This window comes from Cinclus cinclus, chromosome 3 (assembly GCF_963662255.1).
Source record: "Cinclus cinclus chromosome 3, bCinCin1.1, whole genome shotgun sequence".
In the NCBI taxonomy this organism is placed as follows: Eukaryota; Metazoa; Chordata; class Aves; order Passeriformes; family Cinclidae; genus Cinclus; species Cinclus cinclus.
Genome location: NC_085048.1, coordinates 24,882,388 through 25,026,566, shown reverse-complemented (window position 1 = coordinate 25,026,566; position 144,179 = coordinate 24,882,388). Strand labels below are relative to the sequence as shown.

Sequence of the window (144,179 nt, the reverse complement as noted above, 5' to 3'; positions counted from 1 at the left end):
ATGGGGAGGTACCAAGGAAACATCACCCTCTTTTCCACTCACTGCAGTTCAAACTTGGGTACATCAATCTGAACCAGTGGCATTTACAACATAACTTACTCACACTTGCAGTTCGTATCTATTTGTTGCTTAATCTTTAATACTTCTCTTAGGCAGTTTCTAGATATCAAGATTGGTGCCCTACACATGAGGAATCTGGTACCTGGAAGGTGGCACAATGTGTTTTAGAAGCAGAAGACAAGCATTCCATCTCCTCCTCGCAGCAGAGTCAATACAGCAGCGCAGTATTAGCAGGCATCTTCAGTGACGTTAAATTTAATTGATGCAAAAATGTAACCAAATACTGTAACTGAATAGTTTGTACGTGTCTGCCAAAATCAAACTGCCTCTCACTCCTGTGTGCTCAGAGGCATCACAGGCTACTAACAAGAGGAGTACATCAGCACCACCTCCTGGCAGCTGAAAACGCCAGAGATAAAAGAAATAAAACAGGTGAGCAAAAAAAAAAATCATCTCTTTTTGGGAAAGATGGCAAAACCATGCTGCCCAAACACTAATGATAATATTTCCAATTCCAATAATGGTCTTTTGGTACCAGGATATATCCCTGCTGTCTGGGAGCTATGGTCTCATCAATGCCATGAATGAATATGGGGCATCATGATAGGAAGATAAGACACATAAAAACATACCAAGACACACATCTTTGACACATCAGCACAAGGTTGAAGTAACCCCAAAATTTTCCTCACATCAAATGTTGTCTCTGAAAACCAAAGCACTCTGAAATTTTAGTGGAATGGTCTGAAAGATTTGAAATGTATAAATATTCTTTGCAGTGTCTGACTATATTCATGCTGTATTTGCTCCTCACAATACTTGCAGCTGAGACTGTGGTCTCCTTGCAGAAGTCCGAAAGGCAATGTCAGCATTTGTCTTGAGCAGACAAAAAGCAATTCAAAGACAAGTGCTGGCAGCTTTCTTCAGAAGGTGTTGGGTCCTGTGCTTGAACGTGACAGCCTCACAAAGGGCAGCATGTTGATTATCAGCACTACAAAAGGACCAAACAGCTCTCTAGCTCTTTCTTTGCACACTTGACAGTGCAAAATGATGATGTAGGAGGAAAATCAGTGAGCATAAAGTGCTCCCTGACTCTGAAAACCCATGTGGAAGAAAAAAGGAAGAAACATTTGCAATGCTAAATGAAATTATATTATTCTTATGCCAGCTCTTCAAGCTGTGAGATTACTCAAGCAGAACTGCTGGTAATCAGGAGGGCCAACTGGCAAATTGAAACCTCTTTATGTCTATGGGGAAGATAAAGGTCCTAAAACAGATGGGAAATAAACATGATCATTTTTAACTAAAACTGAAAAATATGGTTTTGGGAGAAATCCTGACTTTAATGTCTCAGAAAGAAGCTGTAAAGCTCAGCATTTTATGAAAGGTAAACAGCAAACTCCAAGGATCTATACAGAGGGCTTCTAATTTGGAGCTTACACAATTAATTTTCTTACTCATGAACTTCAGTAAAAGGTTCTCAGGAGCCCTCTTCTTTTCCTGGTTTATATAGCTCCCTTCATTTTCTTGTGGCCAAATACAACTTCTACTTTACATCAATAGAAAAGATATTTGCAGGCATTAGCAAGGTCTAGCACCCTTTTTTCTTTCCTGACACAGAAATAAGACCTTTGTTTCAGTAGAGGATTAATCTACTTGTAATTTTTAAAGGTTTTTGAAGGATAAATTCTGCTTATTCAAGAAAAAAAAAGTGTTACAGGTGAATTTGGTTTATTGGGGAGTACAGAATTTCACTCCAAGGATGGACTTGGTCCCCTCTGCTCTTCAGCTTTTGAAGAAGAATCACTTGAGTAAATCTCACTGCAAAGCTGCTGTAGGCTATCATGTTATGTTCTATTAAACCTGGCAAGAGAAATGTTCAAAGCTAAATCTCACAGATCCACCTCCAAAAGTTAGGCTGTTCAGAGAACAATTCAATATCTAAATTCTCTTGGTATCAGGAGGAGAGGATATTAGTAAGTGAGATGAGTTAAAATTCTGTGTCTCACCTACTACTTCCCAAGCATAATAAATACAAGTTATACCATCCTTATCCAAAAATCAACTGAATTAGTCTGTTTTACTAGCTAGAAGGAGCCAGAGGAAATGGATACACAGCACACGTGCCCAAAAAAAGAGCCAGGTCAGCTTTTGCTGAAGTACAATACTTTTTGTACCTTCTGTAAAGGCTTACTATCTCAAAGCAATATCAATTTTATTTCTTGATTGGACACCCAGTCCATATTCCAAGTTTCAGAATTCCTCTATTGTTGATACTGAACCTTAAAATTAAGGAGGAGGAGGGGATGGATCATTCCCAGAGCTGTCCATGGCTTCATCACAGGTGGGGACTCGGTCACAGTGAGAACCATAAGATAGAAATCACTTCTATTTACCTTCTGTACCCAACTTCTTCTCAAATTGTTCAATGTCTTCAAAAGCTGGGAATGCAGTTTTTCTTGGTTCTGTGTAACAAGCTCTTATGAAAACCAGAGGTTTTGCAGGACACAGATGAGACAGTCTTCTTCACTAATATGCTCAAAGCAAACAACCATCCAGAGAAGACTCCTAATTGCAACAGATGCTTCTTTGCTCTATGTGTCTTTAAAATATGATAATGTATAGCATATGTTTGAAGAAGGACAACAAGCATTCATGCTCCCAAGCTAAGGGAAAGTTATTCAAGACTTATAAAAAACAGTATGCTTTTTATTAATTATTAAGTATTATTAATCAGTCCTATAAAGAATAACTATCATTGTTAAAAGATCTAGACAGATGGAAATTAATTCAGAGGAAAATCTTATGGACAAAATCACAGATCCCAACTGTTTTGCTTACACCACTTTGGTAAGTTACAAATAAAAGATTTCTTAATGACAAAGAGACAGCTATAAACATAATGGTTATTTTCTCTTAAACTGAGCATAAAGATCAACTGAGAAGTTTGGCTTAATAAAACATGCTCAACTTTTGCAGTCAAATGATATAATTCAAGTTAAAAACTTTTAATTAAAAGTGCTTTATAAATTGCATTCATTATGTATGTTTGCAGTGATATATTTCTTTGCCCTCTGGAGCAATCTGTTTTCCTTAGGTTTTTTGGTTTTTTTTTTTTCACTTAATAAATTATCCTCATTTACACAAAATGTTAACACCAAACACTTTATTAATAGGATAAATATGGACTTCAGTAACAACAAATTATGTGGTGTCACTATTAAATGATCTTCCCCTTCCCAGCCTAAGTTCACTGTTCGACACCAAGCCTGCAAATGGTTTGGCAGCTGCTTTTTTCAGCACAGACAAGGAATGTTTAAAGCAAAGACTTCAGGAGTTATTCTTCTGGGGTGTTCTAGCACAATTTGAGATTTTCCTGCGCCTTATTTTGAAGCAGGACAATGAATGTTTCCTTTCACTGCACTGGCTTTCTTCCCACAGCGCTGCAGTATATTAGGATGCACAGGAAAGCAAGTGGCAGGGCAGACTGGCTCTGTCTCTTAGCTCACATGAACAGCTTGACATTTAAACAAATTAAGGACATGAGATCCCAAATATATTGTGTTTCTCACAGATTTTGGCTGCTATGTCAGATGTCCCATCCTTACAGAGACCACACAGACAGAGGCAGCTCAGTGGGAATTGAGAAATACTGCTTCCATGCTAGAATTGCAAGTTGCAGGAGATATCCAGAGATAGCAGAGTGCCATGCTTTTCTTATAAAACCTTACTGAATTTTTTTCACAAGAACAAAATTTCAGGATGTGGTCTTGAACAGTCCCAACTCTGGCACCCAGGCAGCAAGGAGAAGACTACCACCTAATGCAAAACTAGAGACCATAAGGATACAATTGAAGGACCAGGTTAGGACAAGTTATGGCTAAAGATCCAGGAGAAGCTTGTAAGCCTGAGAAAGAGGACTGACTTCAGAGGACTGATGAAAAGACCATAATAGATGTAGCAAAGAAGGATCTCTAACCACCAAAGGATATCTCTCTTCAAGATGCAGAGTATGGCTCTAATTTCCCAAATCTGGTATGAGCCATGGGCTATAAAACACCTTGGAAAGGGCACTTTTCCTTCTCCTTTATTGCTGGTAAACAGGTGATGACAATCTGATACTGCTATCAGTTATTCTGCTGCTGAAGTAACAAAGATCTCTGTGATAGAAGGCTCTGATTCAGTCAACAGATAATTTTTCACAAGAAAATTTCTCATGAGAAAATTTCTCATATTTTAGTCTGCCTTCTAAAAACCCAAGACTACACAGACATTTCATCTGAAGAATCAGGTTTCAAAGTCAAGGATGTAAAAGTTAATAAATACTAGAATTAAGGAGATATAAACAGCATCATTTTGTACGAACTTGCTGTGACACAATTAATAACTGCAGGGTCAGAAGAAGCCAAGGTGCAAACATCAACACTTGGATAAATCCCTTATTTACAGACTTTTATATTTTCCAAGGTCTGGATGCTTATCCAAGCATGTTTTTTTAATACTTTCAGATGCAGTTGTTGTGTTTTCACCAGATTTGAGTATTTAACTTAAATGTATTCAGTCAAGTACTAAAACATGAGACAGACAATGGCCATGTGAGAAAAGTCAATGGACAAGCAATGACCAGAAGTTTTGTGGCAGAGACCAGGAGACTGTCTCTTCAGGCCAGTGGCATTCCTTCACCTAAAGATTTGTCTTTTACCTTATTTACAGTTCTCTCTACCTCCTTTTCGTCATTTCCGTCTTGGTGATTCTGCACCTCAGTGACCCTTAGGATATTGGCTGTGCTTGTGGATAACAAAGGCATGAGAGGGAAGAGGAAGCTGCTCCACTGCTGTTACATGTGAAGGTGCTCCTGGTGCGAAGGGCTTGAAGCTCTCTGCAGCCAAACTTCAGGGCTTTGTCATCACACTGGCATGCCTTATTTGCTCTACAGAGACAATGGAGGGTTTATAGCCATTTCACAGCTGTTTACTATCTTCACCCTTCTAGAGAAGAAGCAGGCTGGAGAGTGATCAAATTGTAGGCTGAGAAGAGAGATAGACAAGGTTGTAAAGACCTGCACAAAATCACATGCTTAGTTTCTTTAAGCAGCAGGGTGCTCCATTTCTTGGCAGGACTGTTTCTGTCTGTCCCTGACCTGAGCTCAAAGAAAATAATCCCACAACTTTTCCCTCTTTACAGAAATTGATTTTAATAAAATATTGTTTTGGGTTGACCCTGGCTGGATGCTGGGTACCCATCAAAGCCATTCTGTCACAACCCTCCCCAGCTGAATGAAGCACTCATGGGTAGAGATAAGGACTGGAAGAAATCACCCATCCGTTACCAATTATTAAATATGGAAAATTGACTTCCTTGAGAGAAAAACTGCATGTAACCACAAAGCTAATGGGTACTATCACTATGTTTTTGTTCATACTTCCTAATGACATTTTTGACATGATGCTTAGCCTGGAAGATATATAAATATGTATTACATTTGGCAGCCTGACCTAGATAAACATATATCACTTTCATGGATACAGGACTTACAAATGTCTCTGGAGACCAGAAACTTGCTGGTCTTTTGTGTTCATATCACTTCAGTCCCTCATAAGTTAAATAATTCAACCATCTATTTTCTGATAGCAAAGAGCTAGGCTTGACTCATATTTTCTTCAGCAACATGGGCCTGCAGAGCAAAGAAATGGTAACAGCAGGCTCCTGTATGGTAAATCACTTTTGTGACAGCATTTTGTTCTTGCTGTGAGCATGTGCTACACTAGTGCTTATTTATATTTTATTGAATAGTCAAAGTGTGAATTCCAAAAAACACCAAAAATGTTTCTTTTATGGGTAAAAATAGTGATTTTCAAATACATATACTTATTTTTCAGGATATGAGTGAGCCAACAGTATGTCCAAACTTAACTAAGGAATGGTATCTGTGTTATTCAAGTATTTTTTCATCTCCTCTAATAAATTAGACAATGGAAGGGCAGGTATCTCTTCTTTGCACAAGAGCTTGATGCAACACAAAAAGTATTGAACCACTAAACATGGATTTGTTAACTGCTTTCCCAGGAGAAGCAATATGCAGTATCTTTGCACTATGTTTTACATTTCATGTGCATTAACTCCCACCAAAGTATTTCCCATAGGAGGGTAATTTAATTCCACCTTAATTAGAAATTTGACTTGAAAATATTTGGAAGAAAACTGGTGACTCCCTGTCAGTACTAACCACATTTTCAAGATTTATTCGGTTAGTCTTCCAAATCCATATGAGCTGCTCTAGAGCAGATCTGCAGAAAACACAGCTGGAAGAAACCCTGAGATATCCCACAGCTTGTGCTAATTTGTACATTGTCTGACCCTTCCAGAGCAGGCATTGCTGTACAGAATTGCATCTCCCAGGCAGACTTTCCCTGAGCACAACCCTCTCCTCACCAAGGAGAGCAATGGAGCCACCATGCTGGACATGATGGTAGCAGCCATGGTGCCTGTGTCCCCTTCCTGCTGCTTTTGCTCCATCCTGAGCACTGTGCCATCACTGCCTGCCAGCTGCCCATTTTTCTCAGGGGCCCACTCACTTCTCCACACCCTAAAGGAATTTCATACTACAAACCAGCATCAGGGACTATGTACACTGGAGTTAAGACCAAAGAAACAATGAACATGTGTGGCCTAATAAATCTTCACAGCATTGCAAACTAACAAATATTCTTAATGCTGCCTCCATATTTCTAGGTAGCCTTAAATGCTGACATAAGTGAGTTACATTTCCCGTTTTCAAATCATGGCTATTCTAAATATACAGCATATAAAATCACAATAGAACGTGCTATTTTTAACATTTTCATAGGGTGGTGGAATTTTTTTGCTAGGATGTGTATGTTTAAGGTTAAACTATAGTATATGTTACCATGTTCAAAGGGCACATTCAGCTTGTGGTTTTGCAAAAGCCCTGCTTGGAGCTAACTCAAGTTTATCTGTCTTTGACAGATTTATGCTCAGGTTATCAGCATGTTCATCTTCTCTTGGGGTTTTGGCATTCTGAATGTTTATGGTGCAGTGTCTTCAAATCAAAATAATGGGACACAAGCAGGTACCATCTTATATATGTCAGTGTCAGTAATTGACAGGGACTGCTTACATGCAGACCCTCATGGCTGTAACCCCAGCAAAGAGCTTAAACTCTATATTGAACTATAACTCTAAATTTAGAACCATTATAGTCCTTCATTAATAACAGCAATACTCAGCATTTGAGCATAGCAGTGTGTTTTATAGGAGAACCCTGAATGTGCAATGAAAGCACTAAACAAGTCACAGAACACCCTTAGGTAGTTCAGAATTATATTACACCATCATTTAGAAAAGGAGTTTCAAGAGGTCTTTTTGTAATTTTTTTTTTCAATATCTTAATCTAAATGTTTGAAAGGAAAACTAGGTCTAAATAGTTTAGTTGTTAGTAGGTTCTGTGGACCATGCTGCTTCTACTCATAAGGCCACGTGGAATAACTGTGATCTGGCTTCTTGGGTAATACAAGATTGCTTTCTGGCCAAAAGATGGACATTTTCCAGTTCTGTAGAGCAATATTATATCCGTATCCTTAATACACACATTATTCACTCTATACATATATGCCATGTTCAGTCTAAGTAAATCAGTCCTGTTAGAATGAAATCAGAGTTTCTGGGACTGGCCTGTCTCTTACAAATTGTCTTCACAGTTGATCTTCCTCAGCTGAGTACATGTTACTGCCAGCACCCACACCAGCGCACGGTGCTTTGTGGACTGGATTCTATTCATACACCTCCACAGCTAGACACTGCAGAGGTTTGTTGCAATTAGTGTGGCATTCAGCTTGATGTCTTATTGCCCAGAGTGAATTACATCCTTACTGTGAGCAGAATATTGAGTGCTCAACAATAAAAGATGATGGATGTCTGCAAGGAATATTTTTTAACAATTACCCTGTGCCACACGCTCCCCATTAGCATAGCAATGAACTACTCTCTTCTGAAATAATGTGAAGGGAAAACCTGCCATGAAGGTTTTAGCTTTCCTTTTATATTTAACTTGTTTCAAACATGCATGATGTGAGAACAAAGCAGGAAAAGCCATTATGACAACACATGAGTGAGTACATGCATAAATTCACTGGTAAAAAACAGAATGAGAGAAAGAAAGTCAAAAATAAACAGCAAAGATACAGGTACACTAAAAGGATGCATACACAGCACAGAAAACTGAAACTGCTCTTTTTACTGCTTTGCTTAATGCTATAGAGAAATTCTACTCATATTCCCTTCAAGGGAGATAAGTCACATGTAAATCACTGGGCACTATAGTATTCAAAAGTTTTTTTCTATCAGGATAGGATTTTTCCTATTAAAAAACCTTTTCCTGGGAGCCTTTCTGTTTATTGTTGAAACAGTGGCTGATGACATATAAATGAAAAGACCCTCTTTGGACAGAAGACTGTGCTTCTAAATATATCTCTTTTTCATAAGAACCTGGTGAGATTTAAAAGTAGCAGTGTAACAATAAATATTCCAGGTATGGGGAAAATGTTCTTGTCAAATTGTTTGCAAACAAAATCCAGGAAAAGAAAAGACAAGATATAAAGGAATGAGGGGGGGGAATGCTTCCTACTCAAAACATCTTACCAACATATATAAATGCTTGAGGAAGGTTATTGTACTCATAGATATAAGTGGAATATATCTTGGCAACATTCTTTTGTTCTGTAGGAAAAAAACAGAGTAGCTGTTGTTTATGTGTCCTATCAGGGTCTCATATATGAACAACAGAAAAAATGCATGTATCAGCTACCAGTCTACCTTCCAATAAATCCTGAATAAGAAAAGAAACACAACAAGGCACATGTTAAATCAATACTTTCAATGTCCAGCAGAAAGGAAAGATGTTAAATATTTTGTTCTTGAACCAGCTGTAATTATGATAACAAAGAAAAGAATGGGATAGGAAAAAGATGGCACCAAATTAAAGGGACATAGAAACTAGTGACTTAAAAAGATTTTAAAAAAAACAAAGAAAGAAACTGTCAGGCTCATGATGCATCTGCCTTACACCTTATACAAGGTATACAGGTCCAGGCAAGAAGACTTTCACAAATACAGCTGCTCCCGCAGAAAAATCTCCTGCGGTTACTGAATCCTTCCTGCCCACTCTGTGAAAAGGTGTGTTTTGCTGGGAATACTCTAGTAGCCTTTCTCACCAATGTTGCTAGCTGCAGACCTCCTCTGCCCCTCAAAGAGAGGGGACAGAAGTTACTGCAAGACCACAAGCATTTATGGAATCTCTGAAAGTAGCTAGTGCTCAGCATGGTTTTAAGCACACCATCTGCCACCTGAGGAATCACAGGTTAAAAATAAGCATTTAACAACTGTGGACAGAAGGGCTCAGGTAATAGGTCTTGCCTATGAAATGAAAGGCTAAAACCACAAATTATTCCACTCTGTGAAATCAATGAAATGAAAGGCTAAAACCACAAATTATTCCACTCTGTGAAATCAAAGTCTTGACGGTTATGTGTCAAGGTTGCTGAGTCTGACAGGTCTCTTTAGGAGAGACTGGTCTTGAAAGTAATGGAGGGTGCACTAACTTTTGAGGAAGGCAGGAGTACAATAATATAAGTGGCTTCTACACAGACTGCTATGCCATGAAATTTAAATAAGTGAACAAAAGCACGGGGGAATATCAATTATATGAAAAAACCACGGATTTCAGTGCTTCAGTCTCTGTGCTTTTCCACATAGCATGGGGGGAGGGTAGAGGGGGTTGGATGCCTTTGCATTTAAAATGTCACAGCTTCATTTTTCAGGTAGAGAAAACATTGCTTTTCATACTCTTCAGAATATATTTACCCAAAAAAGAAAATTATCTGCAATACAAGACCCATCTTATTACCTCTAACACACGTGCACATGGTTCTTACTCTTATACATTGAAAACCCTGTCATTGACTTTTTTTTTACTGAGAGCTCCCATGAGATCAATGAAAGCTGGGAAAATGTGACCATATGTTTCAGTCTTGCCCTTGGTTGGGTAGTTACTGACACCTTCTTTATCCAACATTAAAGCTTCTTCATCACATTTTATGTTTGAAAGATAGAAGTTATTTTAAAGTAATTGACTGAGATCGTGAGTGAGGGAATTAAGATAGGTGTAATTTGCATACACATCTGCTTTGCTATAAATTGCTGGCAAGGAAATGAAGTATCTAAACTTAAGCTGTTTTGATCATCCCCATGTTATGTTGGCAGTGAGGAAAGGAAAGGAAAGGAAAGGAAAGGAAAGGAAAGGAAAGGAAAGGAAAGGAAAGGAAAGGAAAGGAAAGGAAAGGAAAGGAAAGGAAAGGAAAGGAAAGGAAAGGAAAGGAAAGGAAAGGAAAGGAAAGGAAAGGAAAGGAAAGGAAAGGAAAGGAAAGGAAAGGAAAGGAAAGGAAAGGAAAGGAAAGGAAAGGAAAGGAAAGGAAAGGAAAGGAAAGGAAAGGAAAGGAAAGGCCCTTATTCAATTATTATCTTTTTTATCTTTTGGGTGATAAAAATAGTGTAATTACAGCTGAGTTTCCAGATGTATAAGGATATTTTTAAAACATAATTTTTTGGTTTTAGTTAGGTGTTGCTGAGATAAAAGATAAACCAAGGGAGATAAAGAAGCCCTCACATTTAGAATCACAGTATCTCAAAATTACTTCGGTGGGAAAAGACCTTTAAGACTGAGTTCAGCCATTAACTCAGCAGTGTCAAGCCCACCACTAAACCCTGTCCCCAAGTGCCACATGTACACATCTTTTAAATACCTCCAGGGATGGTGACTACTTTCTCACACTTTTGGCTTAGCCAAAATATATTGCCTGAACTACATGGTGTGAATCCTTTAAGTGTTGCTTGTGTAAGACTCATTCAAAGTGAATTAAATCCAACACTGAAAAAATTGAAAAGGTAGGCTGGTGCTACCTTTATCAATGCAATTCAAACTGGAATTTCCCTGCAACCTGGCTATTTTTAGGACTTTTATGTTGTAAATGAAGCTAAACATAAACCAGTAATTCATAATGCTGGGTAAAACTCTCTAAATTGCTATCCAGCATTAAGCAAAATTAGAATAGTACCTTTACTTCCCCACTCCCCTAAAAAACCCCTATTCTTTTGCAGTAAGTTTTCAGATAGCTTGACTTTTTGATATTCAAAACCAAAAAGCCTTCTAATTATTCTATTTTTAATATCATTAGAGAAAGGTCTGTAACAGGCATCTAGGTGCCAACATATTTAAATCCTTATTAGCGAGTGCTGTGAAAAATTGGAGTCTCTGCTTGAAGAATCATAAACTTGGAGAAATAACAGGCAGCCACACAAAACAAGCAGGTTGCAAACCAAAAAAGAGAGGGGACACAATTAGAGGCTAGGACTCACAAAATAGATATTTTGAATAATGGCATAATAAGAAAGCTGGTATCTAACCTGAAAGGCTCCTTGAGAGACAATATAATCCATTTCTTCCCTATAAACAGGGTCAAATGTGCCTACACTGCTCCTGGCAGATGCTTGTCTAACCTAATCTTAACAATGCACCACAACTGTGCCCTCAAAACTCCCTAAACAACCTGTTTCCATGAAAATGTACCCCTTTAACATTAGAAAGATTTAGGGTTTTTTTCCAATGTTTTACTGTCTCATCAAAACTTGCTTTGCTACACTGAAAGCCCATTTCTTTTTGTCCTATCCAGAGAGAACAAAAAATAATATTTGGAGGGACTACTTTTTCTCTTTTCCAGAATAAAGAATAAAAACCTTCTAATCCTAACAAGATAAAAATAGGTACCAAGCTCTTAATCCTTCAGAATTTCATTTACTCTCTACAAACACTCAAAGATTAATAATGACTTGTGATTGATTCAGCCAGTTTTTACAATATCCTGGCACAGGTGCTATGATCCAGATAACTTGTTAAACTGCTTTAAGTGTTCTCCCATCTGTCTTTCAACTGGTCTAACCCGAGCTTTCATCCAGTTATTGCCTGTCTAAATAGCAGTTTGTCAAGTGATATTCTGAGAAATGGAGCTAAGAAAGGTTTAAATATTTCCATATTTTATTTTTCATCTGCCCACAACTTTTCCTTTTCACTGAGTGGAATAGGGTTTTTTCCCTGTTGTTGTACTTATATAATGTGTATTTTATACTGCATGGTCTTGCTTTGTTTATCTTCACATGTCTTATTTTTTCTCAATTTTTTCTTTCATTCCTATTTAATTCCTTACAATTCTTCCTCAGTAACTTGACCAAATTTCCACATCCTCTCTTATTACACTTGGAATTTGTTTTTAGCTAACCTTTTTCTTATAGCACTTCATATTCTTCCTCTTCATTGAAATTATTAATATCTGAAGATTTAATATAGCTTCTCAGAGAACTGCCAACAATTCTTAACTCCTTTTTCCATCTCAGGCTTGTCTCCTGTGATTAGCAATACCACTGCAGCCATAAATCTGAAACCACATGCAGAAACCTAACACAACCTTTGCACATAGCAGGGAATGAATTTCAGAAGTGAGAAATGACTCACAGAACAAATACGAACTCCTTCTATATATATATGAACTGTGGAAAGTCTCCTTTCAGATGGTACATGAATTTGACAGGTTTTGAAATGCATAATGATGGGTTAATGTTACTGCATTTAATCGCAGCAGGCAATGGTGAAAAAAGCATACTTTCAAAAAATATATTCCTAAGGTGCAGGAAGCTGCATATGGAATTAGAACCCATTTAAAAGCTTAAGAGAGCTTTTCTGAAGGGTAGGAGTCAGCCAGTCTGAACAGCAAGAGCTAACTTAATAAAAGGTTCAGTTGGTTGGACATCATATTGCCCAGATGTCAGAGTGACACACGTTAAATAATAAATTTTAATATTAAGTTACTTAACAGATAAGAGACAAAGGTATGTCCAACTTACACATTTTGTATAAAAGTTTGGGTGTTCCCTTGGAGACAGAAACTAGGCTCACTGAAGTCAGTGCAAAGCCTCAGATTTACCTCAGTGCAGCCTTTAATGTGTATGAAAAGATAATGTGAAGTGAAAAGTTTGACAACAAACATAATCAAAGCATGACTGAATAGTTCTGTAGTCACACAGACTTGTTAACCAAGTAGAGGTACATGGCATTGCTGCTCAGATATAGGGAAATAAATAAAGCCTATCCCATAAGTCAGGTCTGAGAAAAGAATAAATAGGTAGTGATGTAGAAAGATCTATGGATCTGTTTATCCTGTTAGTGTCGAGCCAAGCTACGACTATTGGAGAACGTATCATTCAAGTGACTTTTATACTGCTGTATAACAGACTGATTAAAAAGGCTTATAAAACATTTAAGAACATAGAAAAAATACTACAGATTAACAAATAAAGTTTGACAAAGCTTTGGGAAAGGGAAAAAAAGATCTGAAAAGATACAGAGGACTCTACAGCAGGTGTCAGGAAGTTACACTTCTCAAGTCACTGGGACCCTCAGTACAGTAGACTTAAAGGTCTGTATATACTGGTGGCTTGCAAAGAAATTAAAATCCAGAAAGGCAAGCTGAAATTTGTTAATATTCATAAAGGCATGGAGATTTGCAGCCTGAATGTTAGGATGTGAATATGTTTTATTCAAAAGTTAAGTCATAATATATTTTCTACTTGAACATTAAAAAGGTGGTATTAAGAGCACACCTTGACTTCTGGACATCATCACAGTTCCAGACAGCAAGAGATTTCAAATTTCATATAATCTCAGAATTATTAGCTTGGAAAAGATATCAAAGATCACCAAGACTAACCTTTGACCAAAACCACCTTGTCCAATAAACCATAGCATTGAATGCTATGTCCAGTCATTTCTTGAGCACTTCCAGGGATGGTGACTCCACCACTCCCCTGGGCAGCCCATTCCAATGCTTTATAACTTTTTCCTTTCTGAACTTAGCATCTAACATATTAACAGCAGTTTCTAAACATATATAAAATACCTACATTTCCACCCAGCCTTTGCTTTAAGCTCTGCTAGTGGTATTTCTGAAACATAAAGATTATCTTTCAGGTTACTTGCTACTCTTACAAGAGTCAGAGAGGGGAAAATGTGGCCTAACAGTGCTTGTGTAAGAAAAATGGAAGGACTGAAATGGTTTTTTTCTTTTCAAGAGCATTATCTATTATCCAGCCTGTCCACACAAGAGTCGTGGTCGACTTTTTACTCTTCTTTTAGACCAATTTCTTCCAAAATAAACACATTTGAATTTAGCTGTTCAAATGCTTATGTTCAGTCCTCTGTCTGTAAGTTCCAATGCCAATATTACCAGGTTCACGACCCCAGAGCTTGGTCATATATTACTGGAAGTATTTACAGTACAAAGGGTTATGGTGCAAGACTTGGAGGCAGATGAGATGTTCTAACAGTATGGTGGGACTTACACAGCCAGTTGCTTATGAACAAATTAGAAAAAGGCCATACCTCCTGTGGGGACAACTCAAGAGGAGCTCAAGGTACTCCCAGAGCACAAAAAGCTGCAGGTTACCTCTTCTCAGCTGACATTTGGCAGCAGAACACATGCACTTCCAGGCATTTGCATTGCAAAATGAACAACAGGCATATAAATCACCCAAAATCTCAGCCATGCACCTGACAAGGCAACAAAGAGTAGATGATTAACAGCACTTAGCAATGACTAAGCTAGTAGTGACATGAGATTTATTCCATGTTTTACAGTCAGTAGTTCATTTTGGTTTTCATCTCTGCTTTGCTTTGCATTATACTTTGTTAATTGCTTCAGGAAATGGTTAGAGTCTACAGGCTGCCTGGAAACTGGGATGTTTTAAGAGAATGTACTGAAGTGCATTGATCTGAATGATATGGAATCTATTCTTTCCCAACGGTGCATAATAACTGACCTTACCTGACTGCACTAGTCAACCACTCTTGCATTAATACTTTACAGCTGGGGGTTACAGTTTTCATCTGTTCTATACAGATCATAAATCTTTTAATTGAGAAGCAGCTAACCAATATGCAGGACTCTGTAACATGTTGAAACGTCTCTATTATTTGAAACTGTGGTTAGCTCCTAGGGATGGGTTTCATTCTAGGCAGAAAAATGCTTTCTGCTGGAATACGGTGTTAGAAAAAGCAGTGACATGTAGACTTCTTAATTCTGGAAAAAATACACCAAATAACACCTTTAAGGAAGTCATTATGAATATACAAACGTGCATCTACCAGTAATCTCTATTGAACTCAAATTATCACCCTAAATACAGTGCTGGTACAGGACACTACTAGCACCTATGTCTGTCTTTCAGCATTTGCTAAGTTACAATAGAGTACATAAAAGATTTTAACTAAAAATTATAAAATCATAGAATGGTTTGGGTTGGAAGGAAACTTGAAAATCATGTAGTTCCAACCCAAGCCAAAGGCAGGTGCCAACCACTACACCAGGTTACTCAGAGCCCAATCCAACCTGGCCTTCAACACTTCCAGACATGGGGTATCCACATCTTCCCTGGGCAACCTGTTCCAGTGTTTACCACCCTCACAGTAAAGAAGTTTTTCCTAATAGCAAATCCAACTCTGCCCTGTTTCAGTTTGAAGCCATCCCTCTTTGCCCTATCACTACAGGCCCTTTCAAAAAGCCCCCTTTAGGTGCTGGAAAGCTGCTCTAAGGTCTCCCCAGAGCCTTCTCTTCTCCAGACAGAGCAGCCCCAACTCACTCATCCTGTCTCCATAGGAGAGGTTCTCTTACCCTTTTATCACTTTTGTGGCTCTCCTCTGGACTCACTCCAGCAGGTCCACACCCTTCTTAAGTTTGGAACCCCAGAGCTGGAAGCAGCACTGCAGGTGGTGTCTCACTAGAGCGGGGCAGAGGAGCAGGATCACCCCTTCACCCTGCTGGCCATGCTGCTTTTGGTGCAGCCCAGGACACAGTAGGCTTTCTGGGCTGCAAGTGCAATGTTGAGACATGTCCAGCTTCTTGCCAACCTACATCTCCAAGCCTTTCTTCTCAGAGCTGCTCTTAGTCCATTCACCACCCAGCCTGTGCTTGTGCTTGGGGCTGCCCCAGCCCAGGGACCAGACCTTGCCCTTGGCCTTATTGCACTTCATGAGGCTTGCACAGACCCACATCTCAAACCTGAGAAAGTTCCTCTGGAGTTCCTCCCTTCCCTCCAGCCTGTCAGCCACACCACACAGGCTGGTGCAGTTGGCACACTTGCTGAGGGTTCACTTAATTCCATTTTTCACATTGCCAGTGCAGTTACATTATGTTTTTCCTTTGCTCCTTGGCCATTGGTCTCAGATCCCCCCACAACTCAGTGCTTGACGAAACACCCCTGAGCATTTTTTGCAATCAGACATGAAACAGAGCACAAACTCAGCGCTGTCTTTTAGCATTGGAGTTTTGTCTGAGACAGAGATATTTAATGATTTGGTGGGGTTGCATCTGTCATATCCGTGATTTCTGTGCCACTATATCTAAAAAGCATTTTCACATGATCCAATAAACTAAGTAGCAAAAATTCTGTTAATTATTTGATCCAACCACTGTCCCGAGAACAAGGCAATTTTTGTCCTTGCCATTTCAATCGCTTGAAATTGATACGTAAATTTGAGATTTTAGCTTATCATTTTGTTTCTGAAGCAGCCAAGTATCAGCCACCATTAATTATGTGCAAATAATTAATTATAACCTGAATACAAATGAGAAAGGAAATTTTAAGTGAATCTTATCTACACCAGTGCTACCAAAGAATGCAGTACTTCAATACCCATATGGACAAGAACAGCCAGAACAGAGGCAACCACTGCTTTTCAACAAGGTAAAGTCGACGTCGTTTAATCTTTAAAAAAAAATTTCTACTCAAATTGTAGTGGCAACTTGTAACCAATTTGTAGTTAATAGAGATCAATATAAGTTTGCCTATTTCAGTTCTCCATAGATGAAAATTTATGTGTGAGCAGTCATTATTGAAGCAGACATTATGCTGAAGAAAAATGGATTAGGATTGTAATTTTCAAAGGGCTTTCTGTTTAATTCAGAAAACTTGTGCCTGCAAATGTCCATGAGGCTGTGATGTTTTGCATACAGGTTTGAGAAGTTTAAATTGGGATGGGCAGGGCAGGAAAAACTGAGCCATGAACTGGTTTTCTCTTCATAAGAAACAGTTTTGAGAATTTCAGCTTGTCCTGCTAGAAATACAGCTATCAATACACAGAGAAAACTGTGCCGTGCCCCCTGGCAGGAGGATAAGTGTTGCCTGCAGTCTTGCTGGGGGAGGCAGGGCAGCCCCAAATCCCAGCCTGATGGACAAGAGATACACAGAATCTTTTCCCACCTTCCCTCCTCTCTCCTTTCCATTTTTAGTTATTAAAGCTTCAATTTGCTAGGACATCAGCCTGCAGTTTCTCCATAAGTTGCTCTCCCCTCTCTGCAGCTGTTCCAGGATGGATTAGAGCAGAATCAGGAAGGAACAGCTTTCCTGAGCTGCAGCTGGCAGCTGAGTAAAACCACAACTGCTCAGCTGGATTCACAATCCCAGCATCCCTGGGTGGAAAAACGTTCATTTCCAGAATATCCCAAGAGTCTGAGAATCCAGAGTTTTCCCCAGGCACAAGAGTCTACTACAAGTAAATCAGTTTTCCAATAGCAACCTTTTTCATAAGTTTAAAAATTAAATTTCTCAGTCAAAAACACAAGAGTTTTGCTCTTCTCACAGATATTTTGCAGGTAAGCCTGGAAAAGTTTACAATTTCCCATTTTTCAGTTCCAATGCCTGTAACTTGATATGATTTTGCATGTGAGTTTAAACAATGTTTTATATATTTTAAGGGAGCCTTAAAGATGCCTGAATATGCACTCTCCTGGCTAACATAACCCATGTTTGTTGCTGTTTTGCATACCTGATTTCTGATGCTGCAGCACAAACCAATTGCTTGCTTTGGGAATTAGACAAAAACAAAATATTCTAGTAAGTCTGTGCTGTTTAAGAACCCAAAATAAACCAAAACTCCAGAAACTTACACAGCTTTATTTTCACTTCTTATTAAACTTGACAAAGAATTGCTTTTTCTGTAGTGAACCCTGCACACCATCAAATTTTGAAGAGCAAAGATCTACTTTATGGTGATTGTGCTGCTTGACTCTTTCATTCCCTGTAAGACTGACTCTAGAGTAATGGAGGTGCTTCTTTATGCACTGAAATAATGGCATTATCTTCACATGGATGATATTAAAGCTTACCTATGAAAAAGTATTCATGTATAGAGAGAAATAGTCACTGTCCTTGCCTTCACGCCTTACCCTGAAACTATGGACCTATGACCATGAGAAAGGGGAAGTGTGTTGTTCCATATTCATCTTTCTTATGGATGTAATTCACAACATAGTTAAAAGACATTTAAAACTGGCCATAACTTCTACAACAAAATATTGCATGCTGTAGAAGAAATGGTCTTACATTAAAAAGTGTTCTTCATCTGCCTGAAAGTTTTATTCACTTCGGGATGGGGTCCCAGTATGTTTCTAACAAAATCTTATTTCATAAACAACTCAGCTTCGCAGACCAATTCTGCCTGAGCAGCATCAAAGTGTTTGTCATGTCTTTGTGATTTACATGAGATTGTCATTTCACAAAAATGGAAGATGGATGCTTCTGACTCCAGATAACCCAGAGCTCCTTCTGAGTTAATCCAGAGCCATACACACCCTCCATCACTGAAGTTTCCACAGGCTACAACCTTTCTCTGTGCCTTTAGTGTTCTTCCACAGATGTGAGTGGGGGCTCAACTTGGCACCACAATCCAGAGCTTATTTAGTGATTCTTTCATGTTGCAGAAGTAAAAAAAAATCCACTTCAGTCCTCTCCAGGTGCATATCCAGGGCAAGAGAAATAAGAAAATATGCAGGGGGGAAAATTAGGAAATTCATCTGCAATAGGCAAAACTAAATCCAAATCTGTATACACACAGGAAATGAAACTGCTCTGTAAGAACCTACCACTTTTTTATATATTACCTCTCCAGAGATAAACTTCCCTTTAAGACATGAATTCTGGGTATCACAGTTAACAATGAGAGAATGAAATTCCAACTACTCGCCTTGGGCACTATGAGAAAAACTCAGAAAATAAACACACAATTTGTACTGTTCCTAGCAGCCCTACTTATACATAAGGGGCAGAGAGAATCTATGATAGGGGGGAATCTCCTTCAAGGTCATGTCACCATAATGTTTTGCATTTTTGTTTTCCTTTATCTTGAGGCTATTCCACTTCCAGTCACCACAGAACAGGGCATGTTGCCACTTAAAACAAGTAACCTAATACAGCTTTATTACCATGCTCTGGGAACATGGGAAACAGATAAAGAATGATTCAAGAAAAAAAAAATATTTTATCTACTTAATGTAGAAAGTGAGCATACAAACAGAGGTCAACAGGAGTCTCTGATGGAAAGCAACCAACTCTGAACTTTGGTCCAATGCAATGCTCACAAGAGACTTTCACGGGGACTGCAGCATGTTGAAAAACAAATCAAAAAGAGGACATTACATGGAAGAGAAGCATACAGGAAATATATTTGCCTGTTTGATAGAAATGCAATAATGGAGAAAAAAAAGGAGTTCAATTCCCCAAAATGTAAAGAGAGAACATCACAAAGACTTCCAGAGAAAATGCTTAACTGTAACAAAAACTTACCAGGAAAGAATGTTTATACTTACTTAGGTCAGATGCTACTTTATGGTTTTAGCCAACTTTCATCTTGTGTCACACATTAACACTCACCTGAGAAGAGTACGTGCTTGTCTACTTACAGTTATTCCATGGATCAGCAGGACAATTCCTACTGTCAAAAGTGTCCCCAGGGGCCCCCTCTGGCTGGAGAGCCACTGATGCCTGGGTCACTGAACTCAGCATCACTGGTGACACTGGGAGGAAAAGGCCATCCCCTCTTTCCATTACTCCTCCTCCATCCAGGCAGCACAGGCAGTCACAGAAATGTGCTAGGAAATGGATTAAAGGAATAATCTGGGCTGAATTAACCCTCTCAGATAAGGTAGGAGAAGCAATGGTGTCATGAACTTTACTTTCAATTGTCTGTTGAAAACCTTTGTTTCCATTTTTCCCTATAGTAGAGCTGTAACAAATGCATAAGCAGACTACAGTTTGAAAACTAACTTAGCAGATATTATACTTTTTATGTAGATTTGCAATACCTGCTAGGAATTCTGCTGTGGCTCTTCTGAACTCAGTCCATACCAGAAAGGACTATAAAGGAGTGTCTGAACAAACAAGCTATGAAGAACAATCTAGAGAAATATGTGAAGAGGAGAAACCTTCTCTTCTTTAAATACAAAAAGTACAACTGCATTGCATTATCTTCCCGTTGGCAACACTTGCTGAGTAATTATATTTTACTATAATTACCAAATAATTATATTTTAAAAGAATGTACCTCATTCTTTTAATATAACTTTTCTAGAGGAATGAGGAGAATGTGTGATTGTAGAAAACTGACCTCATCTGCTCCAGTATATTCCATAAAGCATCATTATTTATAATCACCATTTATTATTAACCAGATTTGTTTCTGGACAGTAAGGGCAGAACTCATCTGTTTTTATCCTCCATGGCAGAAGATGAAGCAAAGAGGAGTGGCAAGTGTTAGAGCAGCACCTCTGAATGACTCACCCCCATGTGCATCACATGAGGGAAGCTCCAGTGCTGCCTTGCAGAGTCTGCGGTCCAACACTAGAGCCCTTCCAAAGCATTTTTGTCATTTTACCTGTAAATGCACAGTGTTTTTGAACAGTAGAGAGCAGGAAAAGGGGCGAGGAGGAGATATCTGCTTGACATGAGAAGTTTCCCCAGGAGCCACCATGCCAGGCCCAGTCAGAAGAGGACAACTCCAGAACAGACAGAAATAATTGACAGCTCTCCTTGGCTTCTTTCCTTCTCTCATAAGTAGGATAACAGGCACATCAGTGCTGGGACATTCCCAGCCTACTTGAAAACTGCTGGCATTTCACAGCTAAAGACAGGAATCACATGATGAAATGGGTCATTAAATGAAGCAGATGCTTTTATTGTAGCACATTAACTTCTGTGTTATTCTGGAAAAAATGCTTATGCTTGGGCTGAGTACATGCTCCATTCCTCCAAAGCCAGCCACTGAGCTTAAACCATTTGTCAAGCATTAAGGGAGTCAGATACACCATATCGGAGGTCACTGACTGCTCATACCTTCATTTGCTATAATTTTCTTTTTTTTAAGCAACCAAGTCACTTTTTTACAGTAACCTGCACCTGCTACCTGGCTTCTTTCTCTGTAATGTCATACAGCACTTAGGGCATCTGTAGCTGCTCCCAGAGTAATCTGGAAGGTGATTCTCAAGGAATAGTGGTCCTGGTCAAGGACCAACATCTTGGGTTTGGGTTTTAGGTTTAAAGTAAACATACTGCTCTTGTATCTGTCATCCCAGCTGATTTTTCCAACACACAGAGAAACACCTGTGGGATTCACAGAGCAGGTGGTGCAGAGGGGGGTCTGGGTGATGGGATCGGTGCTTTTATTTTCCGGAAATGACACAGAAGACATCTTAAGAAGGAAAACAGATTGCAACACAGAAAATGTAAAGGGAGATAAAGGCATGCTCACATAATTACACAGCATGCTCAGTGGCAAAATCAGATACTTTTAGCTTCTAATCAGATGGATGCTTGGAGCTTACCTCTTTGTTCTGCTTGAGGAGACTCTGCTAATGCTCAGGTGAATGTTCTTCCACTTAATAGGTGCTTTCAGTTTCTCAAAATACAACCTTTAGCGTTTCAACTCCTCATATCAAAAATCGTTTTGATGACAGATCATCATTGTTCAGCATTGTTTCACTGGAAGGGTTGTTTTCCACCAGCACCAAAATATTTTTTTTCATACCAAAGGAAAAAAAATAATACAACAAAGGTAGAAAGAAAGTAACCCCACAGAATGGCTGTACAGTGGGATTCTTCAGACTAATCTTACTAAGAGAATTTTGTATTGGAATGTCCACCCTCTTATTTTTCAGGTTTTTTAGAATGTGCCTCTAGATTTTGGCATTGCAATAGGTCAGACATCTGTTGCACCACAGGAGCAAGTCACAGATGTGTCACAGTCCAAGGAAGAGACTTAAAAATGAGGGTGCAGCAGCTTCATACACTACAGCAATGCCCTATAGCCTAGGGGACCCTCACCAGGTGTTGTCAGGGCCACATGCACATCTCCTTCTCCCTTGCCATGGATACTACAAAGACAAGTTGGAAAAGCCACTGCCAGGTGAGAGTGTAACTCCCCCCATCACCCTCTTTGCACCAGGGAGGTGTAGGCAGTGAGGGAAAAATTTCCTTGTGAAAGGGAAGATCAACACAGAAAAATAACTACAGAAGTCCAAAGTCTGGCTTCTTTTAAGCATCAGTAACCCAGGAACAGATTTCCCTCCCCATCACAGTAATTTGGTCTTCACTCTGCCTGCCAGAGCCATGTCCTCACTGCAGCATTGCCCCTTGCAGCTGCCCAGACAGAGGACAGAGCAGAATGCCTCGTGCCACCCGTGTTCTGAACACATACCAGAATTTTTCACCAGCTGCTGTGTCTTCTCTTGCAACAACCTCAGAACAGAACACACTGTTTAAGGCTGTCCAAATGTGGAGCTGCAAAGCTGCCTGTCAGTGACACGGGCAATCCAGTCCCATAGATAGAGGAGTAACTGGGGATAGGGCAGGATGGAAAGCAGCTGGCCAGTCCAGGAACAGCCTTGGAGAGCTTCACAAAGTCTTAGTATAGGGACAGAGCATAAGGGAGTTGTAGGAAAAGAAAGAGTTGCCAGGGCTGCCCCTCTCACCCACAGCCCTGGGGTCAATGCAGCAGATCTCCAGGCTCTGCCAGGGACAGAATTTGGAAACAAGGTCATTCTCATATCCCTGATTTTTTAGGCACATGCCTCCTTTACCTATGCATCAAACTACACTTCCTGACCTTTTCTAGCCCCTTTTATTTTGTCTCTGGTAAGTTAATAAATGACACACAGTGTGGTAAAGGAGGGGCTGCATGCTCCTCTTCACCCAGGCTGAGCAGCATTTGGTTAGACAAGTCTGCTTCTTCTGTGTCACTCTTCAGCTGAGGTGGAAGTAACTAAGAACTGTGGGTTGGTACTTTTTAAACCCTTCTAACAGAGGGACAGAGTTCCTGCACTCATAACCTGTCACAGCAAAAAAGTATTATATCTTATATATTATAATCCTCACAGTTAAATGTTTATTTCTTCCCAGTATCAAAAACTTTAGTGACTAACCAGAACCTTAAGCTTACTCCAACTAGGACATTTAGTAACTGCTACTTTGGACTGTTGAAATGTAAATTAAAACCTCTTAGGGAAGTGCTCTAGCAATTTAATTTCAGGCTGTGCACAGATGTGGAGGAATTCCAGGAAAGAATCTCCCTCTTCTTGCAGAAAAAAAAAAAAAAAAAATAAGGAAGGTGGTTCACAGTCTATTGTGTTGTCATTCACCACATGCTACCTGTGCCAAATAAAGGGCTGGCAATCAGGCAGTCAACAGTGAGTTTCAGAAACACCAATGAACTTCACATGCATTCTTCACACTTTGTACTGGGTACCAAAAACACTTGACTGCATGAGTCCTCAGAGATGGAGCTGAAGAGAACCAGTGCTTTACCCCTTTGGGACACCAACCTAGAGTAAAATGGGTAAGGCTTACTACAGTAAGGCTATGTGGGTGGGAAGAGAAATTATTATTTCTAGAGTTGTTGAAATTTTCTGATCAGGGGCTTGGATCCACTTTATTTTAAGTCTCCATTGCTTTTTGGGCCCCAAAGGCACCCAGGGAAAAAGCTGCAAAATCAGAAGTGCAACCTATTATTTTACCTAGTCCAAAGGATGCACCCATGTAAGACAGGACTCTGTCCTCAGCTGTAATCATAAGGACCTGGCAGTCCTGCAGCAGAGAGTATGGGGTCTTGAAGACAGCAGGGTTCAGCCTGTGCCCTGCAGCATTCTGGCTAGGTGACTTCTCCTGCAACAGCTGGGAGAATCTTGAAAGCAAGATCATTAGATGTGCATTTCACCATTGCCACCTTCAACAACAAAAGTAAGTCTGTCATCACAATAAGTTTGTCTTACTGTGGTGCAAATTGAATATGCTGGAAGTACAGGGCAAAACAAGTAATTTGATTTATCACAACAGACACCAGTCCCCATTTATAAAAACTTGAATTTGTGCTGTACAGTTGTTGCACAAAAAGCCTCAGTAAGTCACTCGCTATCCAGAAGTTACATTGAGTTATCACACGAGCAGCCATTACTCACAGTGACAGTCTCAGCACAACAAGCCCCTGTTGAGAGCACGGGTTTCTGCCTACATTAAACAGATGAACCTAATGGATATCTGCCTGGATGAGCCCAGGGCCCACACAGCCATGAGCCTGATCGTGCACAGGGACACAGATCCACCACAAGTGCATCTTGCCAACAGCAGTTACCTTCTGCATAAGACAATTGACATTTTGCTGCTTTTCTTTAGACAAGCCTGGGTTTTGTTGATTTTTGGGGGGTATTGTTTCTTTGGTTTTTTCGGTTTTTTTGAGTGAGTGAGAAGTAAAAATAACTCCTATTTAACAATCAGCAGGCATATCAGGCAACATATGGGGGACAGGAGGTAGGGAGCAACCTTTCAAAAGTGATGGGAGCAAGTTTGGCTTTGATGTTCTCTGTCAGACTTGATCTGCCTGGATCACTGGGGCACAAAGACGACCAAAGGCCTGGCTGTGAAACCTTCTTTTGGGAAGAAAGGGGCTGTGCCCAGTTCTGGTGCAGGTTAGAACAATCTTGGGGGCTATTCTAATCCAAATCTATAATCTTACCTAATTTATTCCACAGACCCTCCTATATTATCAAACATCTTGAAAGGTAAGTTTTGTAAACCTGAGGGACATCAGAATTTCTTCCATGGCTATGTCTCTTGATTAGGAGATATTTCCTGACTGCAAGCAGACATCACTGCATTATAGCTGATCCTAAATTATTTTTGTTAAAACCTATGACCAATCCTTACAGTGAAAAGAGAAGACTCATTCTCTAAAAAAGAATAGTAAAGAACAAATAAAGTGGACACCAGTTATTTTCCTACTGTTAAAGTTGCTTCATTGCAATTTTGTAACTATTTCCTCCTTCTACTCAGAAAAGTAAGAGAATCTAGTGTCTGAAAACAGAATATTCATCTTCTGACTTTGTTTACTCCAGATTTAGGCTTTTATATCTTCACTGCATATTAGGGGGAAGAAAATGCCAGTGAGTAGCCAGTGAGGTTGATTTCTGGAAATGTTATTTAATCTCTGGGGGTTTTGCAGCTCTTAATACAACACAGCCAGTAGGGAACAGTCACATTTTGTGTTCGTTCATCTGATTAAGGAGAAAAAGTCAGTTCCTAGTGCCAAGCATTTAGCGGGGGATTAGATGAATTACTATGGTCTGAGTCGTCAGGGCCATACCTGTGCTCCCTCAGTCTCTGCACACCCTTCAAGCAGGGAGCTGCATGGCATAGTCCTGCACCCCTGCACCCCAGTTTCTGCAGTGCCACCACCCCAGAGCAGGGTCCAGCCGTGGCCAGCCACCACCACTGGTAGCTGCTCTAATCCCATGGTGAGTTCTGCTCCCAAAGAGACAGGAATATAGAAAGGGCTGAGAAGGTCCTCCTCACCACAGGCACCAAGGAAACATTGCCACTGGCAATAGGGAGAAAAAGCTATGTCTACCTGGACTCATTTGTTTGAAGCTTTGTTTAAAAGGAGCGTGAGGCAGATGGGAACAGAATAAATCTGCACTAAGAAATGAAGTGGGATAACAAATGACATGACAACAATAAACTCTGTTCTTCAGGCAGCACAAATACATTCTCATCTAACAGTATGTCCCTTTAATGATAATACACTGGAAACAGTCCAGAATCACATTAATATAAAAAAGAAAATCTTACCTCCAGTTTAAAGGACAGAGATCTCTATTAATGTGAAACCCTTAGTATCGCCTTCCTTAGATCTGTATATCTGATTTGCAATTACATTATTTTGGGGATTTAAGATATAAACGACCCCACCTGGTGCTGCAGTACTTTTACCCCCAGAGGGGTGGGAGGGTGAGAAGCAGGTTCTCTTCTGAACCATTGCCAAACACCACAGCACAGCAACTTCAGTACCTGATCAGGCAAAACCTCTTTTAAAAGGCAGTAGTTATTTACACAGACAGTGAAGAGCCAGGAGATCAGAGCTCTGTTGTGTGGCACAGCCACAAGAAATTACACTATGTCGCTTTGCCCAGAGATGAAAAACAGCACTTACAGAAACCACAGCAAAACTGGACAAGCCATCCTCCATCCATCACAACGTCTGCAGCTACCTTTGCAAGGCAGGTGAGATGATGATAAATATGGTGTGAGGACATTAAAGTGTGTCTTTTTCCTGAACCACAAATAAAGCTGCCTGCAGGATCTGCCTTTCCAGAAATAAATGTCAAGGAGAAATCCAGGGAAAACAAAGGGAGCCAATTAATTGAGTGATGCCCACATCACACAACAGACATGATCCTACAGAATGGAGCATGCAGTTCCAATCTGGCACTGTTTACAAACACGATGCAACTGGCATCATTTCAATATTGTTGTAACAGGTGAGAACACATGCAGCCTGGGGAGGAAATAGCATTTTTATTGACTGACAGATTGTGGTACTACATTACATTGAACATCCCAATAAAAACAGAGTGAGCTTTGCCTAAAATATGGCACCGCACTGTGCAAAGGTTAGCAGTGCAGTGGTCATTTTATCAGTGTTCAGGTTGTCCTGCAAAGCTTTGCTGGAACAACTGTGTCGTTTGTGAATGTTAAATAAATAAGTAAATACAAACTGTATCTCAAAGCTTAGGTCTGCTAACCCCTAAAGCAGGTACAGATATGCTTTTATCAGGTTAGTTGGGCTGTTTGAGGGAGCAGTGTGACAGAAGCAGAATCTCTGTGTGTATCTCTGCTGCAGGGCTCAGCAGACACATGGTGCCAGCAGAGATGCTGCTTCCATTGTTAACCAGCCCCAGCACGAGCTGCATGTGAGGGTACGTACACAGAGATAATTCTGTCTGCAGGTACATATCCTGACTCCCTAGTCTGGTTCCAGCTGTGGCCTTCAACTGTTTCTGGAGCACACACAGTCCTCAGCAGCTGCTGCCAGTGCTCACAGCCACCCCACTGCCACTTCCCTTCAGGCAGCACTTCTGGCCTGCCTAAAACCACATCGAGGATGTACAAAGCAGATAAAAACGTTCTTAGGCACAAATTTGACACTTAATATTTTTCAGAGATCTGGATTATGTCTCTGCTAATTATACATCTAGTTTTTCTCACTCTGACAACTTCATGACTGACAATTCTTTGCCTCACGTTTCTGCACTGATCTTCCTTACACCCCTTCACCCCTACAGCAGCCAGTGCTCAAGTATTCACTGAGTACCATTACTCATCAAATACCATCAAGAGTAAATGTACAAATCGTGTAGACTGACCAAATAATTCTGGGTGGAATGACTTTCTTGTCTTGCAAGATTTCCAAGGTCTCAGGTTTGGCTTTTTGTCATGAACCTGGATGAAAAGTGATTTGGAAAAAACATTAGAGATCATATATTTCTCAGAAATTACAATTGTACCACTCAGAAAATGTATCCCAGATTAGAAAGATGTAAATAAAATCCTCCTTTTGCTTCTTTCAGAGCAGGAATTTCCTTCAAAAACCATTCCCTCTGAGAAAGACATTTCACAAGTAAGTTTAAAAAAAATAAATTTGGAAGTTTCTGACAAAAAAATTTGCTCTGGCCTATCAGACAAGGATGAAAATAACACCAACTCACATTTGGCTTAAAAACATCTACATTTAAACTATTCTTTCACTGAAAGAAGACTCGGCCCTGAGTGCAGACAGCTGACCACTTCATCACCTACCTTCTCTCATGTATATGTGAAGGTGGATGGCCTAAAGCCTGTCCATTCCTTTCCCTCAAACAGCTGCACAAAAATGAAGCTCTTAAAAGCCTCAACCTCCCCTCCCATGCCACTTGTGCCTTCCCTGAATCCAAAATCTCACTGTTCCTCCCCTGAATGACAATGCTGATGTCAGCTTCTCCTGCTGAGCCAGCTCTGACTCCTAACCAGCCAGGCAGACCTTGAGTCTGCCAGGAATTTTGTTGAAACACTGATGAATGAAAATATTGAGATTTCTCCTGCTTGTTATGTCAGCAGCAGGTATGTGGGCCTTGCATATGCTAAGGAGCAATAAGGAAATATCATCAGAGTATTCACACATCTGTCACTCCATCTCTTTAGACACTGCAAGCTACTGGTACAGCAAAAGATCTACAGTGTCTCCTGGGTACATAGATAACTCTCAGTATCCCTTAAACTCTATCTCACATTCAGACACCCAGCACAGCACTTCTTTCATGAAATGCATGTTACACAGAGCCATAAGTTAGATTGCTTGAATGAAACACAGTTGGAATGTATTCTGGGGAAGTAAATATTTCACCATTAATTGTGACACTGCTTAGGAGCAAGGACAGAGAACATTAATGTTTAGATGACTTAAAAAACCATATTTGCTATACTACACATGGACACCCTTGTTCAGTTATAGCCAGAAATATCTCCTGAGCTTGGGGCTTTCATAAAAAATGGATGAGTGGAGAGTGGGATCAGGAAATAATTACTGCCTGTTAAGCTGCCCTCTTAAGAAGAATACACTGATATTTCTTACAGAAATGCTTTCTTGGCTTCACCTTTGACATAGGTAAGCCCAGTGAGAGCAAAGATCTGAAGGAAAACCCTGCCTCAGGTGTCACACTGTGCCATGCAACTCACACTCTATCCACAGTCATAATTGTTCTTAGTTTACAGAAGCCTGAACATTCTTGAAGAAACAGTCTGTAGTCTGTTTCCATTAATAAAACCCTTACAGTCTGCTGAACAGATGGAAAGCATGAAATTGTGCACGGAAAAGTAGGAGGGAAGATTACCAAAAGTGTTTTTCAGTTTTTAATTTCTTCCATAGTCTGAAGGAAAGCTAACCCATATTATCTCTGCAGTTGCTTCAGCCAGTTCTTGTTCTTAAAATTCATGGAAATAATAAATTTCAAAAGAGCATTTAAAGGCCACACAGGATTCCAAGCCTTTTTTTATCATGAGACAGAAAAATCAGCAGATCCCAAGCGATAAAGCTAGAAGGAGCCAAAACTCTCTGAAGTTTTAAGATATCTCCAGTAGATTCAGAGGATTTGGTCCAGAGTTTGCCTTGTAGTCTAATCACCCTAAAGGCTGCTGGCAATGACAGAGTACAATTTCTCTTATTTCATAGTGAGAGTCACATGAACTGATAAATGCTGCCTCATTTGAAAGCTGGGTGCTTAGTCCCTGGTTGTAATAACACTCTGCAGATTTATGACTGATTAATTGACACGCATTTGGGATACCTAGGGATGAATATCAACAACAAAGTGAAATGTCAGCAAGTGAATGAAATATATTGCAAGGCTTGTGTGGATTATGAGAAGCTGCACTATCAAACAAGAGAATGAAGTCAAGGGATAAGCAAGTGTAGAATCAGAGCATGCAGCAGGATGGTGATAGTTAAGTCCAGGGAGATAGTTTTATAAACGTAGATTTAACAGCTTTACTTGGATGCTCATCTTGTCTTGTATAACCAGTAGGTTTATTCAAAGATCACACTGGTAATCAACTCGAGTAGAAGTGGCAATGTGAGGAGAATAGGGGTTGCACAGTGGAATGGTTAGGTTGAAGAAAAGCAGAATTACACTCTCCCTGCTGCCTGCTAAGGATTTAACTACCTCAAATGTGATCCATAGAGGGCTGCAAAAGAAAAAAAGAAGCTGTCTTTTCAAACTCAAGAAGTGGTTTCACATCAGTTATGCTCATTTCCAGATACAATTGTGATCAAATTCATATGCATATTAAAAAAATTGTTTGTTACTTTGGGCTCAAGTTGCAATTCTTTTCAGTAAATATATATATATATATATACATATATATATATATACATATATATATATATATATATGTGTCTGCAAGTAAACTATAATGCTCCTTGGGTTAGAATTGCGACCTCAGTGTCACCCAGAAAACAAGCTGTGTTAATCACCCAACTGCAGTGCCACAAAAATAAACACATCTATTTATGAGAATTGCCTGTCCTTACGTACCTGTTACTGGGTGCCCCATAAGCACCATCTTACTTTTATAATGAATCTGGCTAGAAAAGGAAACAAAACAAAATGAAATGTTTTCTATTTCACCACAGAATTTTGCCTACCATGAGCACAAGCTGGAACAACTGCGCTTGGCTTTGGGAGAGGACAGGAGAAAAGCCCAGTGATAACTGCTGTGAATGTCCAGCATTAAAACACTATTCCTTGAAGTGCCTGATTTCCCAGCAGTTCCCCTGGTGCAATACTGTGTGATCAATGCTCCACACTGCCTATTTAAATGAAATTATGGGCTACCAATTTGCAGCCTCCAAATCTATAAGGAGTCCATGAAGTGATCTTAAGATGTCCAAGGCAGGGGATTACAAAAGCAAGTTCCTATACTCTCTGTAGAGGTTGGAAAGGGATTTTTTTGGCCCACAGTTGCTAGAAATTGAAATCCTCTGAGTAGTCTTTAAACAGACTAATGGGAGTGCTAACCACAATTACAAGGCATGACCTGTGGTCTCATAAGACCAGCACAAATGACTGTGCCATCAGAGGATCCCTCAGCCTTTCTGCTGCAAACACCAAGCCAGAGCCTGAGAAGCCTTTGTAACAGACATCTCGTTAAAAGGTGTGCTCAAAACTTGCAATTTTAACAGATAAGAATTTTCCTACATCCATAAGTTTTCAATACTAATAATAAAAATAAAAATCAGAAGCATACACAGTTTGCACGAAGCATTTCAGTCTTTGGGTTTCATAAGCTTAGAATCAAGTGGAAAATTGGAACAAAACTTCAGTGTAGTGAGAGATTACAACTAGAATAATCATAAATTACAATGAAAATAAATATGCTTTCATTTTAAAAGTTGTAAAAGATTTCACATTTGTGCTATTGTTTCATTATAACAGCTTTTAAATACCTATAATTACACGTTGGTTACTATTGTTCAGACCATTTTATATGAACACATAAGGCAAATGCTCAGAAACAAATCCCAGGCACTGATTATTTTTAATAGTGCAATGCTTCTTCTATGGTAATTACGGGGGTACAATGCCTATTAACCTCTTCAGTGTTCCTAGAGGAATTTAAGTCAAAAGCAATCTGATTAACTTTAAGGTAAGGGCTTCCCATCTCTGTTTTCTCTCCCCCTTCTCTGCTCAAATACATATAAATGTGTGTTAGCTACGTAGAGAATCAATGAAATCATATTAAATTTGCAATTCAGCCAAGTGTCTGCAAACTCAACTAATTATTTATATTTTGAGTCTTGTTGATGTTGCAGTTATTGTAAAGCTCAACAGTCCATCTCTTTATTGCAACCAGTATCTGAGGCTTTTACATGTCCACTTCATTAAATCTGAAACATTTTGTGGCCTAGTTAAGAGGCATAGGTAGTTTTTAAATTATTTATCAGAAAAAAATGGGGGTTTTTCTCTTTTTTTAAAAAAATGAGAAAAATGCCATGATCTCCTGGAATGTATTTTAATGAAGTAGCATATTTACAACAGGTGCCAATAGCTTAGTAATCATGCTTTAAAAACATTTGGATGTTTGGAAAACCATTACTGACAATTTACTTTCCACAGGACTTCTGTGAAAAGCTTTGGTGGTGGCTGGAGAGCAACAGGTCCTTTTAGACTCCACACAGCAGGGTCTGCTCCAGGAAACTGTGAAAATACCCCCCGAAAAACACCATTCTTCCTATTTCAATGGTAAGAAAGCAATTCACCTGATGTCAGCAAATCCTGACAGGCACAAGGAAAACCTGCCCAAAGACATTGGGCAATGATTTTCAATCTGTAACATGACAAACATTGGTGCAAATACTTCAAAATTGATTTGAATCCACAAGGAAGAGTTCACTGCAAAGACCTGTCATCCACAGCTGCAAAACACCCTGTGATATTAATCACAGGAGTGCAGGTAATAATCTCACTTTTCCTTGGTAGACATCCTGCCTCTGTGAACTCAGCTTCAAAAATGTCAAGTGGATTGTACATTACTCATTTCTGGTTTAAAAGTGTTGGGTCTCAGCAAAAATGACATTTTGGTAGAGAGAGAAACTATTTCAATTTAATCTACAAAAATATTTGCAGGGATTTCAACAAAGCAATTAGGGGAATTTCTGGACTACAAACACTGTAGTGTGCGATGCAAGATTTCATCTTGACTAATGGACCTGTTAGGATTTCCATACAAAAATACAGCTGTGTTTCCCTCCTTGCCATACCGCCCTTTAATGAATTTTGTGTGGAATTTTCTTCTTTCCTGTATTTTTTATTAGCACCTTACCCAATTTTAATCCATTTTATCATCCTGTTGTCCAACTGAGCAGAACAGATGTCCAGCAGGACTGCAAAAAAAGGGACAAACTGATGCCATATCTACAGGGTTCAGGAGCCACCAATGAGAAAATAAAATTTTGCATTTGCAAGCCAAATTAAACCTCTAAAACATACCAAGGGCTCATTGGGCAGGGGGAAGCAAGGTGAACCAATTTTAAGTTCATAAGCAATCTTAGAATGGCCTGGGTTGGAAGGGTCCTTAAAGATCTTCTGGTTCCAGCACCTTTGCTGCACTGGGACACCTTTCACTGGACCAGGTGGCTCAGAGTTTAATCCAACCTTTCAACTGGACCAGGTGGCTCAGAGTTTAATCCAACCTTTCACTGAACCAGGTTGCTCAGAGTTTAATCCATCCTGGCCTTGAACATTCCTGTGAGCATCCACAAGTCCTCTGGGCAACCAGTTCCAGTGCCTCACCACCCTCAGAGTAAAGAATTTCTCTCTAGTATCTAATATAAACTACCCTCTTTCAATTTAAAAGAGTTCCCCATTGTCCTGTTACTATGTATCCTTTAAAAAGTCTCTGTCCATCTTTTCTGTAGGCTCTCTTCAGACAGAGAAGGCCACAAGTAGGTGACCCCAAAGCCTTCTCTTTTCCAGTCTGAACAAACCAAATCACCCTTTCCTCATAGCAGAGGTGCTCCAGCCCTCTGATCACTGTGGTGGCATCCTCTGGCCTCACTCCAGCAGGTCCATGTCCCCGTTCTGGGGACCCCAGAGCAGGATGCAGTGCTCCAGCTCCTTCTGACTGCATGGATGATGCTGCTCCTGACGTGAGATCAGTCTGCTGTTGTGCTGTTTGCTGTAATAGCCAGTTCAGACAGAGCCATGCCAGCTGCACTGGGAGGGAACACAAGCACGGATAAACAGAACATTCAGAATAATTAGATACCCACAACACTGCAAATTATTTAAATAGGGGTTTTCACACTCTGAAGAGTGGGATGGAGCTGCTCATGGCAGATTTTTCGTGGCTGCATCTGAACTGACTATTATAGCAAACAGCAGAACAGAAGAGTGAACTCAAAGCAGGAGCAGCCTGCACCATCCATGCAGTCAGAAGGAAGATTTCATTTCCTACCTCATGTATGCTGTGCTGCAGCCCTTACACACAGACCATACCCACCCCTGACAGCTGAACAAGAGGTTATGTTGTGATAGAGGAGTGGGAGCAATTCCAGGTGCACTGCTGGAAGCACAAAGATTTAAAGGTGGTATCAAATGGCAGATGGAAATCTAGCATGGCTGGATCAACATGAAATCCAGAACATGACAGAATAATCAGCTAGGAGTGACCCAAACATCAGGATGCTAGAGGAGGCTACCTGAAACTGTATTTGTTCCCATTAAAATCCAAAATTACTGTTCAGGTAAAATACACCTTTACACATCATATGCCTGAAAAGAGAATTTTCATCATTGCTCATTGTCATTGAAGGCAGATGAGACAGTCTTCTCCATGTGCTGCACAGGAGACACAATACCTGTGGTACAGACTGATGCAGGTGGGCCAGAACTGGGGTAAGGAGGGATGGTTCCCTCCACCTTGCAGGTGAGGCAGGTAGACAGTTTGCCAAAAATCACCAGGGAAACTCAGAGCCACACCTCAAATTGAAAACAAACTGTCCCAGGCTCTGCACCATGGTTTCTGAGTGGCAAGAAAGGAGATGTTCAGTGACACAGTCCTAACAGCAGCGGTGGAGCTGTGCCTGCTAAGCCAACATGAATCTGATAGATTTATTAGGAAGGGAAAATAAATTAGTGAATAAATTCACTGTTGTCCCAACATACAGGGGTGTCCCCATAACAAAGTGTCTCTGCCCACTGCTGGCATATCACAGAGAGATTAAGAGATTAATGGAGCAGAAAAAGACAGTGCCAACAGCAAAATCTGTTACTGCAGCTGTACCCCTCCAGACCATTAAACTGCAAATTGGGTATTTGCCCCCTTCCTCACAATTTCCCAGAGAGACTGCACCAAGAATACAATGAGAGAAGTCCAGACACAGACTCAGCCCTGCCAAAACTTCACAGTAAATGGAGAGAGGGCTTTGCAATAAGCTTGTAAATCTGGATATGTTCGGCCTTAGGCTCATATCTGGCATTAAAATGTGGCAGTTTCTGGTGAGCAGACAAGACTATGTTTTTCTCATCATAATTTACTGGTCTTCCCATCATCTTCCAGCCCACAATGCATTGTGACAAAGCATTTATTTCTGGCTGTATTCAGCCACCACCAGTGGCTCACAGTACATCCTGACAGCTGCCACTGGTGTGTGACCTCCTGAGCAGTTCTTGTTAGTACAGTTTCTTAGCCTATCATTTCACAAAAAAGAAATTACTATGGAACAGCTCCCAAATGAGCACCTCTCCCTGCAACTCAAATTCAAGGGATGAGGCAAGAGACAGAACATCTGCCAGAGAACAAGATATTTTGTATGTTGATCAGCAATGAAGAGCAAATAAGCCATGTTCTGAAAATAGAAAATTGACTTCCTCCAAATCAGAAGAGCATCTATGCTTACTCTGAAAAGGATAAGCAAGTGACTGACTCTGCACACAAGAGCACCCCCAGTCAAAGACAAGGTAGCTCCCCAGCCTTGATACTGTTCAGCAGGCAGGGGAAATGTTCCCTTTTCCACAGAGGCTGAGGTTTCTGGATGATGGAAACACTATCCCTTCAGTGTAAGCATTACTTTAAGGAGAAAAGTAAAAAAGAAAAAAAAAAATTCCTTTCTGAGTTTTTTGTTTGGCATATTTTAGGCTCTTGGATGCTCTGTCCTTGGAACTAAAAGCAACTGCAGAAACAGAATTTTTTTCTTCTTCTTCTTCAGCCTTTTATCAGGAACAAAAGCATTTGCTTACTGATCTACATGTAGAGAAACACAAAGCAATACTTCAAATACCCGTTCCAAATCAGGAACAAAAGATAAAAGCCAAACAAGTGGGTGCCTGCTCAGGATCCATAAATTTCTTTATGCAACTCCATTCCTCCAACAAGCTTCTTTTCCTGCAAGTCCTATTTAAACCTGAATTTATTTTTTTTCTATTTTAAAGCAATTCTAGAATGGCAGAACACAATTAAGTGACCAAAATACTGTTTTGAACATGTTTCCAGTGCTAATCATGAAGCTTCTTGAATCTATTTGCCTGGTAGCTCTGGAAATAAAAACCAGGGCTAGAAAGAGCAGAGCAGGAAAGAGAATATGCTGGTTGTTTAACTCCAGACACATCTCTTAAACCTAACACATTAGGGGGACATATTTAGAGTATGGAAGATAGCTCTGTCATCGTGTCAAAGGTGAATAAAATATCAAGGTATACATTTTGGATATTCAAGTATTGAAAAATTGTTGTCAAATATTAGGCTTCACGTAAAAAGATAAATTAACAGAGAAAGGAGTTCTCTTATTTCCTAGTCAACCAAATCTGTCAAGCAAAAGATATTTTCATTGATTTTTTTGGCTGGGTAGTATTTTTGTATACTACATATTGTTAACCGTTAGTCATGATTATAAAATAATCACTAAAATATGAGATCTGTTTTATGGCATCAATCCAAAATCATTCACTGCAGCACATAAGCTACTATATGAAATTTGCTAAACCCAGGGTTTCACTCCAGCTATAAAATCACAAGACTAGAATACAAAACAGACTATTCAGATACAAAGACATTTATGAACATTAATGACCTGTGTTTACAGAATATGAGACCAGAGATGCTCAGAACAAGAGGAAGGGTTTATAAAGGATGCACAATTCTATTCTTTGGTCAATCTGCAGTAACAAAAATAGTTTAAATTTCGGGTATTTCATCCAATCTTCACAACCTCTCATAGAGGAGTATGATGATAAAACATGGGGCTGGTTTTGGTTTTCACAACACTGAAATCAATCAAGTACCTGCATGCAGTCCAGAGGGATGATAAATTGTGTTTGTCACACCTGCAACCAATTTTGTCAGAAGAAAAAAAAAAATCTAACAATTTAGAGGAGCCTATATGGCCTATATTTATTCTTTCCCTGAAAGCCAGAAGTGAAGACAGAAAAAATCTCTCCTTTATATATATTTTTTTTAAATTAACATATTTTTAAATAGAACCTTTGTTTTTAGAGCTAGACTTCTTATTACAGCTGAAGCTTGTGCTTGAGGCAGAAGCTATTTAAAATATTTGAAACGGCACTCTGGGCTCCAAGTAGTGGCTTAGGCTATACTTCATAAAATGAAGTTATATTAATCTCAGCATTTATCAGGAAGCATGAAAAAGTTTAAAATACCTTCAATTTTTTATGAAAAACAATATCATGAAAAATCCTTCTTATTATATCTGTTTAATTTACTACCTCCTTCTACTTATATATTCTAGTTACAAGACATGTTTTTTTTCTTTATTTGTAAATACCAGGACAGTATGATATTGCATAGTAGGAAAAAAAAATGTGCTGTTGTAAACTCTTAGTTAAAGAAATTACTTGTTTCCACTAGATCTCCTAGATAGATCACTGGTCTATATAATCCTAATAAATATTCAAGCAGGCCAGTCTCAAACACAGTGGCTTACCAGGCAGATGATGTTTCTGGAGCTAAGAAAATGCGGGAGAGCAATTTTCTCTGCATCATTTCCTGCCACCTTTGGTTACCTCCAGCCAAAATTACCAGGTACACAGAAGCGTTCATGCAGGTTCAATATGAGAGGTGAACTTGTGCCTCTGAGCACAAGGTGTGCAGTGAGACTCATTAGTTGCACTGCAACAGTGACCAGACAAGTCTCTGGAGCACTGGGACCGAAAACACAACCTGAAGTCCAGGGTAGAAATAAACCACATACAAAAAAGACACAAGAAGAAGAAATATGAGAGACGCAGAAGACTGTCTGTGTGCAGAAATATCAAACACAGTAAGACTCTTCTGTTTACAAAAACCAGGACAGCTTGAACCTTCCATTTTGAGAAGGAGAAAAAACCAGTTAGTTTTTGTTTCTCATCATACAACATAATGATATGATCAGGCACCCAATTTAAAAAAAAATAGAAAAGAAACATATTTTATATAATACAAAATCCCATCATGGAAACACAAGAATGTCAAGATAAAACATGTAAGTTACTTTTAAAAAATTGCTTTAAAATTCATGGACTACCCAGAGAAGGATCACTGCCCACTTGCTTGCTACCTTTCCTAAGCATTCAATGAGTTGCAGCTGCCAGGGATGATGTATGGACAAGAAAGTTATAGGACTCACTCAGCTTCATTAGGTAGCAAAAATTCATTTCAATTCAAATGCTCAGAGAGTACAAAACAGCAGCAATAGCAATGAGAATTTAAGATCTGCCCATCAGAATAAACAATATACAGAATAGGCAAGAAGAATATATCCATCTTGTTACTGCCATGCTATGCTATGAGAATTATAGCTGGGATTGAGAGATTGCAAGTAGCTCCAGTACTCAACACCTGAGTTACAGAGCTATTTTATAACCAAAAATCTTTGAAAACAGAAGGTATCATGACTAGTTTGTGTGCATAATATTTACTTATGTTTATTTTGACTGAAACAAGCAAAGAAATCCAGCCTTTAGATGCCCTTGTGATCACTCATAAATGCAATTGAGTGCACTAAACCCCTATATATTAAAATAATTTTTATAAATAATTATGAGCTGACACCTAAGAGTTAACATGGCTGAAATGACAAATTGTCATCTCAAGATGTGCATTAGCCCAGTGCCACTCAAAGCCAAGGTGTTTTAACTCATATCAAATTAGAACTGTCAGCTGCTGTGAACTGTGGTGTGAACAAGGTACAGCTGAAAGTCCTGCCAAGTGAAACCCACATTTCTCTTGGAGTAATCTACAAACCTTCTGCATGTGCTGTTAATGTTGGACATGGGAGCATGGCTGCTGCATGTCAAAATGCTTCCATGGTGGAAGTGTTGTTTTGGAAAACAAACCAAGTCAATAAAAATGTCTTTTATAAGCTAACAAAAATATTACAAAGCTGAATGAAAGAGACTTGGACAATATCAGAAACAAGACCTGGAATGTTCTGAATCCAAAAGCCCCAGGCAAAGTCACTCCAAGACACAAAGAAACAAGCAAAGCTTCCTGAACACTGCCAGAACAGAACTGTCAGAACTTTCTGACAACAGCAACAGCATGACTAAAGGCCTTGTCAGACACAGAAGCATCCTTCTCATAGACATACATGAGAAAGAGGCACATTCCTGTGCCTTTTGCTGTCATTGCAATGCCACATCAACAATCCAGAATTAAAAGTCAGAAAGTGAAAGCTCGTGTTTGTACAACAGCTTCTGCACTGTCAAAGATCCTGAAAAAGTTTGTGGACAGCAAGAGAACACAGTAAGGGGGGCACAGACTTCATCTCAGGGTTATTTTGCATATAATTTGATTTCATGCATTGTTTCACTTTGTATCCATTGATTTCAAATCCTTCCTCAGTACCCAATTGTTCATACTGCATAGGCAAGTGGCCAGCAAAGACTATGGACATAATTAATATCTGCCTTCAATTTATACAACACATAAATGTAAAATATCACTGGCCACAGTCCTTTCCATTCTACATTTTAATCATATGCCCCTTGTATTTGCTACATACACTTATTACATCATCCCATAATTTAAACTGTAAATTGTTGGGGACAAAAAATACCCTGTCTTTCATACTCTTATGCAATGATACCATGAACAACAAGACCCTACCACAACAGCTCCTTTGGAAATTAATGCATGTAACAATATTATTATACCCTTCCAACCTTTTTTTTTGTAATTTTGAAGTATTTTTTGCAATATATTTTTTAGAAGTAGCAATGGAAACTGCTGTCTGATTTGCACGTTGTGCCCTTACAGCACACATCTTCCATGGGAAAGGTGTGTTGTAGCAGCAGCAAAGTAAATGAATTTGGACATGGTTTGCCCTTCAGGGGAAGATGCCTTGTTTTTGTCATTCTCCATGTTTTTGTGGTGCTCTGAAGTCACAGGACAGCAATCAGTACACAGCACCTCACTATTGTGGTGGAGATGAGGAATGGAAATTTTGTTCTTTTGGAAAAAGCAATTTTTCACACTACATCTCTTGACCAAAGTGCTGCAACTCAGGTGGTTCATTAGCATTTTAGCAACTTCCAGGTTCCCACAGCCTGATGGAGGAAGCAGGTGGATCTTCAGAAGTTTCTGGTACATATTTTCCCTCTTTCCAATTCATTGAACACAGAACACACAAAAAGAGACAATGGCAAAATGAAGTTTGCCTGAATGTTTCCATTAAGCCAAAGCTATTTCTAAGAGCAAACCTGACAATAAAATCCCATCTGGGGAGTGTTTTCAACTGAAAATCTGCTCAGAGAGCGCACGCACTAAAAGGTCTCCTGCCTACCAGAGGGAAATGCTTGTGGCATTGAATCACCCCCTTGTTAGTAACAGTGAAAAGGAACAGCAGCATTTTCCTGTAATAATGGAACGCTATGCCCTGTAATGATCACTCTGAATATTTGGTTTATAGACAGGTTTACTATTCAATTGTCTTGATAGTGTGGTTCTGTGCATTCATGGAAGTGGAAATCTATACAGTTTGGGGGATTTTTTTGAGGTATTTGTATTCTAACAACCATGAATATTAAATAAAGTCCCTCAGATGTCACTCACAAGATCTGCAGTTTATCTAGCACCTGATGGCTGTTGGCACACAGAGCCCACAGCCCATGTCCCATTTACTGTGCAACCAGTTCATGCATGCAGAAAACAAACACTGATGTTTTTATCCCTCCCTTCTCTATTCCAAAGTCACCCTGCGACCCCCAGGGACTATGCTGGACTTCTTTCAGTGCTAACAACTGCTCTGACTCACGAGCAAAGCAGGACTGATAGCCAACAGAAGCCTTCTTTATACTAAGAAGTTAAGATTTTATCAGACACTTACAAATATCCCACTAAGACCAATTCAGAAGTATATCTTTAATTGTTAGGGTTCAGTCTTTCACCTGGCAGAACAAACATGCAAAGTAACCCATGGCTTTAATAATTTACCCTCTGCAACAACAATTTGGTCATACAGCTAATTCATGCTGTAGATTCTGCTCAATGAAGCACCACGAATTATCCACACAAGCCAAAACAAACAAACAAACAAAACAAAACACTTTCAGGGAGTAGATTTGCTCGTAAGACTTTCACCACAGTGAACCATGAAGACATTAACACCATCATACATTAGATACACCAAATGCATTTATTTACTTACAGCACAGAAAAAAGCCAACTTTTCATACCGAAACTGTCATTCAGCTACTGTTAAAAATTAAGACTCTTCTAAAGTACCTAGGAATAGCATGAGTTGGTGTTGTTTCTTTAATTGAAATATTTAGACATTTGGATTCTAAAGGAATGCCAGCAACCTTCAGCTTACTGGTAGACAGAAGAAATAACATATTTCTATCATATTTCTACCATTTCATTTTAGTTCACAGTATTAAAAACATGAGTCAAAAACAACTTGCTTATCTCCTTACACAGCTATAAACTGAGCATTCATCTTGCAAATGAATTCTCACATGAATTCAACATGTAAGATCTGAGTTTTCTAAGCAGCTGGTCAATGCCCACAGTACAGCCCACCTGCCTGTCACACCCAAATTCCTGCCTTCAGATGAAAAAAGTTATGAAGAACAGTTCAGTCTGATACTAGGCACCTCAGCCCTATTGAGACATAAGTTAATATCAATTGCACAATAAACCTTGCTCAGTAAGAGGTGTCCATTCACTCCTTTATAATGTCAATTTAACAGCTGTTAAAAATGGTCCTTACTAAAGCTTGAGATACCCTTATTTAGACAATTCTTCCAGATTTATGGACAACATCAGCTCTTAGTAATTAAATGCTCTCTATAGTTATGATGATTAAGAAGGGGACAGTTGGAAGAACAACACTGTGTACAGGAGCAGTACCTTCTGTTCTAAGATTTTGATGTTTCAAGGTATGGAAAGCTTCTCAGGTGATTTTTGTTAGAGAAAATTATTATTGCAGTCACTCACTGAGGAAGACTCAGACAAGTTTACTACTAACATGAAGGGGGGAAAAGTAACTTATTAGGAACAAACTTCTTTGTTTAATAAGCTCCACTGAATTAAAAAAAACTTCAGTAACAGACTGTAATTAAAGCTCTTTTTTAACAATTCTTTCTTATTAAGATTACCACAAAATACTGAATCACTACAGCTGAAGAGTGCAAGTGAAATTTTTGAAACAGCATTAAATTCTATTTAGGAAAAAAGCATTTCCAGAGTTTGTTACTTGGTGAAAAATAAGATTAACTACAAACTACTCTAGAGAAACTGAATCTAAACTGTGAACTGAGAGTGCTGGTGGCTGGTGTTACTACAGAGAACTAACTGGGTTTAGGGCCCTAAATCTGCACAGTAAACAATTTAATAAATACTGGACTTATCAGGAAATAATCACATGCTAAGAACACTTCTTGCAAAAATATGACAAGTCTGTTATGGTACAGATGTTGTAATTCAGACATAAAACCCATTTATAGAAAGCACTTTAGCAGAACCAGTTAAACAGCTGGATGGCATACACAGAGATATGATTTTTCCCTCCCAGAAAAGCATTTAAGCACCTTAAGTAAATGTCACACAGGTGAACTGGCTTAGGTTCCAGCTACCTACAGGAAGCAAGTGGCCCTCATCTGCCATCTAATTTGATACATGCTGGGAGCACACAATGCAGTTAAAAAGAGTGACTATCCCATCACACTTGCTTGACAGCCAATTTAGATATTCCAGCCTGATGGTTGTGCTTCAGATAATTTTGGCCTTCTGGTTGGAAGCAGTTCAGCAGGCTGAATATTCTCCTATTCTTACTTCTGATAGGGATAGTGAGGTTGGTTTGGTTTTCCCTCACAACTGAAGTCCCATTTACATATGCTCCAATACAACTCAAAAATCAAAAGAAAAGTTTGCCTATAGAACAGGCATAAACATAGTCATAAAGCTTCCTCAGTGTAATTACACACCCCTGTTCAGAAGAAAAATTATTCCATTTTTTACTTATCATTTAATTTGATGGAAACTTTAGAAGGTCAAAGGGAGGCATTTATTTCATATGGCTTATGAGGCTCTTAAGAATTTTCATTGTGTGGGGACTTTTTTCCAAGGTGATCCATGAAAGAAGAATTGAATGAAGTTGGGTTCTTTAATGCAAAACTACAAAATCCTGAGGTTTCAAGGTAAGGTCTTACATAGCTCATAAGAGGGAGCTTAAGCCAAAACATAGAGGCAGGAGATAGAAAATCCATGAATATCGGTGATGAATTTTAAAAGGACATTCCAATGTATTTTTCCACTGCATAATAAAATGGAAATTTTTACAAAACAAAATTATAACTATCTTTGAATGAATGGTTAAAAAGGGGGAAATATACTTCTTAAGGCGCATTTCTAAACACACCAAGTAGAAATAACCTGGGAAAGGAGTACTGCACTTCTTTCACATATGCATGCACCCATTAGATTACTATGGCTGCACCACCAACATATTCGACTATTGTAACTCTGACTACACACCCTACGACTGATACGACACATGTATTTAAAGAATTATTTTTATTTTTCCTATTTGTATGTTGATTCAGATATTTGTACTTGTTATTCTTGATGTACTAAAGTAGTGATGGAACGATAGGTAAATATTTAAATCCAAGCGAAAAGTTTCCCCAGCTGTAGAAGATTGTATTTCTATTAACACTAGGTCCTGGAAAATAAAATTTTACAACCACTCCTTAGAATATCATAATAGAGAGAAAAATTGGATCACTGTAGATAAAACCACTCTTCAACAGTGCCTCCAGATATAACCAAGAGACAATGTAAGAAAACCTTCACCTTCCTAAGCCACAGTTGACAAGGATTCTCCTTTTCTTGCATTCAAAGTCATATAGTAACTGTAATTATTACTGGTTTTTACCTACGGCATGTTAAGAACTGTACATATTTTTATTTATGAATCAATACCGAAGATCAGAATCAAAGTTGTTCAGTAGGTCTCCTGGTATTTTGCTACAGCCAACCATTTCTCTGAACACTATTGCTGGCCAAACCACCAACAATTCAAAAGACCTGAACATCAAGTGGGTGAATAACACATTTCTGACTCTTCCATCTCTCTTAGATTGCCTCTATAACCCACCCAAAAGCACAACAGTACCTGCTTGAACCAAGGACACTTTCAGCTTAGAAGATTAAATTCATATTAAGCATAAAAATAAATCCGTATCATGGACTTTAAAGGCCAAAAGGGCCAGCCAGGCCATCTACTTTGAACAGCACAACAGAAACCATTACATTTCATCCAGTGCATGCATCCATTTGACTGGTTCAGTTTGAGCAAAGACACTTCTGATCTAAACTGATTTTTATTAAGTTCACTTTATGAGTCTGGGCACTGAGCATGGCAGAGACTTTCTGTTTGCATAACACCATCCATGATACAACTCTGATCCTGAGTAGAATGCAATATTCTTCTAAAAAATAAACGTTGTGCCATATCTTCATCCACTATACTGATGTCTTTTTTATTATCCCATGTTCACGAACCATCTTAATTAAAGTTTATGATTATATGACAAAACATCCTCAACTTGGCTGAAAACTTTCAGCTAGAAAGACAACTTCTCATAATGCTTTCATTGTGGTTGTAATTTGTATACTAAGAGAAATTAAGAGTTCTTACATCTTCCCTTTTTTGCAGCCTAATCACCAAATCCTGCTCTTCCCCAACTGATACACACAGTTATGACCTTCAAGTATCCAACTATTGATCTACTTTTTACCCACCCTAACCCACTTCTAAAGTCTTTCAGTGCTTCCTCTGTTAATAAGTTAGTATTTAGGTATCAAATCCTAATATTTCACATCTATAATTCACTCTTGACATTATCCAAACCATTTTTATACCTGTTTTTCAATCAATTTACCTATGTAAACACTTCAGGTTCCTTGTGGGATTGATCATAACCTTTGCCCAGTCCAAACACCATAAATCCTTCAGTATTTGAGGGATTTAAGTAAATCTCAGCAAACAAGTATGATAAGTGGTGAAAGTCTTTATTTTTGTCAACTAGATACCACAGGTAGAAGTTTTGATGTTGAGATAATACCATTACCAAGAGTACTTTATGAGAACAAGCAGAAAAAGAGTGATTTGTCTGTGGTTTTTAAAGGTTTTTAGAAGGTTTTTAAAAGGACTTCGAGTGGATATGGATTTTAGAATATATTACATATGTTTTAGAAAAAAGTTAATAACTGAATTATCATGATGTGAAATACACCCAAAAGGACCTCTCAGACAAGGAGACATTGAATACATCTTTCCATCTGCAATTCATTGGATTTTCCTGATATGTACTAGGGGCAAACAAGGAAAACATCTCTAATTGCTTGCTATCAGTAAGCTTACCTGAAAGCTCACACACACCACAAACTCCTGGGGAGGGATGAGGGGAAGGGATGAGAACCAAAGCAAAAAAAAAAAAAGAACAAAACCAAAAAACCTCATGGGTTGACGTAAGAACGGTTTCATAACTGAAAAAAAAAAAAAATAATAGTAGTAACGAAAAGAACAGAGAGGAATAAAACTAAAACCCAAGAGATAAGTGATGCACAATACAAGTGCTCACCACACACTGACTGGTGCTCAGCCTGTCCAAGCAGCAATTGGTGACTCTCGAGTAACTCCCCTTAGTTTACACACTGACCATGACATTCTGCAGTATGGAATATCCCTTTGGCCAGCTTGAATCAGCTGTCCCGTACTTCCTCACAGCTTCTTGTGCAGCTGCTCACTGGCAGAGCAGGGAACACTGAAAAGTCCTTGATTTAGAGTACCCCTGCTCAGCAACAATTAAAACCTCAATGTGTTATCAAAATTATTCTCATACTGAGGCCAAAACACAGCACAGTAACACCTACAGCTATTACAGGAAGAAAACTGACTCTATCCCAGCCAAAACCAGAATTATTGCATGGACTTAAGACTGTCTGAAATGTTCACCATTTTCAAGGGGATCACTCGAGTCACCTCCATTTGCTCTGCTTTGGCTCATGCTGCCAACCAGTCTGTGTGCCTGCAAACTGGGTCCCTTCTGGAAGAAATCCACACAAAGGGCAGACTGCACATTCCCCTACCTGCCACTGACCATTCCAGCCACAGTGTAAGACAAAAACAAGTCTAAGTAAACCTCCCAAATCATGCAGAGAAGGAACACAGCGCACTCAGCATCAGGTGTGTGGATCAGCTGCTGCCATTCCCCTTGCCAGGCCAGCACTCCTCACCTCAGCACAGCCTTTAAAGCCACACTCAGCTACAGAGCTCCTCACCCTTCCTTCTGCTGAGCACCCAACTGGGATGTCCTCTTCATCATTAGATCTTGAAAGGCTCTTTGAAGTTTTATTTGACTGGTTTATGGTCTTTGACGCCAGCACGGCACAAGCTTTGGGCCAGCAATGGTTTTGAAACATCCAGCTCCAAACGAACTGTGGTACATCTGAGATCAGATGTTGGATGGAGAGAAAACTGCTTCCTACACCTGCACGACTGCTGCACGGGGCTTTGGTCTGGCATAGTGCAACCCCTCAGAAATGCAACCAAATATTATTTTAGTGTCTCCTTTACTGACGCAGAATACGGAAGCATCTTCTCCAGCACAGTTTCAAATTTTAGATGTGTGTCTCCTGTTTTTATTCAAGCAGCAAAATATAATAATTTACTTTCAAGATCCACTTAGAAGAGTTGATACTTGCAAAGAGATCCATCTGCAATACTTTACTGCAGAAATGCATTTTCTATTCAACTTGTGAAACAGGGATTGGAATTTTGAGGGCTTCTAGTTATTGGTTTATTTGGTAATTTGATTAGTTGCTATTTTTGACTACTGCATAATTCTATCGGGGTGTCTTTTATTTTCAGAATCCTTATTTTCTTACCAAGTATAACTTTAATTGCACTACTACAACACAGGAAGTGTTTTCAAATAATGATTTACATGTTCTTAGTGATTCTGCCTTTCTAATCTCAAACAGCTCCATAATCATAGGACAAGCATATTACTGAATTCACAAAGCAGCAAGTGTTTTAAGCTCCTCAGTGTCCAACAGCTCACAAGGAGGATTCTCTTTTTGATTTTCCCATATCATCATTTCCAAAATATTCAGTTTTCAAAGGAAACACAAAATGGGCAAAATGTGTGAAATATGAAAATACGAAAATAAATTGCCTACTTCTTCAAATACCACAAAAGCATTCACTTCAATCTTTTTTTAGTTACTTGCAACTGTATGCCATAATCTGTACATTTTCCTGCTACTTAAGTATAGTCCTCCTGACTAATAAAAGGAAAGAAAATATAGTTTAAGGCAATTTGTAGTACTATTAATCAAGTGATGTAAACCCACAGTAATGAAGTACACCAATAAAGCACAAAGGCTTTGCCCCATGTCATTGTTTCTTGCACTTCAGTTTAAGATCTTTTATTCAGAGGATTTGTGTTGTTAGAGTCTCTTCATTGTAACAGACTTATTTTCCAAAAAATGTTACACTTGAACTTCTAAAAATAAGTTTATTCTAGCACAGCAATCAGAATACATGTACAGAATACATATACAAACAACCCATTCCCAGCACAGATTTCAAAGTTCAAGTGAAGCTCAGAAAGGAAGAGCTGGAAGTTCAATGTCTACATGAGCAAGTTAAAATTACATTTTCCCTTGGATCACCTGCATCCACTGCCTTGACCTCCTGCTTCTCCCAGCTGTTTTACTTAAGACCATAAATCTCCTAGCATGTCTGAAAGAGCTTCACTTCTATTGAAAGAATTCATGACATCCACTTGGGCACCTTCAACTCAGGTATTCAGTAATGCTAAATCAGAGGACAGTTACCACTTCCAAAGAAACTTCAAAACCCAAAGTTTTTTAACCATCTACTGCAACCCATGGACTTCCACACATCAACTGGGGTGATGCCAGGAGCTTAGCCAACAGGAGAAATCATCCTTGCATAAGGATCCATGCTTATTACTTGGATAATTAGTTTATATCCATGAGCCTCTGGCACTCAAAATCATAGATTGATTCATTGCATACAAAATATATATTACTTCCTAACCATTAGCCACAGAATTCTATCAGAATCATTATAAACATAGGTAGCACAGCATACAACTGTACAGTAGCTAGGCTGTTGTTTGAGAGACAAAGTTACAGCTAAAACAAAGCTTCAGGTGGGGCAAGGCAAGCTCAGAAAAATGGAGGTCAGTGAGTCTTCATGCCAAGGCCTCACAGGGCTGGTACCAGTCCCTGGCAATGACAGCACTGTGTTTATGTGGTTAAAGGCTGCACTGGTAGTAAGGTAGTCTCCAGACAGGGCATAATGTTGTCTTGAAACTCCTTAAGCATCAGGTAACTTCAAACTGAGGTATTTTACTCTCCCTGGGAGAGTACCCAAACAGCATGCCAGAAAATACCAGCTCTGCTGGGAGCTCCCATCCACCACGCGATGGTTGCTGCTGGACTGAAAGCAGTTTGTGTGTAGGACAACCTACACACTTTGGGCTTTGGGAGAATGGGTGGAATTCAGGTGACCCAGAGCTTCATTCAGATGGCAGTTTAGCTTAGCAGGACACAGGAGGCTCCTACCACATTCAGACATCGAGGAAACTTTAAAATAAATATATGCCAATAAGCTTTTAGCTTCTTCATGATGAGTCAGTTGGTAGAATATCTTTTTATTTTATTACTTTCTTACATACAGTTGTCTACACTTGGATTATGTTCTCTTCCAAGTATCAAAACCATCTTTCTAAATTTAGTGTCAAGGTACAAATTAGGAAGCTGATTTCTCTCAGCTTCTCACATGAAAGAGACAGACAGACTCCTCCAGAGAGTAATTTTGATCATACAAACTCCTATTTAATTACCATCCGAATATAGCTAAAAAAGAAAATATAAAAATATTTTGCTTTGCAATTTCTTATTAAGATGATACATAGAAAAAATGATCACAAAAGGGGATAAAAATATTTGAACTTTTTGAAGAAAACCAAAAAAGGTAAGTCAGACAAAAATTACCTAATAATTGCAAAGAAAGTTTCCTTTGCCATCCTTAAACACACCCTATAAGACAGCTTCCTCAAGCAGTAGGAATAAGTACTGGATGCAATCGCAGTTTCAGTATTTATATTTCATTTCTTCAGCCTACTCAAAGCACTAAATGCTTTTGTCTTCCAGGTGGTGAAGTGTATATTCCTCAGTATAGGGACAAATCCAGCCAGAGAAGGGAAAGAATGAAAGAAAGAAAAAATAAACACAAATAATACAGCTGCCTAGTCTTCAGTGAAGTATGCTTCCAGTCCTTCCAGTTCTGTTTCAGCTTTTGCATTTGAAGAGGTGGGAGCAGAACTTGAATTTATGCTTTCCTGACTATTATGTTTTTGTTGAAAGTTTCCTGAGTTACTGAATTCCTTCTTCAGCTCTCTTCCACCATTTAAAAGCTTCTGACTTTCTGTAAAGTACTGATTAGGATGATTCAAAGCAAACCCAATGTCATCAACCTGCATATAAAAGGAAAGGAACACCAGGTTATTACATTTATTTCTAAAAAAATCGTCTTTCTCATATCCAATAAAAAGATTAATTAACAATTTAATAAGTTCCAGTGTTGAAGAAAAAGGCATCAGTTTGTAAATAATGTCTCAGTAAATGTTAGCATGACACAAATCTAGCTTCATCAGAAATTTTCTTCCTTCATTGTAGAAATAAAATAACTTTGGCACATCCAAAAATTATTACACACTGTCTTTACTACAGTAAAGAAAAATAACACCCCAAAACACCTAAAAACACGTAAGTAAAATGACATCTCTTTAGAGATGTAGGACTGTTGAACCTGCACCTTAAAACAGACTTTCCCCATCCAAAAGAGGGAGTGAGAGAAGTCTAGAGTGCAAATGAAAGTGGAAAGTACTGCTAGAAATTGTAGCAACTGCACAGTATATATCTAGATCCTATGTATCAGTGTGAACCTGCAAATGGAAAAGGGTAGCTTCATGTCTTTCCCTGGTTTCCCAGAAGGCACAAATGCAATATTTACAAGGCAGTGGGCCAAGACAGAATCCCCACAGATCAAGCTTATCTTTGCTCCATCAGTGCCACCATCAGCATTCTGACTCGGGATGCACAACCAGTACCACAGAACATTGAGTTTTTAGTGCAAAAGAATACAGGAAGGTAGCATAAGGTGCAGCAGTTCTGTATTACTACTTTATACTCAGCAAGTGCATTCTTTCAGCTCTGGAAATATTTTATAAATGAACATACAATTAATACTCATCAAGCATTTCAAATCAACAAAGCTTTCAGCTTTAAAAGGAAGCTATTCTGACACGTTCACCACAAACCAGAGTTATAACTTTTGTATTTCTTTTGGGAGGCTCAGAAGCTGGAAATGCTTACTTCAAAAGGTACTTCACGTCCTATTCAAGGCAACCTGCATCCTTTGCCTGTCAGTTCACGTGAATTCCAGGAACAATCTTTTAAAAAATCTGCTCTTAAAATACATTGGAAGACTTACCAAACATGGTAAGACTCATGGAAGACTAAGAGTCATATACCTGTAAATTTCTGCTCCCACTATATTCCTTTTTTCCCAAGAAGGGAGGGGCCAATTCAGGCATAATAAGCAATTCTGCACACACGCAGAGTTTCCTGAGGACACACTGTGGCTAATTTAATATGCCAAACCCCATCAATTTAAATTTCAGCTGTTTGTGAATAATCATAAGGCAGAGGATCAGTGTGTGCTCTAAATGGAACCCTGATTAAATGCATTACCACTGCCTAGCTTAGCTCCATCAGAAAAGGGTGACATGGATAAAAAAAATCTAATACAGATATGAATTACCAACTGCCGTCAGTGACCTTGCTTGAAAAATCTTAAAAGGAAGTAACAGTCCTAGCACTCTAATTTGGTACTCAAAGACATAATAAAAAAATAAAAAACACCCAAAAAATCTTAACCCAAAGTCATCACTGAATTTGATTTTAGTGTTATCTGGATGAGTTTCATCCAGCCAGCTTTCATCCATGCTCCAATTTTCATAACATGGAAACCAAATTATACAAAAAGTCTTAAAAAGAAGTGATATAGTAAAAAAACTGGCTTTCCTTTTAGGAGCTCTTAATGAGTTCTGGTTCTTTTAACCTTAAAATCTCAGTTCTCTTCAGACCAATTTAAGAGTCATTTTGTAGCTCTTAATTTTATTCTACCCTCTTCTCTCCCCAACAATCTGGAATAAGCTGTAGAAGGAGCTCATTTTAAGATTGGAGCCTACAACCATGTTTTCAGAGTTGATTGATGGCATTTGTGGGTTTTAATTTGTGGGTTTTTAAAAACTATTTACCGGTTGTTAGTTAAAATTGTTGCATGATTCCAGGTACCATTTTTTCCTTTTCAAACTTGAATGCTGCTTAAATAAAACTCTATCAGATGAAGCTTAGACAACTCTTAATTAAAAGAATTCCACCCATTCAAACCATCAACTTTTTGTGATGAGAAAGCCTTAAAAAAGAAACAGGAAGATTTTTTCATTATTTTCATTTGTGATGGAGAAAGAATTCTGTTCTCTGTAATTTTCAACAGGGTTCAGTAAGCATTTATGTGAATAAAAATATTCTGCTCTGGCTGGAAATTCACAAGAAATTTGAACACAGAAATGGAAGTATTTTTTTTACATTAGATTGCTCATACAACTTTATGCAAGTTTTACAATGTTTTTAAGTAATATAGATCAAAGCACATAAATTTTAAAAGCCTCATCATTAACTTAGTTGTAAAGTTAGCTGAGACTTACTACAAGAAATAGAGAAAGTAGATTTCTCTAACAGCTTTGTGAATTCACAGTGGTAAATCTATTTGGAATTCACCACACCCAAAGAAAAAAAGTACTTTCTGTGTAGTCAATACTTTAAGCTTTTAACATGCAAAAGCTTTAAAACTTTAAGCTTTTCACCAATCAAAAAGACCTACCACTTCAGACACAACTGTATAATCCATCTAAGTAGGTGATACTAACAAAAGACTTTTTTTGGATTCAGCACATTTTGTACACACTGGCTTTCATAAAAACTCCAGTTTAGTATTCTTGCTATAGCAAATATTGTTTTGAAAATCCTGAAATAACAATTTTGAAGCTGTAACAACTTTTGGTTTTAACCAAGAACTTTTAAAATGACAGCTGATAATGCTACAGCTGCTACTAGAGAAAAACCAGGTGGAGCAATCCTGGTGCTACAGCTTTCCTTTCACACACTTATGGAAGAGTTAACAAAGTGCTGACATCTTAGTTCCTGCCAGGTCCATGCACTGGACCACACAAATGATATCTGCTTTTGCTCTGTGGTTGTGAAAAAGTGAAATCAAAGTTCAGGAGAGGTGTAGCACTGAAGTTAATAAGCCCAGGTTACACAGAATACACAGAGCAGCTTTTTGTTAGCCCATGCTATTTGAGCCAGTAGCACTGAAAGTGCAAGGACCCAACCCCCATCACCCACCCCCCACAAAAACGTATCTAAACATTCTCACTTTAGTCCAGACACAAGTATTAATTAGCACAGCCTTGATGCCAAGCACTAGACTACCGAAGCTGACCCTGTGAACTTAGAGAAACAAAATCTTTAACAAGTCTCTGTTACAAAGTCAATCTTAAGCACATACACACTGTAACTTTTAAGAATTGCAGACAACATTGACAGCTCTTCCCAACACATATCAAATACTTCCATGGTAAAATTTTTACATAATTTAAAATTCTCCATTGAGAATGAGCAAGTCCATTACTTTCATTAAAATTTTACTTAAGACTGTTTCTTTGAGCAGGGGAACAATCAAAGTTATGCTAATTGATTCTTCTGAAATTTCCTTCACTGAAAACCTCTGCTGGTGATATACAGGAAAGCAAAGGTTTGATTGCAAGTAAAGGTCACCAGCTTCAGAGACATGTACTTTACCTCTCCATAGAAAAAAATTTAAATTGATAAACCAAATAGTTGTAGAATAGAAAAATCAATCCAAGCAGGCTGGTAACAAGTTGACAAGCTAAATTCTGTAAAAAATTTGCCATCATAAGCATGAGCCTTTCAAACTACAGTGTTTGTGTATTCGGCTCTCTCTCACTGAAATAATACCAAGAGCAAAGCAGAAAGATGATTGTGAGTGCAAGCAGCAAAGACTGATATTTATGTTACCACAAAATTGATAAAAAATAATGCTTTTCTGGAATTTCCTATAGAAGGATGGAAAGATAGCTTTCCTAAAATTCACAGTACTGATTTATCTTTTGATGAATGTTGACCTTGGGGTCCATAGTCATTTTGAGAAAATATTATTTCTACTGACATGAGCTTACACAGAGCAACTGTTACCTAAATTTAGAATTGTACATTATTTTGAATTTCCTTCCAGATTATTAGACTTGTTCTCACATTTTTTTAGACCTTAAGACAAAGTGTTCCTCTCAAAATACAGCTGCCAAAACAACACTGGACACAGGGCTCAGGGTACACCTTTGCTATGCATTCCTACATATCACTGCTGGAAATTTGTGAAGACAAAGAGTTCCACTTAAATCAACTCTGAAAACAGGTAAGAACAAGAAAGTCGGCCATAAATGCCTCTGGGAGGGTCATTTAAGCCTCACTCATATCCTTAGTAAGGCTGTTCCACAGTCTGCTGTTTGAAAGGGATGTTTCCATTTTTTGGTTTGTGAAGAGTAGAAGGCTGTAAGAACAGCTGAGCTTCACCGGCAGGGTTTTTTTGATGACAAGGAATGTTGAACCAGTGCAAAAACTAGTTCTTTGAACCAGGAAATCACACAGGAGATGGCGTGCAGCTATTTGTTACCTTGAAAATTTTTGGAGAAAATTTTATGATGACTTCGCTTGCAATTAAGCAAATGAGAGAGCTCTGAGAATGCTCATCTTGATTTAAAAAAATAATCACACATGACTAAAAATGTGAAAAAATACCAAATAAAAATTAACGAACGCAACCATGCAAATGCTGGGAGATTAAATTAATAGGTTTTATCTAAACACATCAAAATTGCTCAGTGTATTAAAGCCTACAATTTTGATTAAAAGCAGGATATTGAAAAAGCTAAATTACTTGAAATAGGTAAGATTCAACAGTACTGACCTTTTTGGTAAGACAGCATAATATTTTACTACATCTCGTAATATTGAGGATATTAATAACACCAATATATAAATTCAGAAAATTATGAAAGAATATTTGAAAATACTGCAAAGAAAACTAACAAGGCAAAACAGCTAATGAAGGAGAGCAAACTGAAAATAGTCTCTGGGCTTCATTCATCATTTCCAAGGCCTTCCTCAAGACAAAATGGGTGATAACAGCTGAACAAAGAACAGCAGCTACTCACATCATGCGTTAACTCGAAGTATTTCTGACAGGCCAGTTGGTAATGCATGCCCTTCACCAGCTCCAGCACCTACAAGGAGGGAGAGGAACACCACAGATTCACAAGTAGCACACACACAACTTACTGATACTTTCAACAAGGAATTCCCTCGTAAAACAGCTCATGGACACTTGCAGTACACGACACCTGCGAATCCTGCTAATAACTGACAACATTTTAAAATGCTCTGGCTGCGTTAAAAACAAGATGAAACCACAGGAAGGTACGCCCAACCCTTAAAATGTAATTTCAATACTCTTAACTTCAAGAAGTTAAATCTATATTTTGGTAATATAATTGTGACAGTTATTGTCAAACTATCATATTACAACATCTCTTCCATAATTGCAGACATAAATCTAGCAATTCAAGTGGTTGAAGCATGAAGCAATCAAGGACATGATTTGTATTTTTATTTTCCACATTACCAGTTCATGCAGATGCATAGTAAAATACTACTGTGCTCCCATCAAGAAAATTTAATGCAAATCCTTTAGACAAGTATCTGTGAGAAGGGAATGCTTTTACCTTCAATCAGATTTGTCCTTTTTGAAATGAAGCTATTTCTAGTCAAGCTCAGCAGAATATGTGAGTGAATAGACTGTTTTGAACACGTATTAGGAAAATCATGCCATCTTTTGTAAATACAATTTGCTTTCCAATTCTACTTCAGGTAATCTCTTCTGTGCTGCATGAAGTCCCATTCTTATCACCAGAATGCAATGCTGGTTGAAATATTTTTAAAGTTTCATTACCTCCTTCCTCCTTTATATAATCAACATGTATGCTTGCTCTGCTTATCAAACAGAGAAAATTGCTGGAATTAAGAGATAGCCTCAGTGGAAGGAAAAATAGTTTCCAATAAATGTTAATTTCAAACCATTTCCCGAGGTTGACCTTTGTGTCAAACACAGCAATATACAGCTTAAATCTCTGCTGTACTCATTATCGGATACTGCCTTGTATTTATTGACAGATATATAAATAAATTACATTTGCTGAATGGATAAAAACAGCAACACACTGCCAGGAAAGTACTTAGCCCCATTATTTCTCTGTAATAGCCCAACTGCTTACATTTCTATCCCTCTTGCCACCTCCTGTTAAACCTTCTGTAAAACAGAAAGGCCAAGGCCAGCTACGCAATGAAGTCTGAAATCTGCCACTATCTGAGTACATATACATATTTCCACTTTATTCTCCTCTCTCCTTGAAATTGACTGAAAAAATTAGCAGCTAAAGATTGAAAAAATTCATCTATTCTAAACACTTCAATTTCATATTGCCTTACATTTGCTTCTTTGCTCCTTAAAATATAATCTACGCCACACAAAAGAACCATCTCTATTTTAATGAAAATGCTAACCATGTAAAATGCATATACTTTCTTTAAAAGTATTTTTCACCCAATATGGAACAATTATCAGAAGACACATTTGTCTGTTGGTTAGTTAAAAGAAACATTCACGACATTCTGTAACTCTCAGACCTATCTAACCTGAATTTTCCAGTTGAAATAAGCCAGCTAATTCAATCTAGTTCATAAATACTTTGGTTTTCTCAAAATTCTTCTTTATTTAATCAAGACTACATGTAATAATACAAATAAAAAGTTTTCTAAATTTATGTGTAAATACATTTTAAATCTCAGAATCTTAAGTGAGCAAACAAACTCGGGTATGGACAAATTCTTAGTATAAACTCTAAGAGATAAAAAAAGTTTGTATATATGTAAGTTTCAACTAGGCACATCGTGGGGGACCAGGTTCATCTTCTCCACATATGAAAGGGAGGGAGAATAAAGGGCACATTTAACATATTTAAAGAAGAACAGCTTTAGTAGATTAACTTGCTTTATCAGGGAGGATGTTGCTAAGAGGAAACAAAAAAGGTTAAACACTGCAACAGAATGGAGCCCAGCTAGAAAGGAGTCCTCTGTGTGAGAGAAACTAACAGTGCTCTATTAAAACAAAACAGATATAACATCCCTAATAAATATTATCTTTTCTACTACATTTGTGTCCACAATGAAAGCAAGCTTGCAGCTGTTTTTCCCTAGTATTTCCCAGAAACAGACCTCCACTCAAAGCTTAATTCACAGCAGCAATCTTTTGCCTCTACATACATTAAGCCATTTACACTGCATTGCTTTATCTTTTAAGTAAAGGTACATACTCAAGGACTTTTCCTGTTAGTCCTTATGTGCATTTTTTCTTCACTGCCATCTGCAACTTGCTTTTCTGATGTTGCTCTACTGACTGCTAATGAGGCTGAGATGATGTTTGGCAGATGTATGCAGCCACCTGCTTTTACAGATCCTCAGAACTCACAGTAAAGTTGTTGCATAGCAGGGTAGTTTGGGCTCTATAATTATCCACTGTTATTTTCAACTTACTCAAAGTGAGTTTGGGTTTGGGTTTTTTTACATTGTGGAATTAACTTACCATGAAAATCTTTCTACTGTAGACTCAGCGATGTATGATTAATTTCTAACTTTCCCTGGAAAGTTTCTTTTGCTGTAAGGGAACATATTTTTATGGACAGCAATAATCTAAAGCTTTTTAAATATTAGATTAACAGGGAGAGTGTTGGGGTTTTTTCCACTGTGGTCATGCGGTGGGTTTTTTTGCAGGTTTGGCAGTTTTTTGTTCGGTGCTTTGATGGGGTTTTTTTTATTCATAGAAACGTACAGCCATATCAAAGGCCTAGGCACAGACCAGCTTATTTATTTCCATCTCTGTGAAGAACCACCAACCCACCAAAACACTAAATCTGTTGAAGAATATTATATGAAGTTCTGTGAGTGTCGTAATCAAAACCTATAATTTAAACCAGTCATAGGGGAAAAAAAAGATTTTTAAATTAAGAGGAAAATTTTACTAGAAAGAACAAGCCTTCTATTGAAGTTGTCTGCTGTTCATTGACATAAGCATCTTTCCCTAAATAAATGCTTTTAATTCTAACAGAAAAGCAGAAAGAACTAGTCTAGACTCTGTTTATCCTGTTTGTAGAACCAGAAATTTTTACTACTTTTTGCTTTTGCTATTGTGATTGACATGATTTAGGAAAAGGTATTTTCTCCAAAAAGGCTTTCTGAAACAAATAACAGATATTTTGAAATAACTAATTTGAAGCCTGTAACTTTTATCTTCCTATATGTAAGATGTGCAGGCAACACATTACAGCACATTTAGGACAGCATCACAACAGATGTATTTATCACAGAATCATAAAATAGTTTGAGTTGAAAGGGACCTAAAGATAATCGAGTTCAGACCCACCTGCCATGGATGGAGACCTTTCACTAGACCAGACTGCCCAACATCCCATCCAGCTTGGCCTTGAACACTTCCAGGGATAGGACATCTACAACTTCTCTGGACAACCTGCTCCAGCGACTCACCACCCTCACAGTAAAGAATTTCTTCCTTATATCTAATCTAAACCTCCCTCTCTTTTTGTTTGAAGTCACTCCCCCTTGTCCTGTCACTACATGCACTTGTTCAATGTCTCATATGTAAAAACATATCTTAACATATACTTTAATCTTTATAGTCTTCAAATTGCTTAGCTATTATCGAACTGATTTCATTAAGATTTTAACTAATTAGCATTTCTCAGAGAGAGAAATGAAAACTTATATACTATACATTCAAATGCTATGCACTTACAGATTCACATGTTAGATGCTCAGCTAATGCTTCTTTCTCCAAGAAGAGTTAAAAGAAAAAAAAGAAGCTACTATCACAAATACAGACTAACCTAAGAAAAATGTGAAATTTGAAATTAATGCAAGTGAAATAATTCAGTTCTTGGAATAAACATCAGGATTAGCTCTCTGCACCATGCTAACTAGTCAAGACCTGTAAGTCATCTGCTGCATTACTTTGAGACAGTAACTTCAGCAGATACAATCCTACACAAGATACAGCCTCAGAAAATCTAAACTGGAACAACAGGTTGGATCCAAATACTTCATAGCAAGGAGATTCACATAATCAAATGCTTTCATCACTTTTTTTCATTACTGACAGTGCTATAAAATGACTGCAATGAAAACAGTCTAATGCTCAGGCTGACTACTGAAGTCACATGAGGTCTGGCAGTATTTGCTCTGTACCATCATCACAAGGTCCAGCTTTCCCTTTTCTGCAACAAAGAAACACCCAGTCCTGCAACAGTCCTGCAACAAAGCCCTTTAATATGGAGTTTGCTCTTACCAAGCAGGAGTCAAACGCTTTATCTTTATCAGAAACTCTTATGAACCTTAAAGGAAAGGGTGCATGTCAAGAGTATGGAAAACAGAAACAGAAGGCTGAGAACAACACTAGAAAACTGAGCATATTGTGTAAAAGCACAGCCATTAGGGATAGACACTAGCCCCCCATTGTGGTACACATAATAGCCATGTGGAACAAGCTTCAAAAACAAGGAAGGGCCCTGTTTGTGTGTTTGGAGGGAAGATGTGAGTACTCTAAACCAAAAGATGAAAATCCCACTGGGGGACCTATTCATCAGTAAATAGCTAAATTCAAAACAGATGTTTGAAAAATCATGCATCATTCCCATTATTTTGGAACAGAGCAAGGAATGAGCATAAGAGGTCCTGTGCCCCAGAAAAAACATACCATGTATTGAAATACATAGCTGGAAGGTCAAGCTCTGAACCATTCATTAAAAATAGGTATCTACCAGTCCATGAGGGAGCTGTCATTGGACCTGGAGTTAACAGGAAGTCTAAGAGTCAAAGGGTATGGTTTGAGTGAATGCCTTGGCTTGAGACCAAGCTACTGGAAATGTAATTACATGTCACCATTGAAAGACTGCTAAACCATCCACCCCTGATATCTATTCACAGAGCTAAAGGGGAAAAAAAATAAAAAATAAATAAAATAAAAAAACATTTCTGATACTCAGCAACTGTTACCAACATCCCAGAAGACTGCTAAAAGCCACTGTCTGGACTGAAGGATCCTGAACTGTTATTAGTCACATAAACATTACTGGATCATGAAAACAGCACAAAAAGGAGGGGTAGCAATAATGACAACTTTAATGACAAGAAAGATGGCAACTATTTTTCTTCCTCTTCTCCTACTGCATATCTCAAAGACTGCTTAATGCAAAAGCTTAATTTCTGAGAACCCAGGTACAGCCAACATTTTATTTTATGTAATTTTATTTTACTTTGATTACGTTTTGAGTGGAGGGGGCATCATTTGCTAGCCTTTTTTGGTTTAACACTAGGAGGGGACACTGAAGAGCCCTTTACCCTAATTGCACTTAAACACTACAAAAGTCATGGAGAGGACAATACCCATTTCTGGGCAAAGATGATGTTGATGGAGACAGTTTTTCTTAGTCACTTTTGATAAGAAAATGTAAGACTGCTAGTGAATCCAAACTCTACTTTGCAAAGAAAAAAACAACAAACAAAAAACCCTAAACACATACAGACCCACAAAAATAAAATCACAATGGACATTTAATAAGGAACTACATTAAATGTAAAGATACTGTCTTACTGTGCAAATTCACTGAAGAAATAACCTCTACTAAATCCTACCCACACATACAGCAAGGCATCTAAGCCAGTAAATCCTCACCAATCTATCCAATGATTAGCAGGAGAAAAATCCCAGTCCAGCATCGATTCTTAATGTATATATAAGGAAAAAAAGCCAAAAGAAAGATCTCTAGGGCCTCTCAGATATATAAATGCTTATTGATATGAACCAGAAAAAAAATAGGGAAAAACAAAGGAAAAAACACTCCTAGGAAAAAGTATGAGTATTTCCTTACTGTAATGAACAATAAACTCTTTAAAACTATTTGCTTTTAATTTGTATCTTAATCAATCCTTCCAAGGGAGACTGCTTTAAGTGGAACTTTCACATTCTTTTCCATCTAGTACAACAGTTTGTTGATGCCTGACAAGCAGAGGTGACATTCCATATGAACTAAAGACAACAACTTAAAACAGGTTTTTCCTGTGGACCTAAAGCAGATTCCAGCCAGCTAATACACAGAACTGTCTGGTCTCAGCTTAAATGTCATCAGTACATCTTCTTTCACTGGAATTGATGGCAACCTCTTACTGCCTTAAGCTCTTGCTTAAGAGCAAGCAGTGGGCATCACAGTTCTTCAGGACACATCTCAAAGATCCAATTCCTACATTGTTTTTGCTATATAAGACAGATTTTCAATTAAAGTTTACATTTTTTTAAAAGCTGGTAAAAATTTCTGCCTAATTTCATTAAGCATTTTATGTGCTTTTGTTCAGAGGAAGTTAGCACAACAGATAATAAAGACTGTATGGGTTTTCGAAGTTTATTACAGAAAATAATTACATTTGTGTACTGACTACACAGTAGTCATCCACAAGTAACTACAAGAATAAAAATAAACTCTCTAAAATACTGCCAGATTAATTTAAACTTCTTTTCTAATCACAATGCAGTAAAAGAAAGTATAAAAAATTCTGGATTTTATCCACTATAGAAATAAACCTACTCATAATATTAAACAAAAAAGGTGGTGATGATAATCATCACATCAGTGGGAGCATTGCAGCCAGAAAGCCAAAATTCTGGTATAAACCTTTTATAAGAAGAAATATTTCACAATACATACTGACAAATTGTATATGCCATTCGTACACAAATAGAAACTAAAATTGAAAAGCAGTGTCTTATTAATGAAAGCATCAAGCAAAATATGCATTACCTGACTTATTCCACTGGGAGAGATCTTGTATGACTGCAGCTTTTGCTTCAGTAGCTCGGGATCACTGTGGCGGAATGGGCACCCTGACAGTAAAAAATAAGCAAACTCACAAATAAGGCTGTTTACTCAGGAGTTAGTGCAGTAAGGCACTCAAGAGACCAGCTAAGCTGTTCCTAATTGTCTAACAGCTTATTAATAGCAAAGTTAATTACCCATGTGTACAATTGGGTTTTTTTTAATTCTTTAAATAATTAGTCTACTGCAGAGTTATCAGGGCACTACAGGCTCAAGAGTCACATAAAATATCTCACCATAAATAGGCCACAATTCTTACTCACTGACAGGAAAAGAGTTTAAGTTAGTTTCTGACTAACAATGACAGTGTTGGTACATTTAACAGCTGTGGAACAAACCCAAGAAAACACAGTAATGAGAGACAACTGGTCTTTCAAAGCATAGTCCACTGTAAAAATATTAAATCCACTGTAAAAATTATGTTTCAATTACCTTAGAAAGTTCCACTACCTAAGTGGATTTCTTTTGTTCTCAAGTGTGTTTTTAGACAACTGAATGAATAACTTAGTATGAGCATAACAACAGTGAAGTAAGCGCAGGTTTTCCATGTTTAGTCATACAGCTGTGGTTTTCAAAATACCCTAGCAAACTTCTGACCTCCTGTACAATTGAATTTATACCTCAGAACACCTCTAACTGGTCATTTCTTTAAAGCATCTGCACATTAGAAGTCTCCTTGAACTGCATGACACAAGGTATATAAAAACAGCAGTTATCAAGTCAGATCTAAAGAGAACAGTTCAAGACCACCAGGGTATGGAAATTAAATACATAATTTAAGAGACTACAGGAGGGAATAACATCTCTAGCCAAGGGATTCTGGTATTTGTAAATGTTTGGGGTTTTTCCCCTTAAGGAACTCACCATGATAATCCCCTTGACTTGGTGGATTGGACATGATAATCTTCATGCAGCTATATGGGGTATAATCAGTCCTCTTGCCTTCTTTCCCATAGTTGTGGCGAATGCTGTAAGCATATCCTTTGTCAAACTGAATAAAAACAGAAGAATAAATTCTTACATATTGGGTCAGTAATTCTATCTTCTCTGCAAAGAGAAATATTGAATAACAAAATAAATTTTCCAAACATACTCAAACTGAGGAAAATAAAAACCTAGTTGCTCATTGCTAGATTTGGGTTGTATATTACACGAACTTGCATTTGTACACTTGTGGGCTTTACAAACAACTCCAGAGAAGTGTTAACTGCATTGATTTAAGGTCTTTTCAACTGATTCTGTAACAGCTTCAAAGATAAGATCATATAAAATTCAAAATTTTGGACCCCACAGTATTAGTAAATGGAGAAAACATGGCAATTTAAAATCTTTCACAAATGTCTATAAATTGACTGCCTGATCAGGGGAAAAAATAGAAATACAGATTTCTTTACTCAGGTTCATGTTCTTGTTCTCCCAAAGTATAATGCTACACCTATACTTTGCTTCAGCATTGAAGTTCAGTTCTTCTGTTCTAAAACGAAGTACACTTTCCTTGTATAAAAAACATTTTTTCTTTTGTCTATCAATAGACTACCAACTCCTCCAATAAAATGAAATCTTCTCAAATACATACATGTAATTATTTATCTTTACAGCTGAGCACAAAGGTATCAATATATCCTCTTAGATAAGTCCTGCGGAAACCATTCAACTACATGAGTTCATGTCATTTTTTACATGGTAATAGGTGACAAAATCTGTAGAGAAATCAAATTACTTAATATACAGATTCCTTTAAATTGCATTAGCTACTATAAGACATCAAGAAACATTTTTCAGATAACATACTTCAAGTTCTAAAAACCATAAATATGATAAAATAATGTAGTATCATATTTTGAATTACAACTCTTCAGTCTCTCTTTGCCTCAAAAAAGAATTATGACAATACATAAAAGGAACAACTACTCTTGCTCAGTTCAAAATTATAGCATTAATCTCAAATTCTGCACCTAAATACAGACAATTCCAATAAGAACTTAAGGTTTCTTCTCAAAAAAACATTTTAAAATCATTTTTTATTCTCTGGTATTTTACTAATAGAAGACAATGCAATATACTGAGAAAAATCATTCAAACATACCACTGCTAACACTACTACTGCAAGGATATTCTCATTTCTATTGATAAAAGTAGTTCCCTATTTGGCCTGTGGATGTCCAAATAGTACTTCAGAATATTCATATACCTATGAAATGTCTTGACTGGCCTAAAGATGACAAAATCACAATAAATGTCTTGGTTTTTTTCATATAAAACTTCAATTATTTTGAAAAGATAGTTATGTGAAACTGTATAACATCATAAGCAAATATACATGATAAATATGTATAAAAATATACACAGAGTTTGAGAATAAAATCCTAAATTGCACCTGACTCAAAGAGCAAAAAAGAAACTTCTCCATTAAGATGCCGCTTATAATCAAGTCAATACAAGAAGACAAAAATTCAGCACTCATCCCTAATAAGGCTTAAGACATCCAAAGCTCTGAACAAACACTGACTAATTAATCCATACTGTGCATTTGACAAAGTGACTTTACTCTACTTTAAAAGACTTTTTAAAAAGCAGAAAGGGGAAGAAAAGAGAGAACACAGCATTTTGTTTTCCAGCACAGCCACAGGCAGGATCAAGCAGGTGGGAATACTCCTTCCTATCCAGTCAACCTTTTTGCTCAGGGGATAAAAGAACTGCTTGGTTTAATAGCAAATGAACACTAATTTTTCTAACAACAGAGTCAGCCTTCCTAATTCATCATTACAAAGAATTCTCTACGTGTGTGCTCACACTTGGAAGGCCAGGGAGCAGCTCCCTACCCCTTCACATGGCACCAGAAGCTGCTGGCCAAGTCCTGCTGCTGCTCCTGTTGGAGCTGCCAATGGTCTGGTTATTCCTGAAAAACAGCAAAGATCAAATATAAAGATGCCTGCATTTTAATTTCCAATCTCTGCATGAACCTGTTAAACTGAAGATGGAATCTGTGATCCTGTAGCCACCTGTTCTTCTACACAGAAGCTCTGGAATCTTCCCTCCTTTTCAAAAGATGAATAAAAGCACAGTTCATCTTCTTAACAAAGGTTATTTGAGCAAGCAATTAAGTTACACTATTTTTTTTTTTTCAAGGGTAAGGCAAATAATGAATTCTTCAGGATGTACTGCTTGGTTTCCTAGAAAATTAACACTCCTCTTTAACAGTTCTGTATGCTACAATCTTGAGCCGTGCTTTTCACATCACTTGCCTTAACACCCACAGAAATTACTTTTAGTACCTAACTCATTACTTTATGCTGAGAAGCAGCTCTTGCGGGAAATAGAAACAACAGCTACATAATAACATCACACGGCCTTGGGACAGGTTGGATATTTTCTCCTTGCTTTCTTGTAATCCTGCTTGGTTCTCTCTCTTTGCAGTGGCAGATGGCAGAGAATAACACAGCTACGTGGGGCAAGTTGGCACATCTGCAGTTACTGCATCATCACATGCATCACTGAGAGCTCTCTCATCCTTGTGATTCAGCTTTTCTTATCACTGATCAGGGAAACAGGATTTTAGCAGGGCCAATATCTGACAGGCTGTGTGGTCATCCTCTGCAGGAAGAAACCATGAACTGGGGCATTTCATTACAGAAAACATATCCTGCAGAACAGCCTTCTTTGTACACTGGGGAATGAACTCCATGGTCAGCCTCATTCTTTCCTAATACCATTACTCTAGGATGTGCATAATGGGGGGGGGGGAACACAAGGAGCAACCTGTTTTGCTAGAAAAAGTCATGAGGTAAAATTAAACGTGTTTGAAATCTACAAAAACAAGAAGGCAGAGGGATCTGTTCCTTCCTATTTATTCTAATGCTCCGAATTGAAGTGGTTCAATTACAGCTCCTTGAACAAAATAAATTCTAGACAGCACATATCATGAATGTAGGTGATTTCAGGGTTCTTCTAATTGTTTATAAATTGCTTGGTTTTAAACTATTTGAGAAACAGCTTAAAAGCCTGTGAAACTACAATTACCATTTATTCTAACTGCAATCTATTAAAAGGGCATTATGGCAACAACCTGTAAAAGGTCAGACTACGATTAAGTGATTTGAAAAATCACCAAAAAATTGTTGGTCATTTTTTTAAGAACTTTTGAGGGTCTTATTGAACTCTGATATGAACTTGCTCAACAGTAATGATGCTGCAGATACAAGTACATTTCATTTTTTCAACAGACAAAGCAGAAAAGCATGGGTCATGTCTGCTCCATAATTATGAGTCTGATATAACAAAATACACTTTCATAAGAGAGCTACAAGAAATTACATTCCCTAGCCACTCCAATCATTGGCATCATGTCATCACTGACAGTTACCTTCCTTATATCATATGCCAGATTCGCATATTAGTATCTGTAAATAGAACTAGGTGCTCCATAAAATTTGTTATCAAATCTGATATTCAGCATGCATATTAGGATAGAAAATAATTTGCTGAAAGGTCTTGCAAGCCCTGTATGCTTAGGTTCACACTTCCACAAAACTTTCATGTTTCAGTTAAAAGTACTTTTATATATTCTTATAGGATTTTATGCATCTCTTCCTTACAGTACTTATTTATTTAAGGTCTATCAACTAAGCAAAATGGTGCACTAACTTTGTCTAGCTTCTTGGCTGACCACCTGATTAGTTCCAAGTCTGCAAAATTCAAAGAAGTGATGGCTTAACACCTTTTTTTTTAAATAGTCATTGGGTAATTTCATGTCTAAAACTGTTGAGCCTGTATAGATAACAGCTTCAAATTCATAAATTTATCACACACAGTCATATATCTGATAAAATAATTGGTTCTCTTTTCCATCTATTTCCTAGGCTGTCACTCAAATCATTACTGTTGACACTGCTTAGTTGGCATATCTTTATCCAAGCAACTTTTTTTAAGCTTATTCTTAAAATAACCTCAACTTGAGACTACATTTTTGCAAGCACAGTTGGTATTCAGGAGCACAAATAAATGCTTCTCTATCTGCCAACAACAATTTTTTTCCTAAATTACCATCCTGTAGCCCAATTTCTACCTCACAGGTACAGATCAGAGACATCACTTAAAACCAAGCTGGAAAACTACTCCATTGTGTAGCAGTCAGCACAGACCAGTTCACAGTGGTATAAAAGGCCTTTTCCCCTCCAGTTCCAAGATTATCAAACTACATGAGGCAAGAACCACTTAGCCCTGGAGATGGTTTCATTTGCTATAAGAAAATCTGATTTTTTAATATCAGTAAAACACCTTGTCTACTACCCATGTGTGCATACATTGTGTGGCTGATGAACTAGCAAAAATCTGACACTGTAGCCTTTTATTTACAGCAGTCTAAGCCTGCTTTTGTATAATTTAGCTAAATACACAATTTATGTACACAATTTCTTCATACATTTACATACATCAAGGCTCTGAACCAGGAAAAGTAAAACATAAACCACAGCAGGCTGTCTTCTGCCTCAAGACACTGCATCAAATTATCAGCACTACACATCTTAAAGCCGTCTCTGTAAGAACTTAATTTTTCTTAGGCACATGCTTGGTCACCTATAAAAGATTTTATTAGCTACTTCAAAACATTGCAATATTTCTTTCTGTATCCAACTTATTCTGATGGTTTCAGTTGGGACAAAGTTAATTTTCTTTCCAGTAGATGGTACAGTGCTGTGTTTTGGATTTAGTATGAGAATGATTCTGTTGCCACATTGATGTTTTGGTTGTTTGTAATTAGTGCTTACTCTGAGTCAAGGACCTCTCCATTTCCCATGTTCTACCAGTGAGGAGGTGCACCAGAAACTGGGAGGAAGAACTGACAGGACAGCTAGCTAAGGGATATTCCCTACCACAGAAATCATGCTCGGTACATAAACTGCTCTAAGTTGTGTGGGTGCTGCTGGTCACTGCTTAGGGACTGTGGGGGCATCGGTCAGCACATGGTAAGCCAATTTCACTTGGTATCACTTGTGGCTTGGGGGGGACATGTTGTGATTTTTTGGAGGGGGGAGTGTATTCTCTCTTTGTTTTTATTTTGATAACTACGGAAGTTCAACAGAAGTAGAATAGTAACTAACTGCATCGGCAGAAATAAGATTCCACTCCAAATATATAAATCCAGACATCTTCCATTATCATCAATGGTGGTCAATGCAATCAGAGGAGTCTGGGGAGCAATTCCATTTGCCCTGGAGGTTCATTAAATAAATTATTCTCTAGACACTACTGATTACATAGGCCAGATTTCTATTGGTCATAATGGCAGTTCATAATACCAGTGAAAAGAGAATGTATATTGAGAAAAGAAATTCAGTACATCTGTATCAAAACTTAAGAGAAATCTGTACTTATGGTATACCACAGCACTGTGCATTACAGATTCACAGAGAAGATGGATGAAGACTGGCCAGGGACCCAAAGTCCAAAAACTAATTTCCTACTTCTAGTTCAAGCTCTATCAATTCCCTAAACAGGAATGCTCTCATGTGATATTCTATAATTTTATTTCCATTTTACCCTAAGCCTCAGATTTTCAAACGTGGCAGCATCACTCAAAGAGATTCAGCGACTAAAAAACACCCCTTCAACCAAAGTGACAAAACTATCAAAACTTGATACAACTGTGACAAAACCCCCTGCCTTTTACTGAGATATGGTTAAACCTCTTGGACAAGGATCAGTGACAGAACAAAAAGATATTAAGTCCCAATCACATGTTTCAAGATGTCAGCAAACACTCAGTGTAAGTGCAGATTTAAAAAAATGATTTATTTTCTAGATAAACTGATCATTGGAAAAAATCAAACCATTCTTAAAATAAAATTGCAAGGAGACTGAGTAATGAATAAGTTTCCTCAGCCTGATAGGTATTCCTTATGTCTACTCTAGAAATACATAGCTTTTTTGAAGCAGTCATAAAAGAATGACAAAAGCAAGGCAACGAATCACAAAACAGTACATGGATGTTAATCCATTTGAACATAAACTAGATATTGGAGCTCTCCTAACAGCATAGTTTGGTTCAAGATCACTGGCATTCTCTCTGTAAAAACTCTACTGTAAAACCCGATTTCTTTTTTTATTAAGAGGACAATAAAAAACAAAATCACATTTTAAGATAATGATCAAACAGAAGTGCAGAAAACCAGGTATCAGGTGTCATAATAAAGAGAATTGCTTGCATACAAAGAGCATGTTATATTCTATCTTATGCAAAGTGCACTATAATCAAGACATATTTCAACTCTAGACTGCAATTATGACAAGCCTTTCTGCACTTGACAAAAGAAACTTGTTTCAAAAATACACAAGACTATTTTCCTTTTTTTTCTGACTAAAAGGTGACTAGACTGCAAGAAAATGGGGACAGAAGAATAAAGAAGCTCTACTATCAGACTGCTCTAAACTGTCTCAGAAGAATTGACACACATCTCATTTTCAGTGCCTGCTGTAAATTTATAAAAACAGGGAAATAACTGTGGCAACAAAGTACAAGAAGGAATCCAACTATTGTAACTGTTTTTGCATTTTTTAAAAGGTGCTAGAATTCACAAGTATTGCCCCAGTTCTCATGCCCCAAATTCAACTCCATTAAGTACATGAAATAAAAAAAGGCAAAATAAATTGGAATTTAAACAGGAAAACTTGCCGTAGTGACCATGTTGCCATTCCTACATGTACAGTAGGTGACCAAAAGAAAAACAGGGAAACAGAAAACAAATGAACAAACAAAAAAATTCAAAATGCCAAAAAAACCAAAAAGAAACCATATTTGAGGACATTTTATTTTTCTTTTTTGCGAGTGGATTTAAGAAGGGATGCAAGAAGTAAAAGCCTAGCACATACCACATTCTATGGAACTAGTTTTCACAGCTAAATAGCATTGTACATTTCATACAAAATTAGAGTCCAACCTTCTTTCAAGAAATAATAACACCTATAATGTTGAAATACTTAAGCCTTATCATAGTCATTTCCCTTTCCTAAATCAATATATTAAATTCCCAAAACAAAAATTGCATATAAAACAAAATAATGTATGAAGAGCTGTTCAGTCTTTATTCAAGAGATTCAATAGATTTCAAAGACACAAGGGATAATGTTAAATCAATTCTGAAAGCAAAAGTACATTTTTATTTACATTGTGCCTATTGTGATATATCAGCAGAGTGCACATTTTATACAATATGCTGCTTTTCTAGATGACTGAATATGAAATAAATCATAGTCATGATTTTACTGGCTGAATATAGACTGAATATGACAGCTATATGATTTTATAGCAATTACATGGACATTACCAAACAGAAGTAATCAGAATTCTGCTTTTTAAAAAAACAGTTTACACAATTACAAGATATCTAAAAATTACCTTAAAAATTGATAAAATTATTTTAAAGCGTTCTTTCAACTAAGAATATCAAGATTTAAAAATTCTTATCAAAACTCTTCTGTTCAAAAAGCACAGGAACAAAACTGGAAGAGAAGTGCCGTATCATTCAGCTCGTCCTGGAAGGTAATAAAAATATACAGATGAAAAGATCTGCATCTCAAAAACCACTAACTCCTGTCTCAGATCTTGGGGTAAATAGACAAAAGATATTAAATACATTACCAGTGGTGTGTGCAGCAATGTGCAGCGGGCATTTTTCAGCAGATGGTTAGAGACAGGTGTACACTTAAGAAGGTGTTCAAGAGAGTCTGCTAAAACCTCCATACTTAGTGACACTCAGATACTTCACTATCCCTAAACTTAGAAATTTATCAGCCACATAGGCAAATCCATCTATTACTTTTCTTAAAATGTTATGGAATGACCTTCTTGCTGCTGCTGCAAGGGCCAGCATAACAGAAACCTCTTCTGACAAGTACAGTCCATCTACACTGATAATGAAACGTAAAGACTGACAAGTGATTCAAAACTACAAAAGGAATTTCAGAAAATTAAAGGTCTGGCTTCAACATTCATTTTTATATATGCAGTTCTAACAAGACACTACATCATGGAATATCTACAACAATGTGTGCTGCTGAGAATAAAACAAGCCATAAGAGAGCAGATTCTGATCTAAATTAGTTTTAGTACAGGAAAGATAATTATTGCTTTCCCTCTCTCCACTGCAAGAACCATATCACCAACCAGCTCATACATTAGATTATTAAATACAGAATTCTGTGTCTATGTAACAACTACAAAAAGTGATCCTATTTCTTTTTATGGCAGCCAACACAGTTAAACCACTAAAACTATGCTAGCACTGTTAATGTCCTGGAAGAGAGATTATAGCTAGAGTTCTTCTCTCTCCCTAAGACATGCCATAGGCTGAAAGACTGTCCAAAGTTTCCCTTTTAACATAATTCAGAAGATGAAAACCTAAAATCATATATTTTTAACAGGTTAAAAAAATGCTGAACAAATTAAAGCACTTTAAAGTGCATAATCAGAGGCAAAGGCTGCTATAACTTCAGCATTACAACAAAGACTGCAGAGTTCCAGTTTCAACTAGAATAATCAGGAAAACTGAAAAAGGGATTCAGTTTGGAGTGAAAGAGCACACATTTTTATCATCACTTATTACTGTGATTCCTCAAATATTTATGTGTACACTATAGCCTTAATGTATATTACAGTCTAATACTTTTCAATTTTTTCTAGTACCTCATCTTCAGCTGGGGTCCTTTGGAATAACACCCATGAAATAAAAATATGGTGAAAAATAATGGGTCTATAACAGATCCATTTCATTTACGAAATACTGCTTTAATACTCTGAATCTCTTATGGAAAAACTAGTGGTTTTTTTCATTAGAAGTCTCTGCAACAAAAATACTCTCTTATGAAAACAGTTATAAAATGAAACAGATTTTTGTCACTATTCCTAAGCTTAGATAACTCTACGAGACACTGATAAGCTGATTTTCAACTTAAGGCTTGAGAAAAGGAAGTTTCAGAGGGAAATACACAGAAATATGGCTGAATTTAATGTGCATCTACATTAGCTACAGGGCATAATTAAAGCATAATTATGTTCCAAAGACATTTTCTCCTTAGCAACCTTCACTGATGAACCTGTAAGCACCTTGGGTTTAAAAGGCCAGGCAATACTGTTCAAAGAAAAATAAATTCTTACAAGTACAAGGTAAAAAAGGGGTCACTTTTTTTTTATTCTTTCTAGTGCCCAGAACCTCCAGTGTGTCAGTCAAAAACTGAATTATATGGAAACTGAAAGAAAGCAGTATTAAGTGAAGTTACAGATTATTCCGCTGCCAAAAGGATGAGGTGCAGCATCTACCCTTGGATGAGGTGTGCATGTGTATTTATGTTTACATAAACTTGTGAGTTTACAGTACCTTTCCAATGTTGCTTATATATATAACATATCAGCAGAAATGGCAAAAAAGATTACTTTAATCTTACTTTCTTGAAATAAGTGGAACATATTTATTTATATTTATATAAATATATATTTACATCTTATTTTTCATTATCTTACTTCTTATGTTCAACCAAAATCATGTGCTTTGCTTACATGTCTAATTTAGGGCCAAAAGTAAAGAAAACTATAAGAGAAACAGCTACAGAACAAGTCTATATTTTCTTCTTATTAAAGAGATTAGAGCAGCAATAACTACAAATGTATTTGTGTGAGAACAGTGACCCATGTAGATGTTATTGGTAAATCTCTTTGCAGCAAAGTCAGAATTTTTAATCATCAGCAAAGCAGAAATGGTATCAAATACTTTGTAAAACTTGTACTACTAATCACATCAGGCAGCAAAATCCACAAATGCAACATGGCATGTTACTTTAATGACAGCAATTCCATACTATTATTTATATCTAAGTCCTAATAAAAATCATTATCTGATGCAAATAACTTTAAACAGTTTTGATTCAATCTACGACGCTTAATTAAACAGCCAAAAAACAGCTATCTCTAGCCCTCATTAGATGAGCTAAGTTTCTGCAGTCTTTCCAGAATCACTGTGTACACAAGACTAAACACAAGTAACACTGACAACACTAATAGGGACTTCCCTCTAGCTATGGTTCTATCTTTACAGGCATTGCTAATCATCTCTACTTCTGATACAAGAAGAAAGGAAACTTGTCCCAGTTCCTTCCTATGATTTGGCAGAATTTAACAGAACTCTGCAAGAAGTTATTCAAGTATGATCACAAAAACATAGAATCATTTATATTAGAAAAGACCTTCAAGATTGCGTCCAACTATAAATTTAACACTGCCAAATTCATCACTAAGCCATGTCCCTAAGTATCCTCCTTCTTGGAATACAATCAAATGCAACTCCTGTGAGTGTGCTTTCTCAGTCCTCTCACTTCCAGACTCCACTACAGATCTCCTTCCTACTGCTGTAGTCAGTAGGCACACAAAATTGACAAAACCAAGCCATGCAGACCAGTGTGTCAGTTATCCATCAACAGGACTCTGATGAGCTTTCAAAATTCTGAAGCACTCCACAAGAGAAGGGAACAGAATGCTAGCAAGCATAAGCAAATGTGCACAGGACATAAAGGAAACAAAGGACAAATTCCCACCTGCAAAACACAACTTTCAATAACAATATATGACAGCAAGAATCTTACGCAGACTTAACATACATACTGTGATAGCCATAAAGCCAATTTTAATGGCAATTGAAGCTTATTTTCATTCAACTAAAGAAGGATATTATGATTTTATGATTCTGTGATTCCAAACTCTATGGCCAGATGACAGAGGTTTTTCTAGAAAATCCTAGTTGTCAGGCTCAGCTCCAACCATTCACATGGAACCAAATGGTGAAGAATAATAGCTGCCCACAACATAAGTCTTCAGGACTGTCAGTTTAATCCTACCCCTCACTGCATATTAGCAAACTACTATAGCCAAAGGAAAAGAAAAAACTCTCTTTCCAGATACAACCAACAAAAATAGTACTAATTCATCTTGACTCAAATGTAACACCAGTAATCCATGTATTAGCTTGAAGTCATGTTTTTATTTCTCATGCCTGCTTGTATAAATTTGTACTATAAAACAAATTCACTCAAATTGCCTCTTCTGCATATGGCTTATTAAAATACAAATGAACTCCAGACTATTCTCTTCAGCCAGGATCAAGGCAGTTAATTTATCTCAGCAAAAAAAAAAAAAAAAAAAAAAAAAAAAAAAAAAAAAAAAAACACCACTAAGGAAGTTATATGAAAGGAGATCTCCTGATGTTTGACTCACTGATATTAAGCCAATTTCTGGAAACTAACATGAATAACTTTTTAACTTGGTGTTCAGTCTATCACTGTCTCAGAGGCTGTTCAGCTCCTAACGACCATCTCAACATATAACTTAACATCTCGGTTGAGTCACTTTGCAGTTATGCACAAATACTCTGATTTCAGAGACATGGCTTTCTTTTCTTTAGCCTTTGGGGTTAAAATTGAAATTTTAATTTTTACTTCAAGTCTACATGCCTAGGATGTAGGACTTGGACCATCTACTTACTAACAACTACTAGCAAATGCACATTACTGTATTTTTCTTTGAACTTGCATTGAAAGAAAAAGTTTAATGTAAATGAAACAGTACATTTGGGAATAAAAATTATTCATGCAAATGAAAAATTCATTTTCATGTTTCTTCTGACAATTAAATCACTTTTAGCCTGTTACTAAAGAAATTTCAAGAGCTACCTTTGTAGAACACAAAACACATCTTGAAACATACTATTTGAAACACAGTTATACTACATAAGTATTGCCACTCCACATATAATGATGTTATGAATGGAATGCAATTTTGCCAAAACATAATAAAAATTATTCATTCAAAATCTTTAAAATTCACTTGTTCTATTTCACTACAACCAAAGTATGAAATCATAAGTTCCAAATAATTGAAGACAAATAAGTTGTTCTACTGAAGCTAATTTTTGCAGTCATTGGTAGAAGGAAAAAAAACCTTCATGATTTTATGGTAAGTTTAACACAAAAATACAATTTACTTAAAGTGAACATCTAGACCCCCTGATAGCCACCGAAAGCAACAACAATGTTCTTTACTATATTAACATTTTGTTAACACTTGGCAACTTTGTTATCTTGACATAGTCCTCCACTGCAGAATTCAGAAAGTAAGGTCCTGCTGCCAATATATGCGGCACTTTACCACAGTTATGCTTTATACATCCTAGAAGAGAAAACAACACCTTCTTGAAGTTCTATTTTAGTCTTTACACATATCTCAGGAGAATTCAAGCCTGGCCACCTATTTACATTACAGTACTACTGATGCACATTTTTTTAAAAAAATATATTTTAATCCATATAGAGCGATTTCAACTTTAGTCTTTATCTCTTAGATGTTGAATACTGTGGCTTGCTGTCCAAAATGTCACTCTAGCCTGCAGATTTATAAAGTTTAAATAATTCAAGAATAAAAAAAGCAGATAGCATTCAATTAGAGAATTATAATTAAAAATGTGACAGAATTCTAATTTACACCTATACATGATGTTCGTTTATTCCATACTATCTTGTCTCCCTCTAGTGGCTGGCTCTTACAAACATGGGTTTCTACCTGGATCCAGCCCTGACTGCAGAATCACAGGATAATTCAGGCTGGAAAGGACCTCAGGAGGTCCCTAGTCCAAGCTCCCGGGTTGGCCTTGGTAGAAACATGCATCACCAGCTTTTTGCAATCAAGGTAAAGGCTCACTCTTGAATCCAGACTCACAAACCTCCTAAGATCATTTGGAAAAAAAATCAAAGAGTAAGGAAAATAAAGTCACTGGAACTATCATTTGGGATGTATTGTCATCCCAAAGTTTCATTGTTTTTTAACAGAGTAGGAGACATATTTCTTTGCATATTGATGCAGTATATGGCTGTCATATCATCTGTCCTCAGCTTCATACATGATCATGTGTGGAAGAAATACATAGAATATATCAGTGACCAACTGAAGTACAAAACCTTCATTGTGAAGGCTTTGCTTCTTTACCAATAACAGGCTCTGAGCAAGGTTGAATTTGAGTGAACTTTCCTTTGCCCTCTTCCAGCAAAACATGTGTCATGAGGACCTTCACTAGCAAGAAGGAATGAAGAGGTGTACCTCAGACAACTAGAAAACAACCTGCTCCTTGCCATTTGCAATCAACTGCAATAGAAAACAATATGCCCTAATGTTGAATCCCAAAACCCTGGGTTTTTTGAGCTTTCTGTGCTTTCTGGCACTGACTCCCTGGAGAAAACCGCTTTTGATCTGAGACCTTAGAGAAAGCTTCCAAATTTGAATAATAAAGTCAAAATCACCAATGTGTAGTTAAACAGATATGTGTGCTTTCACACGGTGAAAGGTTTTAAATTTAAAAGTTTTTATATATAGTATATATAATAAGTACAGAACAAAATACAAAATGTTGAGTTCTGTCACTTCCAGTGCTCATCTTCGTCCTTGTTCATAATTTCAAGTAATAGTTTCTGGTTGAACAGTTAGTACTGCAGTAAGGATCATGGAAATTTGGTTATTAAGTTAAAAGTATAAATAATATAAGTGTTATTTCTGTGTTGAACTGTTTAACTTTAAGAGAACTTATAGCTAGCCAAATTACTCTCCATCTTGCTCACTTCTAGCTAGTGGCTAAAAGTGCCGCTAAGCTTTCTGTACTTTTAATAATATTTAATAAACAACCAAACCCAAACACAAAAAAATCTGTTACCTTCATACATTTTTTAATACTAATTCTAAGTAAAAACAAGAGACTTCAAACCACTAATTAAACAGTACAGAACACCTCCACCGTTACACCCTACGAAACTACAGTAAATTAATCTGGAAGACTGAGTCAGGATGAATAAGAGGCTTTGCTAGCCTGAGTGTCACCACATCTCTGGAAAAAGAGTCCTACAACGCAGGGGATAAAGAGCCGCATCTCATTTTCCAAAAGAAGTTACAAAGACAAGAAAGCTGGATTATTTTGTAAATATAGTAATATTTCACTTTTGGAGATTTACTGAATAAAACTCCACACTCTGGCACAATTTTAAGATGTGTTTCAGTAGCATATGCAACTATAATTTTAACTAGTGCAGTATCAAATTGCAGTACCAAAGGAACTACTTTTCAACACAGCAGTGTATAACTAGCAACTGTTACTTCTGCACAAAGAGGTAAAAAAATCAGAGTACTAGAAGAAGACATTTTGTACCACTATACACCAATTACTGCTAAGAAAACATGTACCACAAGTATATGTAGCAATGGAAAGCAAAAAGTAAGGGGCTGCCTTAAAGCCTTCCATCTGTCTAAAAATCTCAGATGCAGGCTATTAACTAAAGAAGTAACTGAATAACACCTTAAAGAAACTGATTCTGCTTTCCTTCCTTTGTTCGAAATACTGCATTATCTTTCAACTACTCCTTTTCACATTCACAGGTTAATCAGACAAAAATACCTGAGAACAGTAACAATCTCCACTACAATGACCTCTGTTAGAGGACTTTATTTTCAACTATCAAAGCATTTTTACACCTGTACTCTAATTATTTGTCTTGTCATCTAATTACCTTTGTGTATTTTTAAATCACACTGGAGTTACATCCCACCTTTTTTTTTTTGTTTTTGGACAAATCGGGAGTTACTTCTTACACAAGAACAGTGAAAGAATCTATGAGAAGAATCTATGAGAATTAATATCTGTTTAGAGTAATATTAAAATCTATTAAAAAAAAGTTTTAAAATAATGGTGAAGCTATGAAGCCAACTGACAAACCATTCATTCAGAAGTAAAGTATCTATTCCTATATGGCAGTTGATCTTTTCATCTGAAAAACAACAATTTACCATTTAGGCACTCTTAACCTAGCAATTTGCAGAGTTATTTTAATTGCAGTGCCTAAATTAGGAAGTGTTTTATTTTGCATTCTGCATTTGTCCCTGTTGTGAAAATGCCAATACATGACCATTCCCTCCCCCACCCCACCAACAGAGCACCCCTACCAGTTTCAGCACTTTCTTCGTAGGTGTTACTTGCTTATTTTTTTTCCCCACTGACTGAAGCGTTTCACACTTCATTCATATTTCATGGATTCCTCTCTAAAGGTAAAATATAATTTCTTAAATGCTTTTCTACAGTGCTTTTATCAATGAGCCCTGAGGTATGCCTGAATCAGTCATTCAGAGCACAGGAGGAGTTCTTTTTGGTGCAAATTGTCCATATGCCTATGCTTAGACTGGAGGCCATGCTTAGCCAGCTTGCTGCTGATGTGTTCACTCATGGTAACTTCCTTCCTGCTGAAAACTGAAGTGGTGTGCCAAGAATTCTTGGGATTGAAAATTGGCATAGATGTTGCAGCTATTAAAGACAAAAATGAACAAGCAATTCTGAAATCATAACCATTTCCAGCAAATTGAACACTGCCTCTTTGCAATATAAGAGTCAGTAGGTAATACATCATTAATGTTAATCTTTACAAAGTATCATGCAAATATCTTCACAATGCTCCAGTAAAATGAAACAGTGTAATTAATTATCTTCACGCTACAGGAAAGGAACAATGACACAAACGCCAGAAAATAAAAATGTCAGAAGAAGCAAATAGCAATAAGAATTATATTAATCTTCCTTTTTTCAGGACATTAAACATTGAATGACACTACTGTGAAAAATCATAGGCCACCAACCTCAGTTAGAGGCATGAAAAACTGGTTCTCTTTTTTATTCAAGACTGAAACTGGTTATCTAGAACTCAAAAATGACCAAAATTACATGGAAGTAGGAGCTTGCCTGTGAAAAGTGCAGTAATCAAACTCCTTGTTTGATTCACAATGTGCTTTCTAATTCTTGAAGCTAAACACAGAATCATAAAACTACATTTATTTCTAGGGCCCATCAGAGATGCTATAATAGAAAGTCATAACCCTGTAACTGAAAACAGGATCTGCAGTGCATATCTCTGCATACATGTGCAAGTACATATTTGGTCAAAGCACAAGTAGGTGGAATCACATGTGCTCTCCTTGTATTTTTTGAAAACAGAAATAACAAATGTGTGTTTATACTGCTGTCATTTCTAATAATTTTTTTTTATTATTATTTCAATTCCTTTAAGCACAGGATATGGCAACTGAAAATTCGGGATTTTCCTGAACATTCAACTAGTGTTGTGGGTTGACCCTGGCTGGATGTCAGGTGTCCACCTGTGTCTATCCTCCCCTCCAATGCTACTCCCCTCCTCACGTGGACACGGGAGAGAAAATGCAAGAAAGGACTCATGGGACAAGATAAGCACAGGCAAGGATCTCTCATCAGTTACTGTCACAGGCGAAACAGACTCGACTTGGGAAAAGTAATTTATTACCAATCAAATCAAAGGAGGGAAATAAGAAATAAAAACATCTTAAAACACCTTCCCCTCATCCCTCCTGTCTTCCAGGTTTGACTTTCCTACTTATACAAGACACAGGGCAAAAAACAAAGTCGGCTAAAATGAATTATGGCACATACACCTCTTCCAAGACCCAAAGATAGATGAACTTGTCTGCAAAGATTTTGGGAAGGAGAAAGGGATTTAAAGATATTATTTCAATGAGTATCTAAATCTCTGTTTTATCTAGTTCCTTAAAAGGAGATACATAGTTTCTTTTAAAAACCTTCAAAATACATTATTTTTATTTTACAAAAATCTCAAGAACATCTCTTTAGAGTGGCAGCAAATTTTGCAGTGGAATGCCAATTAAATACTAGTTGTATTGGGTTTATGTGGCCAGGTTTTGGTAGTGGATAGGGCTACAGGGTTAGGTTCTGGGAGAAGCTGCCAGAAGCCTCCCCCATTGTCTGACAGCGAACTGCCTCCAAGAGGGATGCCCTGCAGGCCAGGGCTGAACAGACAAGTTGATCTATCTTCTGGGTCTTGAAAGAGGTGTACGTGCTGTAATTCATTTTAGCTGACTTTATTTTTTGCGCTATACCTTACATAAATAGCAGTGGCCCAGAGAACCTCAGGTAATTAAAGATTGTCTACCAAGCACTTCAAAATACTTCACAGTACTAGTGAAGGCTGAGATCTCACAATATTAAATACAAAGTATCACACTCCACACAAAAATGAGATAAGGTCTGAAACTCTGCTCTAACACATACCACAGGCCAGGCAGAGAAGGATGAGAGAGGAAGCCTGCTTCATTGTACCTGAGCTGTTCAAGACAAGGAGCAGTTGACAATCCTCCCAAAATTAGACATTACATCTTCTTCACCCACAATACTCTCAAAAATACTGGCAAGAGTGAGGCCAATGACTAATATGTCAGTAATACCTCCCACTACACTAAAAGTATTTTCTCACTATTTTCTTAGACATATTCTTCTGTCTTCTGTCCCCAGTTTCTCCTTTCATTCTTGAACTGTAAATTTGCTAAGGCAAGACTACTTCACACAGAGCTGTCCAAATAATATGTTTTTTATGAAACAACAAAAAAGGCTAGCCTTGTTTTTCAGGCAGTACTGGGTTTTGTCACTTACCTGCTTGGTGAATTAATTTAGTTACATAGTACCTGTATTTGGTAAAAGACACTAGTTTCCTAGTAATTTACTAAAACCTAGTAAGGTTTTTGTAGTCCACATTTATAAAAGCCTCTTTATGGTTTTCCTTTTTTACCAGTCGTTCAGGTCAACACCCAACAAAATTACTAAAATAGAGCATAAAAAGCCCCAGAAATTCCCAGTTTTAAAATACATTATCATACCTTTTGCCCAATTTTCTACTTCAAAAAACATCCATTCAAATCTGCAGCACAACATACACAGTAACTACATCTCCACATTTATGTATTGAGATACTTTTCACTTGTTGAATTACCTTATCTGCATCAACTTTTCCTCTGATAAATTCCTTCTTCCAAAATTCCAGTGCCTGCTCCAGAGTGAGGCCGATGCCTTTTAGGAAGAGCCCATACTGCATCCGGCCTCCGTGACGGAGGTGGTGGCTGTCACGGAGGGCTCTGTGCAGCTGCCGCATGCAGAGAGGGAATGACTTCACAGACAGCTGACAAGAGAAGAACTTCTGTTCAAGGCACGCTGATCATTTAATTTGTAGGATATATGTTTACTGTGATTATAAATTAGCTCCATTTGAAAATGCCAATGGCCAGAAGAAAAGATATGCATGTACAGAGAGCCTTGGGACCGAATTCGTAACCCAAGTGAGAGTTCATAAACTATCCAATTCAATAACCAGCTCAAGAACAAAATCCAGATGACACAGTAATACAGATGGTAGTATTAGACCGTATACAGCTACAAAGTAGCACAGGTTTAATTGCTGTCAGGAAAAATATACCCATGCTTACGTTACAGTATTTCTTGACTCTGCTTTATTTTAGCACCTGGAATGGCAAAATGACCTTCAGTAGACTTTTGGGGGATTGGGGAAGGGGAGGCGATTTTAATTCACTGCCAGAGAAACATCATCATGGTTAAGATGGATGCTGAAAACACACAATTCCTAAAATTCAGAAAAAAGAGTTATAATTATGTTTTAATAGACTCTGTACAATTAATGCATGGTGTTTTACATCCCATGTTTTACTTCCATTTTATTTTTTTCCTTGTTTTCAAAACCCCTCCTATAAGTCAAAAATCAAAAAAACAGCATTGAAAAGACTAAAACTGCAAGACAGTAACCATAAACTAAACATCATGGTTTGTAAGATTGTTAAATAAAATTTTGTTAAGTTCTGCTTATAATTATGTTAGGTATTTGCGAAATTATACAAAACTGAACAGCAAATTAAGCATTTCCCTGCCACTTCACTCTTCTGAATCCTGATCAGATGCATTTTCAGCTAATTCTGCTTTGTTATGAACTTCAACACAATTTCATTCAACAGTTACAAAGCAAAGATGAATAAAAAGAAGATAAAGGCCTTATATTTAGTTTGCACATAGAGTACTTGAATTTAAAACCTATACTTCAACATCCTCTATAACTCAAAACACACAACTTACAGCATCAATTTGCTCTAGAGAAATTTTTCCAGTGTTCTTTTGGATGCTGTAATCTGGACCAACATAAGAATGGCTGAAAAAGAAAGCAAACAGTATGGCATCAGTTAAAGCAGTTCCAAAATATCTTTAAGCTTACAAATTTAGAAAGAAAATTTATTAATTATAGGGTAGAAATATTTCATATCAGGCAAAACCACGAAACCAAGTAATTAGGACTCATAAAGCCAACATTAGAGCAAACATAGCAAAAAAACCTCTCTTTCCCTTTATCTGAAAGGAAAGGTGAGGGATCATATAGGATTTAGACCAGAGAGATGACTGCAAATCATCCAGTCCAACCCCTGCTCAAAATGGTGCTTGGTACAGCAGGTTGATGAGGATCTCATAAAGCTGGGTTTTGAGCATATCCAAGGATAGAGACTCATAACCTTCTGAGCAAGCTGTTCCAATGTTCAACCACCCTGTCAATAAAAAGTGTTTTCTTATGTTTAGGTGGAATTTCCTGTTTATCAGTCTCTGCCCATTGCCTCCTGACCGACCACTGGATACCACTGAGAAGACTCTCACTCTTCCTTTACTCCTCCTTATCAGACACCTATTTACATGCACTGATAAAATGCACACACACACTTCCTGAAATGTATCTCCTCCAGGCCAAATAATCCCAGTTCTCTCAGCATCTTCTCGTAGGTGATGGGGAGCCCAGGACTGGACACAGCCCAGCAGATGTTGTCTCACCAGTGCTGAGTGGAGTGGAAGGATCATCTCCCCTGACCTGCTGCAAGTGCCCTTCCCAATGCCACGCAAGAGGACTGTTAGCTTTCTTTGCTTCACAGGCACCGTGGTGGCTCACAGCTTGCTGTCCACCAGGACCCCAGGGTCCTCTTCTGCCTTCACAGCCATTCAACCCTCAACTTACACTGGCACACAGGGTAATCCTCCCCAACTGCAAGCCTGGCTGTTTCCCTTAGCTGAACCTGAGGGATGAGGGTTCCTGGCAGCCCATTTCTCCCTCCTGCCCAAGTCCATTTGAAAGGCAGAGCACCCATCTGGTGCAAACCATTCTCCCCAGTTTTGTATTATGTGAGACTTGCTGACTGCACACTCAATTCCATCACCCAAGGCAATAAAGTAGAAGCTAAAGAAGACAGGACCCTAGGCATTCCACTAGGGATTGGCCTCTAGCTGGTCTTAACATCTCTGATTGCAAACCTTAGAACAGTGCACTTAAGAGTTTTTAGTCCACCTCACTGTCCATTTTTAGCCCATATTTCATCAGTTGTCAATGAAGGTGCTGCAAGTGTCAAAAAACTTGCTAAAATCAAGATGAACAACATCCACTGATTTCCCCACCCCATCTACTGAGTCTTCTATGATAAAATGAGCAGCTATGAGGTTAGTCAAGAAATATTTCCCATCCAGACCTCTACACTGACCACTCATGGCCCCTTCTTTCCATATATGCAACTGAGATGAGGATTTGTCTCCTTACTCTTTGTGAAGCCAGTGTCACTTTTTGCTTTCTTCCAGTAAATAAGAACCTTTCTACTTTTCCATCTGTATACCACAAAAACAAATCTAACACACACACACACACAACCCGAGGTATCACTATGGATATCTACTGGGGGGGAAAAGCAAAAACTCAAAAACTAAAGAGTAACAGTAAGTCTGGGACAGCTTTTCCTGCATTACTGACATATCAATCCAGTAAAGTCCTATCCAAAATAGCAAATAAATTAATTTACATGTGCTGTCTCATCTTTCACTCATACTGCAAAAAAGCTACTTCTGAAAGCTGAGCAAAGTTCAGATAACCCTATACTAACAGCAGAAACAGTCATACAGACATGGTCACCCAAGTAATTTCAGATCAAACACAAGCATCTAATACCCACCTTTACTTTAAAACTGTAGAGATTTTTTTGAATGAAGATATATGCAGGGCTGTAGGACAGACACAGGCAAAGTCTTACAGCAGAACCCAGAACCCAACAGAACTCAAAAGCTAACAGTATTACAGGCAATAAAATAAAAAGAGGCTTTGGATACAGATTACTGGTCCATAAAGCAGGTTGCAAAGTCTGAGTAAGAAAAAATTTCTTTGTGCAAGAGGGATTTTGTAATTAGCATACAAGGACCATACCTTAAGTCTTTGAAGGCATGCAGAATTTAAGTCCAGGAAAAAAAGGCATTTTGCTAGCTAAATGACAAAACCAAGTGCTACACATTATTCTGTGATATTTCAATAATGTGAAATATAAAAAGCATATAACTAACAGCTGATTTTACTGAAGTACAAACAGTATTTAATTATATATACATTTATTTGTTCCTTAGTCTTATTTCTGGGATGCACTGGAACACTGAACAAGCTTACTATACTAAACAGATTTTTTTACTTTACATTAAAGGGATAAATAATTTAAAGTATTTGAACCATGTGTGTCTATTATTACTAATTTTACTATAGAATCATCCAAATTCCCTTGTAGAAACAGATCTGCATCAATTTATTTAAATAAAATATGAACAAAACAGAAATTACACACACAAAAATATTACAACTGAAGCACAAAACGACAGATAACAGCTGCTTCTTAGGCAACTTCATTTTTTTGGTGGGCTCTGTTTGATTTGGTTTGTTTGTAAAACAACCAGTTAGGGAAACCATGCAGGAAGCAATCACATCCCAGACCTAGCGTTGGTAATTTCTTAAGCTGCTCTACCATAATCACTCTAGGTCATCTGCTTGTAGAATCATACCAATACTGAAAAAAATTGGTAAGATAAAGAAAACTACTTTTTAACAGAATCTGTGGAAAGGACTGACCTGGGGAGAGAAAAACCCAAAAAAACAAGACACAAGTGAATTCCTACAAGTGAATGAGAAAAGCCTTCAGAAGTTACTGTTAATGACAGAACTTGAATCAATAGGACTCTTTGAATCTTGCTGACCATTTTAAATGGTCTTGGTAGAAAACTCTATTGCAAGAACCAAAAACGCAAAAGTAAGAGGGATCAGGATGGAAAAGAAGAAATTCTACTGTTCAGATTCTGAAAAGGTCAAATATTCTTATAGTGGTAAGCAAACAGGAAAAGTTATTAATTTGTTACAGTAAAAAATAGTATATGTCCTTTGGAAGGTCAAGTTTTCTTGGTATCTGACACCACTGACCAGAGTGCCGAAACCTACAAACTACCTTCAAAAATGATGCCAGTCTGAAAACACATTACAACACGAACTAACCAGATCTGTGATCCTTCTCACTTTTTTTCTCATATTTTTTTGCTTTCAGTTTTAGTTCTTATTTGGACTCATTCTTTCTTCTGTGAGACAGAGCTATTGAGATTACTTCTGACCAAGCTTTCTTCTCACCTAGAAGTATCTCCAGTTCCTCATAATGTATTTTTGTGATTTACTGGAATGCAAGCAGCAATATGTTCACTTACCACTTTAAAGTTTTATTTTATCTCCATATACAAATCCTCCCTTCATTCAGCCTGACTCAATCACTTAGAACCTGTTTTTTCTAAAATCCAAAATCTTAGTTACCAGATGTTTTCTAAACACATCTTGCAACCAAAGATAAGTACATACATTCACACAGCTGTTGACCAAGAAAAAAATCTCCACATCAGTGTTTCCAAGAATGAGGCCTATGTCTTTCAGATAAACAGCTATAGGACAGTTCTGATAAATATCCTATTTTTCACACATTTGTTCATCACAAGATTTACTAAGGATATGAAAGGAACTTCGTAGATGCTGAGGATAGGGAATAATACCAGTGTCTCAAGGTGTGCATTCTTTTTTACTTGCTTGTGAGATGAACGTAGGTAAGAAGGAGGGTGAAAGTCTGCATGAGTAATGTGTTATCTGTTTAAAAAATCCAGTCTTGCAAAACACTTGGTTTCTCTATCACCCTTAAGAACAATCATTTGAAGACAGAGTTAACAGAATCATTTCACTTTTGTTTGTAAAGGATGTTAGAAGACTATTCAGTCCCACACCCCACTTTAAATGGGATTACTGCCAATACTAGTCAAGTGAGCCATGGGTTTTTCTAGCTGAATTCTAAAATTTTCCCTGAACTAAGATTACCTACCTCTGGGCAATCTGCTGCACTATCATTCTAACATAGACGTTTTTTTTCCCAATGTTTGACCTAAACCTCCCAAGCTGCTAAATGTGACCACTGTCATTTGTTAAATCCTCTGCTGCCACTGAAAATTGCAATACCACAGAGTTTGTCCTCCAAACAGTTGCAGCCTGCTATTTGATCTCTCCTAAGTTTCTTTTTCACTGGACTAAACTAAGACAATTCAGCTTCTCCCACAACTAATTTATAGGCCCAGACCTATAGTAACATGATGGGATTGCATACAAGGGGTTTTGTCCATCTGAAATTACTCCTGATGAATATTTTAAACAGTGTTACAAGCCTGTAAACCCCATACAAAGCAGGAGGTGCAAAAGTGTTCTTCTAACACATTTAGATATTAAGGTTCCATTTCTATTAAATTGTTAACATTTCATCAAGTTAAATTTCTTTGTAGCCTACTGTGAGCATGTAAAATCTCTAAACACAATACTGCACCCAATACTTTAACGTTTTAACAAAAAACTTTTTCTTTTTTTGTCTAGTACAAATAGTACTAGTAAGTACCAATGAAATAGAATAGGATAAAAAGAGTACTACATCACAGACAAAATACATATTTAGTCCAGAACCATCCAATTACAAAATACATGTTATTTCCTGCTAAAAAACTAATGACCACAGGTTAAAATAGCTATGAAGACATAATCCACAATAAAATCACCTTTTCTGAGGACTAGCTAATCTGTAAATCACAAGCAGACGTGAATGAATAGGTGCCAAAGCACGTATGGGGCATTAACAACTAAACAATGCTCTGTAATCTTCAATTGTATGCTCTTTTCATTCATTTTTAAGCTTTTACTTCCCTGGCAGAGGTCTATTGACACATGCCAAAAATAAAATACTGCTCTACAAATTCAGATAATGAAGGTAAAAGAAAGTCTACAACTAGCTAATATTCTCCTTTCTCATGAGCAAGATGAAGTAAAATTAATCACAGATTCACAGAAATAAATAACAAAGACAACCTATTTGGTCACCTGCCTGTTCACTGCCAGAGGTTGCTTTTCAAGTTGCAAGGTCTGATATATTTTGGTCATTTTAAAGGAACTTCCAAAAAGGCAATTTGGAAGCATTTTTATCATTTTTTCAGTTGGTAACAAAATAAAGTGGAAACAATCCCTCTATTATCACAAAAGCAAAATGGAAGTAATTTACCAGTTGTGTAACATACATACCCAAGGTAACATAGGAATTTACAAAAATACCAATTGGCATAAATGTGGGGCATAGTACACCTGTTAGAGTACCTTCTTTTGGAACCTTTCTTTTCTCTGTATTTAAAAAGGAGAAGCACAGACAGGACTGATCATAATACTGAAGGACTGTTCCACTTACACAGAACAGAGCATACATCAAAAGAAATTTTCAGTTTATAAAAAGCTAACTTAATTGGCCTTGATCTTCAAACTGACAAAGGTATACCACTGAGGTACATTTTTACAATTCCAGTAAGATGTAGGGTAATAAAATCATGGAAGGTTATTGGCATTCAGAAGTACCCCCAGCTAGGTAACAGTAATTCTTGTTTTCATTCATTGCTCTTGAACAAAGTTCAATCATATGTAACTACACAGCGACACAATGAAAGCTATTTTTCCTATTCTGATTTACAATAAAAACAATAAAACATAAAATTCTTCCTATATACAAAAATCATGAGACTTTTAAAAATCAAAATAAAATGTCAGTGTTCGGGAACAGATAGCTCAAGCAGTACAGCACCACAGAAAATAAGGAGCATGATCCAGCAAACTAGATCTGCATCCCAATTCCCCAGGCACTGCTGCCATGGTAGAGCCTCAACACTTCCATTTCTAATTTATCCAACATCATTTCAATGATCTTAATGCTAAGATCTATGTGTTCAACAACACCTTTCATTGCTGCCATCGAATATTTAAGTAAATTTCTATCCTTAGAGTCATTAAGAATTCTACAAAAACAAACACCTGAGCAACCTGATCTAACCAGGTCTGTATTGGGGTAGACTAAATTATCTCCAGAGGCTCACTGCAAGCTAAATTATTCCATGAATCTAAACCAGCTCACTGTAATGGAGCTTGTCCTCCTGCATATGACTATAGTGAGAAAAGTCTCCCATATAAAGTGGTAAAAAACAATCATATTCATAAGAAAAAGACCAGAGTTCTCTGTTTATCCTCTTCTAAAAATACAGTAGAAAGCTTATATATATATACACACACACACACACACACATATATATATTTACACACACACCCCCAACTAAGAGGGAGGCAAACTATTTACTCTAACAATTTACACTTTCAGCAATCTACATAGGTACATTAAAAGAACAAATTAGTATTATATTCATCAATGACAGCAAAAGCTTCCAAAAAGAACAGGGAGCATAGACTATTTGCAACAAGGAAGGCCCATGCTCTGAGCACTGTAATTTGGAATCTGTTTTGTTCATAAAGGAGCTTAACAATTTTGCACTAGATATACAAAAAAAAAATTATAAAAGCTAGCTACAACTCTTTTTTTTTTTTTTTACTTAGAAGCGACACTAGTTCTATAAATTATGTTCCATGTCATTTATAAAGCTTTTGTTAAGTTTAATAATTACTTTTGGGGTTTTTTTACAAAGCCAATCACACAGATGAGGCCTGTAAAAAACCTATACTTAAGGCATTCTACCAAAACAATCACTTTAATGTGTATGAAGGAATATACTTATGCTTTCACTTTATGCTACCTGAGATGATTAAGCAGAGGTTGAAGTCTCTCATCAGACTGTATGGAAGGTAGTGATCGTGCTGTCAGCTGGAAGAAAAAAGGAGTACAATTAATAAAATCTTAGCTTAAACAAATTGATAGTACAAGGCACGAATTATGATAGAAGTCACACTGTTGTTACAACTTTATACAACATTGGGTAAGACATAATTTCTCCTATCAAAAATAACCAAGTTAAGCCTTCCAGAATCTGAAGCTAGCAGAAATATTTACAAGTTAACAAATAGTGAAAAATCATTTCTCTAAAATTATAATGCCATTAGAATTAAATAGCAAGACATCATTGAAAGTGGTATATGTTTTTCCAAACATATTTGAACTAGAAGACATATTGTGCCTAGACAGCCTTTTACCAATGTAAATATAATCCATGAAGCCATATTATATATAATTTACATTTGTATAAAAGCAATTTGCATAGTATTTAGCCCTATGTGACTTTTAAATAAACATGCCTTTGTGTACAGTGATTTTTTTTTAATGGGCATAATCTATTTTGCAATTTGATTGTTCTTTTTTCTTCTAAGTCATATGACTACTTAAAACATTCAACACTTTCTGCAAAAATAAACCTAGCAATCTCTAGATCAATAAACACATGTCACACTATTGTGGAATATTAGTTAATTTGTGTATTAACTAAAACAACTGGGAAAACATAAATGCATTGAATTTGATTAATATCTGTATATAAGGAGGCTACCTTCACCTATAAAAGCTACAAACATAGCACTCTGGATAATTCTGATACACATCTAACATAAAAATACTGAACCTAAGTATGCATTTCATGATTCTGTGGCTGCCAAGTAAGGCCGTATTTTGAAAACTACCTTTGAATAAATTAGAAATTTCAAGTTATTTAACACTGCATAAATAAGCATCAAGGTATTTTACAGGTAACTCAAAAACAGCATGCAGTATTAATTAATTTAATTAGCATACATACCAATTAACAATATGTAATTCCTGAAAGACCATCCATTTACTACACCCATTTCACAACCTTTGCTACTAGGCAGAAGTCAGACTGGGATCAAATTTGAAACTTGCACCTCAAGCACACAACACCATCCACCAAGTAAATAAGAGGAGGTTGGAAGCAGCTGTCTGCCAAGGGAAGGCTGAAGTTACTGAACACAAGAACAGCAGGGAAGGAGGAAGGGGCCATTTCTGCTGCTGGGGGAGCCCTGGACTGAAGTAATCACTGTCTCACAACATGGCTCTTCTCAGTCCCAGGTAACACAAAGGTACCCATCCGATCTGACTGCTGCAGAAAACGTTAACCTGGCACTCTCAGCAACCCCTTCATCCTCCTTTTAAAGAGGGCGGCTATCTTGGCAATTACAGCATGATCTACATTCCCTTGTTTTATGGAACTAGATTGAGATGCATACAATACACTCAAATTTCAGTAAATTCTGCATTTATTCAGAAGTTTCTATTAATTAAAAAAAAGCCCTCATTTTCCTACCAGTGAGTTTTAAAGGTCAATATATGTATTGTTCTATATCCACATCTCTTAAAAAGTAACCCTCTAATTTTGTTTTAAACACAACCAGAAAAATCAGACATTATTTCTGAGAACTTAGAAGCCTTCTGAACACCAATCAAAGTTATCAGAACAAAGACTGAAGCACCTGAAATACCATATGATTCCTTCTCCATTATTAACTTAAGAGATAGAGAAACAGTATCTGTATGCACACTCAAATAGATCAGTATAATTTTACATATGACAAGCATATTTTCCTCTATGCAGTACCTGAAATACTGCATTTTATCAGAAAAAAATCCATGCATTTATGACAGGATGTTTATGATACTCTGAGTGGACAACAGTGTAAAACAAGCAGAAATAAAAAGTAACATTCAAAACCTAAAAAAGTATGAACATTATTATCAAGTTGTATATACAATAAGCTACATTTCTGTGTAAGCACTATCAATTAACAGAAACACTGGTTTAAAACTAATTTAGGAGACTTGTAGTAATTGAGGCAGAACCAAGACCTAGTGATCTTTAACCAAGATTTTTCTTGATGCTGCAGTGAAAAAATATTGAAGGGGTGGACTACACTTGGCAGTTTTAGGATCCACCATTAAAGGGCAAAAAAAAAAAAACAATCCCTTGAAGTCAAAGGAGAATCCACATGGCCAGTACTTTTCTGAATCTGCAAATCTTAGGAGGAAAATTACTCCCGATTTTCCTCCATTATGTTGCCTGAACAAGGCAATGTTCTCTACAGACCATAGTGTCGCGAAAATAAGACCAAACACTTTTCAAATCTTAGTTGTCCAGTGATTTCAAATGTTTGTTTTCAGGAAGATGTGGGATCTCCATGACACTGCTCTTTTCTATCTAAGACTAAGGATAGCTTGCCTTAAACATAGTTGAGGAGACCTCATCAAAATATTTGAACAACTTGAATTGAAAGAGCAAATTTTCCTTCAGCCTGCCTGGATTATTAAAAAAAAAAAAAACACAACCCTAACATTTTCAACTGTAAAGTTTCTTCTTATAACCTTATGTTTTTATTAACAGAGCCACCTTGTAAATAAAAGCAGCTTTTACTAAGGTCATGGTAAATAATTGCTAGTGTTTTTAAACAGATGAGAATTTTATAAGCTTTTTCAACAGCATTTTTCTAAAAGATGATCCCTATTACACATTGCAAATTGAGATTCTGAAGACCTTTTCCAACCACTCAGAAATTAAATTTAGACAAATTCCTGCAAGCACAGCCTTGTTTTCACCTCTATATGATACTCAACATAAAGATAACCATACCAGAGGAAAAAAAGTAAAAACATGACATTAGCTCCACACTACAATCATGTTGAAACATTTTATATACAGAGAACATAAAACACTGCTGACTGAAGATAATTCAAGTCCCAATGCCTGGATGATCAGAAGAGGGGACACAGTGAGCCACAGACAGGCACATGCAGACAGCTTGGAGCTAAACTGATATGGTGACCTTATAACCTCAAAGTTCACCAATAAGACTGACATGCAATTTTTCCAAAGTTGCCATTGCTCAAAACCTGGCTGGGCATCAATCTGCTGCTGGTAAGCATTGCTTGTGGGGCTTTTTGTTTTGGTTTTCTTTTTCCTTTAATAAACTGTTTTTACCTCAATCCAGTCATGTCACTGGTCACAAGACTGAAGAGAGGGGGCAGTGTCTGTCCCTCCACTTCTGTGGAGACCCCAGAAGGCATTCCCTAGTTAGGGAGACAAGTGGCTTCTCTCACAGCAAACCCTGTTCTGTAATGCCAGCGTACTCCCATTCTGTTCCCTGGGCTGGCCCTGTGCCCCCTTCCCTGTCCCTCAGTCCTGTGGTCACTCCCACCCTGTTTCCCTGTTGGATCCCATGCCCTAACCCCACCTCTGTGACACCCCCATGTCCCCTGGCCAGTGGTCTCTAATGCTCCCCCCGCCCCAAAGACCGATGTACTTAAACCTGGACCTTCACCAGGAGTCTGCCTTTGCCTCTCACCCTGGACTATCCATGCGGTGGATGAAATAAACATCTCTGTGGAACCCACACAAAGGCCCTTCCTGCTTCTTCATCTGCAACCATCTTAACAACTATCCAGGCTACAACACACTTCCCCTTGAGGATGCTGAAGACTGCAGTGATGTCTCCCCTCAGTCTCCTCCAGGCTCAACAGACTAAGTGACCTCAGCTGCTCCATAAGCAGCTTCTCCTCAAGGCTCTTCCCCATCCTTGGACTCTAACAGTTCAATGTCTTTCTTACATTGTGGCATCCAGACCTGTTCCCAGCAATGGAGGTGAGGCTGCCCCAGCTCAGAGCAGAGCAGGACAATCTCTCCCTTGCCTGGCTGGTGATGCTGCGCCTGATGCACCCAGGACAGGGTTGGCCCTCCTGGCTGCCAGGGCACTGCTCACTCAAATTTGACTTGCTATAATCCAGGACTCCCAAGGCCCATTCCACAGTGCTGCTCTCCAACCTCTCACTCCCCAGTCTATGCACACAACCAGGATTGCCCCATCCCAGGTGCAGAATCTGGCACCTTCCCTTGTTAAAACTTCATATGGTAGGTGATTGCCCAGCCCTCTAATTTGTCAAGGTCTCTCTGCAGGGCCCATGCCCAACTTACTGCCTGACCTATCCGTGCCCAACAAATGCACTGCAGTCTATTTGCTCCCTTTAAATGCATCACCCAGTTGAGTATGAGCTTACACAGTAGCAAAGTGCAAGAGGAAAAGAAGGTAAAAGCTTCTTTCCATAAAAAATGGTAACGAAGATATGAGTAAAATATGACATCATAATGGTATCTGCAGCAGTAACTCATCTAAAGAAATGGCATACAATTAGAAATCATCTTTTGTGGAATTAAATAAAATTACTTTTTGCTCTGCTAACCCAACACGACATATTTAGGTCCTTCTCTTACACTTTCTGAAACAGAGACTGCCTTTAGCAATAACTATTTAACATCAACAGGCACTACATTTGTTCCAACTAACTCATTAATACTAGACAGACTTTATTCACATGTTTGGCCAACATTTTAAGGTGTTTTCTAAATGTTACCATTCTAACAGAATATGAAATTTTATGTAACCAAACCATCCACAGTTATTTTATTGACAGAACTATAGTTATGCTGTATCTGAGAGTCAGAATAACAGATCCCAGCTTTTCCCCTTCACCACGAATAACAGAAAAAGGAGAAGACAGTAAGATGGTTTCTGTGCAAGTTTTTACCTTAATTCCAGATTTTTTTCCTTAACCCTAGTTTATCTAGATTAGCTATCCTGGAGTATACATTTGATTAAATGAAAAAGCAATCTTCAGGACAGGCTACAAAAGCCTTAGGGAAGCTTTCCTCACTGCCATTTTAAGATACAGAATGGGTTAAAAATAATGCTGTAGAAACATTTTACTTCTACTCACTTAAAGACTGTGTTATAATATTCAATGTATTGTTACAGATACACTATATACATCTCTAGAGTACTCCTGACATATTCATAGGATCAACACAGAATTATAGGATGGTTTGGGTTGAAAGGGGGATTAAATCTCATCTAGTTCCAAACCCTCTGTCATGGGCACTGACACCTTCAACTAGAGCAGAGTCTGGTCTTGAACATGAATTGCACAAATATCCAGCAAGATTACAATAAATAGCAGGCCTTTAAGACTCAGTTCCACTTACACAGAGTCCAACTATAAGGCCATGCTTTTATATAAAAAGGGAAACTCTACCGTACAGTGACATTTTAAATATAAATCATTCACATAAAACCTCTTTCTCACTGCAATTTGCCTTCAGAGTTTTCATATACATTTTATGCTAGAATTCAGCTAAAATAGAGTAAGCAGTAGCCACAAAAGACTTCTTAATGCGTTTCTCTCTGATTAAATGCATTATTGATGAATAGAAGCTCTAAAACTTTAAAACAACTTCATTTTCAACAAAATCCAAATTTTAGCTGGCTATTTTCTAAAATGTAGTATTAATGGATATGAATTCTCCAGTAAGGTATTTTAATGCACCAGTCCCCAAAATACTTGCTTTAGATTAAATTTCAGACACAATGCCTAGAAAGGTTTAGCACTTGTGAGAAAGCCTTAGCATTACTTTGGTTTGCCTTTATTTATTTTTAAAAGACATTTCAGAATGACATTACCTGCTTTGTATGATTTTGCACTGAGAAGTTATGAGATGCATATATTGCCAGAACCCAAGAACTCAAGATAATTTCACTACAGACAAACACCTTCAACATCCAACTAAGCTGCAGACTGTCTCATACCAACAAAAACTGATTGATTTTGAAACATCAGCTATGGTGCTAATGTTGTTACAAAATGTCACAATGCAAATGCTATGCAGCTGGGGAACCTGGAATAAGAGAACAGTGTTTGCATGCCAGTATGCTGCAGTACCTAGACAGTTGACATTTGAACACTAATCAATTTTCTTGTGAAAAAAGTTGGGGTTTAACCTTTCACAGCATCTTACAAATCTCAAGCACTGTACAAAATTAATAAGCAATTTTTGCCAAGGCTTCTTCAGCTATTAAAAGTTATTTCAGCAGCACTTACACGGAAATATGCTCAATAAAAGCTACACCAAACAATTTATATTACATCTATTCCACAACACACAACCTATATAACAACCTATATATAATTCTTCAAAACTAACATAACTATGCAAAAACTGTTTTTGACATTATCAAACTTTTTTAATGGGTCAATATAATTCAATACATAAAGCATTTAGATTATTTCCATCTATTACCACCAAATTTATGGAAGAAAGGAAATAAATAATACAGACTAGCATTACTGGGCTTCTAGTACATATATAACAATTCTGACATTTCTAAAGCACAGGAAAAAAATCTCCCTCTTGAATCTCTAGAGGATAAGTGTCAATATAATGCTGGACTTGGTGTTGTGGGTTTGCTTTTGTTTTGTTTTTTAATTACATAAAACTGCCCACCAACTCCCTCTCACACACACACCCCTTCAGAGTAACACAAGCCCGCCAAAAGAAAATCATACAGGACACAAAGCAGCCTCTTATGTTTAAAGAAAGCAAAACAAAGGCAGCAGCTAACTTATTTTAAAACAACAAACAGACAAATAACTAAAGTTGTGTTATTAACACTGTCATTTTCTTTTGGGACTCTAAAAGGCAGGGCACAGTAGTTAACAATGTTGCTTAGATGTTATATCTAAAAATTAAAACCTACATACAAGTATTATAAAATATAAATTAGGTTGTAAAGCATATATTCTAAATTATAAATATTCTATATATAATATCTTCTTTTAATTTTGCCAGTTAATTCAAGCTGCCAAAGGAGAAATGTTCCATAAGAGAAGAAACAAATTAGGAGTTGTGAAGTGTCCTTGCTAGCATGTCCTAGATATTTACCTAATACTTTAAGAACTCTGAAGAAACCAAACTCACTAATTTCAACTCAGCATTTGTCAAATGCACTCAGAATAATAATTAATGTTTTCCTAAGGCACTTGCTTCTGAAAGTAATTGATTTCTTTTTTCCATTTGGAAATGTCTAGGCTTTCATATTCACACTGAGGTATAAATAACACCTGGATTGGAGTCTCACACTTAGTCTTTAAAGCAAAATTTTCCAATAATTAAGCCTTGGTTAATTGCTAAGCAAACTGTTGCTGGATTTTGCAGTATTATTACTTGTGCATATAATCATTTCACTTGAATTTGAGGGTGACAGCATATAAATTAACTCATCTCTTATACTTTTTTGTACACTAAAATAAAGCTGAAGTTGACAGTTATGAAGATGCTCATTATTTATTTCCCCCCAAAAATAAGTTATTGATTCCATCTTTCTTACAATAGTGCATAGTGTGTTTCAGGCTTTATTTATATGTAGATTGAAGAAGACATTTAAGAAGCTACCTTGTCAGCAAAATCAAAATCTTCTGCTAAACAGTACTGCTTCCCATAGTTGTGAAAGTTCTTCAGTGATTTTATCAATTGTTTTACCACTGACTGGGCCTTTACAGAGAGCTTTCTCAATATTTAATTTAGTCATCAGTCCTTTTCTTGAATCAATTTCCAGATACCTAGTTATCTTTAAACCAAATAAACAGTGGACGGGAACACTCGCCTTTGCAGCAAGCATGGAAAATGAGATAGTTTCTTTTATTTCACTATGAATTTCTGATTCATGCAAACAGTTCATCTCTTCATTACTGCTTATTATTCTTTAGCTGCATGCAGATCATTTGTTTCTTCTTCTGGCATCATTTATGAACAGTGGTTTGCTTTTCCAGTCCTTCTCTCCTAGGTTCACATACTAAATGGTGATTCCAGTACTCCAAAGTAACCTGGAATGTCTTCCCCAGCTCAACTCTACAATGATGCTTTAATTAACGTGCATCCATAGAGCGTTACTGAAGTGGAAGAAGGTAACTCAGCACTGATTTCCCCAAGGTCTTAATGTTATGATTTTAAAGTTACACACACACACACCTACACCCTGCCCCTTGCACATCATTAATTAGAAGGAAATTAAGAAAGCAAAAAATGTCTTCATAAAATCTCTTACTGATAGAAGCTACTAGCCAATATCACACAAAAGGCAATTGGTTCGAGCATACGAAAGATTATTATTTAAAGACCCTCAAAGTCACTGTCACAAAACATGGTAGGTGTTTCCCATCACAAACTTTATCAGTCCAGCACTGTGTTCCAAAACTGCTTTAAGAGCAACCACACTAGCAGAAGTTCTCCAATGCTGAAAACTGTATAGTCAAAAAAGAGAAGAAACAACTCTCTATATACCCATCCAATACACTTGATTAAAAGCTCATTTTCCATAGTTATCATTACTTACTACAGGGCTACATCAATATTGGCCTTCATAAAAATCTTCAGGTAAAAATTGTTATGTATTTTATTTTTACAAACCCTTGTACTAAAGCCCTATGCACTACACAAAATAAATGTCTGCTTGCTACTGTATAAAAACCAGTTACTATCAATCAGTTTTATTACACAACCTCAGAAGAGATATTTAGATTTCATTAGTAAGAGGATTTTACTACTGGGAATCGATTATCTGTCCAAGTTTTAGGCTCCCCTCTACAAGAGAGATGGACATACCTGAGAAAGACCACAAAGGTCACAAATATGAAGGGAATGGAGCATCTGTTATGAGGAAAGACTGGGAGAGCTGGAACTGTTCAGCATGGAGGAAGGCAGGCTCTGGAGGATTCTACCAATGCATATAAATACCTGAAGGGAGGGTGCAAAGAATACAGAGCCATGCACTTTCCACGGGTGACCAGTGACAGGATCAGATGAAAATGTGAGCAAAAAACTGAAACACAGGAGATCCTATCTGAACATCAAGAAACACTGTCTGTATTATGCATTGTATATTTGGTTTTCAAGAGCTGTGATTCACAATGTAGCTGAGGTTTGAATGGGCCTCTGAAGATCCCCTGGTCCAACCCCTCGGATCGAGCAGGGTCATCTAGAGCTGCTTGACCAGGACTGTCCAGGCAGGGTTTGAGTAGCTCCAGGATGGAGACTCTACAATCTCCATGGGCAACCTGCTGAAAACTAAATGCATAATACAGCACCAAGTACTTCTGAACTACTGAGCCTTCTTGCTTTGCATATAAGAGCTTCCATTCTCTAAGCAGCCCCCAAAGTCCACATTTTCATCTGCATTGTAAGGAAATTTTAAAAATTATTCATGATTTTCCTAACAAATTCTAACAAGACAGTCAAGTCCTTTTTCAGGAGGATGAAATGAAGGGATTTTTTTTTTGAAACAAGATCATTTTACACTTATATCTTCTTCAAGGAAAAATTATTAACAAAAGATGTTAAAATCACTTGTTTTGAGAGACAAGGATTGCTTACTGAAGTTGTCATTTATCAAGGCTGTGCTCTTATTCAGTCCTTAAACAATAAGATAGCGACATTAACATCTAAGAAAAAAGGATACTATTGCAAAACATTTTTCTGTGTTTAATGAGTTTTTTCAAATCTCCATATATTTACTTTTTTCCCTTGACAAATTTACTATACAATTTCCAATAAGTTTAAATAATCCTCAGGAATTCCATACCTGATCCTCAGTAACAAACAACATAGAAAAGATTTTATTATTACAACAGCCTGCATGACACCAATCTCCTACTTTCAAAACTCAGAAGGCAGCATTTGAATTTCAACTGTTTTATTCTCTCAATATGTGGTACTGCCTGAAAACAATTGTTGCTAAAGATTAGAAAAAATATCCATATCTTAAAAGTAAAAAGGTATTTGGAACACTTTTTCTCATTTGTGGATATTTTACAATATTGATTATCCTTTATTAGGAAGCAAAATCAAATCTTGCCAGCCTTTGGTAGAGTTTTAAGGCCCAGTTTCCCATATATTCAAGTACCATTCTTGTTACATTCTTACGTTCTTATCTTCAGTGAGTAGAGCTACAAACATGACAGACACTCAAATTTTATACAGCTAAAACCTAGCATTAATCTGAGCCTACTTTTCATCTTTTTTCTAACATTTGACTTCATCTCAACTCTCAATTGCCAGTACCAGCAATGACACTTCTCAGACATTAGTAAGAGTTCATTGTTAAGTATTTTCTTTCCAAAACAGAAAACGACATTTGTATCAAGGAAAACTACTAGCAACTCCAACAACATACAAAGCTCTAATACTTTTCTGTTGATACTATTTGCATTTATAATTATTACAAACATTTTACTTCTGAATAAACAAATACACTCTAACATAAGAACACTTCGCCCAGGAGTAAATTTCACAAAGCAGAAAACCAAGCCTTCAAAACAACAACTTATTTATAAAACATAAATATTGCTGCTTTAGAATTCAACTATGGAAGTGGGACCTCCATTTGACCCTTATGAAGGCCTGTGGCTCGGTGCCTTTCAGAGCAGAAGTGCACACAACAAGCTGCTAAATTGAAGCTGAAGCTGGTGGCTTCAAGCCCCAGGGATGTTCTCCTTCCCAGCCCCTGACCCCAGCAGGCTGACCATGTGCTCCTCATGCACACACACTGTGGAGACACTGCTGGCCACCTCAAGAACTACACACACACAAAAACAGGCACCAAAAGACTATGGAGTCCAGCAACCAAAAGTACAGTATTGAAAGATATAAGTTGTTTGAGGCGCTAGATGAATGTGCAAAGGAAAACCAAACTAAAATAAATACTAAATCAGGTACTGCAAGTGCATTTCAGAAGAATGCACTTCAGGTAGGCTACTTTACAGTAATGCCTTCAAATCAGGAAGTACTGAAAAAGAGTTTTTATGAAGAATGTACTCTCCAAACATTAGTTTTTGGACATATCTAGTATCCATTTCCAGAAGCAAGAACAACATATTGTTAAGCAAAACCTGCTACCGAATATCCTTTGTATTCTTGTATCATTCTACCATTCTTCAAACCACAGTTTATGATGCATTGGGAACCATGAAAATATACAATGGTGTAAGGCCAAGTGTCTGAAAACAGACCTCAGAAGTTCGGTTTCTCCTAAGTTACAGCAGTTCAGCACCCTCAGGGCAGAGAAACAGAGGATGTAATTACTACTGGCAGAGGATCAGAGGCTGTAATCAAGTAGTTCAAGTATTTATATTAGCCAAGGAACTCTTGCTGCTAGCATCAAATCTGTTTCACCATGGCTGCTGAGTAATTATAAAGCCCTAAAGGATCTCTAAGCTGCTCACAATTACTTGCTGCACACCCTCATAACAGAAAATAACCCATGTAGAGAAAGCGTACATAAAGCACATTAAAAACTACTTTCTAGATAGTTCAGCAAAACCATTGTTAAATATAGTACAAAAATAATAAGGGCTATACACAATTAAAATTTAGAAGTTATTAGATCCAAATACATATCAGTCATGTTCTGGGTAGTTTATCAACACAGCAACAGTAAATAAAAATTTTAAAATCACTTACCAATGAGAGTCAGCTTACTAATTCTTTTGCAGATTGGGCTTGGCATAAGCCTTGGACACCAAGATGGCTCCAGAGCCTCACTAAAGAGAACACTCTTTTATATATACCCATTAGCTACTTTCTCATTTATTGAAACAGCGTTCGTAAGTCCTACAAAGCATACTTCCTACAGCACTCAGCATATTGCATCATCCTTATGACCATAAAAAACACAGATTTCAAACCTGCACATTCTTTAATTTTGCTTCTTACAACATTTTCTCTAATGGTTACTGAAAATCATACTGTCCATTTTGCATAAGAAAATTAGCTTCTTCTCACACAACTTGTGACTTTACCACAGCTAAGCCTGTACAGAATAATCAAGCATGAGAAAAATTATCTGGGACAATAAGGTTACCAAGGTTGGAAAAATATTGTTTTCATCTATGTGCAAGAGATAACGGAAGAGGTCAGGAAAAAGAAAAAGCAGAAAATAATTCCCACAAAATGCCAGAGCGATCACAGTCACTCCTCAGTCTATACAGAACACTGCTTTAGAAAGCAAAGTTAAATGAGAAATTATTAGCCTAAAATATTATCTCTTTTATTTAAAGTCAATTCACTAAGTCAGAATAGAAGAATACATACAACAAAGCATCCTTATTTTCCCTTACTCAAACTTTCTGTCCCTAATGCCTTCAAGTGACAGAAGCAACTCCGTATTGTCCAAGTGTGCTTGGAAGTGTCACTCAGAAAATAAGAATTCGACTACATTTGTCCAGTTCTAGCTCTTTAGATGATACCAGTATACATTGATAAAATGAGGAAAGCACAGATGACTGGTGTAAGCTTGCCCAAAAAACAACATCTGCCGCCTTCTCCTGATTTAGGTAGGGGGCGGGACAAAAACAAGAAGAATGGATGAACTCCGTAAGAACTTTGCTTTCTTACATTTGGGCCAAAATGCAAAATAATGACAGCACCTCAGGTAACAACAGGTCAGAGAGACAACATCACCAAGAAGACCACTGACAGTTATCCAAGTGCCTAAATTAGAATGCAACACATAAATAAAAAATAATTGCACTGAATAGGAGGAGGAGACTCACCTATGAACATTCAACACTGCAAAAGGCTGAGCCCAAGAGGGAACCACTATGCATGGAAGCCAAGCCACCAGCCAAGACCTGACCCTTGCTGGGAGTGCCCTGTTCAGTCCATGGTACCTGTCACAGCTTGACAAGAGGACACTTGTTTGATTCTTGTTTCAAAGAATGTGAGAGCTGGTCATAGAACCATTTGGTGGGTAGACCTTGGCTAAGGGACAAACGCTCACCCAGGCATTCACATACTTCCCCTCCTCAACAGGAAGGTGGGAGAAAAAAGATCTGCAAATCCATGGACTACTTATCAATTGACATTGTGGGCAAAACAGACTCAACCTAGGGAAAAGCTCATCTATTGACAATAAAAATAGGTTTGGGTGGTGAGAAACGAAGACAAAACACTGAAATGCAACCTTGCTGTGATCCTCTTATTCATTCAAGGGACAGTTTCACTCCTGTATTCCCAATTTCATTACCCAGCCCTACCAAGTGGTAGAGGGTGAAAGGAAAATTAAGAGAGTAAATCAAAACCAGCATGCAGTACTTTAAGAGATTGCAATGTTCTTAACAATATACCCTAAAAGACATACTAAATTGTCATGCAGGTTTTTCAATTGTTTTTGTTTTTAATTAATTTATCTTTTACTATATTTTTTTAATTAAACAATCTATATATAAACAAACAGTACAGGAAACTTACTACCAGTGAAACAGTATTAAAGATGACTGGCTCTTTTCTTACATCTAGCAAGAGGTTGTTTTCTGCCAAGTAAGGCCATTTTTTCTTATTTTCAGAAAGAGCCACTTCAACTCTGTCTCTGACATCCACTGCCACTTCAGTTGTTCTTCACTGAATGTCATATCTATAAAAGTACTCCAGATGAAGTAGGCCATGTGTACATGGACTATACAATTTTGTTTGCCTGAAACAGTCTGAAGCTTGGATAAAGAAAAGGACCACAATTTTCACCAAACTAGTGCCCCTTGCTCTTGAGCTGACAATTGCTAAAGCACCTTTCAACTGTGTCAAGCTACCACAGGCCAGATCAATATTTTTCAAGAACATCACCACTATGGAAATACAACTGGATAGTAAGACATGGCAACCTTGCACCATGCAAACAAGAATCAAAGAGATCAAAAGAGATCAGAGAGATCAAAAGCAACATGCAAGCAAAGTCACAGAATCCCATCAGGGCTTCTGGATAGAAAGCGGTGATAGAACACAAGTTATACAAGCTGAACAGTCAAGTCTAGATGCAAGAAAATTCAAAATAAAAACCAAGACAGTCTCCATAAAGCATCATTGCTTAATTCAAATATTACATTTCAAATCCTTAAAAACATCTCAAGTTCTTTTTGAGCCAAAACACAGCGAAGATGTTTAAAATAGCTTGCTTAATTCTTGCATAACACCAAATACTCAAAACCAAGATTCTGTTAAATCCCATGTGTTTTCAATGAAAATGCAACTATTTTTCATATAGTCCTAATGGTTAACCAAGTATACTTAAACACATCCAAAAAACAACCAAACAAAAACCCCTCCACTCAAAACAAGAAGAGCTTTACATAACAGTCTATTATGCACCAAAAAAAAAACCAGGAATCTCTATCAAAACCCCATAAACTTTAAGTTCACAGAATCACAGAATGAACTAGGCTGGAAAAGTTGTTTGAAATAGTCTGTTTGGATTTAATCTTCCTTATGTGTTCCTAAGAATTTTTAATGACTTAGTTGATATAACAAAGACTGAGTAAATCCTCACCTTTTATGAGGAAAGTACTTGAAAAGGTAAAATAAGCCAACAAAAAACATAGACCATTCTCACCATTCACCTTGTTCATTAATGAGGCAAATCTTGTTTTAGGAATGACACATCCAGATCTTCAGTATTCAAACACTAAATGAGTATATCTTCTCCATAATGACTGTTTGACCACACCAGTGACACATATCTTCTACTTTAATTAACAGTGTATTAAATTCACTGACTACACTGATAGGTCTGTTTTATTTTCCTAAATTTATATATTCACTTGACTCAAGTTTTAAATAATAAAATACAAGAATAAAAATAGTATATTTGTATATATACACATACATATATAAAACTCTGTTAGTTAGTCATTACAAGCATTTAAATGCACTGTAAGATACACCAATAAATAGCAATTAACTTTTTTGTAAGAAAAATGTAATTTTATTAGGACTAGCTTGAGAAACATAAAATATCTGTTTTAACTCATACAGTGCAGTTCTAAGGTTAGTTAAGAATCACTTCGTATACCAAACATCTTTTACTTCATCTTGCAGATAAATAAAATCTTTCTAAAAAGTAATTAAGTATACCTGGCACTGCCCTTCTTCATTACAGATGTGCAGTTTCATGGGTCCGTGGTCAGCAAGAAGCATGAAAACAAGTCTTTACAAGTGCTCAAAGAATTCTCAGCTATCTGTGTTTTTTTTACACAGATGCCTGTTTCTAAACACTTGTGGGGCCTACTAATTTAATGCTGCATAACCAGATCATAAGAGTTGATTAAACTGTATTTTTATTTTAACACAGTACACAAGTGTATACAACATTACTATTCTGACAAACTTCACAAACAAGGCTTAAAAGTGCAAGTCCAGGAAAACACAGAAAATAATTTTTATCACAAATATATCACTAACAGGGGTAGGATTATAAAGTGAGATCTCTACTACTCAGGAAGTACTATGCCTCTTATCACTTTTATTCTTTTGAGAAAGACCATTGCAAGCTGCAGGAGGAAATGTTGTTACTGGAAGAAAACAGCAAAACTGAACTATATAGGAATTGTTGCTTACAGACAAATTATGTTAGAAAATGTGCCAAATATTTTTCAAAGTTTTTTATTGCTTTATCTTGCTGCAAGAGCAGACAACTGCAGAAGCATCCCAAACTATATATTTTTTTACTCAAGCCTCTATTTCTTCACTGTTTACCAGCTAGAACACGCACAGTAACAGGGTTTCAGCTTGTTCCTGATGTGTGAGACAACCTAAATTTATATTGTCATTTAAATCAGGTAGACATGAGCTGAAGTAGAAGCAAATCTGAACTATGTGCATTACATTGCATTATTTTTGCATTATATTTTAGTTCATGTGCAGAAAAGCCATAATATGTAGAATGATTTTTAGAATGCACTTGCCCCTCACATGTGCTAAACATACACAGCTTTCACTAGAGATACCACCACAAGTCCTAAGGATAAAATCATCATGTCAGCATGGTACTCTGTTGCTACTTTCATCTACTTCTCAGTCATAGCCTGGCATAACACAGATATGCTGTGGAAGGTAATAGAGCCACGTGTCACTAATTCCCTTATCTCTGCAGTAAACTGCACAGTTACCACCTAGCATAACTATTTTTAAGGCTCTAACAAATAGTAAGTAACATGGGTTGCTTATTTACTTTTATTACAGCCCGTAGTAGAATTGCGGTTTGGTTTTCTTAAGCTTGCTGAAGAATTGGATTTGTTGCCAGGCAGGGAACACACAAGTCAACATATGCTAGATCTGACAATCAAGAAAGTTCAACTAGAACACAAGTCTGGGAGAAATAAGATTGTAAGATGCTACATCCTCTCCTTGAAAAGTTTTAGATATAACCTTGAGATAGTAGCTAAAACCTGGAATACATCCTTTCTACAAGGAACCTGACATGCAATTTCATAGCAGTGCTGACAAGAATAAAAATCTGTGACTGAACCCCTGTGCCACTGTGGCTCCAGAATATCAGGAACAGGCTGTGCTCTTCTTACAACACTGAATGGAGGACAATGGTCTAAATATCCAGCTAGTAAAATGGTATCTACAGAGAACCAATACACAATACTTGCAGGAAAATATCAAACACAGAGATCTTAAACTAGAATACTGGTCACATTAAGGGTTAGGTGTGATGAATATAACCACATCGAGGCAAAAAACAAAGCTCTAAACACAGGATGACTTATACACCCAGCTGTCCACTGATGATGATACATCTGCAGTAATTCACGTTCTAGAGGACTTGAGAGAAAATGTTCAAGCAATGATCTCAGAAAGCTGAAAAGACAGGCAAACAGAAGCAGTTTCCAAAACAAATGAGTAGCCAATTAATAACTAATATTTTCTGCCTTTTTTTGGTAAATCCAGGTAGCATTACTTTCCAGGATCAACATTATTTGGTAAAAAAATACTCAAGAGAGAAAGAATCCCTCACCTTTTAAAGATGAGAAAAAGCTTTTAATATAGATTGTTAAAAACGGAGCATGCCCATTTAGTAGGAATACAATGACATCGGGAAGAAAATTAACCAAAACACTAGGGAAAGAAAATAAGAACAAGGAACTTACCACAGAAATCAATGGTAAGCAGTCTCAACAATACTTACAAGAAAAATATAATTGCTCATTTACAGTCAGATACTTGGTTTAATTGATGCTAAATCTTATGGAATTAAGTCTAATGACTAAGAGATTAACCTGTATAATCCTAACATCACGGACTAAACAAAATATTACCTAATGCACCGAAAACTCTGAATGCACCAGATGCAAAAGACTGAGCGGCAGATCCCAAACACTCAAGAGGCTTCATTCAGGAACGCCGCCCCAGCGCGGCCATCCGGCGCTCCCGCGGCGCCCTCCGCCGGCCGCGCCCGGGAGGTGCAGCCACAGCTTGGGCCCGCAGGGAAAAGACTCGGCCTCTGCCCGGACCCGGACCCGAACCCGGCTCAGGGGCGGGCTCTGCCCGGACCCGGACCCGAACCCGGACCCGGACCCGGACCCGGCTCAGGGGCGGCCTCTGCCCGGACCCGGACCCGAACCCGGACCCGGACCCGGCTCAGGGGCGGCCTCTGCCCGGACCCGGACCCGAACCCGGACCCGGACCCGGACCCGGCTCAGGGGCGGCCTCTGCCCGGACCCGGACCCGAACCCGGCTCAGGGGCGGGCTCTGCCCGGACCCGGACCCGAACCCGGACCCGGACCCGGACCCGGCTCAGGGGCGGCCTCTGCCCGGACCCGGACCCGGCTCAGGGGCGGCCTCTGCCCGGACCCGGACCCGGACCCGGCTCAGGGGCGGGCTCTGCCCGGACTCGGACCCGAACCCGGACCCGGACCCGGACCCCGCTCAGGGGCGGCCTCTGCCCGGACCCGGACCCGAACCCGGACCCGGACCCGGCTCAGGGGCGGCCTCTGCCCGGACCCGGACCCGAACCCGGACCCGGACCCGGACCCGGCTCAGGGGCGGCCTCTGCCCGGACTCGGACCCGCCTTGCCAAGGCCCGGCCCAGGGCAGGCTCCCAGGCCTCCCCGTGTGCTGCCCTCAGCCCGACCTGCCACCGTGACTTATAAAACAGCTCACAAAACATGGAACTGTGAAAGGTGCTCCAAACTCCACTATCTGCTCCGTGGATAAAATGTCCAATTGGACTGCATGACGTAAGGTGTGGAACTGCAGAAAATTCATACAAATAATTTGATTTTTAGTGTTTTGCCTGATCTTGCTATCCCAAAAGTTTCCTCAAATTCGAGCCCAACACAGAAAACAGTGCATTTACAGAGCTCACTTTAAAGAGCTGAATAAAGACTTCAGGAGGCAAAAATATCTAATTTGAAAACTAACAGAACTACCCAAAAGTATTTTGAACTTCCCACACCTTGCCTTTTGAATCCTGCAAATGCAAGAAACTTTTGAATCCAACTATGCAATCACTGAAACATAATTGCAATAGCATTTCCATGTAATATTAAAAGTTTAATTACGTTTGCTAAGTGACAGGACACAGTAAACAAAAAAAGGAGTACTACATACTGACTTTCCGAATTTCCAAAAGTAAACAGAAATTAGATCTTACGTATTTTAGCTGCTAAGAGTAATGCCACAAATTACAGACAAATTCAAGTTTGAAAGCAATTCTAACATTCACTTTTTGCTCATCTTTACTGATAAACCTCCAGACATTTACACCTTATAAAGATTACTTATGGGAGCAAAGAACTGCCTAGTAGTCAAAAAGGATTCAGTAAGAGATCTACCAAGAAATGTCATCTCATGCAAGTCTGTGAAGCCTGACAGGATGTACCTGAGGGTACTGAGAGCTGAAGTTATGAACCCACTCTCCACCACTGCTGGAAGGTGACTTTGCTGGAGGGGCTCCTGATGACTTAAAGGCAAGTCATCCATCCATCTTCTGATGGAGCAATAAGGATTAGTGGGGAACAACAGGCCAGCAGTCTCACTTTAAATCCTGGGAAAGTCATAGACCTTCGTATTCTTGAAATGCACTTATGGTTTATTTGTTTTTAACCAACATGGCTGCCTTCTGTCACAAAAACATTTACATCTGTGAGTAAGGAACAGCAGATATCTTGTGCCTTGGCTTTCACATGACTTTTGATCCCTGTATGCGGATCCCTCTATCTAAGCTGCAACTTTATATAATCCAGGTTAAGTCACATGGCTGAAAAGCTGTTGGAAGGTTGGAGTGATGCTAACCAGCTCACTGTTCACTGTAAAATACAAGCAGCTAAGGATTCCATTTAGAGTAAACCTGAGTAAGCCAAGCCTGGACTGTGCTACACTGCATGTGTTGCCTGAACTTCTGTTGTGCCACCCATACTCCTTGGCTGCAGGAGAGGTTTATCTGACTAATTGTAATTGAAATTCACCAAGCACCACTGAGAAGTCCTGCACTTGTGACAGAATGGTACAAGATAGTGTCCAACTCACTGGAGGACAGCTCTTTCAGAAAAGAGCTGAAAATGTGGTAAGCACTAGGTTCAACTTTGGCAGTAGAGACAGGCAGAAAACAAGAGGGTAGAATTTTACAGAATTTGCTCCAGTTCATCAACATTTTTCTTGTGCTGAGAGCCCCCTAACTAGACATGATATTCTAGATGTGGTTTATTAAGTGTAAAGCAAAGGGGGGGATTAGTTCTCTGTACCTACCTACTACACTTCTGCCGATACAGCCCAAGGTACTGCTGACCTTCTCCGCTGCCAGGGAGATTTGCTGGCATACACAGAGCCTACTGTTTGCTTAGATGTGAACTACACTCAATCCAAATTGCAATACTTGTACTAAAAGTTTAAGCAAGAGCATCACATAATCCCATTGTGGTTGCTTTTGCTATGCTATTTAAGTGGCTGAAGGAAAACACATCAGTGGCCACCGAAAGTCTTGATGACTGTGACTTAGATTTCAATAGTGCTACATTCAGGAAAAAAAAAATGTACAGAAAAAAGTTGAAGAACTAATCCTGAGCTCACAGTAATCACCTGTCACATGAGGTTATGTTACCATTTGCTATACAAAGTCTTAAGTTTCTGTGGTGAACCATGTCTTAATTTTTTTTTAAAAAATCCAAAACACACAAAAACAAAAGCTGCTTCTTTTCATGAGAGGTTCTCTGTGCCTTCTATACACAGTCACAAAAGGCAAAGGACTTTATGAAATAAAATAAAATGGATTTCTTTTTTTCAAATATCTCATTTCCTTCTCCTGCTCATAATAGCATTCATGCCTGGGGAAAAGTTGCCCACCTGAAAGAAGTGCTCACAATGACCTTCACACAGCTTCTGCACAGATTTACCAGCAGTGCTGGCAGAGCACCCTGCAGCAAGCAAGACAGGAGCTTTCATTCTCCACTACTCCACATCTACTTCTTAATCCCTCAGCAGCAGAGCACAGGTTTATGCACATGCCCTGTATGATGTGTTCTCCCTTGCACCACGGAATTCAAGTATCCCACATCTGTGCCTGAAAAAATGCAACTCTCTTAAAAGCTGAGTGCTAGGCTGTGGACTTCATTTCATAAGAATTACCCATTGTCTTGGAACCATTATAAATTCCCAAAGTCACAGATCTAAACACAGTGACAGTTTGAAAAACATGCAGCTTCGAAATTTTTTTTTTATTATTGCCTCTCTAATTATTATTATCATGTCAATTTCTGTTACTACTGCAAGCTCTAACAGCATTATCCTATGATATAAGAAAAATATATCGATTAATAGAAGTGTCTAATAGTTTTCCACTAGAAAAGGCACTAATAATGAAAACCAGGGATTATTCCCCAGCCTAAATTTTGGCAAAACATCATCAAGTGATTCACTACACTCCCCTCTTCATTCCTCCTGAAATAACTTAAGCTCAAAATTCCAACTGGATTTGCTATTTAAAACTGGTTAGTATAAAATTGGCTAGTTGTACTATGAGTGATAAAAGCATTGAGAGTGCAGAAAGAAAAGGTAACTACAGGCATCAAGATGCCTGCTCTCCAAAGCCTTTTGTTTCTTAGACATCAGAGAACATATCAAATTTAAAAGCAGATTCACCCCAATATTTTAATTTGTTCAGTAGCAAAAATCTAGAGGAAGAATTTCAGTAAAGTTTGGAACAATATTTCAAAAGAAATAGTGTAATTTGCCTTTGAAATCGCACTTACTAAAATATCTAACACAGCAAAATGCATTGTATGTGACAGATGGGACTAATTTTAAATTTAAATATATCCTAAATTAATTCATAGCTCTTATTTTTCCATTTTCATCCTCCTATTACATTTATTTATTTGCTCATGCAATATAAGCTATCATCAACTTTTATTGAAAAACAGGTATTTGCTTTCTGTCAACAAAGGGTGTCACACACCTAGCATTCTAAAATAGTGCCTGGGAGACTCAACTCCTCCAAAAATTACTTTAAAAGCCTGTCATCTGGAGTAAGAAGTGATTAATAGATTTATTCATTCACTTTGACAACTTGGTGGCATTCTACCCACTTTGACAAAAAGTAATTCTACATTTCCACAATCCCCAAAGAAGATTATCCTGATTCACACTTCAGTTTTAAAGAAAGAGGGTAGGGAGACAGTGTGTTGGGATTTCCACATTTTTAAATTTTATTTTAACTGTCTATAAATCAAAAGGATAGAGTAAAAAGAAACACAAATAATGTTTGGGATTAAGAAATCTGGTAACAGAACAACCTTAACCTCACCTTGTCATCGTAACTACCAAAACTACAGGGAAAATTCATGGGTTTTTGTGTTATTTAAAAAGCTCTAAGCAATACATCCAAATTTAATCCATTTTTTGTTCAAATATAACAAAGGCTGCAGTCATTAATAAATCATGCCATTTTGCTTAACTTCTGACAGATGGTAATAAAAAGACCTTTGCTTTCTGATATTTGTTCAAGAATACAGATTATTTAAATTAAACATCAATCCTTACAGAGAAATACTAGTATTTACATGAAAAGGAATTTGTTTACATAAATAAATAATTATAGCTAAAAAGATCTTTTATAAGCTGCATGTAATTTGAAACTGAGTATCTTTATTGCTCTGATACTTCACCTTATTTTCTGCCTTTCAGACAGACATGGGAAAGCTAATTCAGTGCCCCTGCAAAAATCTACAGAGCACATGCAAGATTTTACAAAATTCCACACAGAACTGGGGACTTTCAAACGCACCCTTCCATAATCCATTTTTAGAACAAAATATCCATATTATAGTACTTTACTGCCTCCTCCCTCACACAGATGAGATAGCAGACCAATGACACGATACAAAATGTTTACTTATTTTGACACTACCAAACATACATAACTCATAGGATCTACAGAATAATCCAACAGGAAATCCAATCCAAAGAAACCCCAAATCAACCAACGATCCAGAATAAGTTGAGCATAAGACACTGATTGCCCTACTTTAAAATATCCCTGCAGTCAAAGCATTCAGGGACACAGTACCATGTACACTCCTGAGGCAGGTAGGTCAATGGCCACTAGAAGTAAAGTGATGATCCAGTAGGAGCCTGGCAGCAGAGCACAGGCAATGCAGATGCACCTGATACTGTCCTGGAGACAAGTCATTATCCAAGTAGGGACCTGCTTCTTTTCAAGCCAGAGGTGCAAAATGAAGCCACAGCTGGGAAGGGAGGGGGGCAAGGTTCATCAACAAGCCCAGTGCTACTACAAGCCAAGTTTAACTACTCCAGCTCATATCTGCAGCCTAATTAAATCATGTTTCTAACATTTCAGGAAGACAGCACTCCAAGAATTCTAGTGATAGCCTGTACAGACTGTCCATAAGACACCAGGGTGTGATTTTATTGTAAAAATTTTGTTCAAATATACTGCCTCTGAAACATATCCTGCTTTCCTATTACTAGGAAAAAGCTACTCTGATAAATAATCTTAATTTACAAGAACTACAAAATAAAAATTCCACTTCCTCTATAGCATAGGTATGCAAATCATCAATTAACTGAAATAATATATTAACAGATCAAATATCCTTTGGGAAACTGCAGCAAAATGGAAAGTCATACAATGAGGCCACCCAGAAATTAGCTGCAGCAACTCTGACAGTGACAAGCATTTCTAAACATATTCACTTTATCTATATTTAGAAGTCTGAAAATAAATATTCACTAAGTTCAAAAAGCATATTGCTACTTTTTTCTTAAAAGAGTTCAAAACACTTGAGTTGTGTAAAGAGTAAAATTAGTGGGGTTTTTTAAAATTAGTTTTACAGTAGAATTTCTTTTAAACACAACTTGGCAAAGGCATTGCCAAGATAAAATTCGTGCATACTTTACTCTGACACTCTCAGCTTAAAGAAGTGCTCCAAACTCTAAAAAGATTCTATATGTTAATCAACCTGCCAAGACCTGTTATGTCTACCAGGTGTTCAATTTATTTCATGTCTGATTTTGATCTATTGACGGTCATTTCCCATCTTTCCCTCTGACTGGAAAAAGCTTTAAGATTTAGCCCTACCCAAAGGTCAGCTGATCCTTATCATTAGCAGGAATGGTAACAAACATGTTAATGTCACATGTGCAATGTACATTCCTTGGCTTAGGACACCATAATACTTTACTAAGAGCAGCCATTCTCCATATTTTATTGCAAAATGGGTGAAAAAAATATAATGTAATTGGAGAGGTAGTCATCAAAATTTTTAGTGATTCAATTCTTTTTGCCTACTCCATAAACTTGCTAAGCCAGAGAACAGTGGATGAAATTAACTCCAGATAGATACTGCTACAGCTATCATATAGCAAATGGCTGTGGGTCACAGGCCACCTTAAGAAAATATTCAGGAAAAATGCAAATTTGTAACACAGTGTCATCCTGAGATAGACTTTTGTTTACTCACCAACTTCATATGCCATTACAATTCTTTCTTATTGACAAAAGTGCATAATTCACAAGTTAGTGTTACCAGCATATTAATAAATGACATTTAATAGGTGCCATAGTAACTGATGAGTTTTCAGGTTACCACATCTACCACACAACATAGAAATAAAATTTTACTTGCAACTAATATATTCAATTCCAATTTTTTTTCTGAAATTTGGGAACAACTTAGGCAAGTAAATTCCACATGCTTCAAATACCACAAATCTTGTTTTGTTAGCTTGACTATCATGAAATATCGATGTGGATTTGAAGATTGAAGCATTTTCATATAAATCAAACTAGACAGGAATACGTAGAGACCACAGCAATTGTTTATGCTGAAAATTTTGTACTCAACAAACTCTTATACTCTGTATGAAAGATGCCAGAAGACTAGAGAAGAAATAGAAAGAAAAAAATACTGCATACAGTCAAATTTCATTTAGCCTCCTAACATTATTTATAATTACTTTATGCTAGCAATCTATGTGGTCTCTAGAAGGAACAGATGTGCTTCTATTAGTAGAGGAGATAAAACACTGAAGGATGTATTTTAGAAAATAGACAGCAATGGGACAACAGCAAAAGAAAAAGCCACAAAGGAAAGTCCAGTAACAAGTCTACATACAAGCTTCAGTCTTCTCTTGACACACACACACTCTATAAATAATGTCCCTGAATATTACTTCTCCAACACAAAGTATCACCATTTTATTCAGTTGACCTGTGCCTTAGACAATGACCTTGTAATACTCAGAAATTAAGACCAGCTGCTTCTCTGCAAAATTCTCAGTGCAAACTTTACCTGAGAGATTCAGAGGACAAAGCCACTGTAATCACGTTTTACCTTACACTGCCTAAGTTATTACTTTACTAACCTTGTATGTGCACATTATAAAAATCATCCATTTATGTTACAATGAATTACTTTAAGTTAACACTGAGAACACAACACCTGAATTGAATTTCAAGTGACAGGACCATCATCAATCATAATTTCTCAACATTAATGCCACCACATAAAGCCTTCTGCTCCACTGCTTAAAAACATAGGTGTTTTACAAAGAAAATGTTTCACAGATGGTGCTATGTATACTCATACTTTTCTGAGTTAGAAGGTTATTTGTACCCATAGCATAAGTCAACCAAAACAGCATTATTTATTTGACTGAAGTTTCATTTTAAAAGACAAATCATTACAAGTATTAGTAATGCAACTTACTTGATTCCCATTTCTAACTGTTTAAAAGATTACATGCCAAATCAGGAAAGGAATCAAGAAAAAATAGACAAAATTAGAAAACACCAGTGAGGTCTCACTTTTGCAGCAAGTCCTCAAAACCCAACAATATTATTTGTAGACTGTTTTTCAGATTACACAAGATAATCATTCAAAGTAAAAAAGTGCTGGTATTAAATTAGGAAGAAAAATATTCTATTAAGTTTGTAGGTATTAAAATTGGAATCAACTTCTTATGGCACCAATTAGTGCTATTTCTAGGTTATATTTTAATTTGCAAACAGTAAGATCTTATATGATGTTCTGACAAAGAGTTTTCACAAAAGCAACTCTTCTGCAGTAATTCCGAGACCAACCAAGTTACTACTTCAATTTCTAGGCAAAAAAAAAGGGACAGTGTTTAAAAACAAGAGTGATAAATCTATGGCTCAGTTATGCAAGAATAGATAATTACAAGCCTTTGTAAAATAAACTCTTCAACACACCATAAAAGCACTCACACCGTAGGAACAGTTACACATTTGCAAGCATCAGCTTATGGCTTTAAAATATATTTAAAAAACACAAACTTTAGGACAAAGCATTTTCTGAATGTTATGCTCATTAAGGCAAAATGGCATAAAGATTCAATCTCTTTGATTCAAACACTACTGGGAGGCATCCCAGTCAGAGTCAGGTTTTTCAGTATCTAGGTTCCACACATCTTGAATTTATCAGGGAGCTGTTTCAGAGAAAGAGCCCAGGAAACACAGAAGCTAACATGGCTGCGTGAGCTGGAAGCAGAGTGCTGAGCCTCCTCTGGAATCCAACCTCAGCAGAACTACAAGCCTCGTGACAAAATAAAAGAATAGCCACAGATAACTCACCCCAACCTAAGGGCCAAATTCCCACACAGATGTTGATAAAGACAGGGAGATTGATAAACAGTTATCACTGCAAGCAAAACAGACTCCATGTGAGGGAAATAAATGTAATTTATTGTCAATTAAGACTCGGGTCATTAGGAGCAGAGACAAACAAGATTTGATTCCCTCTCTCATTGGCTGCACTGTGCTCCTTCACCTGAGATTCCCACAGGGCAGCAGGGGTGGGCAGCAGGGACAGCTGTCCTGATCAGTCCAGGACACCTTCTCTCCACAGCTCCTGCCTGCTCACAGTTCCCTCTGCTCTGGCATGGGCTGCCATGGGATGCAGTCCTTCAGGAAAACGAAAATGCTTAAGCATGGCTTCTCCACAGGCTGTAGCTCCTTCAGGAACTCCCCACCTGCTTCAGTGTGGGTTCCTCCTTCCATCCTGTATCCATGTGTCAGCTGCTTCTTCCATCCTCTCTCTCCCCCTTTTGTCCCACTTCAGACTTAGCTGGAGCAATCCTCTTTTGTGCACTACTGAGTCCAGTACAGCTCCAATATGGGTCTGTGGGTCTGAGCCATGACACTAAGCTGAATCTTCTGATTTTTTTTTTTTAAAAATCAAAATTTAAAACTACTTTACTCAAATATGAGATGCATAATTTTGTATGTTAGTGTAAACACAGTGAAACCTTAATGAATAAAACATTAAGGAAACTTCTATGAATTTAAATTGTGTTACAGTATAGAACAATTGTTGAGCTAACACTACAGCTCACACGTTACAGAAAATGTTTAAGCTTTCTACAGTTTAATCATTATTAATGGCAGAATTAAATTATTTACTATCAAGTGGGTCAGAGAATATATAAAGAAGGCTTTCGCAGTACTGATTTTGCACATAAAATTAACATCTTCAGTTGTACTTGGAACTGCCAAGAAGGCTTGACTAATATCAACTCTTCTTATTATAAAGCCTCAAGAAACAGCCACAGTTGGGATGGCAAACTTGTTTTAAAATGATGAAAGAGAACATCTGAATGCTTCATCGGCTTGACTAGTGATTAAAGCATAACTGACTGAACTGAATTCCTGCCAGTGTCAACATAAAACTTTTTCTAGAAGTCAGTGCTATGAATTATTTACTGTTCTTTCAAAGCTCCGTGTCAACACATCAACTCACTCTCATTCTATTCCTCCCTAACAACCCCAACTAGAATCATTAACATGCAGGATAGTGACATTCAACTGCAATGTAGTGAGCAATGTAACAAGGCTAGGCAATCACCCAACTTATTCAATGCTTTAGAGACCTAGGAAGAACAACTTTAGCATAAGCACATTTCCATAAGGTGTACAATTTCAGAGCACCTTGGAAAAGACAGGGCAGGCCTTCACCATAATATTGCTCCTGCACAGGCATAACTCCTTCCAAAAACCTGTGCACGTGACTACTTTGAGTAGCACCAAGTAAGCTCCACAAAGCAAAACATGGATCAAGTACAAATAATCAATAATACTGCACAAGCAACCTATACTGGAAAACTATTTTAAAAAGTGCTTTAACAGTGAAAAATTGCACCACTAATGAGAGCTGTAAGAAACTACATGTTTGAAAAAACATCTCTCCAGTATCTATAAACCATGCATTTCATCCATTAGAAGAATACAGCAGACTACCAAAACCAGAAATACTGCCCAGAGTCACAGATTCAATTATATTACAAAAGACCTGTGAGACAATCAAGTCTAACCTATGACCAAACACCACCTCATCAAATAGACCATGGCACCAAATGCCACATCCAGTCTTCCCTTAAACACCTCCAGGGACAGTGACTCCACAACCTCCCTGTGTAGCCCAGTCCAATATCTAATCACCCCTTCAGTGAACAAATTCCTCCTGCTATCCAACCTGAACCTCCCCTGGTGTAGCTTGAGGCTATGTCTTCTTCCCCTGTCACAAACTGCCTGGAAGCAGAGCCCAACCTTGCTACAACCTCCTTTCAGGCAGTAAGGTTTCCCCTGAGCTTCTGTTTCCTCAGGTTAAACACCCCCAGCTTCCTCAGCCACTGACTTGCAACATAGGATCTGTGCTGCAGACCCTTCCCCAGCTCCATTGCCCTTCCCTGGACTCTCTCCAGCCCCTCAGTGTTTTTCTCACAGTGAGGGGCCAGAACTGGACCCAGCACTTGAGGTGTGGCCTCAGCAATGCTGAGTACAGGGGGACAATCCCTGCCCTGCTCCTGCTGGCCACACTATTGCTGATCCAGGCCAGGATGCCACTGGCCTTCTTGGCCACCTGGGCATACACTGGTCATGTTCAGATGCTGTTGACCAGCACCCCCAGGGCTTTTCTGCTGGGCAGCTTTCCAGCCACTCTTACCCCACCCTGTGGCACTGCCTGGGGGTGTTGTGACCGAAGCCTAGGATCCAGCACTTGGCTTTGTTGAACCTTCTACCATTCATCCCCACCCATCTATCCAGTCCACCCAGATCCAGATCTGCAGAGCCTTCCTACATTCCAGCAGATCACACTCCAACTCAACTTGATGCTATTCATGAATCTACTAAGAGTAAACTCAATTCCCACATCTAGACCATCAGTAAACAGGACTGGGCCAAATACTGAGCCCTGAAGAACACCACTAGTGACCAGACACCAATTGGATATGGCCCCGTTCACCACCACAGTTGGGACCTGGCCATCCAGACAATTTTTAACCCAGTGAAGTCAAAATATTTAAGAAAATATACAATTTTTAACCTAATTTTATAAACCCCTTCTTTAGAAATAGCATTCAAGCCTAATTCAGATTATTACACCATTACAGTCTTTAATTCTTGAATTTTAATACAAGGACTGTCCACTATAAAGTGCTGAGAACAAAGTGTGAACACCCAGATGCTGCAAAACCACTAAAACATACTCCCAAAAGAACACACAAGTAACGCTTACCAAAGTGATGATGTTATCAGATATATTCATTAAGAGACAAATTAAATAACAAAACAGGTGATGATACTCAAGGATTTATTACATCTTAATTATGTCTGGCCATGATGCACAACTTCTGTGCTAATGTATCACTAGAGTGCCTGAAATGAAACACATTTCTCTCGGCTGATTTCTCTTTTGCCGCAGATAGAAAAAAAACATCCATGTCCTACAAAAGCACAGCTAAACCAGCTGTACTGGCAGAAATTGGGCTTAGATCAAATAGTATTTCAACAACTACTTTTCACAAACAATGCTTCAATTGTGCTATTGTGTCATAACTTCTGCTTCTTCAGTCCAGATATGACTGAGGAAAATTATTAAGATTATCCTCTGAATTTATATATACACAATCCTTTCTTTAAAAGCATATTTTACAATTTCACTGAAATGTAACTAATGTTTATAGTTTTGTTCCAGTGAAAACTACACTAAGTATCCAGCTACCAAGTATCACACTACAATAAAGCCGGTGGTGTAACAGAGTTAACATTAGGCTGACCTCTGTAAAACAAGCTGGAACTTTCCAAAGATTCAATAATATCCCTAGCATTTCTCAGCAGTGCACTGTGCTGGTTAAAATTAGCTGAAACTGTTTACTAACTACAGTTTCTCAAACTAAATTAGTAGTCAAACCCCCCCCCAAGATCAATTAGGAGCTTTGAAATAGGACAGAAATCACTAATCTTTTATCCCTTACCGAGATGGTGAGCTTTAACAAACAAAGCTTATACATTAAAAGATTGATGCAAAATTGAACCACCACAATAACTTCAAATACAGCAATTCTGTAGAAGACAGTTTTCCTAGGTCATGAGTGTTCAAATTTCTAAACCATGACTACAAAGTGTAACAGAGAAGTACTTCTTTCCTAAAAGCAGCTATTAGCTTTAAGAAAGCATTCTGGGTGAAATGAATAATACATAAAATAGCATGTATGTTCTTGGATTTCTGCTCAAACTAAGTCAGAGCCTACTCATTGCAGTTCTTACTGTTTTCAGACTTCTCAGCTAGTCACACAAGATGTAAATTTCAGAAGTCCACAAAACTTCTCAAAAGTATTTTGAATAGATGCAGATAACCTGCATATTTAGCCACATTTCTGTAGAATACGTTCTTTCTTTTTAAATCCCACAAACGTGTCATCAGCTTTCAGCAAAATCATTATGTATCAACTCAAATACAGACATCTCTAATTACAGTTCTGTGAAAGAGTTCTAATGAAAATGTTCACTTAAGACTATCACGGTTTTCACTGTACATTAAATAATTCCACAGACTCCACTTATATTCAAAATTGATAGGACTGCAGTATGCTAATTTTCTAATTTGATAAAGGAATTAATTTTTGCTTCCCACTGTTTGTTTACTAAATGTTAGTGGCCAACCTTGGCATTAATGCAACATAACAATACAAGGCTTTGAAAACATTTTTGAAAAGCGATCCAAACTGACTTCATGTTATTCAATGCTGGCTGCATTTCTCTAGAACTAAAATTCTGTGCATTAGACATGATAACCCACTTTCAAACCCTGTGAAGAGTCTCATATTGTAAAACAAGCAATTCCTGAGCTGATCACCAAATTACTAACAGAAGGACATTCACATACAGTATTTACCACAGATGTCCTAACTAGATATGACAGCTCAAATGTTCATACAACAAAAACTTTACCTTTGCCTGACATATTCTGGCTTATCCTTATTTGAGTTTATAGAATATTCAGTGTTAAAAGAGACCCACAAGTACTACCAAGCCCAGCTCTCAAGTGGGTGACCTGTACAGAGGACTGAACTCATGACCGTGGCATTATTAGCATCATGCTCTAACCAAGTGAGCTGAATGGTAAGTTCAGGTCTTACCAACAGAACACAGAGTAAAAACCCACAACTATTTCAGTTGTTCCAACAAAAAAAAAAAACTGTTGAAAAATGTTGTGGGAGAAAAGATAGATGGAAGTAGAAAAAAATCAGTTGTGTGTATAGGGGTAACACATTGAATGAAAGGGCATGTTACTACCTCTGTGAGAAACTATTTCTAAAATCCCCTGGCACAAATTTCTTTAGAATGCACATTATATGCTAAGTACCATTTGGAATTAACTCAGCTCACAATGAATGTTTTTTAGTGCTGACAGTACTTGTTGTAAGATTTCTGGTATTCTCCAGATGGAAGCATATAAATCTAAAACCCAAAAAGGCTATTGTCCAAGAGTGTCAGCAAACAATACAATAAGAGTTGTAAAAATCAGACTTTCATCTGACTTACCGCCAGTGCTTTAGACAATTTTGTTCTATAGTTATTCAAAACAATCACATCAATCTCCTTAAATGGCACATAGGCAAAGCCATCTTTAATAAATACTTTTCTGGCTCTAAATAAATCCACAGCATCTGCAAGTCCAACCTGAGAAAGAAGAAAAACCCACATTGTGAAATAGCAAAATAACACAACAGTGTTTACAGCCCTAAGATTCAAGATGGACAAGTAAAGCTTTAAGTCATTTTCTGTCTCCAAACACTGTCTCCAAAACTCAAAGACTGTGAAATTAAATGTTGACTTCGGAATAGCTAATCATTATTTTGGTGAGAAAATATTGCTTGCTTACAGAAAGTCATGCAACTAGGCAAAATAAGCTCAAAGTTTCAAAGTTTGTGTCTACAAGTATTGATCAAATTACGTAGCTTTGTATCACTTACTGATTTAATATTTGAAAATGAATTTCTGTTTCAAATGTCTGGAAATATTTGATTAATGTAAGCTACATACAAAAGGTTTTGCAAACAGATCTGGAACCCAACGAACTTTACTCCAAAGGATCAGAGGGCCACATTACAAATTTTTTCCTCTCCCTTTGCTTTTTTGCAAAACAGATTTCTGACTACTACAACCAGACCAAACCTAACTTCAGCAACAGATGTTTGAGAATGTCTCCATCCTGACAATCTGACAGCCAGATAAATTAAGTCATTTGTCTGGGAAGCATTAAAACTTAAGATCATTTTTTGTGGCAAAAGTAAAGAGATGGCAGAAGACAGGTCTTATAAGTAGTTCAAAGCTCCCTTCATTTTCCCAGTCCTCCCTCCATCCTTAGACTAATGAGAGCTTGCTTCATGCGAATATTTTAGATAAGTGGATTTACTGTGACTACTAGATAAAATTAGTAACTTTGCATTTAACTGAGAGAGAATGAATACAGCTCTGTGGGACTCAGCAATTTTTACTTACCTTATAGAACATTTGTTCTTTTACTTTAGGCAGAGTGAAGCCAGGGGTTGACATACTCAGCTCATGAGCCAATTCATTTTTCAGGTCTTCACCAATCTAAAATTAAGAAATTGTTTTAAAACTGTTAAAATACTTTAGGATATTTTTATTTTATTCACTTTTTTATTTTGTTAGCATGAGCGAAAATAGTACTTAACTTGTAATATTATCAGTTTAGTTGAAAAGTGAAAAAGAGCTACATGTTCAGCAATTGATCAGTATTAATTAAGCAGAAACCAGCAAAACACTAGGGTCAACAGTCTTAAGCATCCTTCCCTCTCAAGCAGAAGGCAGATTTTAATCTACAATAATTTTAAACATTATAAAGAACTGTAAAACACACTTCTTTGAAGGCAACTTCTCAAAAATAAAACTTGTGACAATCTCTGCTTGTCTCTAGATATGCATTAAAACAAAGCAAGATGAATAAATGGCAGTTAGTAAGGACTTAAACAACTTCATCACATTTTAACAAAAATAACAGTTTCAGTTAATTTTTAAATACAGATTTAACAAAACTATATCTAATCTTGTATTCTGGAATTTAACTTTCCTTTTTCTAAGGAGCAAGAACAATGGTATCTTCATTGTCTTCTAAGTGTTAGTGCTTTTGCAGTTCTTGAAACAAGTAAGTAAAGTAGCAATGCTCTAATTTAACAACTTGAAGTATTTTAAAATCATGTTACATTTCCTAATAAAAAACCTTATATAGTGCATATACATAAGTATACATCATAGAATATGCTGAATTGGAAGGGACACATCAGGATCTTTAAGCTCACCTCCTGGCCCTGCACAGGACTTGGGGTGAAGCAAACACTTCTTGAACTCTGTCAGGCTGGTGCTGTGACCACTGCCCTGGAGAGCCTGTTCCAGTGCCCAACCACCCTCTGGGTGAAGAACCTTTTTCTAATATTCAACCTACACCTTCCTTGGCACAACTTCAGGCCATTCCCTCAGGTCCTGTCACTGTCACCACAGAGAAGAGATCAGGGTCTGTCCCTCCTCTTCCCCTCACCAGAAGCTGGAACTGCAGTGAGGTCTCCCCTCAGTCTCCTCCAGGCTCAACAGACCCAGTGACCTCAGCTTCTCTTCACACAGCTTCTCCTCCAGACCTTTGATCATCCTCATGGCCTTCCTTTGGACACTCTCTAATAACTTTGTACCTTTCTTGTATTGTAGCACCCAAATCTGCACACATTTGCACAACAGGTCTTTGATTAAGCATAATGGGAATAGTCCCTGACTGAAAGGAATTAAAATGTTAAGGCAGGCAGAACACCTTCTCAAAACATAGACAGACAGAAGTTTCACCAAAGTATAACACATTGTGTGACAGTGCTCCCCATGAACTGGATGTGTGCTCCAACACCTGCAGTGAGCTGATACAAGGCTGCAGCCAAGGCAGGTTTTAGAGACTAGTCAGGAACTGTTGTGAGGAGCGACCAGAGTCAGGCACGTAACACTCAGAGTTATGGTGAATGCTCCACTTCATTATACAAGCTGTTGTCCTTTATAAAGTTCTGACATACGTGCATGCACTCCTGCACCTAATACTAACATTTATTGGCTACAAGTAACTGTTCACCTGCCGCGACTACCCTACTAATTGGTTACAGCATTTTAGGTTTATGTTCTTTCTTGCTCTTGTGATTAGCACATCCTGGCTTGCTTTCTCACTCTTGCCACCTGTTTATCTCTTATTCTCAGTCCAAGGTCAGCATGCCTTTGCTAGCACTAAAATAGCCCAATTTATCCCAACACTGCAAAGCAAGGTCTCCGCAGCCTCACTGGCCCAAAACTCCTCCCCAAGAAACCAAGCCCAGGCCATCACATGCAACAGATATGCAGACTCCAAATGCAAGATAAAGTCACCCAATGCCTTTCCTCTCTATGGGAAGGGATGTGCTTAAGCAGTTTTATTCTCTGAATGGAGCAGAATATCTCATTTGTTGACCAACACTGATATGAAGTTAAATGGGCATTTAAACAAAACTTTTTTCCTTCTCCATTGAAAAACCCAAGAAAACAAAACACTTCTCATGGAAGTCATAGGAAGGACAATTTATTTTCAAACTTGGACAAGTAGCTTAGTGAAAAACAGTGATTTGATACATGCATATGAAATAGCCAAGGCAGCAATGTCAAAAAGGCTTATGGCTACCCTGTCTGCATCTTGATGTAATCTGTAGCACCCTCTCAGGAAAAGAAGGTTCAAAAAATAATAATAAAAATGCCAGCAAGGCAGAAGAATGTGGCTTTGAAGAGAGAGGAAATACACAACAGCATTATATCTTTGAAAGTAAAAATGTAAAGCTCAGCAGCCTATAAAGAAAGCATTCTTCTTTAACAAAGTAGCTGTATCAAAACAATTAAATGTATTTCTGTAAATGAAACAAGGAAATACTTTCTATAAAATATTCTTATTAACAATCTTATTCTTGTTAGACTTTGAAAAATTCCTGCTTTTCAAACATGACACTGAAACTACACACAAATTTCACACAGTGGTATGAAAACTCCATTATTCCTTCCAGATGATCTATTTCTTGTCCAAGTAATTATAAATCTAAGTCACTGCATCAGCCTGCAAGCCTGCCCTTCACCTACCAGAGATCTAAGTTTTCATTTTAATTCCAAAATAGTGGCTTCCATTTTCAAATGTAACAGTTTCATGCATTCTTAGCAGAATTTCCTTAAGAGATGCTGTCCACCATGTAATTCCAAATCCTCACTGAACAAATAAAAACAGTACCACACATTGTATAGCAATGGTGGTTACAATTCCATTATTTCTCCCAGGATATTTTTCTAAAAATAACTCCATCAAACCAAGCCAAGGACAGAGTGGAGCTTTTTTACAGAGAGTTCAGAAACTGTTCTTTCTGTTCAGAGATAGAAAGGCCAGCAATACTGGGGGAAGAACAAGAAGAGAGAAAGACAAGGATTTCTTCATTATTTGTTCTTCCAAAACAAATTAGCTCAATTTCATCAGCAAAACTTTTTTCAATATTACACTTGATTTCAAGGGGGATTTATTCCAAATTTCACAAGTTGTATATATCCTTCCTTATTACTAATTTGACCATATCAATTTTGTACAGATGTAATGACAGTCATTTTAGATTTTCTTGCAGGTCACTAGCAAGCAATTTAACACTGTTGGGGTAAAAGTGATCCTGGTGAACCCTCACAAAAAAAAGGTTAATGGGCCATGACTAAAGATTTAGATAAGACTGTGGACAGTATGACCAAAAACAGTTTTATCAGAAATTATAATTCTTAAACAAACAGAAATATTATTGCAAAGCACTATTCATTATATAAATAAATATTCAAAAAGCTGTAACATAATATACTTCTTCCAGGCTCAAGTATCTTATAGGTTATACAAACATTCAGCAGCCCCACAAACACTTTGCTCCTTTCCTTTTCACCAAACTCACATTGCCTTCATGTTTTCAGCTAATAGAAAGTAAGAGAAAGAAGAAACAAGGATAATCCTAGCCCCTAACTAAAGCGGGGAAATTATTCCAGAACACATTCAAAAATAAAACTGGCTTCCCTAAAGACTGGAACATGAAAAATAACCCTCCATTGGCATGAATGATTTCACCAATTTCATGTCAAATTGACTGCAGGTACAATGCAAAGAAATACACCACTCATAGTCTAAAGTCAAACTCAAGCTTTCAGTTAGGCCATGCCTTTATCGCTGCATCCAGAGCATCATGAAACATGTATCCCAATTTTTCTTGGTTCACAGAAGCTAGATAATATTTTACTGTTGTTTTTGGAGCTTTAAATTATTTAAATAAGAGTACTACAGTTTGCATATTTAATAATTTCATCCTAAAAGAGCACCTGCAAAAACACATTCCAGTAATCATGAAAAAATTAGATACAATTAAATACAGCTTTTGGAATTCAAACGAAGATTGGAAAGATAAACAGGCTGCTAAATTCTGACAGAACTCAGTGATCTTTACCATATAAAACACTCTGTTGCTCAAAATATTCTATAAAAAAAAAAATATACAATTCTTCTGAGGGTCTCACCTGGTGATCATCTGACCTTCCATACGGAACTGATTAAACTCACCTCACAGAAAACAATTCACTAGTTTTGCCTTGTTCATTTATAGCCAGTTTAGTAAGCTGCTTATCACTATGTCAGACTTGGCTTTGCACAAGCAAAGAACACAGGAAAAGGATCTTCCCTTTTCAGCAACATGGGTCAGGTAGCATAGCTTGAAACAATTCAACCTTTCATTTTAAATTTCTGAGATTCAGGAAAATAGAAAAAGAGACGAAGGGAAAGAAGCAAATACTCAGGACAAGTTGCATTATTTCTAGTTTTCTTGTTTTCTATGTGCCATCTGTTCATTGACTTTTAAACACAGAACTGTCCTGGAAACACAAAGACACATAAATTTAGATTAAAATATGAATAATTTAATATGCAGGGCTTGGTTAAACAAACACAGACAGTGAGGCAATCCAAAAAACTTCAAAACAAATTTGATATCCCTACTCTGTTTTAATGAAGAGAAAGATGCATGCGTAGATTATACTGCTATATATGTGCAACTACTTGGTTTTACTGTTTCTAAGTCTCCCAGTAAGGAACAAGAACTCCATGCACAAGTCCTTTTCTTTTCCAAGGCTCATCTCAAGGTATTTATGTGCACAGGCCACCAGTGTCCTTAGAGAGTTAACTTCGTAAAATTTGTTTTTAGTCACAGAGCACCTGGTACTGAAGTGGCACAACACCCTTCCCAAAAACCAGTGGGGTCAATCTGTACTTTGCTAAATTGCAACTCTAGGCATGAAGCAGAAAAAATAATAATTTCCTAATCAATCCTCTCCATTGCCACACAACACGCTGCAAACTAAGCTAGCAGTAGAATAGAATGCTGAAGTATTAACCTAGATACCACTGAAGCTGAGAATATACATTTGAAGTGTAATCAGCCTGATAATGAATACTAGCTTGATTAGTAAAAAGGACACCATTCCCAGCTCTCCTACCAATTAAAAGGAGGAAGAGCCTTAAAGAAAACATTTCAGAGGCTCGTAAATCTGTCATTCACAAACATGATGATAATCAATTTCATTTTGGCCAAGCACAAATTAATTAAGAAGAAAATTTTATCTTCCAAAGTACTACAGCTTCATATTTTAGCTGAAGTTCGGCTCACCAGCATACCTAAAAATATAAAGGACAGCACCTGGAATTATCATCTATTCCATCAATTGAAACACTGGGCATTTTTTAGAGTCAAGAGTGGGCACAGAAAGAATATTTTATGATCTGCCTCACTATGCAGCTAATTCATGGTTACCACATAATCACAGAGAAACTCAGTGATACAGGTTCAGTCTCCTACATTCCTGACAAACATCTCCCTATATCCATTTAAAGGAAAGCTGAAGAAAACAATTACTACAGAACTACCTAGAAACACTACCACACACGTTAGTCACACGTGACTGAAGAGCTAACAGAAGACCCCTCTAATAAATACATCAATAAATTAATTTCATTTACAAATCAGGATAGTAACATCAGATGCAATTTTAAAGAAACTTGTTAACAAATGTTTCTCTAGATTCAATCACAGGATTAGCCAGGAAGAGTGTTTCAAAGTTGGCAGACCTTTTTCTGAAGCTTACATCCAAAACAGCAGCTAGTAAATTCTACTTGCAGAATAATTACATCTTGCAGAAACCATCTTATCAGCTTTTATGCTGCTGTAATAAGGAACAATATAAACATCTCCAAAGCTACTGCATTCAGTGCTAAGCAAAAAATAATTAATTTTTCAAACATTATTAACTTCCACCACTACAGAAGAACTTAATACCTTGATTATTGAAAAAAAAAATTATTCTTATACAACATGTAGGTATCATTTGTAAAAATACACTATTTATTTCTCAATTTTCTCTATTCTCATTCCCCAAAAGAATGTCTAAAATATTTATAGAAAAAAGGGGAGACACTTGAGGACACCCTTCTGCTTGTCTATACTAAGTTTCTTCCAAGAATCCAAAAATGCCAACTGCTAAGAGCTGAAAATCTACAAGGATGAGGTTAGGATTTGCTATTTTTTCACTTTTTCCAAGCCTTTAGACAAATGGCAGCCATGTATGACCTGGTCAATTATTGAGTGCTAGAGCACATTATCACACAAGTAGTGTGGGTGCCCTTTCCACTTCTTCTACCTTAAGCTGAAGAGCCTGGTGTACAAGATCCTATTTTCCAGTACATTTCTGGCACAGCTGCTATTTCAATTTTACTTTAGAAATCCAGAGTTGCAGCAGAACATCTGCCTCAGGATTCAGACTTTATTCTAAGTGTTGTCTAGCTGCTTTCAGCTAGATGAAGAGGAAGAATGTTTTTATTCATCGTATCTTTACCACAGCCTTTTCTGCAACTTTTATTTCAAAGCACGTAACTTTTTCAAAGCAGTTAAAGAATGTACTTCTTCCAAAAATATATATATATACACATATATATAGTACATATAGTACCTACATATATATATATAGTAACATATATAGTACCTAGTACAGGAGGATTCAGCCTTACAGTGGACTGTAAAGTTCCTATTTAACTCAAATGATGAAGTACACAAAGTCATTTAGTAAGAATCAGAGTCCCAGTGCTCTAAAGGCGCATAAGTAACTGCATATTTTGTGGTGTAGTTTGACTTTCCTTCCACAAATCAATTTTAAGCAATAAGAAAGACCTTCTAAGGGTCCATTTAGAGTTCTGCAGATAATTAGCATCTGCTTCTAATCAAACTGAGATGATTGCCAAATTAAAACTTTTAATTAGCATTTTGCATCATTTACAAACTTGTTCATTATGTGTATGAAGGTGAACAAGGACATCCCCAGTAGCTATATACTTTCTTTAATCACATCTATTACTCAATTCTACAATTTCATAGAATATCACCAGCACCATATGTGCAAATAAATAATGCAACTAGAATTACTGCAGCAAAATGCACCCGTTTTCTCCATAACTAATAACAAAGTAATGCTTACAAACCAAGGATCCATTAGAGAAGAGTAAATAAAGAGCCTCCATAAATTTCCCCAGTGCACAAAAAAAAAAAATAAAATGAAGCTTTATTTTAGAAGTAAGTGAGAGAATAATACCACTCATTTTAAGCTTAAATATTTTAATCAAACCTCATCCCCTCTACCCATTCCTCAAACAAAACGTTAGTTCACTAGAATACCCAGGCTGCCTGGCATCAACCCAATCACTTTCAGATGAGAACAGTCGCTACATTTTTAAAAGCACTAAGAGTATGTGTTCCACTGTCTTACTTAAACTCTAGCACTTAAAAAACCTACTCCTAAACTTTTCCACATAGAATTTTGTTTCTGTAGTGACTCTAAGCATGGAGTTAAATGACAGAATACATATTCTTAGCAGTAAGACACATTGCCCACTTAGGCATGTATCACTTGTGACCTTTGCTGTCCACTTAGCATCATTGGTTTTCGAGCGAAGGGACAAATACAAGATTTAAGTAGTGGAAAAGCAAGATATAATTCAGAACCATTTCCGTAGCAAATGAAAACCATAGCCTACTTGCAAAGTTATTGTCTTAGCTTGGCATAAGTTTCCACAGTAATATAAACTCCAGTTTCTACTTTTCCCCATCCTCTTTAGGAAAGGAAGATATATTTGATGCCTCTGAAATGAAAAGCCCTAAACCCTACCAGAACATTCTGGATTAAACACCTGGTCCAAAACAGGTAATTATATTCATAGCCCTTTAGTGGATAGACATGATATCGAGTATTCTTTCAAATGTATCTGTCCTTAATAGGGACACAAATTAGTGTCAAATTCTCATTAATCCCCATCTGACTTTAGGATCTTCTGTACCAAATAAAGGCAGCCATAAAGCATTTTTTCAAGAAGCTGAACTACGAATATTTATACAACTGCCCCACTACCAAGATAAATGTTTTTGAAGAAAGCATAATAGTAGTATCAGAAAGTCTCTCATAGAACCACTCTGATCATAAAAATGGAAATTAAAGAAGTTTAATTTCTACTGCTTAAAGCAGCTAAAAAAGCACTTCAACTGCATCAAAGAGCTACTGTGAAATAAAAATTTCAGCACTAACGCATTTTGCTCTTTCCATTTCATTTTGCAGTTCTTATTCCTTCCTCTCAAATGCCTGCAGATGCACTAAAGACCTTTAGCTCCCCCAACTGACTATTCCCATCTGCCATTCCTTCTCCATTACTATGATCCAAAGCATTTATTAAAATAATGTGCTTTATAACAGCATCTAAAAATTAGGACATCTGATTCTGCAATAACTGGCTGTTACCCAAAAAATAAGGCACCTAAACCAGAAGTTATTTAAAAGGTCATAATATTTTTTAAATTTCAAGAGGCTATTCAGGTGTAAGAAAGTTCAATTTAAGCATGATTTGTTTTTCAGCTCTCTGGAGTGAAAACAGCAACACAGATATATTCAAGATGAAATATACTACACTTAGAAGTTTCTTTCTTTTGCACAATGCAGAAAGGTAATAGTGAACAGAAGCATTGCAGAAACTATAAGTCCAATTATACAACATCCTTACACCACAGATTAAGATATCATCATGATTATTCATTTTCATTTCTTCTGGAAGCAACAAAGAAGTACTAACAGTCTGAAGATAGGGAAACCAGAACAGTCAAAATAATGACCAGAATAACACCAAAAAAATAAATTCAGAATTAAATTTTGTGTTCTACTCCACTCCATGTTCCAGTATGTAAGTTAAATTCCTAAAAAGGTACAACAACAAAGCAAAGCATCCAACAATACTGAAAACACAAGACAAGTAGCAATCCAGTCATGTCAAAAAAACCCAACTGTGTTAAGCCAATTTCACAGGCTTTATCCCAGTGCACAGACCTCAGAGACAATTAAAAAAAGCTGGTGTGTGTCAAACACCCTTGAAGTCACCAAAATGACACTTTCAAATGCACATGACCAAACAGTTCCACTTGATCTCCTATAACCTGGGTTCAAAACCATTCGGAAAACCCATGCATGGAAGAGAACTGAACTCAAAACAGAAATATGTCTTAAGCGAAATTCTACAATCAAAGTAAAATTTAATACTTCAGTTACTAACCTGTATATTAAAACAGATCACACACTAAAATGCCATGAGGCTGGGGGGCATTGCAAGAGCTTGAGAGAATGGGATCAGAGAAGAAAATCTGATCTAAAACTGAAAGCTGTAAAAATGGCAAAGGACACTCCCAGAAATTACAAAACACCACACAAAGGAAAGCTCAAAGAAGAAAAAAGAAAGTATAATGACAGATAGAAGGGAAACACAAAGAAAAGGAAAAAACAAACTAACTAACAGGGAAAAAAGCCCTACCTTTTTCAACTAGTGGATAGAACAAGAAATAGGTTAGGTTTGACATTATTTTTAGAAAGTATAATGCAAGTAAAGCAGCAGAATGATGACCACCACTGTGAGACTTCAATAAACAGATGCAGGGAACTTTACAAGCAAAGCTGTGACATTTTCACAGACAAGGCAAATGGAACTACTGTCATCTTAAAAATGCTGTTAAGAGCATTGAAGGGGAAAACAAAACAAAACAAAACGAAACAAAAAAACCCCCACATACAGCACTTTGAAAGTAACCACAGAACATTTTGTCCACCTGAGCAGAAGAGACCTTAAGACCATCCCCAGGGAGAGAAAGTGTGACTGGTTAAGGTGAACAGGTTTTTTGGCAAGTTTTCACAAGAACCAAGTGGAATGGACCCATAAGTTCATTAGATGCTTCAAATCAGCACAAGGTCTGTATCACAGACCTACAGCTGCAGATATTAAAAGGACAAATGTTCCATTTGACGTCTAAAAACAAGTGGCAGGTCTTGGAGACTTAAAATTATGCACGGCAAAGCAGACAAAAGGCTGAAACTCAGATTGAGGGCTTCAAAGGAAATATTTCTCACTATGCCAAGAACAGCATTGTAGTTGAAGCCCAAGTATCACTCACCTGTAAAACCATTTATTTTACATAATTCCTTCATATCCTGAACAACTTACTTTGAAATTAAAATATTTTCTCCAATTACTATAACATTTTAAATATTCACAAATTTCCCTTTAAATATCTTTAAATCTGTTACTGCCTTTTACTGCCAGAAACTGTCAGGCATCATTGATATAATTACTCATTTATAGTAAGATTTTAATATTTTAATCTGCTAAATTGATGTAAATCTCAACTGCACACCTGTGTTTGCATATTCTCTTTGATGGGCTCTGTCACCTTAAATGTCAGCATTTACTCCTCTTGAGTGCTGCTTAAGGATTTCCGATGCTCCCTACATGACTGACTTTGCACATAGATTATTTAATATGCCTTCAGGGCTGAAAATTACATGCCATACATAAAAAGCTTCCATATTTATCCAGCTGATGGGACTACTGTCTCAATCACCTTAATCTTTTTTTCTGAAATACCTTCAGAACCATTCCATTATTCTCCTTTTACTGAGATAGAACACTAATCAACATATCAGGGGAAATCTACTCTTAAAGCACAGATTTATTCTTGCTTTCCTTTTACCCTCACCCCTTTCTGACATTTTATTCAATGTACTCTACCTCTTGCTCATGCTAGCATAAATTGGTAGGCATAAACAATAATACTTCAGAGTACTGTAAAATTTTGAGCACCAAAGCAATGTTCCACTAGGCTGGGCAGCACCAGTCCAGGCATCTCCCACGCTTGTCAGAGAAGAGGTTAAAGAGGCCAAAGCTATTCCTACAAGTGATTGAAATGCAATCTACATGTTAGTACTTCAAAAAAGTATCTCAAATACAAACTCAAATCAAGCTTCATTTTTTCTTCCCCAAGAAATCCAGGTCCCAGAGGCTTCTTACAGAATACTAAAGATGGACTAACTTAATCCAGTGCCAGCTTTGCAAAAACTTTCTAGGGAAGAACTTACAGAACCTTCACTTTTCCATGACTGTGACAACATATATTAAATGTAGGGAGTCATATTTTCACAAACATAATAAAAATTTTGAATTGTAATAATCCTATGCATATTCAGACATATTCATCATACTGAAGCCATCATGTTTAGCTTGAGTATCACAAAGTTTACAGCCTTCCTTTTTCAAGTGAAGGGCATCTTTATAATCAGCCAAAACACCTCAGAGCAGGCATTTACTAGCTGCAATAAACACTGTGCCACATACTTTGATCCATCAACAATACAAATGTCAGCCACTAGACATAAGAAATCCTATTAAAAATTTAAAATATTAGTTTCTCCTTAAATTCCATTTCTGTTTTTAATTATAGAAAGCTCTTGCTCTTAAATTAAAAATTTCTTAAACCATGAGATGAGAACTACTATCATATCAAACTCTCTACAGCTGACCATCATACAAAATAAAAGCTTTGGAAATCTGGTAATTTTTTCTTCTAGTTGTTAGAAACAACAGTCTTTACAAAATTTGGTAATTGAGATATTTTTAGTAACTATTCAAAGATCTTAAATACAGAAAGATCTTAACAACTTCTTAAGTATTATCCGTTAGTGGGATTGACAATTTCTTGATTCTATAAAGCAATAATTCTCAATCCTTAATACATAAAATATCAGAAATTAGTCTGCAAAACATATATGCAAATATCATTTTCCCATGCACGTAAGCAAATAAAAAAAGGTGAGAGGTGACAGTTACTGAATTCTCAATTTTAGGTTCACTTTGTTGGTGCTCTAAATGATGACAACTGTGACAAAACTGTACAATACAATCCATTTATTCCTCCTCCCCACAAAAGAGTTGACCAGTTCTTTTAATAAATACTGATAATCACTTTTACAGTGGTTTTTAAAATTGTTAACACTGCTAATATGCCAGACTACGCCAAGGTCAAGCTTTAGCAGCTCTGCCCTTTCTCAGATTACAGCTCTGAAACCAGAACCATTATCTGTAAAATGCAAGGCACCTCTTTTCTCTTTAAAGAAATTTAACTAAGAGTTTCTTAGTGCATCATAAGCAATTGGAAGCTCCATAATAGAATTTCTATCCATTTACCCATATAGAAAATGGACTGTAGCATCAGAACTTACTTCCTTTTTCTGAAGGCCATCTGTTTTTCAGGAAGAGCACAAAGTCTGATTTCTGTCTTGTTTTATGCATAATAAGGCATGAAAACATTTTAAGTTCTAACAGGGAAGCATGAGGAGAATAGTTCATCCTAATTTCCTTTTCAAAGGAAAGTTGTTCCTTACAAATAGAACATTGAGAAAAAGAATACTGCATTTAGAGTGGTCTTACTCTTGTAGTGGCCTCTACATAGCTCCATAGCACTTAAGACCTGTTTCAAATAGACATGGAATTCATTAGTAATATTCAAATGTTTTATATATGATAGTGTAAGGAAAGATGAGTTTTGCCTAAATTCCCACAAGAATTGGAAGCAGGGGGTGAAAGCAGAAGCAGGGAAATAGATTTTCAATGAAATTATGCTTTTTTGCCTCAACAGGAGTAAGAAAGTAATACCTTGTTAATCTTTCTGACACATTGAAGGCACATTCAGTAGCACAGAACCAAGCCACACTCCTAGCTATTTCCAGCAACCTGTAAATATTAATTTATTCTTACAAGCCCAAATGCTGAAACTATGACAGGAGAATATGAGGCTGGGGAATAAGCAACAAAAATACAGCTCCACAAACATACCTTTCACTGAAAGGTCTGCAGAACCAGGGAATGGCATTTCTAATAGTTTCACAAAGACACAAGAAAGCCTCTGTTGGTCTTAACACTTCACAAATCCTATTTGACCAACATGCACTGACGCCAGATATTTCAGTCCAGCAACATATAATGTACATCAGCCACATATCTTAAAATATTTTCAAGTTATTCTAGTAAGCAGTTCTTTTAATAAGCAGTAATTCTAATAATTTTAAGTGAAAGTTGAGCGATGATTACATGTTAATTTTTATTCACTCATGTTTACAATGAGAACTACAGGCAAAGTTGGAGTTTCCCAACGAAACACTTCATAGCTGCAGTGCAAAATACTGTTAAAATCATTAATGCAGACACTCCAATAGACATTTCCCTTTAATCCACTCAGACAAATAAAACAGTCTATAACAGCAGGCACTCTTTTTTACCAACCCTTAAAAAACAACAGTTGTTTGTCTAAACAAATTTTGCAATTTCAAGGTTTTTCATCAAAAGAAATAGAATGAGTTTAAGTCAAAAGGCAAAGTTTTGAATCTAAGTTTTAATGAGAAAACAACAACTGTGGAATAAGAGCATTTACAGAATTTTGGACAACTTATATTCTGCATTCTCCATAGCACATATTTAATGGACAAAATCAAATGGTCTATTAAAACATGTACATGTATGTATAAAGTCTAAGTTACAGTGAAACCTATTTAATTGTACATCATTTATCTTAGAACTATACATGAATCCTTAACCACAATTTGTAGCTACTGTATTTAACACCAGCCGCTAATTTTGTCTTATTTAAGCTAAATCAGTCTTGGTTACACACCTATATACTCATATCATATGCACAAACAAGAAGAGTTGAAATGGCTTTTAGCACACACAAACATGTAACCAGATGTGCCCATGGAGACAATAACACAAAGCTACATTTCTGAGCAATCCATACAGGATTTTCATACTTAGATTATTCAATTTTAAGTACATCCTCAACAGTTATCATAAGCATTCACTGAATGCACTTATTTTTCATTTCCACATAGTTTTCCAGATGTCAGTGTTCACAAATGGAACACTGTACAAAGTCCCCAAGCCACTGCAGTTTGCTGCTGTTTCTATAGCAAGAAGCCACATCTTAAAAGTAGTTAGTAGCTTGCAAAGGTTCTAGAGCAAAGTTTATGAATAAAAACATATTTTGACCACAATTACTTTTCAATTTAAGTCAATAATGTGATGAGAACAGACTGCATATACAATTCACATAAGAAGACTCAAACACAGCAATTGCTTTTCCTATTACTGAAACATTACAGGTTAACTATCACTCAATTCACCAAGAAAACAAGGTAATTTTAACATCAGTGTTATTTGGCCCAGACGGCCCGATAAGGCAGATAAGACCTTATCTGAAAAACACAAACTAGGGACCCAATAGGAAGCATCCCAGAGTCTGGAGATACTTGGATGATGTAGTTGCCAAGCTGCTCCCTATGATATTTGAAAAGTCATGGCAGTCAGAAATCCCAGGTGAACAGAAAAAGGTAAACATTTTACCTATCTTTAAAAAGCTTAGAGAAAACCCTGTGAACTATCAACCAGTCAGGCTCACCTCCGTGCCTGAAAATCATGGAACAGATCCTCCTAGAAGCTGTGGTAAGGCATATGGATAACAGGAAGGTGATTTGGGACAGCCAGGATGGCTTCACCAAGGGCAAGTCCTGCCTGACCTAACTAGTGGCCTTCTATGATGAAGTGACTACAAAGCAGAGAAGGGAGGGGCTACAGATGACATTTATCTGCATTTCTGTAAAGCTTTCCCACAACATCCTTCTCTCCAAACTGGAGAATGGGAGAACCAATCGATGGATAAGGAATTGGCTGGACATCTACATTCAAAGAGTAGCAGTCAACTGCTTGGAGTCCTGATGGACATGAGTGACAAGTGGTGTCTCTCAGGAGTCTGTACTGGGAGCAGAGTTATTTAATATCTTCACTAAGGGCAGAGGCAAAGGGACTGAATGCACCCTCAGCAGGTCTGCAGGTGACACTCAGCTGAGTGGTGCTGTTGACACACCTGAAGGACAGGATGGCATCCAGAGGGACCTGGACAAGCTCGAGAAGTGGCCCAGGAGAATCTCATGCAATTTAACAAGTGCAAGGTTCTGCACGTGGGCCAGGGCAATCCCTGGTATCAATCCAGGCTGGGGGATGAGCAGATGGAGAGCAGCCCTGCCCAGAAGGACTTGGGAGTGCTGGTGGATGAGAGGCTGGACATGAACCAGCCTTGTGACCTCATAGCCCAGAAATCCAACTGTATCCTGGGCTGCATCAAAAGCAGAGTGGCCAGTGAGAGGAGTGATGGGATTGATGGCCATAAACTAAAACACAGGAAATTTCAACTAAACATGAGGAAGAATTCTTAATGCTGAGGGCTGCAGACCACTGGAACAGGCTGCCCAGGGAGGTTGTGGAGTCTCCCTCTCTGGAGACATTCAAAACTCACCTGGACATATCCCTGTGTAACGTGCTCTAGGTGACTCTGCCTTGGCAGGGTGATTGGACTGGATGATTTCCAGAGGTGCCTTCCAACCCTAACAGTTATGTGATCCTGCTCTGGTGACACCCCATCTGCAGTGCTGCATCCAGCTCTGGAGCCCTCAGCACAGGAGGGACACTGAACTGTTGGAGTGAGCCCAGAGGAGGGACACCAAGATGATCAGAGGGACAGAACATCTCTTGTATCAGGAAAGGCTGGGAGAACTGGAATTGTTCAGCCTGGAAAAGAGAAGGCTTTGGGGTGACCTAATTGTGGCCTTCCAGTACTTGAAGGGAGCCTACAAGATGGAAAGGGACTTTTCACAAGGGCCATGTGGTGACAGGACAAGGGTGAATGGCTTCAAACTGAAGGAGAGTAGGTTTAGGTTAGAAGTAAGTTTAGACTAGGAAAAACTCTTTACTGTGATAGCAGTAATGTCCAGAATAGTCTTCCCAGAGGAGTCATGGATGTCCCATCGCTGGAAGTGTTCAAGGCAAGGTTGGATGGGACTCTGAGCAACCTGGTCCACTAGAAAGTGTCCCTGTCCACAGCAGAGAGTTGGAACTAGATGATATTTAAGGTCCCTTCCAACCCAAACCATTCTATGTCCTATGATCTAATCCACCTAAAATTTTGATTCAAAAATACTTATCAGTTTTAGTAAACGTTGTTAACTTACCTATGTAATTATAGATTTTTCAGTTGTGTTTGTAGACTGAAACAGACTAAGCTTCTCTTGTTATAGCACAAAATTATATCATTTAATCCTCACACATACTATTCCCAAGTTTAGAAGTTCTGTGTAGTTAGGATTTTTAAAACCATAACTGCACTTTATTTTTTAAACACAATTGCTAAAACTATCTTAATGAGAATTTTAAAAAACAACAGACATGTGCAACATAAATACAGAAAGTAATATACTTACAGCTTCAAATGACAAGTTCACATGTTCCAAGAATTTCTGCATTAAACTTTCAGTTAGTTCATTGAAGCGATATCGGAAGAGATCCATTTCTTGTTGAAGAAACCAACGCCTGAGATCCTCACTGCAAAAAAAGAAATTACAAAAAAAAAAACATTTTCTGAACATACATTATGTCTTTGCTTGAAAACTAGACTGCAAATCTAGTGAACACAACAGTAATACTGACTTGGGCATGTGACTCACACACTGAGAACCCTGGAAGTGAAGGCAGGAAACCTTCAGTAATGAACACTTAATCAGAAAAGACTTGTGCAATGACAATACTTTTTACTTGTTTTTGGATAAAAATACTCAATTGTAGGTAACACTCTCCCTTGGTATTTAAAGGACAGTGTTTTTCTACAACATGGCACAATATTTCTTCATTGTACAATTAACATCACGATTAATGTGATGAGGCAAAGCTATTTTGAAGACTACTTCTTTTAATTCTCACTTTTGGTGTACCTCCAGCGGAAGAAATATGCATGTATCTCAGAAAACATGACAATAATGCACTCTGTTCTAGGCAACAAATAGCCTAGAAACAGGCAAAAGGAAAATATAGGGCAATGAAATTAGGTGAGGAACAAAAATAGACCATCTAACTGTTGACAAAAGAGAAAAAGGAGTTTAGCAACTCCAGGCAAGCAAGTAGAAGAACAAACAGAACAGGGACAGGAGTCACAAGACAAAATAAAACAACACTGAAGCAACTCCAAGTACTCACTGAACTCTTCACATCCTAGTGCTCAGATTCCTAGGCAACAGCACATTACTCAAAGCTACAAGAAGTAGGTACCAGAGTGCCAGTAACAAAAGCCACTCCACATGTTCAAGCGCAGAATGCAGATGATGCTGTACCTCACTACCACAGGGCACTCTCCTAAATTGTCCTCTGAGAGCTACACTGAAATATGGGTTGAAGCAAAGTAGTTATTACATAAAACAGCCAAACAGAAAGGCTGTTAAGGTGCTTCATAAGATTATAATCCTGTGGACAGTCTCAGTGCTTTGGATGTAATAACAATCAGTGGAACTTCAATGGAATTTAATGTTTTAATTACTGATCTGTTGCAGTTCTTCTGTGGCCATCTTGGACTGTAGTTAAATCCTGGGATGTGATGATTTTTTGTTTTCCTTGATTTACACTGCATTTGTTTTTCTATCAGGGAAACCAAACAAAACAACACCACCACACACACACACATAAAAAACAAACCACAAACACAATTATATATAATTGCTTTGGAGACCAGCCAGTCTGTTGTTCCTTTCCTTCAGCAAAGTAGATCAGAGGCTGTAATCCCACCGACCCATTTAAGTTACCATAACAAGAAAATACTACTTTATCTCTAATACACACACCTATGTGGATTCTTCCTACAGCTGACAAAATAGCTGAAAAGCTTACTTCACACTACTGTATATGCCCAGCAAAAACTTTTAAATTGACTTTCCTAGGATCATCATCATTACGGTGTTATTTACATCACTTCTAAAGCCAAGCCATATTTTATACTCATTATTCACATGAAAAAAAAATGTTTTTTTCCATTTTTTCCTCAAACTCATATCCCATCTCAAACCCCGACTGAGTAATAATACTTATTATCAAAGCCCCAAGCTTAACTAAAAGCAACACCACTGTCATTAGATAACTAACCAAACTGCAGCTGAAGCTGAGGGAGTTGCAGGTGATTGAAGTGTAGATGTTAAGAGTATCTCCTCATTTTTTGCCACTTAACTTTCTGGAGTGCAGATTACTCAATAACCAGTTTAATGTAATAAACCAGTTTATACCATATATATAATATATATTTTTATACACCATATATATTATATAATATATGTAATATCTTACATGTAATATAATATATTGTATATATATATAAAATAAACCAGTTTAATAACTGGTTTAAACCAGTTCATAGATTCCCAACTATAAAAAATAAAAAAATATAAAAACCAGTCTCCTTCATAGAGGGTACACCACTTGAGAGGCTGGGGCTGGAATAGAAATACTCTTCACCCCACAGAGGGGTAGGAAAAATCAGCATACTTGTTAGGAAGCATGAAGACAGAAGTACTTTAGGAAAGGCATGCAAATGCTTGTAAATCTGGAATTTAAGACTCACATTCTACAATTAACACAAGAGTTCCAACAACTTAACAGTGATTTATGAAAACTCTGGGCACGGGTCAGATCACTGCTTTACAAGGCAGCCAACACCAAAGCATTACTCAGAGTTTTAGATTTAAAGACTAGACAGCAAGGGGAACATGGGTACAGGTAACACACAACAGGAAATGCCACTCAACATGAAAAGGCAGCAATTTTAGCAGAGAAGTCTAGTTTACCATATAGAAAAAATGTCAGGAAGTAGTGAACAGGCCTTGCTAAGTTTGAAATAGAATTTATGTCCTTGTTATGTGACAGACACAAATCAAGCAAAAAAAAAAAAAAAAACCAAAACAAAAAAAAAAAAAAAAAAAACTTTCAAAAGGCACAAAAGTACATTTGAAAATTTCCTGGATAAAAGAGTTTTGCTGTCAAGAGCAGAGACAAAATTTATTTCTTCCATCTGAAGAAAGTGAAATTTATGCTCCTGTGACTGTCAAGGTTCTTCTTAGCTGATTTCCTGAAGTGATAAGGGATGCCATAAACAAAAGCAAAAATGCACACCCCTGTCCACATACAAACAAAGTTATCTTTACTTCTACAACTGCCATGAAACCAAATGAAACAAGATCATTCTATTTCCTGGTACTGTGTGATCTAAGTGACATTAGAAGATGTGTGAAAGAAGGATATGGATGCGACTGTTCTCTTGAGACTGTAAATACCCTATCATACAGGAATAAGCTTTAAAATCTTGGGTTTCAGAAGGCAGAAGAAGTAAAGTCAAGAGATGATGACTACCTTACAAATTTAACTGACCAGAATGGTGGAGCTGGTCACTTCAGATCACATGAAAACCAAATCCAAACAATCCAATTTACAAGGGAGGACTGATAAAGACTAGAAAAGAAAAATTAATATAAACTTTTACCCCTGGATGGCACTGTTGGCCAGCTAGAAACTGAAAAAGCACTATCACAGGAAAATATAAACACAGGCACACACAGTTGCCTCAAGAACTGAATCCAACCTATTTTGCAGTTATGCCTATTTAAGTGCACTTTTTCAATCATTCCTACCTTAACAACTTTCTTCAATTAACCTAATGATCTGTGCCAAGCTTATTTTTCTAACCTAGTATGATAAAAAGCTTAAAGTACAGTATATTCCATTTGCCTTCCAATTTTATCTTCTGAGAACTTGCCAGTTGTAGATGATAGAAATATCTCCAAAGTAGCTGCTTTCCAAGAGAGAATAGAGAACACTGGGTACAGGCTCACCTCATAGTTCTTAGAAAGCTATTTTCCACATTATTAGTAATCACTAAATCTAGCTTTTCAAAGTAACTTGAAACTGATTAAAAGCTGCTTTATCAAAATGCAGCAAGTACATATAAATGGGAACACAAAATGGGACCTGCAAGTTTTCTAAAGGGTGTCCCAGAGCTCTATCCAAAACCCCTCCTCCCTCTAAAGATGATTTTTCCCCCGACATAACAAAGCCAGGCTCTTTCCTGCTGATTCTGTGGCCCAAAATAGCTTGTATTCATTTCTACAGAGGTTCACTGTCAACAAGCTGCCTACTTCTGCCCTGCCTATAGTCTAATTCTTAAGATACTTCCCTGAAATACAGGGTTTGAACAGCATCTCCAATTTATTTACTAAGCAAGAACTTCAGTCAAATTCTCACTTTCCACAAGAGTAGAATTTTCATCAACTACCAAAACCCTCAAAGCATCTCCCATAAAAAAGAGTAAGGGTCTAAATCTAAATAATAACTAAATGTTTAAAGTAAAGTTTTGACTTTGGAATTAAGCCAAACTGATTATTCAAAATACCACTAATACAAACCACTACATTTTAAGGGGCCTATTAGACCCAGGCTTGAGGGGAGTTATGGTAAACTTACAATATACAGCTAAGACAATATATTGTCTTGTGAAAATCAGCAGGATTAGTATGATTAGGGAATTTATAAAACACAACAAACATGGGCAGTAGAAAGAAGGCAGCATTACACTTGCTATTTGCAATCACAAATTGTACCTGTAGAATACAGAAAGGATTTCAGTTGCAAGTCCGTTATTCAATCTGCTCCCTTCTTTCAGGATTTTGAGCTACACTATCAGAGTCACTGCAGTGAAGGTTGGTATTGATCCACATCCACAACCTGTTCCTCACTGTACATGCATCATGGATCTAGCAGGGTCATTGATCACACACACAGACAAACTGTCTTCACCACAGCCCAGATGTCTTTTGAAAGGACAACAGAATGGGACATGAATGATCTGGAAGACTTCATGGTGTTTAAAAGTCACCCAGAGCCTATCGTGCTGAGGTTTCATCCATAAGAAGGCAAGCTTTTGAGGCCTTTGCTACTTCCTACTCTGTTCAGATGTTCTACAGCAGGAATCCACAGCTATTTCAAAGAAAAGACCCATCCATTCCAGCTCCATATCCTGGCTTAGACCACAATTCCTCCTACTCACCTTCCGTTTTTTCTAACGGATCTGTATCCATAGCAGCACGTCAGTCATGTCAGCTATCACAGTATCATAACATGCATTCTATCACAGTCAATCAAAATGAACTGTATTGCAGCCTTAGGTACAATCGAATTAAAAGTTCAACACATTTCATATCTGACAGTTTTATTTCTAAGAAGACTGCAGTGATGAGAAGTAAAGAGTTCAGACAAATGTGCAACAGAAGTACTTGCAGACATGAAGCACTGGCAACCTCTACTTTCATCCAAAATCTACAGGGGAAACAAAGAGACTGTGTCTGACAGGATCAACTTTTTGCTTGAAATTTCACGTAACAAAAAAACTGCAGTGCAACCAGTCACAGCAATGAATATGGACAAAAAAACAGAAGCAGTAGATGAAACCTCAAACTCAGATGGTATTTTTAGTCAGTCAGAAATAGTGCTCTCTATACAGTAAAATAAAGCCTATTTATAGTCAGGTCTTTGGTCAGTTATAAACAATTAGCATATACAGAAGTTAAACTATGTTATCCATCACTACAAATGCCTGACAAACCGTTAATACTGATGTGCTTTCATTTAAAAAAAAAGCTATCAAGACACTCAAATCAATTGTATGTGCTTAAAAGCCAAAAGTCTGTAAATTTTTTAGTCATTACAAAATCCAGACATTAATTGATTCCACACAGATTAAATCAGATTCCTTGAAAAAAAATCCTTTTGAGCCTACCTCTTTATTTAGTAGCCATGCAACTCTAAAGTATAGCTATTAGATTAACTCTGTAATGTCTGTAATAAAGCACTGCAGTATCTGCACACATTTAAAATTAGTAATAAGAGTACAGCATAATCCAAAAGGTACTTACGACTGGCAGTAGGCAAGGCGTAGTATGAAATGAGAGATATGATCTTTTCTTCTTGCCTCATAATCATCCTCAGCCAAAGCCTATAGAACATATTATTTCAGAAAAGTAATCTCTCCCAGATTAAAAATTCACAAGCAATTTACTGATGTTGTTCAACAGTGTATTAACAGTCATCTTTTAGACACTAAATGCCAACTTACTGAAGGGGGTTACCCTAAATAAAAAAATATATACCTTCAAAGAAAAACAACGCTTCTGACAAAATGACAGAACTGCAGTTTTAGAAACAGCATTTCATCACCTCTACTTTTATTTGTTATTCTTGAATGGTATAAAGAAAATAAAGTGCAAGAGAGTTCCGTGCCTTGATATTTACTTACCCTGTAGGGAAATTTCAGTTTCCGGAGCTCAGCCTCTAGTTTAGCTTTGTATACATCAGTACCTCTTACATGGCTCACACCAAGATTTTCAATTACTTTAAGCACTGGGCAGAAAAAGAAGAGGCCCATGTTAGAGACAACATGCTGAAATCAAACTAAATGCATGACAGCTTGGGAAAGACACAAACTGGGATAAGGCCACAGGAATTGCTTTTAGTAGTATGAGGAGCAAAAGGGTGAGAAATATAAAGGATGAAGTGTGGCCCATGAGTCCTGAACAGCTGGCCCAATTCTGGGATCCACACTGTCAACAAGGAAAGGGAAACAGCTAACTCGGATAGATCCGGCTCAGAACATCGGTCTCAGCTCGAAGGGAAACTCGTATCCTGCAGTTTCCAGGACAAGCCCTGGCTGCCAAACACAGCTACCTGAAACGCACTACAGGGACATCAAACGTAGCACAACATCAATAGAATGTGAAACGTGCTCGTAAAACCCCCCCGTGTAAACCAGAACTACAGAGCCCCGACAGCTACGATAAACGCTCACTGTGAAATCTGTCCCAGCTCTCCGAAAAGCCCAAAGCAATGCGTTTCCTTTACCGGGAGCTGGTGGCAGCACGAGCAGCCAGCCCAGCTCCCGGTGATGTCAGAGCAGAGCATCCAGGCCTGCCAGAAATACACACAGCCGTGACAGGAAGGATTCAAAGCACCGAGGGAGGGAAGGGACGGGAGGAAGGTGGAAGAGGAGAGAGGGAGAGAGGGAGAGAGGGAGAGAGGGAGAGAGGGAGAGAGGGAGAGAGGGAGAGAGGGAGAGAGGGAGAGAGGGAGAGAGGGAGAGAGGGAGAGAGGGAGAGAGGGAGAGAGGGAGAGAGGGAGACGCTACTCACGCTTCAGGCGGTCGACGGCGAAGCTCTCAAACTCCACCAGGGAGATGCTTTCCACGGGGGGCTCCAGGTAAAACTGCAAGCTGTGAGGGTACTGCTCCCGCCGGTCTCCAGCCAGCCGCGCATGCTTCAGCCTCGCCCGGCTGGAGAACTCCATTTCCCTTGCCCCGGGACCGCCTCTGGCTGTGGCCGGTCACGACCGCCCGAGCCCCGCTCCCGCCGCACCGCCCGACGCGACCCAGCGGAACCCGCCCGGCCCAGCGCCCCGGCTTCCCGCGCTCTACCGGCCCCGCCCACTTCCGCACATGGCCACGCCTCCTGTGCTGCCATTGGCTCCTGCTGTGATGTGGGCGGAGACATGTTGGCTGGGGCCAACACCCGGCATGGCGGTACGGGCACGGGCAAGTGCCCACAACCAGCATGGCGGTCCCGGCACGGGCAAGTGCCCACAACCGGCATGGCGGGCCGGGCACGGGCAAGTGCCCACAACCGGCATGGCGGTCCCGGCACGGGCAGGTGCGCACACCCGGCACGGCGGTCCCGGCTCGAGGCGGGAGATGTTGGCAGGTGTCCGTACCTGGCACGGCCGCTTCCGCCAGTGACACGTTCTCCCCGTTCTATAATTTTATAATGTTGTCACTTTTCCAAGAGAACCGCAGGATTTGCTACTTTTGCCGCTGCGTTGGCCATTTTTCTGCAGCTGAGTTACGTTTTACGCCCCTGCCACAAAATACCACTTACACGCTAATTTCCCCCTCCCCGAAAAGTCGGGTAACGATCTTGCAAGAAGTTCCCAATGTAAAAGGGTGGGAAATCAGAACAGGTATGCAGTTTGTGCCAACAAACTGAGGAAGATCAGTAGTTTAGGCTGGGAAGTTCTTAAGAGCAAGAGAGAGAGGATCATGGATCGGG

At 37.7% G+C, this 144,179-nt stretch overlaps 1 protein-coding gene across 1 annotated transcript; it reads right to left on the bottom strand.

The window, feature by feature from the left end:
• Positions 1-49,154: 49,154 nt before the first annotated feature.
• On the bottom strand, positions 49,155-143,424 carry PRIM2 (DNA primase subunit 2). The gene is made up of 13 exons (XM_062488562.1): positions 143,271-143,424; positions 142,382-142,485; positions 142,002-142,081; positions 136,485-136,605; positions 120,198-120,293; positions 119,238-119,375; positions 88,025-88,092; positions 81,137-81,209; positions 79,989-80,174; positions 61,974-62,100; positions 61,035-61,117; positions 54,270-54,338; positions 49,155-49,382 (listed from the first exon to the last, which is right to left on the bottom strand). The coding sequence occupies exons 1-13, from the start codon at positions 143,422-143,424 to the stop codon at positions 49,155-49,157; spliced, it is 1,527 nt and encodes a 508-aa protein (XP_062344546.1).
• Between the last annotated feature and the right edge of the window lie 755 nt (positions 143,425-144,179).

Bases quoted from the DNA above. Each gene is read 5' to 3' on its own strand.
- PRIM2 (XM_062488562.1), bottom strand. From the start codon at position 143,424: ATGGAGTTCTCCAGCCGGGCGAGGCTGAAGCATGCGCGGCTGGCTGGA. The intron at 81,210-88,024 runs GTAGCATAAAGT...TTTCTTTTTCAG, and splicing joins CCTCTGCTTAATCATCTCAG to CCATTCTTATGTTGGTCCAG. The intron at 61,118-61,973 runs GTGAGTTCCTTA...TTTTACTGTCAG, and splicing joins AAGTCAAGGGGATTATCATG to GGTGCCCATTCCGCCACAGT.